Here is a 135021-nt window from a genome sequence, read left to right as displayed (position 1 = left end):
AGCAGAGCGAGAGCTTCCAGGTGCAGCTGGAGCACCTGCAGTCACGGTGAGCAGGGGCTGGGTGAGCTATGTAAGGACCAGCAAGGATGGGATGATGTTCTCCTTGCCACCATCCCTCAACCAGCGTCCACCTGGTTGAACCCTGGGCTAAGCATGGCCAAAGTGCCTCCTTCATCCTCAGAAGGGGCACAGCCATCCACTGAGCAGTCTTCATCCCACTTTGAGCTGGTTGGCATTCACCTCCCAGTTAAACCAGCACAAGGCTGCCCAAAGACCAGCACAGCCCAGTTTTATGCTGCTTAGGGTTGCACCCACTAGTACCCCTGGCCAGGGCAGGCTCTTAGCATCCCACACTGGTTTGGGGAGGTGGGAGCTGAGTTTTCTTGCCCTTAAAACTTTCCCTGGCTTTGCCTCTCCAGCAGTAAAGAGCTGAAATGGCTGTGGGATCGATGCTCTGGCTCCAGGAGGCGCTGGGGGGGTGTTTATAATCATCCTTTATTTTATTGGGACATCTGCATTAAATCATGGAAGCATAATGGAGGATTCATCGTTCCCCCCCCAGACTCCCTGTGTGCTCAACCCTAAATAATTCATGCTTTCCAGTAAAGTATAGTGGACTGGTTGGATCTCACTGGATCCTGGGCCTTCGGATTTTAAATTTGATTCATAAATTTTCCTTGATGAATTTTCATGCAAGAGCAAGTAAAGAGCTAAAACCACCACCAGGTTCCTGGGAACGAGGACTCCTGGGTTTTTTGGGGGTTTCTCAATTTAGGGGGATGACATCTCCCTTCTCTGCAGTCCTGTCAGGGTCTGTGTTGCCCAGCACAGTGATGTCCAGCCGTGGAAGGGTTTAGCCTGTGCCCCAGGCGTGCCAAGCACCATCCACAGCTCCCCAGTTCCTCAGAGTGTTGGCCCCAGGCTGCAGGGGCTCATCCTGCGCTCAGAGCGTAGTGAGGGCTGCAGGAAGGAATCTCTCTGGGGTGGGGTCATGCTGTAGGGGTGTAGGGGAATGGGCTCAGCCTCAGGGCCTCCCAGGGCCGTGCTGGCACCCCAGCCCAGCAGCTGTCCCCCACAGGCTGCGGCGGCAGCAGAGCGCCCCGCTGTTCAGCAAGATGCGCAGCGCCCGCTTCGGCCCCGACGACACTGGGGACGGCACCAGTGACCCCGACGAGGATGAGGACCTGCAGATACAGGTGCCCTAGAGCCCAGGGCCCGTGCCACCACTGGCCATCAGTCCTCTGCATTCAAGTGAATGTCACCACAGGACCCAGCTGTGCGGTGATCCTTCTGTAGACGGGGAAACTGAGGCACGGAGCAGTGGGGAGAAATTTTCCCAGGGGTGCTCCAAACCCCACTGCCTCTTGGACAGTACTGGATGCCCCTTCGGCCACTGGCGTCTCCTGGAACACTGATGTGGCCACCAAAGCCAGCTTCACTGAGCAGCCCAGGAGAAGGAGGCGCAGGCAGAGAGAGGCACCAAGCCTGGCAGCCACAAACTGCCCACTTCTTTTTATATATATTATATATATGTATGTATTTGTATATGATTTTTTTATTATAAATACAGAGCCCAAATGGGCCCAGGCTCTGGTGGTGGTGTGAGCTGCTGGTCTGTCCCCACACAGGGGCAAGGGTGGGAGGGGACACATGGGGAGAATCGGCATTTCTTCACCAGCCACACATGGGCCTGGATGTCACTCACCCACCTGGATGTCATCGCTGTCCCTGTGCCTGGAGACCAGCCCAGTGTGAGGGTGAAGCCTGTCCCTGTGCCTGTGCAGTGAAAGGTGTTCACACAGAGGTGCTCCCCTGGGGAGGTGCAGAGGTGCTGCCCCAGGGGTGCAGAGGTGCTGATCACCCCAGCACAGCCCCTTCAGCCCAGCCCCCCAGCACAGGGCCTTGGGGGCTTTGGAGGCGCTCAGACACAACCTTATTAAAAATTAATATTTCGGTGAGCTAATCCCCTCGCTCTGCCTTTTAATTGATTGGCTAAAAGCACAGCTCTTTGCTGCTCGTGGGGTTTTTTAATGCCCTTTTATTTCCAGCGATTATTCATATTTTTATGGTCCAACAAGTGAGGCCACGGGGGTGGGGGTGCCCGGGGGCAGTTTTAGTGAGAGGCCTGGAAACCAGTTTGGGGACACAGAGCGGGGATGAGGTGACACCTGAGCCGAGGGACAGACAGAGGCCGCTGCCGCCGCCCGCCAGTCGCTGCGGGGTGTTCACTCGGAAGCCTAACGATGGAAACCTCTTTCCAGGGCGGCCGGTTGTGGCTGTGGTTGGGCAGCCCGGGGGCGGAGGGGGGGTACCGGGGCGGGGCGGGGCGGGGCGGGGCCGGGCGGGGCCGGGGCTCGCAGGGCGCGGAGGCTCCGGCGGGTCCGCGCACCGGGAGGCCGGTAAGGCGGGGGGACCGCCGGGGGAGCGGGGACCGGCCCAGGGGGTGACACAGGACGGGGCTTCACCGAGGTTTGGGCTGACACGTGTCGGGGGCCAAACGGCCGGGAGGTGACAACGCCCGGAGAGACGTCCCGGTGGGAGAGCCGGGAGGGATGGCTCGGGGGGTGACAGGTGTGCGGCTGCCCAGGTGACAGGTCGGGGGTGGGGGCGGGAAGTGCCCCCCAGCATCTCTGAGCTCCCTTGGAGTGTTCATGTGCGTGGGCTGGGGGGATGGGGAATGGGCGATATTCCCCTCAGAGGAGCGCTGTCCCCGCTGTCCCCGCTGTCCCCGCTGTCCCCGGCCTCTCTCGAGACAGCGGGCGGTCCCCAGGGTGCTGTCCCAGTCGGATTCCCCTGGGTGCTGGGCTTTGGGGACCAGGGTGTCGCTGGCATGGAGGAACATCCCCGGGGATGGCCCTGTTCTGTTTCCCGGGTTACTGCCTTCTACCTGGGACTTCTTCACCTGGGAAAGGAGCCTGGTGCTCACCTGATCCCATCGATCGGGGCTGGGGGAACCAGCAGGGACCAGGCTGAGCGAGGCCGAGCTCATGGGGCTGGAGAGGGGCTGGGTTACACCGCGGGGTGCGAGGCTGGGAGCCGGGGTCCCTCTGGCACCCGGGGCCGGCCGAAACACCCGACACCGGGGCCGGCCCGGCCATTGCCACCGAGCCCCACCGGGGCCACCGGGGCCGTGCTGCCGCCCGAGCGAGCAGCCCGGGAGGAAGGAGGGGGAGTGCGAGAGGTGATGGAGACCTGTGGGCGAGGTCTGGTGTGGGTGTCCCCTCGGACACATGTTGGAGCTGGCGGCAGGGGACTGATCGCTTGTGTGTGCCGCCCCGGCTCCACCGCGCTGGCAGGGGTTAACACCGGACTGTTCCACTCGGATGGTTCAGGCAGCGAAGGGAGGAGGAAGAGGAGGAGGAGGAGGAGGAGGAGGGGAAGGAGGAGGAGGAGGACGACAAGGAGGAGGGGGAGGAGGACGAGGAAGATGTCACCCATCGATCTGTCATTTCTCTTTTCCAGCCAGCATGGGGGACGCTGCTAGCACCGAGCTGGGCCGGTGGTGACACAGGAGGGGTACGAGGAGGAGGATGGAGAGGGGGGGGCGAAGGTGAAGGCAGCCCCCCCCTCCCAAAATATCCCCTACCCTATCGAGCCATCGCCATGGCGACGAATTTTAACGACATCATCAAGCAGGGCTATGTGAGGATGAAGAGCAAGAAGCTGGGGGTGAGTGGGGATCTTGGGGAATGGGGAGATATGTGGGGGGGGGGGGGGACACCCGTGGATTTGGGGTGCCGGTTTCCCAGTAAGATGGCGTGGACAGGTCCCTCTTGGGGCATCCCGTGCCCCCGTTTAGGGGTTGAATTAGCAGCCTTCTGGGGGCTGTGGTGGCAGAGGAGCGGGGGATGGCAGGGACAGGCCACTTGTTGGTGCCCAAATCACCCAGCGGCCCCAGGGGTCCAGCTCCTGCACCGGCCGAATCCTGCACCGGGTAACACCCGTTCACCTGTCCCAGGTCACCCAGGGCTTGGGAGATGTCTGTGAGCCTTCCCTTCCCCCCGTGCCTCAGTTTCCCTGCACACACAGTTTGGCATCGGGGATGCCGCACACCGGGAGGGGCTGGAGCTGCTGGGTGCAGATTAGGGTGGTGTGGGAGTGCAGCATCCCTAGGTGGGGGGTCAGGGGGTTCGGTCGCCCACCTCCATGGTTTGGAGCCGGCAGCAACGAGCATGCTGGGTAATTTCATGCTAATTAGGGAGAACAAAGAGGGAGCGGGCTCGAGGGGAGGGGGGGACATGCCTGGGGACCGTGGCCCCTCCACCCTCAGAGGCAGGGGATGTATGCGAGGGGACGGCGGAATGCCAGAACAGCGGTCCCCTTGGGAGCTTTGTCTGTGTTCATTAATTAAGCTCTGTAATTAGCACTGGCGGGTGGTGGGGGCAGATGATGGCAGCCTCGGCATATCCCTATCCCCAGCATCCCCTCCTGTCCCCAGGCCAGCAAGGGCAGCAGAACCGGGCACGGGTCCTGGGGCTGGGGACAGGGGGACGTGGGGATGTGGTGGGGACAGGGACGGCCACCTGCACCGAGCAGCCGCCGCGCTCTCTGTCCGGCAGATCTACCGGCGGTGCTGGCTGGTCTTCCGCAAATCCTCCAGCAAAGGGCCCCAGCGCCTGGAGAAGTACCCGGATGAGAAGTCGGCGTGCCTGCGGGGGTGCCCCAAGGTGAGGGGGGGCGCTGGAGGGTGCTGGGGGGCTGCCCGCTGCCTGGGGACCCGTGCCAGAGCAGGTCCTTCCTTGCCCAAACTCGCTGGGTGGCTGTCACCCCATGGCGCTCCGAGGGGGATGCAGCTGGGTCTGGGTGCTGCAAGTGTCAGGGGCTGGGAGTAGCAGGGAACAGGGTCTGGGAGCAGCAGGGAACAGGGTCTGGGAGCAGCAGGGAACAGCGTCTGGGAGCAGCAGCTGGGGTCTGGGTGCAGCCCTCGGTGAGGCCCCAACTCCTCTGCAGGTCACCGAGATCAGCAATGTCAAGTGCATCACGCGGCTGCCCAAGGAGACCAAGAGACAGGCGGTGGCCATCGTTTTTACCGACGACTCCGCCCGGACCTTCACCTGCGACTCAGGTACGGGGCAGCGCCCAGGGGAGCCGGGCTGGGGGTGCTGGGTGGGGCACCCCGGCGTGGCCAGGGTCGCCCAGGGGCTGCCGTGGTGCCTTGCAGAGCTGGAGGCGGAGGAGTGGTACAAGACGCTGTCGGTGGAGTGCCTGGGCGCCCGCCTGAACGACATCAGCCTGGGGGAGCCCGACCTGCTGGCGCCCGGCGTGCAGTGCGAGCAGACGGGTGAGCGCGGCGGCGGGTGCTCGCCCGCGGCTCCGCCTCGCTGCACCCCCCGCAGATTATTTTATTTTATTTTTTTTTTTTTTTCCCTCTCCAGACCGGTTCAACGTGTTCCTCCTCCCCTGCCCCAACCTGGACGTTTATGGCGAGTGCAAGCTGCAGATCACCCACGAAAACATCTACCTCTGGGACACGCACAACCCCCGGGTGAAGCTGGTCTCCTGGCCCCTCTGCTCCCTGCGCCGCTACGGCCGCGACGCCACACGCTTCACCTTCGAGGCCGGACGGTGAGATGTCACCCTGCCAGGACAGGGATCACAGCTGTGTGCCTTCCTCCAGCTGGGTGCTCCAGGCGGTGGCACTGCTGGCATCACCACAGGGCAGGCCTGAGGCTGGGGTGATGGCCATGTACAGTGTACCCGTGGCAGGCGGGGCTTGGAGCTAGTTCTGGTCCCAGATCAACATCATGAAGGGGACGTAGGCACAGCTCTAACAGTATGGGAAGCTGCACCAGCTGCCATCCGGGGTGGGTTTTATCATCCCTTGGGGCTTGAAGACCTTGGTGACATCCTATGCCCTGTCCCCACAGGATGTGTGATGCAGGAGAAGGTCTCTACACCTTCCAGACGCAGGAGGGTGAGCAGATCTACCAGCGCGTGCACAGCGCCACATTGGCCATCGCTGAGCAGCACAAGAGGGTCCTGCTGGAGATGGAGAAGAACGTCAGGGTGAGCTCCAGCCCATGCTGAGGGGGGACACAGCTGGGGGAGACTCTGGGGGCCCTGTGTCACCCTCCTCCCCCCATCCACTGCAGCTGCTGAACAAGGGCACTGAGCACTTCTCCTACCCCTGCACCCCCACGACCATGCTGCCCCGCAGCGCCTACTGGCATCACATCACTGGCTCCCAGAACATGGCCGAGTCCTCCAGCTATGCTGGTGAGTGTCCTCACCCCACCCCAAGGAGATGCTGCTCCTCCAGCCCCCAGAGCTTTCCCCACCAGGTGAGCCCACCCTGTTTTGTCCCCAGGGGAGGCGTATGCAGGCGCCCAGGCCAGCTCGGACACCGACCTCCTCAACAGGTTCATCTTGCTGAAGCCAAAGTCCTCCAAATGCGACAAGCCTGAAAGCAAGGAGCCCACATCGTCCCCGTGAGCTGGTGTAGGGGGACTGTGGCAGGGGTCCCCTTTTTCTTCTCCAAGGGGTGCCAAGGACGCAGGCAGTCACCCCTCAGAATCTCCAGGAGATCGAGCTGGGGCACCTCGGTGCCAAGACCTTAGGAAGCAGGCACTGGCTCACGCCCTGGTCTGGCGTTAGTGGAGGTGATGGCTGGCTCAGCCTCAACTGACTTCAAATATATATTGAATATCCGTATTGTAAGAGATATTTCCTTCTCACATGAATGCAAATGTGGTGGCTGCTGAAGAGCCCTTGGGCAGATGCCCAGAGGTTTTTGACTCTGGGATCCAACTGGGAGGTGAAGAGAGGTGGGGGGCTCAAGAAATTTGGAGTTTTCTGCATGGCAGGAAGGCTGGAGCATCACTCTGCCGTGGCCACGGAGCAGCGTCAGAGGATGCAGCTGTGCCAGGCTGATGGTGCAGAGTCCCACCCCTCCATGAAAAGGCGGGTGCTCCTGAGGACACCCTGCCATCCCTGAGCTGATTTTTGCACTTCTTCAAGCTATTTAAACACTCGCTGTAGAATTGAGATGTCTCAGGAGAAACTGGTTTTCCTTCCAGGGGGGTTGGCTGGGGTGAGCAGCTGGACAGAGCCGAGCTCCCCAGCTTCTCCCACCCCAACACCCCTCACTCCTCCCACAGCTGTGTCCCCCTGCCATGCCCCTGGTTTATCTGCTGGTGGGCAACCATGGGACTGGTTTTGGCCAGTAGCATCTGTCTCTCAAGCGGCAGCTTTGTGGATATGAGAAACCCCAGGGCAGAGAAACCCATGCTGATGGGGAGAGAGCCACATTCCTCTGTGCATTCCCATAGCCCTCACTCCCTCCTCACCCACTGGGGGTGGAACTGGGCTTTATGTGCTGAACTTAAAAGCAATTGATTTTTTTCTAGTTCTCCTATTTATTGACCTCCTTTAGAAGGGCTATCTTTTTATTGCCGTGCAAACCTTGGTGTTTCTTTGGAGTCTTCTTTCTGTCTGGGTTGGATGCTTGGTGGTTTTATTTCTGCCCTTTAAAGCTCCAGGTCCATGCATTGGACACAGGGAGTGTAGTGATGTGGGAATCTGTGGTCTGTAAATACTGTGTTTCAGGGTGGTGTAGCTTGTGGCTGTGGGGACATGGGGACAGAGAAAGGCTGCTCCTTGCAGAATGACTGGGCACAGAGGGGCTCTGGAACCTAGCACTGCCCAGCAGTGTGTCCTCCCTGGGGTGAGAGGTGGAACTTGCTCTCTTTTCCTGGCTACACACCTCATCTGGAAAAGATTTAACATTTGTTACCAAAAACGTTTGGGGTTTGTTTTTTAAGGAGTTGCTCAATGAATAAACAACCCTTATCCACATCCACCCTTCCTGTTTGTCTGTTCCATCCAAGCGCGCTCGGGAAGCGCAAGTGGGAGTAGTGCCTGCCAGAGAGAAAAATGCTGATGGGGGGAGATTTCCTGAGGTTCCTGGCAGCATGCTTGGCTGAGGGCTTTGTTCTGCCTCCAGCCATGGCCAGGACATTTCAAGTGAAGCCCTAAAACCACTCAGAGAGGAAGAAGGGTGGAGCGAGCCACACTCCATCAAACAACCCTGAGTGGAACAGGATGCCAGCACCTCACTGTCACCTCACCTCCAGCTGCCCGTGCCTCTGGGGATGTGCCAGGCCAGTGGTGGCTCCATGTCTCCAGGTGAAGACCATTTCCCAGCTCTCCCAGAGCTGTGCCAGGTAAGCTCTTCATGCCATGACTGTCTGGCCTCAAGGTAAGACAGCCATGCCAGCCAGCACAGGGACAGGGACACTGGGAGCTGTGCTGCAGCCAGCTCTGCCATGGCAAGGAAATGGAAGCAGCAGCCTGGCTGCAGCAGCTTTTCCCTGGAGGGGAAGGCAATGCTGACATGGGCTGCTCTCCCCAGCCCAGCATGACCCTAGCACCACCCCCTGAACCATCCCCATCCACACCAGGAAAGAGCTGCAGGTCTCTCCAGGAAAGTGTCACCAAGAAGCTCATCCCAAGTCATGCTGGGCAGTGATGGAGGGGAAGAGGAGGGGTAACAAAGGCCACTGCTTTCAGCCACTGCCAGGGGGGTCAGGGCATGGGACCCGCACCAAACTCCAGCCCAGTACACACTGGGGGCTGTGGGCACAAAGAAAGGTATCAGCCAGGTGGCCAATACGTGCCACCCAGCTCCTCAGAAAAGGGTTATACAGCACAGGGATGGAGTCTGTTCCAGAGGATTCTTTAAGTACAGCTTTGTCTGCCTGGCCCAGCTGGGCTCCCCTGCAGCGCTGCCTTCTGCAGCATCTCGCCCACCCCAGCCTCAAACATCTGCTTTAAACACAACACTGGATCAATGAACGACGGGCTGCCTGCAGGAGGGGTGCTGCTCTCCTCAGGAGATAATGTCACAAGCAGCAATCAGCATCAGCAAGCAATGCTCCCTCCAAAGCAGATCTCATTAAGTTAATGTCTATTGGAGAGAAGTAAATGATGTGACATCTCCTCCAGCAGCCTTGGATGAGCTTTCAGGGATGACAGAAAAATTTGGGGTAAGGCTTTATTCAGCACAGTAAAGAATGGACATGTAAATAAGGTAGGGTTGTGTAACAAAGGTACACGTTTCCTAATCCCAAACACCACATGGCCAAAATCCAACACCAGAACCAAAACTTCAGGATCACTTGGAGACAAAGCCTGTCCCAGCTAAGATGCTCACTGACTGATTCCCTTCCTGGTTTACCCTACACATCACAATGGCTTTCCCTGGGAAGGAGGCCCAGGGAAGAGGTGTCATCAACCAAGTGCTGGGCCAGGAAGGGCAGAGGGAGATGATGGGGAGGTAAAAGCCTCTCCCCAGGTCTCAGCCAGGCATCACTCACAGCTCACAGTACTCCCTGACAAGGGCCACCTCAGTTGATAGTGAGGACATCACTCTGGATCTCGTGGCTCAGCTGTGTCTGGAGGTCACTCAGTTTCTTCTTGAGGCCGGACAGAGCAGACAGGACGATGGTCTCAGGGCGCAGGGAACCACAGGACTCCACATTGTAATAAAACCTGAGATTACAAGGCAGGGGGTGAAGTCACCATCACCTCTGCAAGGAGGTGCAAACCCAGACTGTACATCATTCCAGCCCATCCATACCCACAGCAGGGAAATCTGCCTGGAATCCCAACCATCACCATCATCATTCACCTCCCAAGCAGGCAACAGCCAGTGCTGCCCCTCTACAACCATCACACCAACACTCACAACTTCATGGGGTACAAGAGCACTTCTGAGATTGATTTCTGTTCAGCACCATGACCTGCGAGCCAGCAGCCCCAAGCCAGGGACTAAGGCTGGCTGAGGCACTTTTGCAGTGCAAGTAACACCAGCAATCAGAGCATGAGACACACAGGTGAATGAATACCTTAAGCCAGGGTATTTCCCCCACAGGCCTCACACCTCACTGAGTGTACACCACCCTACCATGGCAACACGAACTCAGGAAAACTGTCTAGTATCTCCCAGAGGGGAAAACCTGCCACATCTGGGTATATCACCACTTAATGCCAACTCCTGTCCTGCTTTTCAGGGAATGTCAGCTCCCTGGGCTGGCCATTTCAGCACAGTGTAGACACTCTTCTCTTAATGAGAGCCCATGAGGTGCATCCAGCCAGTCACCCCATCTTCCAGCTGCAGCATTGCATTCAGCTCCCTACCTCTCTGGCTTCCCATTGGGGTCATAGGGAGCCTGAGCATCCTCGTCGTCAATCTCCGAGTACTCACTCTTGGGCCTGGAATCAGAGAGCAGGAGAAGTGACACAGAGCCCTGCCCAAGCCTGGCCCCACAGAGCCCTGCCCCAACCTGGCCCCACAGAGCCCCTGCCCCAGCCTGGCTCCACAGAACCCAGGCAGTCAGTCTGGCCCCACAGAGCCCCTGCCCCAGCCTGGCCCCACAGAGCCCAGGCACTCAGTCTGGCCCCAGGGACTGAGCACTGGGGCTCACGTCCAGCACACAACAGGGTGGTTATCAACAAACATCAAGTCACAGAAACAAGCTCAGCCACACTTCGAGCTTTCTGTCTCCTCATTAACGTCACAGAGTCATCCAGCAGCACTGGAAGAAGGGGATCAGCCCTGCTCTGCCCAAGCTCAGCAAGCCCTGTACTGTGGCTCCATTCACCTACACTGGTACAATCTGGCAGGTGCTTACAGTGAAGGGATGTTGATTCCTGAAGGGACTGTGGAGCCTCCACAGCCTCCATGGAGCCTGGATGCTTTTATGGAGTAATGGACCTTGGGTTATCTTTTCTTTCTACTCCCCACTGGGCCAGGAAAGCACTGGAGTACTCCAGCACTCAGGTCTGTGAGGCAGTTGGCTTGGATCCAGCAGGAAAAAATCTCTTGTACAACAGACACCAGCTGCATCAGCAAGCTCCATCCTAATGTCCTGCACCTCCACTCCTCTCCCAAAATCACTGCAATACTTGTGCATCAGTTAGGCAAACACATCTTTCTGCCTGCTGCCTCTCTTGGGTTATAGAGCACCAAACCAGAGAGACTGTGTGGAACCACCTAATCCACGCAAGAAAACTCAAAGCCTTGAGCTGTCTGAGAAGCCAGCACAGAAAATCCTGTACCCACCAAGGTCTCCTGCTGGCCTTCCTCTGCCCCAGCAATGCCCAGAAACACTGATCCCAGCACCCTGCAATCAGCTGCCTGAAATAAAACTGTATTTCTCAAACAAACCCTCTGCCTGTACAAACCCCTGAGAGAGATGAAGTGTTAATTGAGGTGGGATTTCTTGTTATTTGCAGAACCACCCATGACCAAAACAGTGCAGAGGTTTCTGTGACCCTGACAGCTGTTTGGAGAGTCCAGCTGCATGCCAGTGCTCTGCCAACAGACTCAAAAAGCAACTAGCATGAAAAACGAAACCAAAAATCACAGCTAGCCTTGGACAGCAAAAGCCTTTGTCTCTATATTATCTTCACACAGAATCAGATGAACTTGAAAAGACAGACATATCATCAAAAACTGGCAGCTCCAATATCAATCCTCTTTTGGGATTTTTCCAACTTTTACATATATTTTGCCTAGCACTTCTCAAAAACTGTTTCCTGGTGCCCTGTCTGTTGTATGTCACACCAGGTTTCTGAGCCTGCCACTGATCAATGTTTACAGCAGCATATCCACTACCCTGCCCAGTCCCTGCTCTCAGGGACTTGCTCTTGCAACCCAACCTTCCACTCTCTGCTCTCATAGCAACTTCTTTCATCTCACACGGACCTGTTCTTTCCTCAGACCTTATGACAAAACACTCACACAGAATGGAAAAAAAAATCAGCAACAAGTGATGAAAAATAGCATCAAAGTGAGGCAAACCAGCAGTGACAGTATGTAAGGGAGCACAACAGATGACTACAAACAGTCCACCTTGTGTGCAGCTGCAAACAAGTGACTGGCCTCAGTACTCAACCTCAGGAGCAGAGTCTGCACAGGCGGATGTGGCAGGTGCACTCCTCATCACTTACTGACCCAAATTACCCCCAGGGCTGAAGTGTAAGCTGTTGCCTGCTGGAGACCCTTTCCCAGCCCCTGCAGACAGACAGCAGGACATACCACTCCTCTGGTTTGGGGTACACGGTGTGCCTGAGCGCGTTGTCGGGGTCGTACTCGAAGGCCACGCCGGCGGTGGGGTTCCACTTGGCGTGTTCCTTGCCAAAGCCCTTCTTGGCGTAGGCCCGGAGCCGCAGCTCCTGCCCCTTCCGCAGCTTCACGATCAGGATGTCTGCAAAAGCACACGCCTGTCTGAGAGGGCTGCAGGGGAGAAATGAGTGTGCAGGATCTCACTGCAGCAAAGGCAGGTTGTTGGTGCTCAGGAAGATGTCACCAGCATTCAGGGTTTGCCTGGATTCGTAGAGGGGCTCAGGTGTGTCCCCAGAACAGTAAAAAGGAGCTGCACAGGCCCTTAAGGAACAGCCAACAACACACCATTGCACCTCCCTGCTGTCTCTAAGCTCCCACAAGGAGAGAGAGAAGCACCCTCTGACACAGGACTTCAGTTCTGGAACAATCTGAGTGGCATTAAGACAAAATGCTGCCCCACTCATACAGTGACACCAGCTGCTCAGAGGTGTCATATTTACAGCTGCCTTACAGTTGCACAGCTAGTAAAGGAAGAATGAGTTCAAGGAACCTGAGAGAAAGGTTAATTTCCTCCTACAGTTCTTATTCCCAGTGATCCACCACTCACCATCCTGCTCCACGTAGTCATTGGGGTCATTGTCTCTGCTCCGAGATGTCACCTGCAGCAGCCCAACAAAACCAGGCAAATTTAGGGACAAGATCAGCTTGGATGAGTGCTCCAGCACAGCACATCCTCTTGCTTCCCAAAGTCACTCCCACAACTGCTATAGATGACACACAGAACTCAGAGCACCTCAGCCAAAGGCAAGTCACACACTGCAGACTCCAGCTGGGCTTTACCCAGGCACACACTGTCACCAGGCAGCAGGAGCAGCCCAGGGTGTGGTGACATCTGGATCTGTACTAGAACATTCTCTGTAAGCCCCTTTGCCTCTGTCCCACTTCAGCATCACCACCCCTCCCCAAGACCACTGCACAGGAGCTGTTTGGCAGCACTGCCCTGGCCCAGGCTCCTCACATTTTGCCAGGCTGACAGCCAAGAACCAGCAAGCCAGAGGCCTCAGGGCAATCAAGGAGTTTGGGACTCGGGGTGCAGGATGAGGCCACACTGCTTTGCACCCCAGCAGACAGCAAGTGAAGGCCAACAGGGCAGAGACCAGGAGGGCACTGGCACACACGCTGCTTCTACAGATATTCCTGCTTTGCTCTCCCACTACGGTTTAAGTGGAGCTTTAGGAAATGTGAAACATGCTCAGAGTGTCTGCACTCCATGTGTCACCACCCCTCCTGAGCAGGAGGCAGGGCAGGGTGGCACTGACCGGGATGACACGGGGGTTGTTGGAGATGAGGTCCCGGGAAGTGACGTGCCGCGTCTGGTCCTCGTTGCAGCGAACGTCCAGCGTGAACTCCACGGAGCACTCAGGGCAGAACTCATCACACGTGCAGTCCTGGCACACACACGAGTTCCTCATGCAGGAAACTGCCAGAGCTTCCCATCAGACCAAACACTCACCACCCCCAAAATGAATCCCCACAGCATTTCCCTTGACTCACCCTGGAATATTGCATCTTATCCACAATGTCATCGCTGGTGAGTGGGATGAGACCTGTGAGGAGCAGGAGAGAAACACCTGAATGAGACCACAAGGGCCCCTAACACTCCTGCAAACAGAAGAGGAGGAACAGCACCTGACAAAGGTGCTTCAGCATCTCTGGACTGATTTTACCCACAACACACCTTTCCCTTCCTCCCCACCACAGCACTCACCCAGCCTGTGTGCAATGAATTCATCGTGGAGCACAGAGGAGTTGGCATCGATCTGGACCCAGTCAATGGCTGCACAGAAGAGAAAGGCACAAACTGAGAAATACTCGTGTGGGGATAAGCCAGCTGTGAGGGCACAGAGAACATCACAGAGACTGCAGAGACACATTGAGGCAGCATCTGCAGGGCACAGTACTGGCTGAACACAGGTAAGGAGAGCCAAAAGCAGAGGGGAGGTGTGGAAGAACACAGAGGGGAAGTGATGGGAGCCACACGGAGGGCAGCCCAAGGGCCTGCGACCACAGGCAAACGAAAGGCCTCACCTATGATGGGGACTTCTGCGATGAACACTCTTCGAATGGAATTTGCCACCCTGAGGGAGGGAAACACCCGTGTTTAGGGCATGAGGGAGTGTGAGGCTGCGGGCCCGCAGAAACACTGGCCGAGGCTGCTGCGGGGCTTTGCCTCAGAGACCCTGCCCGGCCGCGGCAGCAGCGCCTGCGGGGAGGCCGGGCCCATGGAGCCGCCCCCGGGGCCTCCCGCGGCCGCTTCACCCTCGGGCCCGCCCGCCCCGGCGGTGCTCACGCCAGGTCCGTGTTCTCTATGATGAACTTGACGTTCTCATCCGTCAGCTCGGTGATGCGCACGGTGGGCTGGTTGGCGTACGGCATCGCTGCCCGGCCCCAGCCCCGCTCCCGGCCCCGCTCCCGATCCCGGCCCCGCTCCCGCCGCCCGCAGCGCCCGCCCGGTCCGTCCCCGCCCCGCTCCCTCCGGCCCCGGTGCGCCCGCAAAAAGAGTCCGTGCCAGGCTGAGTACGACTTTATTGGTGCCGGGGAAGGGCCGGGCGCGGCCGCTCCGGTGCTCGCCGCCGCCGCCGCCTCACCGGCGCTGGTTCAGCCCCGCCAGGTTCTTGATCTGTGGGCACAGGAGAACGGGGTTCAGTGCCCCTGTCCCGGGCGGCCGCCGGAGCAGGTGCCGAGGGGAGGCCCGTGTGCTACGAGAAGAGATGTGGGGACAAGAGGCATCACTGTGCTCTGGGGACGGGCAAGAATCAAACTGGAGCCACCTCCTGCCACCCCTTCGACAGGAACCTGCTCTCCCGGTACAAGGTTTATTTCGGCGGCCACACTGACTTCGGCAGTGAATGTATGCTTTTGGGGCATTACGCTTGCTCATCCCTTTTGCAGAGACCTGCAGAACTGAGCACTCCTGTAAAGGAGAACACCTCGGGACACCCTGGACGTGAGAGGCTCAGAATGTGTTCCCCTAACAGTTATGTATGGGGATGATTCTGCTCTAAAGCCATCTGACTACAACCCACCCCCCTTCAGAATCCATCCAGGTCCTCCCGTTCATCTGTGCAGTGGATCTGCTCCAGGGACAGACCAAACATCAACAATGGGAAATATCCCAGATCCGAGAGCATTGTGTGGATGGAAAACAGAGCCCTGGATTTCTCTAGTGGAGGATCCTTTCGGCATATGCAGGTATGAGAGAGGAGAGAGGCTGAAAGACACTAAATGCTACCACAACTGTAGGAGAAGGAGATGGGAGAAATTCTTGAGAAGTGCTTCATCAGTAAAAATGTCTAATTTATGTTCCAGTCTGTTTGTCTTGTCCTGATACAAGGAAAATGTATTTCTGATAACAAGGCGATCACTTTGTTGCTAAATGCAATGAGGGGTTGTCCAAAAACAGGATCACAGTGAGGTTCTGAAGCCCTTCAAAAGTCACTCCTGGGTACACCAAGGGTTACTTTGTATCCCAGAGAAAGTTCAGTTCCCTCTGCATGGACAGAAAGCAGTCCAGGACACTACCAAGAAGTGAATGAATTCTTGGAAGGACACTGAAGTCAAATTAAAGAGCTTGAGGAAGTCACCGTGCTGTGGCTCAGGGACAGGTGCCACCTCCATGGGGCCACCAACCCTCAGTCAAAATTTCCAGCACAAGGCCTGGCACAGGGAGAGATCTTGTGACCAGGAATGAAGAACAGTTGTATTTATTCTGATCACCTTTCTCGCATCTCTAAAGCTCACTCTGCAGCTTCAGACTTAATTTCCTTATGCTTTTTTCAAGTTCTTTCACCACAAAACAGTAAACCAACTCAAACTACCAGGAAATCACCCTTATATAAATCTAAGTTATGAAAGACAACAGTTTTTCCATGTTGTCCTCTAGATTTGGGAGGAAAACACGTGCTGACACATTCAGAAAGCAATTCTGCTCTCACAGCCCTGCTGGTTTCAGCATTACTTACAGTAACTGCAGCTCCCATCAGGCCCTGGACAACGGCTTCTCCAGTGGATTGGACCTGGGAGACACAGGGAGAACATGACCTTTTGCTTCCTGCAGTTGCACTCGTGGCCCCCAAACACAGAGAGGGAATGCACAACAAACATGTGCTTGCTACAGAAAGGTGCCACAGACAGGGCACATGAAAGGGGTTTCCTGGGATGTCCCAACCACTGGGACAGTCTGCCAAAGAGGGCACCTCCATGTCAGTTTACTAAAAAACACAGTCATTTATTGATCTTGAACTGACAGCAGCAAGGGGGTCTCTCAGCAGATGTGGGATCTGCATGGTGCCAAAGCCAGGTGTGCCTGCACACGTCCTTGGGGAGAAGGGATTTGCTGCATGCACACCTGTCCCCAATGTTACCTGGCTGGCTGTATTGCTCATGGTCATGGCGTCAGCCACTCTGTTTTCCAGGAAGCGCCAAGTGTCCTCGAAGCCAGGGGACGAGTCCTGCATCATCACCAGCTCAGTGGTGTTGTAGATGCCAGTGAGCACAGCCCGCCGAGTGTACCAGTTAAACTGCAGGGGCACAGCAGGAGAGAGAAAGCTCTGAGTGCACATCAAGAGTGCAGCTATCAGAGAACAGCAAGGGAAAATCCCACACCCACAGCACGTTCCTTCCCATGTAAAGGAATTTGCCCTTTGCAGCTGGATCTATCAGGGCCTGAGACAAAACTCTTCCTGTTCTACTCCTGCTCCTAAAAACCCACATGAAGGGGTCTCTGAGGCATGAGAATACTTTGCCTGGTTCCTCATGTTGGGAAGAGGGATCTGCTGTGAGTGACTTTAAACCCCATTACTGGGAAAGAGGGAGCAGGCTCAGCATCACAGCTTCCCCAGAAAATTCATGTAACCAGTCAGGAGGTGCAAACAAAACACCAACTTTAGAACTTCTCCTAATCCCTGCATCAGTGAGACTTTAGAAACAGCTCAGTGCAGACACTGGCTCCAACATGTTGATTTGACTTGCATAACGTGTAAGGGACTTCCAGTTCCTGAAGCAATTGTGTTCTTTCAGTTGTCTTCTGGTTTATTCCTTTAATTTTTCAGCTGTCATTTATTTCTCACTGCAGTAGCTTCTTTTTTATACACAGATAAAAGAAGCTTATTAAAGTAGTTTGTTAAAATGGTTCATTTAGCTTTTTCCATCTCTCCCTACATCTATAAGAATTAAAGTAATTTATTAATTGCTATAATTAAAGTTATAATTTTCTTTTATTTCCTGCCAGAAAGATGAAAGCTTTAATAAGCTACTGGTATTTTTAGGTAGGTTCTTTAAAGGTTTTCAAGTCAAGTCTGTAAATGCTATTGCTGGTAGAGAGAGCTGTTTGACAGGCCCACTGCTCACTCACTGAAAACTGGACCAACTTCTTAGTCTCAAAATCTCAACAACTTTTTGTCTGTGTCTTCAAAAAAAAAAAAAGAAGAGCACTTAAGACCCTAGGAAAGCAGGTCCTTTTAATTTGCACTAATCCCATTGGCAGTAATTTGCATTTAGTCTCAGTGGCTCTTAAGTCTCTTTAGAAATTAGACTGTGGTTTATAAAGACCCTTGGGTGCCTCTAAAATGCCTTCTTCACTCAACAAATGGGCCATTTGCAGAGGGACTCGGCCCCACTCCGACTTGAACCCATGATTTTGCCAAAGTGCTGATGGGTAGAACCAGCTTATCCCCAAAGCATGAGGACTCACATCTGTGGACTGGTCCCCAGCATAGTGCCAGATATCATCAATCATGCTGGTCAGGAGGCTGAGGCTGGAAGGGATGTTACGTGGGAGCAACAGGACACTCAGGGCCTGCAAAGCAAACACACACAGAAATGGCAGCTGAAGAGAGAAGGATGTAACACTAAAAGAAACCAACAGTGCTCTGCCCTGTTATCTTTTCCCTCTTGTTGCTGACTTGCCTCCAGCTCCCAGTGACAAGTCCTCCCAGCTCTTTGCAGTCTTTACAAGCAGAAGGATGTGCAGGGAACACACAGTGCAGCTCGTAAGTTCAGGCCTCAGCCTGTACTGCAGCTGAAAGATCCCTGCTCAGTTCAAACATCCCTGTGTTGTCTCTCCTGAGCTGCCTCTCTGGCAGGGAAACATCAGAGGCTGAGCTGACTCACACTGTGTGCCCCTGTGGGCAGGGAGTCACATCTCTCATTTCTCTGAATTTGACTTTGAACTCGGAGCAGCAACCGAGGGCAGAACAGCGCCAGCTGTAATGGCCCTGCCGGGATCCAGCAGCCTTTGAACGTAATCACACAGGGCCAGCAGAGACACAAACCACCCACATCCTTCACAAGGAAAATTATGCTAATCTCAAAGAAGAACACGAAGCCTGTACTCTTTCTCTGTGCACGGGGTGCAGGATTCAGCTGCCCAGAGGCCAGCAGTGGTTCTGGACAGAGGCTGACCTCACCTCTGCAATCTTTGCAGCCCAAGATTAGAAACTCTTTGCTTGTCACTGTAGCCACAATTCAATTCTCTTCCCTTCCCAAGAAGAATGGCTTGAGAGTCAAATCTGAATTTAGAAGAATGGGGCCCTCTCAGTTCACAGCTCTGCCCTCAGGCTGCCAGGGGCTTGTTGGTCACACACTCAAGGACAGTTTTCTGCAGGAAAGCAGTTCTGCATTTCCAGGTGTGAGGTGATCCCAGTGCAGCCACAACAACACTGCACAGAGCCTGACTGGCAGTGACACTGCAAACAGGACTAAGCAGAGACACAGGTAATCCCCTGGGGATGCCAGATGGGTGGAGTGAACACCAGAAAGCTTTGCCTTTCCAGAACTGTGATAGTTGATCTAAGGTCACCTTTAACTGCCTCCTTCCAAGGCTGCTCTCCTCTTGAAGGCTACTAATCATTTGAAACCAGCCAGGGTTTAATTTACAACCTTGAACTAATCTGGTGGAGAGACTACATTGAAAGTCACAGGGTGTTTAAAATACACACAGGCAAAAGAGATAATGTTGATATTACTTTTATACCTGGGGCCATTTCTCAATATATGGAATCAGCATCCTCAGTCTGGCTTCCACAGCGTCTCTAAGGAATTCATCTATAGGCTTCTTCCTGAGTAAGGAAAAAAAAATTAGGAAGACTGTCCAAGTTAAACTCAATTCTGATCTTGAAAGATCAATCTCCATCTAGCTGAGCAAAAGATAAGCAAAGTATTATATATCCTTCATGTCTTTGGTCCTAGTCTCTATCTGGGAAGATGGTTTTATTTGAGTAAATTATACTCTTAAGTTAAAGTATCTGTGTTCCAGATGGCCTCTCTGTCTACCCAGCTACTAAAATCTGTAAAGGCAGAAATTTGTTCACACCCAGTACTCACTCTGCTTCACCCAGCTGCACTAGCTTCTGCTCCTTCTCCAGCAGCTTGGACAATTTGGTGTTGCACTCAGACACAAAGTGCAGGATCAGTTCACTCCCATCACTGTGAAACATCCCTGCTGCAGCAACAGAGAGGCCCAGGGTCTGTAGGGAAGAAGAGAAAAGCACAGACCAGGTCAGACACTGCTAAGTGGGGTCCAGCTAGAAAAAAGTTCTATTTATTTTGTGAAAGACATTATGTGAATTTAAACAAAGCAATGCTGCATTAATTAGAAAGCAGTTCCTACACATGTTTTTTTTCTCTCTTTAGGATTCACTACTCTTCATTGTGCCTTAGCCTAACTCTGAAGGGGTTATCCTGTAGCAGCTGGGTTTCATTCCTGCCCAGTAGCATTTGCTGACTAGGGTGCATCGCCCAAGAGTATGTGGGGGAAGCATGCAGGCCTGGCTGTCCCTGCACTTCAGCTCCATCCAGTTTTCAACTGGTTTGTTGCTTCTCTCCCCACATACCTTGGCTCCCTCTGCAATGGCCTCTGCAGTCCAGCCATGCTCAGGCACAAACTCCAGCGCCGCTGTGAGGATTCGATGCTGCAGCTGCTCCTCGCTCTCATAGTCCTCAGACTCCTGGCCGCCCTGGCCAGTGTAACTATGAGAAGGTATTGTTACAGTGAGGGGAATGTCACCACCAAACATCAGAACCCTGGGCTCTGCCACTCACTCGCTGACACCAGGCACGTTTTGGGACCTGCTTAGTATAAATCTGGCCTCCTCCAGTAAAATCCTTCCCTGTTCTGAAAAATTAATCTTAATGGACCTTTGCTGTGGGAGATGAGAAAAATAAGGGAAGGAGGGCTCAGTGGAGATGCCTACATGGAGACCAATCAGCCCCATATTCCTTCTCCTTTACAGAAAATTAAACTATAACCTTTTCCAACATGGACTTTATACTGTAGGCATATGGGCCACATACAGTCTCTGGTTTTTTAGATTTACTCAAAAATCCAGAAGCAAAGACTTGCGCTTTGCAGACGAGAGAGTTTGCCTCTTGAAAGCAAGTCCCACACTGTTTCCACGGTGGAATTTGCAGTCACAGCAAACCAGCTCTCCAGCTGCTGCAGTCTGGGGCTCCTTAACTCTGGATCTCATTGTCTTCAAGTTTCAGATGTGAGGTTCAGGAAAGCAAGAGCCTTCCGATCCCTCTGTCGGCGGGACAGTGCTAGAAGGAGCTGCTGAGTTACCTGTGGTGAGTGCCCCGAGGTTCCTGTTCAGGCTGGTGACCAGCTGGAGGTGAATCAAAGTGCTGCTGAGAGGAAGATGTCAGTGGCTCCTTCTTGTGCTCATCAGGGGCTCTCCGCAGGGCGGCCGAGGCCTGGAGGGCACGGGCTGGTGGGCAGTGCTGGCACTTGACCACTGCAAGGGAAACCAAGAGTCAGCATCTCCTTCCAACACCAGCAAGCATGGAAAATTAACGTGAAGAGAGCTGTGAATGCAGCTGAAAGCAACACAAATTCATAGTGCCTTTTTTTATGCTTCTGATAAGTGCTGCTTTCAGCTGAGCTCGTGTCTATGTGAATAAAGCAAAAATGTTTTTGAGGGAAAGAACAGTCCAAATGGCACGTATTGGAAATAGTTTCCCAATCCTGGACTGGGAACCAGGCACCCAAACATGCCCTCTCCCCGTTTGGGCCCCTGATTAGAGTTGGGAGGAAGGTGCTGACTCCCAGCAGGGGATATAAGGCAAGTCCAGCTCGGGAGCCGAACAGCCCTGACGGACACCAGACACTAATTACACTGACTACTCAACGACACTGGAGAGGAACTTTTAATTTAGCCGCTGCTTTTCGGATTTGGGTGGGGTTTTTTGCAATAAACTTGAGTCTCACAGCCCACGCTTCTAAAAACACCACCGAACCACCCCTCCCTCAAACCCAGCCGCCCGCCGCGGGTTCCCTCGCACCCCTGGTGCCCTTCACCTCACCTTGCCCCGCCCCGACCGCCGGGGCGCGCGCACGGGGGCGCGCACGGGCACGCGCTCCCCTCCCTACCCCCCCCCGTTTCCCTGCCCGGCGCGAGCCCCGGGCGCGCCCCCGCCGCCCCCGCCCCTCACCCGCGCGGCCCCGCCACAGCCGCCAGCCCGCGCGCCGCAGCCCGCCCGCCGCCGCCATCTTGGGAGCGGGCAGGGCGCGATGACGTCACGGTGACGGCGTCAGGCCGGGACCATCGAGCGGAGCGGAGCGGAGCGGGCCGCGGGAGGTGAGCGGGGGGCGGCGCGGGACCGGGCTGGCGCTCACCCCTTTTATTTTTCCCCTTAAAAATCTTTTCTGAGATCTCGTCTGAAGCGCTTGGGAGGGAGGAGGGAGCTGTGTGTGTGTATTTAAATAATTCCTTCACGAAATTTCCTCACGTATCCTGTCCTTGCTCCTGAACCGTCCCTGCTCGGCCACCGAGAGGTTTATTATGGCCGTTCTCCATGTGCGCACCTGCTGTAGGGCCCGCAGCCTTGAGCCGCGTCCCGGCCGCCGAGAGCTGAGGTGTCCTCGGCCCCTGGGAGCCCAGAGTGTCCCCGGCCGCCGGGAGCTGAGGCGTCCCCGGGAGCCCGGAGCGTTCCCGGCCGCTGGGAGCCGGCTGTGGTGCGTCAGGAGGCTGCAGTTAACAGCTCTGATGTGCTACTGAACCCTGGGAATGGTTTGGGTTGGAAGGGACCGTCAAGATCATCCCATGCCAACACAACAGCTTTGTAATCTCCTGATGCGGAACCTGCGCTATTGTTTAAGCCCTTTCCTTGCCCCGTTCCTCAGGGACTGTACAATGTGTGTGACACGGAGATAAGGGCCCCTCCTCACAGCACCCACACGGGATCCTCGGCCGCGTCCTCCCCGCGTCTCAGGGAGGAGGAGGTGTTGATGGAATTTGGGCTCTGACTGATCTTGCAAGGTCATAATCTGCTGTTCAGAGAGGAGCGTGTGACTTCGGGTTTATCTTTCCCACCCTAGCCTAGCAGTTTAGGTATTTTTCAAAATTTTGGGCCTTCTTCTTGGGAAAGGTGACTTTTTAATGATATGTACCTTTACAAACGTTACTGTCTGCTGTAGCTGCTCAGCTTGTGTCGCACATGCAAAACCTGCTGTGAAATGTTACATCCTGCAGCGTGTATCCAAGGTGTACATTCCCTACTGGGTTGGCATTGTAGTTGTTTTAGGGTGAATTCCTACCGCAGTAACTCAGAAAAGGCACAGATTGTCCCATTCTGATCTTGATTGCAGTTTCTAGGAGAGAGGGGGAGTCCACAGAGCCAGAGGAGCTGTGGGTCAAAATCTGCTCCCCACCTCACTGCAGTTAAATTTGATACAGCATATCCATGAGCTGTGCTTTAGTGACAACGTGGTGGCAGCGAGGCATTTCCCAGGATATGTGATGTAGTGATTCCTGGTAAAGATCTTGCTTACAACTATCTCTCCAGAAATAGACGTGTCGTTAGCAGCTAATTGAAGATACACTGGGCAACTGTTCTGGTCAACAGTTCCTCTGTTCTCTGTGGTTGTGTTAAATTAGGAAGAAAATAAGTTTGTGTTGGATAGAGGAAAGAGAGGAGGTCATCAGGTTCGGTAGTTGGTGCTATGAGAACAGGTGATGATGGGATACTATTGCCATAGAAGGAATACAGTCTCATATGAAATATCAGTGGAGACAGTTTTCTCAAAGCTGTCACTGCATGTTCTGTTCCTCTCCTCCCACCCTGTAATTTGCCTACCAGTGCCACCAATCATAACGGTGGGAAGAGCCTCAATTTGGAATGCTGGGAATGCTGAAAGTTACTTTTTTCTTCTCATGTACTGCGTAAGCAAACTCTGCTAGGTTGTGTTTGGAGTAGGAGAGACAAGGCAGTGTTTAATGTCAGATAGCTGTCACTGCTCAGGAAATCCAGAAATCCTGTGTTTATCTTACTCAGATTTTTAAGGAAAGCAGGTAAGTTTTATTATTTTGTTGGTTTCTTTAAAGCATGGCTTGCAGTCTCCCAGCAAAACTAGTGTGTGAACTGAAGAGAAACTGAATTATGCCATGAAGTGTAGCTCTTCATGTCCTGCTCAGTTTGTGGGAACTTTGTGTTGCCCATTTCCAGAAAATTATCCCCATTTATTAAAACAACTCTGCTGATGAAGTCACAGTCCACAGAGGTTTGTGCTGTGCTCGGCACTTACCCTTCCTCTCTCTCTCTCTCCCCCTCCCTGTTCCCCCCCAGGCACTGCCAGGTTTGCTCCTGCTGCTGCTGAGATGGGGGAGTACGGAGTGGCTCCAGGGCAGCGCGTGGCCATCGTGTGGGACAGCTCCTCCCCAGTCGAGGCCCTGAAGGATTTGGTGCATAAAGTCCAGACACTGGTGGGAGCTGATAGTAGTGTCTCTGTGGAAAATGTTAACCAGCTGTCTCAGTGTAAGAATGAGCTTATTTTTTCAGTTTCCTTAAAAGGGAGAGGGTTCTGCTGCAGTGTGAATCAACACCTTCCCACTTTGGGAGTCAGCGCTCAGAACATCAACAGCACCTGCTGCTCTTGCCCTGGGCAGGACAGCAGGGAAGTGATGCACTCATGCTTCTATGATTGGTTTCTTTAATCAGTTACTGCTGTTGTACTCAAGCATGAGGGAGGTGGAACTGGTGTATTAAGCTGTGTGTTCTATGTGTATAATTGTACCATCTTCCTCTTCCTTCTCAGCGGCTCACAGGGAGTCCAGTTTTGACGTCATCCTCTCTGGCATGGTACCAGGCAGTGCAGCACAGCACAGCGTGGAGCTCCTGGCAGAAGTAGCTCGGATACTTAAGCCAGGGGGCCGTGTCCTCCTGAAAGAACCAGTGGTTACAGAATCAGGTGAGAGAATATTGCTTCCATGGCAACATAGCATTTCTCCTGAGGATTAGGCTGAAATAGAAAGGACAGGAACCCTGATCAACTTTGAGAGATTTTCATTCTCCTGACACACTAACCCAAATCACAAGGTTTTTATCCTGTACTTAAGCTGGTATCCATCAGGGATGTTTGCAGTCACTCTCCTATCAAAAACGCTGGAAAGAGTTGTTCCTAAATTGCATTGAAAAGCTTCAGTGACTACTGTTTTCTCCTCAGGGTGCAATGTTAAGTAGCTGCAGATGTTGTGTTTCTGAGGAGCTTCCAAAGTGGTTTTTAAACCAGGTGGCAGATGCTGAAGAGATTGCCCCAGAAGTCAGTTGTGAAATAGTTATCCAGAAATGGTTAACTGAGTTTGGACTGAGTTTAGAAAAGCCAGAGCACCTGTTATGGGACAGCTGGAGGAGCCATGAGAAGGTGAACACAAGATGATTTCTTGATGTCGAATGTTCATTTAGGAGTCCATGTTTTGAAAACTTCATGAGTAGTTTACTAGGTAAAAATGTTTCAGAGGGAATTGGTTTGGGGATTTTTTTAATCTTTTTTTGATGTGAATTGATTGGATTGAGAAATGTTTTGCCATATATAGAACACATTTGGAGCTAGAATGACCCCACACTGTTATTCTAATGAGCAGGCTGCTGATGCTTTTTCTGGTTTGTTCTGCTGTCAAATAGAAAGGGCCCAGTTTTGGTGCAGAAGTTTAGCTTATGTGCTTCCCTCTAAAGTTCTTGCTCTTTCAGGTTTCTCAGTGAGCTGTATGCTTCTTTCCTCCTCCTACTCTCTGCTTTTGTGTCTTGCAGGAAACAATGGCAAAATCAAGACAGTGGCCAAGCTCCTCACAACTCTGACTCTCTCTGGGCTGGTGGAAGTGAAAGAGGTAGGGATGTGTGTACCACTTCCAGAAATGCCCTTGGGCAGTTACCTGGGGATTTGCTGGGTGTTGAGGTTTTGAGCTACCTTTGTTTGCTGTAAATGTGCATGGCCACTGCCTGGCACAAACTTTAGTTACTGTCAGCATAGTGTTTTTCTTTAGGATTGTTGATACTGACTATCTGTTCACTGGAATGCTGGGCTTGGTGTTAAAAGAAGGGTTTCTGTATGAGGTTAACCTAAAATCTCACTTGGCAGCTGCAAAAGGAAGCACTGACCCCAGAGGAGGCCAAATCTGTTGGAGAACATCTGGGTTACCAAGGCAATGACCTTCTCATTATTCACATAGAAGGCAGGAAGCCCAATTTCGAAGTCGGATCCTCAAGTCAACTCAAACTTTCCTTTGCCAAGACACCTGGTCCTTCAGGTAAGGAGTGGTGCCTGCTGAATATCTGGATTTTGTGGCTCTTAGTGACAGGCATCAGTTGCAACAGGGAGACAGTTCCTGAGTAGGGAGTGCTACAGTAAAAACCTATGGTAAAAACCAAAGTTGCTTAAACTCTATTTGTTTCAAGTAGATGGGGCAAAGGCTGGAATAACTGCTATTCCTTCCTTTGTTTTGGCTCCAGGAAAACCTTCTGTGGACCCAGCTGCTGCCAAGCTGTGGACACTGTCTGCCAATGATATGAATGATGAAGACATGGTAAGTGGTTTTCTTTGTGAGGCTTTGCTGTTCTTTCTCTCTCCCCATTCTTTCCTGTTCTAAATACTTTCAGTCATGTCTCTTGGGAAGCTTTATGACTTCAGAGGTAGAAAAAACCTCCCTAAGGCAAAATAGCTCATCTCCTTCATGGGGTCTGGAGAGCTCAGTGATGTGAGGGCAGAGAGGAGACAGGGATGAGAGGGTAGACCTGCAGCACTCTAATTCTGGTGTACAGATAACACCATTTCTTTGAACATATCTCAGCAGTGTAATTCCCTACTGAAAAGTCCATTTCCTGCATTTTGTCTCCCATGGTGTGTTTTCAGGATCTTTTGGACTCTGATGAGCTGTTGGATTCAGAGGATTTGAAAAAGCCAGATCCATCGTCCCTCAGAGCTCCGTCCTGCAAAGAAATGGGCAAGAAGAAAGCCTGCAAGAACTGGTCAGTGCTGGAATTCTTGTATCAGTGAACCTTTCAACTGCAGCATTAAACTCTTAAGAGTTGGAGGGATTTAAAGAAGCTTGTAGGCAATTTACTGTTCTTCAGAGCCTAACTCTTTTGGTTCATGTCCTTTCTTATCTTAATTATTGGAATGTAAATCCAAATACAGTGAGAATTGACCTGTGGCTACTACAAATTATCACAATGGTCTATAATTATCAACAGCCATCTTTGAGGTGGCTGCATAGCTTGTGCAGCTTGTCTAAAACCCTGGTTTTTCACATTCCAAGGAGAAACAGCCCATGTAGCAAGTGCTGTAGTGTCATTTCCCACTCAGTTTAAACCTGAGGAGTGTTTCAACACTTGTTGTACCAACCGTGGTGGTGAAGAACAGAGTGAGGAACGTGAGTCCCAGAGTCAGCTGTGTGTGTGACAGAGCGAGGGCTGGCACAAGTGTTGATGACTCATGACCTTTAAGCAGAAAGATGCAGGTGACTTCTTTGTTTATCTACAGCACATGTGGCCTGGCTGAAGAACTGGAACAGGAGAAGAAGAGCTCACAGCCCAAATCTGCCTGTGGAAATGTAATTAGTATTTTTTATCTTTATACTATGGTTTGTAGTATATAATCTCTGTGTAATAACTGTGTTCCCTAGTCACTGCTCCCTGAGCTGGATCACTGCCTCCATACACTGCCTGTGCAGCTTCTGCAGAGCTTCAGCCTTTGCCTTGTGCCCATGTCCTCTGTACCAGCCCATGCTGTCTGTTCTGACCCCCTGGAGAAATCAGAGTGAGCAGTGAGCCTTTTCCTCTCTGCTCATGGCCTAACCAGGGATCTGCCCAGGGAGGATTGCCTTGTGGGAGCTCAGGGGACTGCCCCAGCCTGGCACACCAAGTGGGGTGGAGACTCATTTCTGTGTGAGCCCAATGCCTGCACAGTTCTGCCATCCACTCTAACCAGGTGTGTTGAGAAGGGGGTAGAAGGGAAGCAGTTTCTGTGCTCATAGATACTGAGGAGCATGACGTGTCTTGACCTGGAGAAACCATATCACAGGGGAAGAGAGCTGAAAGTGGCACCTGATTACAGAGAGTGCTTTTCTTTCCTTTGCCAGTGCTACCTGGGGGATGCATTCCGCTGTGCCAGCTGCCCTTACCTGGGGATGCCTGCCTTCAAGCCTGGGGAGAAGATTCTCCTGCAAGAGAACCAGCTGCATGATGCCTAACAAAGACATGTCCTACCAAGGACTCTGCTGCTTTTCCATCAGTCTGAGGTTCTTCTGCAGTCCTCCTGCTCTCAAACTCATGCTCTCCAGACAATACTCCATGTGGGGAGGGACACTGCGGGCCCTGGCACTGCTGTGAGCTCACCTCTTGTCACCAGCCTTGGGCTACCTGATCCTCTGGTGACAGGTCACGTATTAGACTTGATGTGACGCCTTGTTCTGGCTGACCTGACTCGATCCCGGGCACTGGCCGTCACAGCGTGTCCCACCAGCAGAGGGAGGTACAGTCACGTGTCAGGTTGTCCTTGTGTGCCTCTGGCATTTCCCATGCCCATGTACTGCAGCTCTAATTAGTCCTGATTTTCCCTGGGCAATCAGCAGCTCTGGCTCAGCCCCCAGGGTGACTGGGCTCCTGCTCTCTTTGAAATTTGAACCTGCAGCCCCTTATCATGTGCAGGTGGCTCAGCAGCTCCTGTGGCAAGTGGGGAGCAGGGAGCATTTTTAGCAGTGTGTATGGGAAAGACTGGCAGGCAGGATGAATTTCCGGGTGTATTGGAGACCCAGCCCCACCTGTTTTCAGCAAAATGATGAAGATCCAGTCCACCAAGAACTCTTGCCTTTAAGGCAGGGAGCAATGAAACAAGATCTGTCTTGTCTTCCCACAGCTTTCAGCCCAACACAAACTGATAACACAAGGACAATCAAAGACTGTCACCTCTCTTGGTGGTTACCCAAGTGAGTTACCTGCAGTGTCAAATACGTAACAACATAGCAATAACTTAATTTCTAGATGATCTGTGGTGGCCCTCTGCTCTCTCTCCATGGGATACTATTTATTTGTGTAGTTACTGCTAGCGAAGCATCCTGCAGGTGTGGGATGAGGTGCTGTTCACATTTTGTGCCAGGCTTGCTTCTCACCCAGGGAGGGGGAGGAGGAAAGCCCACATCCAATGTCTCAGTGGGGACTGCTTTGTTTGGAGCTCTCGCTCTACAGGATGTGACTTCTCATCGTGTGCTACCTGAGTCACTAAACTCATGGAGAGGGCTGGGATGAAAGTCTGTTCTGTTCTTGAAATGAAAGTGACCAATAGTAAAGCCCTTGATTTAAGGTTGGTATTAGTGGTATTCTAAGTGTGTCTCCTTCTACTCACCCTCTCAGTGATTTCTTAAACTGTTCTAATGTTAAATAGCATCTTGGAGTTCCCCATAAATTGTTCCTCTGAAAATTTGACTTCAGTATGTGGCATGCACTGGAAACAACAGATGTTAAGGAAAACTTGAGAAAACTCCTTTCTGACTGCTCAGATGCTGCTCTGGGAACTTGCACTGCCCCAAGCTGTTGCTGGTGGGATTGAAGCCTCTTCCTTCCAGAGCATGGCTTTCCCAGACTGCTCTCTCACACCTCCCCAGTCCCTGCCTCTGTCATCAACAAGAACAGCTCCCAAGGAGACCACCTAAAACCATCTGTCCAACCAACTTGTTCTTCCTAGCTAGTGATGTAAGGAAATGAGCAAAAGCCTCTGTACACTTACGGCCTTTGGGGGGTTTTACTGCCTTTTCTCAGCCTCACTGGTAGTAGAAGACCAGATCTCTTTATGAGGTCCCTGATAAAGGCAGCCCTTACCCTGAGCTCTGCTTTCCTCTTGCCCAAACTGGAGAGAAGCAGCACTTTTACTTTTGTTTCTCTGCATGAGTCAGCCTTCTTTTTTATGTCCAGCAGAGCCTGGGGGGCAGCAAGGACACATTCTCTGCTCCTGGCAGGAAAACCCATCGTGGATGTTTCACCCACCTGCCTTGGGTGCACACAGGGACAAGAGGCCCTCTCCATATAGAGGAGTTTGAAGCAAGGAGGGCTTGTGTTTATTATTGCTTTATCTTCACACAGTTGCTTAACTGCTTGTGATAGCATCTTTCTGAGAAGTGAAATTTGAAGGCTCAGCTCTGACCATAGTAGCTGCTTCACCTTTTTAAAAATAGCCAATGAACAAAGATTGCCCCCACCCTTCCTGCCTGCACTGGAGAAGTTACCTCAGCTAGTTCCTCCATTAGCCCTGGCTGCCTTTCCCTGCCTCTTGCTCACAGGTGTTACTGCTCCAAGGCTACTTCATGGTTTCTTGCCTGGTTCCCTGTTAAAAATGCTTCTCCAGATCTGATTCCCCACTGACCTTGGGGATAAAGGAGGATGCAAATGCAGCACTATGAATGTCCCAGCTTTCTCTATTTCATTGATCAATAACTCTTCCCTGGTGAAGCAACGAGCCATGTTTTTCCCTCCACTTCTTTTTAAGGCAGTTAAGCAAATGCAGAGCCTCTGGCAGCCAGCCCTTGTTAGTCTAAATTTGATTTGTATCACAGCTTTCCAATTTTGCCTCTTTGCAATTTAGTGAGCATGTCATTCTGCTCATGTTCTTTGTGGTTTTCCTCATGGGCTTCTATTTTGACTAGTGGGATTCTGAAGAACTCTGCAGCTATACTTGCCTCCTCTGAAACTTCTCCCCTTCCTTCAGCAAATAATAAGTGGGTACCAAGGTTGTAGCTACTCAGGTGTCTGGCTTCTTGAATTGATGAGCAGTCCCTCTTAGTTGAAGGGTTTTTTAAAACCCTTCTCTCGTTAAAATAACAACATAAGTAATTTGATGCTATAGACACAAGAGAAGGGCTGTGCTGGTCCAGCCCAAGGGCCACCCAGCCTGGCTATAGAGAATCATGGGAACCTTTTAGGTCAGAAAAAAAGATGCTGGAATCCAACAATGACCCCATCACTGCCAAGCTTGTGCAGGTGTTTATGTCACTGGTGGCGGGAACGTTGATGGGGCATTGAATGGAACTTGGTCATGCAGGTGCTGATGATGTCATGCCTGGCAGAGAAGCTGAGAGGGTGGGTGTGAGAACCTGGCCCCTGACAGATATACTTTTCAACAAACAGGTTATCAGTACTAAACTGAAGTACTAAACTGAAGTCTCTTGTCTGTTCTATTGACCAGCAGGCCACTACTTCACTCTATCAATATCAGCACCAGGAAAAGCCCAATTAGAGCTGTCCCTGAATTGCAGCTGGACTGCATGCCAGTGACTCCCCTCTTGAGTTTGAGGGCCTCTCAAAATTAGAAATACCTTACCTGAGATGAGCAGAACCCTTCCTTATCCAAGGTGGAGATATCCTCAGTATCCACCTATGACAGATCCTCAAGTAAGTCACTGAGAGCTTGCTGAGTATATACTATGAAACATTACTAATCCATGTAGTTACTCCAAATTATAATAAACGTTGTATGGATAATTCATTAGGCATAAAGCATTGTCCAAGTCTGAGATTAAGATTGGACTGAGCTGCACTGTGATGCCAGAAAGGTTTGAAAATCAGGAGAGTCCATTCAAACTTACAAGTGGGAGGGTCCTCCTTATTCTTTGTCTACAATCATTCTAACTCCATTTTAATGATCAATTTTCAAGGTTGTCCCCTCTATACATTCTCATTTGTTTAGCTAAGTGAATTCAAAAATCCAGTGGGTGCCCTGTCAACCCTTACTCACATTCCCTCACTTTACTCTGATTTGTTGTTTTTCATTCTACTCACTCCCAGGATTCTCAAAGTCCATGTTCATGCCATCTCAAGGTGTTCCTCACTGCTCCTGTTCTGTGATCCCACTCTGGGTTGGCCATTGGCCACAGTCTTCCCTCAGCAGCTTCCTCTCCTCCTTTGGTTGCACTCCTGGATTTTATGCACTTGTGTCAGGCAAACATCACTTGGTTGGTTGGTGTTTGTTTAATGTTTGGACATCTGTCCAAGTTGGATCATATTCTCTGAGAATTACCCAGAAGATCAGGACTATCTTTTTGGGTTAATCTCTGAACTTCAGCACCTGTTGTGGCTGTAACACTAAATCATTAAAGCTATGTGCTGGTTTCAAACCCAGTGGGAAAATTAACTCTACTTAAGTTGCTCCTCTTCCCCCACCCTCTTTTAACAGCAGAGGAAACACCAGGCGAGAGCACAAGTGGGCATCACAATTTTACTGAAAAGCTCACAATAAACACATCATTATCAATAAAAGAGGGCACAAAAGACAGTGCTGTACCCACAAGAAGGGTATTCACCACCAAACCAGCAAAAACACCCAGCCACTCCCAGTACAAAGCAGATCCATGTGTATCACTGCAGCAGCACCTCTGTGAAGCAAGCAATGCTTTTCCATCCTTGCCCCTTGTGTTTCAGCTGAGTGAATGAGAGCAAGATCAACCCATATCACAGCAGGTGCCAGCTCAGAGAAAACCCAGAAAATCTCTCCAGGACTTCTCACAGCCATGCCACCCAGCACATCCAGGACCAAGCTCCTCCTGAACACCGTGTTGGCCACACAGTGTACAGTGTCATTCCTGAACACAGAGCAAGTAAGCAAGTGTCAGTGACTGGAGACAGTGAAAAGAGTTGCTGAGGCTTGGCAGTGCTTGGAGCTGCAGAAGGCAAGAGGAAAACGGGCTCAAGAGCCCTGTCTTCACTGTGAGACATGGCTTCTTCCAGGGGAACATAAAGCAGGGTTCAGGGGTAATAGGTGTCTTTGGTCACCAAGACTGCACTGCTGTATGAGCTAACACCTAGTTTTTGAGGAGGACGACCCCAACAGGTGGACAAGAAGCTGCTCACCTCCCTCACTTGCCCTCTTCATTCAGGGAGACATCCACCTCTGTGGTGGCAGCACTGCTATCCCCACCACTCTGCTTCTGCTGTGATGGCTTGACCTCAGTGTAAATGACATTGGAGGAGGCAGATCCTGTCCCTTTCTTTTCAAAAGCCAGGTTGGCATAGGTCAGGTCCTCAGTCCCTGTCACCGGGGCTGCCTGCAGAGAGAGAGCAATGAGTAGAGCCTTGGCTTTTCTTTCTGTCTCCCCTGCTAATATATCTCCACTGGCACAACTCTTGGTGCTGCCCAAGCATTAGCCAGATTGCTCAGAAGTGCCACCTACACAAACACTCATAAGCCCTTATTTAATAGGAATTAATAAGTGTTTAGGACCATGTTTTCAGAAAGCAAAGCTGATTTTACTATGAAATCCTTTAAGTGGGTATTCAGCAGACAATGCTTTTTTTGACAGGGAGGAGGAAGCAATACCTGTGAAGCCCTCCCAGGCTTCCTGTACTGACCTGATTCCCCTCTGCCACTTCCCTGCTCATGAGCTCTCCTGAAAAAGGAAACCTAGTTTAAACAGTAGTTAAAATAGTGACAATGATCATTATTTTAAATTAAAAAATAATGAAAGAATAAAGCAAACATCTGCATTGGTCCTGCTTTTGTTATGGTGAAGGATGACACTGTAGCTCTGGTTCTGAAGACAGCCAAGGGGCTGGAGGGGCTGGAAAGGGCTTAAAAGCCCTTGGAGGGGCTGGAGAAGAGCTGAGGTGGACACTTCTGGATACGCAAGACCTGTTTCTGGTTGTGCCATAACCAGACTCCCACCAGCAACTGCCCAGAAGGAAGGGAGGGAGTTGAACCTTCTCACCACACTAGGAAAACTTGTTCAGGAGGACAGACTTGTGAAGGGAACACAGAATGAGCAAGAGCAGTAGCATGTCAAAGATGGACATCTCCCAAGCCTGGCTTTGTCCAGACCAGCACTTGAGGAAGAAATGCCAACCTGTTCTGTTCTTCCTGCGCTGCCACAGCAGTAAGCCAATCACCGGCATGTAAAGGAGTGTCCCGACTGCTAAGCCAAGGAGGATGCACAGGAGGAAGTTGAGTCCTGCACAAACAACATCACAGAGGCACTCATGAGCCACCATCCCCCGTGCAGGGACACATGCTGCCATTGCCTCTTTCTTGGCAGGGTCAGTTTCTTCCCAGACTTGGGCTTCCAAGACCCTGAACCATCTACAGCTTCAGGGTGCTGACAAAATCCTGTGGGGAAACTCATCCAGGGGGTAGTTTGGAGCATCAGAGCCCCTTCCCAGCATCACAGCCTCTGATCCACTGGTGGGTGCCTACCCCAGTCTGGCAGTGGGTCCCACCCACTCATGGGAAAACATCTGGCTGTTTTCTCCCTTACTGCTCCTCTCTCTTTTTCCCTGAGGACTCCTCCTGCCCTCCACTCTTGCAGTCAGGGGATTGTGGGGACATACCTGTCCAGATCTTCTCTGTGACATCAGTCTGAGGTCCTGCACAGCTACAGCCTGAAAGGCAGAAACATGAGTGAGAGTCTGTCCAGAGGCACAGAACACCCTGCACCCTGCTCTGCTTTGGAGTAAGAGCCTTGACCCCAGTCATGGCTGTCCCTCTCCTACCACCACAGCTCCAGCCATGTCAGTATTTGGCTGATGCGCTGCAGCTGGAGGATATGGCAGGTCCTAGGAAGGAACCAATGGTCCAGCAGCTCCATGGTGGGATCAATCTGCCAAAACCTGCTGTGCCGGGTTGGCTCCTCCAGTTCTCAGGATGCTTTCAGGGTAAACAACTCATGGAAGAACCAGAGGAGTGGTGGATGTAGTATCCTGCTCTGCCCACTCATCTCCCCCATGCAAACAGACCCACTGCCACTTACTGAGATCTTTTGCTTGTGTGCAGTTTCCAGTGTCTGTAAAGTTTTGTCTTGTGATGATGACCCTACACACGCATATTCTTGTGTGGGCTGTAGACAGGCTTGAGTTGGTGAAATTCATACAGTTTTCTTGCAGAACCACAGTGTTGGTTTGATTCTCCCCCTCCAGACATTCAGGTTTGTACCACTTCACTTGCACTGTGAGATTCTCCAAACAAATCTCAAACTGCACAGTGGTGACTGGCTTTACTTGCTGACTGGCTGTTCCTGGAAGAAACAAAACCAGAAGTGATAGCTGAAATATATATATGATCTTGCAGGGTCATGTCTCACGTGTCACTCATGAAAGACACAGTGAAGTGACCATCCTTTTCTGCACCAGTTGATGATCTTTTCCAAATGTGGCTGCTAACCACTCCTCATCACTCAGTGCTGAAATGTTGCCTGTTGACTTGTGCCACTGGATGCTGTGCAGTGCACAAAATTTTCTGTGCCTCAGGAAGGACTGAAAATGTGAGGATCGGTGGGAAGGCACTTCCTCTCCCTGTGACATAGGCACCCAAGCAGGAAGTGCCTCAGGCTCCACCATTTCATGGAGCACGAGATGGGACTTGGGGATTGGCAGTGGAGGATGGCCAGCCCTAGAAAAGCAAAGAAAAATAGTAAACAGATTCCCTGCAGCCTCTCTGGCTTCAATCCCACCCCTAGGGCAGACACTGCAAGATGAGCTCTAACCCTACCAACACATCAACTATGGCTGAGATCTATTGAGCAAGTCCTGCTGGAAAAAAAAAAAAAAAAAAAAAAAAAAAAAAAAAACAAACAAACAAACAAAAAAAACACAACTATATAAGAGTTGGTTTTGTCTTAAGGAATATCCACATCTGCCATATGAAGCTGACCCCCCTGTGCAGTAATCAGGCTTATAAGCATTTCTGTTTCCTTCCCCACAGCTGTTTTCTCTCCCTGCTGCTAAGGCAAAGCTGGTTCAAAGCCCCTGGAGCTCACAGCCTGTGCATGCACAGTTGCAAGGTGGACCCCTCTGCAAGGCACATGGCAAGGTGGTGCTGCAGGAGAGGGGCTAAATTATGCAGGAGGAGAGATAAAAGCAGCAGCAGGCACTTTGCCCACCTTCTCCAGGCATAAGCAAAGAGGGAAGAGTTCAGAGCAGAGGCAAGGGCACTGGGGGACTCACCAACTGGCAGCCAGGTGAGGAGCAGCAGGGGCAGAAAGGTGTTGGCCAGCCAGAGCTCCGTGCTTCCCAACAGCCTCATGGTGACCGTGCTGGGTGCCTGGTGGGATCGGCCGGGAGTCTCCGTCTCTCCCTGCAGTGCGGGGTCACTGCTCAGCCCAGAGGAGCTGAAGCCTTGCCAAGACCTCACCCCTTTTCCACTGGGCCAGACAGTTCCTCTGTGCTCACAGGCTTTCCCCCTCTTCCCCTTCTCTTGCCTCAGCCCAATTCTTATCTCCTCTCTTCTCTGATTCCTCCTCCGGTTTCATCCTGACCAAATACCCTCGGCCGTGAGACCCAAGTAATGTCCCCAGGAGCTGCTGATGGCCATTTCCCACTATTCTAGGGCCTAGCCCAGCAGGTCCCTGCCACTTTCCCAGTTTCCCATAGCACCATCTCCCCACGCCACCCGAGTCTGTTCTGTTTTACACCAGGGAATGGACGGCTTGGAGGAAGCTGCCGTCACGGCGGGGGGATGGGGTGATGTCCACACCCATCTGGTGATGGGCTGTGCTCGCTGAGCCCAGGTGGGGACACACACCCTGCCAGCCCCCAGGGACTTGTGGTTTGACGTGGGGATGGGCTTGATCAGAGTGTTCTGGTTGTGGGACCTACATGACCCTGCAGAGCCTTGCCCTCACTCTGGCCATGAGTACCCAGATCCCAGCCCCTGTGTACCCCCTGCCACCTCTGGCATGAGGGACACTAGGACATGACCATCCACCAGGCCAGACACAGTTTGTGTCACCCCTGCCACCAAAGGGACATGCACAGCAGTCAGCAGGCACAGGCCCCTCTGTCTCCCCAGCCTCTGTGGGTGCAATCTCTGCTGCTCTCCACTGCCTGCCACCGCTCTTCCTCTTCATGCTCAGAGCAAAACCTCCTCCCATCTGCCATTTCCTCCACTCTGGTTTCCATCAGCACCCATAGTAACCACCCTGCACACCATGCTGGGGACACAGAGCCCAGCCACACGTGTCTCCAGAAGAAAGGGTGCTCACTAGAGCTCTGCTACACCAACCATTGGAACTTCCCAACTGAAGCTGAGGTCTCATCTTGCAAACCAACCCACATGAGGAAACAGCAACACCAGTGTGACATTTGCTGGTAAGAGGGTACAAGATCCACAAGAATGACAAGTGAGAGGTTCTGTATCCCTCTTGCTCTCCCCTCTGGACCTCTTCATCTCTTCCCATGTTATTTCTGATGTTCAGTTCCTCTCTGCATTTAAATAATCTTCTCTCATTTCACAATTGCATAATGATGTGTACTTGTTTGCTTCCTTCCTTTTCATGTCTATTCTGGTTCTCACGTTTCCTGGCACTGATGAAGCCAAGACCCTCTCCAGCAGGAAGTGCTTTCCTGTGATCCCAGCTGTGGTGCTGGTGGAACTAAAGGTTAATGTCTTGCCTTCTGCTGACTCCACAGAGCTGCTCTCCTACCAGCGCCCCTTCCAGCTCCACAGCCACATTCCACGGCGCCTTCTGCCACGGAGAAAGGAGAGCAGGAAATGACAATGCTGCTGTTAATAACAGAGTGCCCTGTGTCAGCAGCAGCTAAACCAGGGACTACACAATGTCCACGGCAACAGGGAGGCTGCAGAGTTCCTCAGGAGGCCTCCACTCCCTTGAGGTGAGCAAGGGAAATACAGAACGTGCCACAAAGGTCTTCCTCCCCCAGCTGCTGGCAGCCAGCGAGGAGCCTCCCGTGCGGTGCTGGGAAGGATGAGGAGAGATGTGAGGAGTGCTGTTTTGAGTCAGCTTTCAGTCGGCCCGTGGGGGCTTTACAGAGGCCCTGCCTTGTGTGGCGGGTGCTCTGCCCTCGGCCCGGGCCTCACAGCAGTGTGGGGCTGACGGGGCGCGGGGGCACATTGATCTGAGGCCCTGAGCCCTCACGGAGCTGGGCACGGACGATCCAGGGTCAGAGCACCTGGTGCTGGTGACAACGAGCAGGAGGCGCTGCAGACACGAGCAGTGTGCCGGGCTCCCTGAGGCAGAGCACCGTGAGGAGGCGGCCGCCTAGAGCCCAGAGCGCCTCACTTAGCGCCCACCGCGGGCATGACGCGACCCCGCTCTGATCTGCCATTGGCTCCTTTATCTGTCCGTCACCACAAGTCCCGCCTTATCGCCCATTTTCGGCCGTGGGATTGGCCATACTTTACGCGGTGGGTGAAGCCCCCCCGGGTGCCGCCATGTCCGGCGCCGCTGCCCGGCGGAGGGGCAGGGCGGCCCCGGGCTGTTGCGCGTGCGCGGGCCGGGCAGGGGCGCCGCCCCGGGAGCGCGCGGCCGCCTCGGGAGCGCGCCCGGCCCGAGGATGCGCCAGGCGGGACAACGCCGGTGGCCCGGCCGGGCACAGGTGAGGGCGGCTCGCACCCCTCCAGCCCCCCGGGCTCCTCCGCTGCCCCGGGGCCGCTGGGCGGCGAGGGGGGCGCGGTCCTGCCAGAGGGCGCGGGGCCGGGAGCGGCTGGGAAGGGGCCGGGGGTACCAGCTCCGTGTGGGCCGGGGGGGTGAGGTGGGGCCTGTCCCGTCCAGACCCCTGAGGGAGGAGGTCTGGTGGGGTGAGGCGAGGTGAGCCCCGCCCTATTCCCGAGGTGAGGCGAGGTCAGGCGGGCTCTGCCCGTCCAGCCCTGTGAGGAACCACACACCGAGAACGTTGCCCGAGCCCCGCGCCCCAGAGCATCGCGGGCCGTGCCACAGGCACCCCCGGGGCTGCCCTGGCCCTGCCGGGAGCTGTGCATGAAGGCCGGCTTGGTTTCCAGGATTTCCCAGCTGCTGCTGCCTCAGGCACGGTCCTCACCGCCACCTTCGACCTCGGGCGGCACCTGTGGGAAGTGCCGTGCCTGGAACGGGGCCTTTGTGCTGTGCCCACAGAGCAGGAAGGACAGAGTGCTGTGCTGGGCTTGGCTCCAGGTGTGGTGGGAGTTCCTCCAGGCTGTGGACTCGTGGGTTATCACACAACCTGCTAGCCCTGAATCAAAAGCACATTTAGTAAAGAAAGCACGCCAGTTTTGACATCAACACGTGAACCATTTCATACAGGGCCTCAAGTATATTTGTGCCAGAGAGCAGAAGTGTTTGCTGCTGTGCTCCTCCACCACGTGCCTCATCTTTCTTGGAACTCAAATGGAACTTCTTTGGATGAGCTGGAGACACGTGAAAAGCTTTATGCAGAGCCAGTGCTACCCTGGCCAGCACCTTGTTGAACATGGGCTGTTAGTCTTTCACCACCTGTGGCCCTCTGTAATGATCCACAACAGTTTCTGGGCCTTGTGATCCCTGACTGTACTGTTTAGTTTTTGAGACTTCTGCCTCTGGAGCTCCCAGACTGCTTCAATGTGGAATTGAATGGAATCCTATAGGAACCATCAGGTTTTGCATTGCGCTGGGTCACAAACTTCCTGTTGCTCTCTGTACAAAAAGAGTCAAAAATCTCCTTTCTATGACCAGGATGTGACTTCAAACTCACTGTGAAATTCAGCAAAAATGAAGATGTTTTGTGCCCACCAAAAAAAAAAAAAAAAAAAAAAAAAAAGGGATGGCAGAGCTCTTAAGTGCTTCTGTTGGAAAATTTAAGTCAGAATGATGTTGCAGGATTGATTATTTCACCTCTGTTAGAGATTGATTTTTATCTCCTGACATGCAAGATGTCTGTTGCAGTCTGGTTTCAGTTGCCCATATAAGCTCTGCCTGTTGGGTTTTCTGGGGGAGGATTCTCATTAAAGTTTTCATTCCAATTTTTGACTACTGCAGAGGTTGATGCATTAGGATTTTAATTTTTGAAACTAATTTGCTGAGGCTTGTTTGAAGGTTTGAGGCTTGGCGGGTTCTAAAGTAAATATGCAGAAATTGTACCAGATTCTAAGCTGGTGTTAGTACCAGTTTCAGGCATTTCTTTCTCAGAGCTGTTCCCGTGTTCTGCCAAAACCAATTTTCTCTAGTTTTCTGTTCAGTGCTAGATGTGACTTCTGTGCATTCAGTGAGCCTCAGTGGCTAGACAAGAGTCTCTCTTTTCACTCTCTGTAAATGACAAATGTCTGCCCTGTCTCATGGCAAGGGCACTTCACAACTTAAAAAAGTCTGCTGCAAGGAACTATCTCCTTCAGATTGTTTTGATCCTGCCTTCTCTGAGCTCCATTTGATGTGCTCTTATATGGTGAAGGACAGTGAAAATTTCAGATTTTTCCCCCCCTAAGTCACTCTTGACTTTATTACCCATAATGTCTCTTCCCAGCTGAGGAATCTTTCCTTGCTTAGGTCTTCCTTTCCAGAAGATTTTGGTGCTTTTGATCACCTCTGCAGCACTCCCAGTTGTGTTCCCCCCCTGCTTAGAGGAAAAGTACCAGATGTGCACACAGAGCTCCAGATGATGGTGCTCTGGAGACTTCTGTGGAGGCACAGGGCTGTTCTTTTGAGATCTCTCTTCCTTCTTCCTAAGCTGTTAATTACAGCTGTCTCTCCTCGGCAGTGGTCTTTTTCTGACACAAAGGCTTTAGGCTGTTTCCTCAGGGTGGTTTGGGCTGGAATCCCTCTCCTGCCAGCACTGGAGTGTCTGCAGTGTGTGTGAAGGCTGCAGTACCCACGTGTAGCCCTGTTAAAAAGCTCCCATTTCAGGTCTTTCAGCAGCATCTGCTCAGTTCTGCTCGTGCTCCGTGTGCTCTGTGATTTGCCCTGTGTAAGGATTGCCTTTCTGCTGCCCTTCAGCACCTACATCCATCCTGCTGTGCCTTCCCTGCCAAACTAGGACTTCCCGGTGGGTGAAAGTCTGGTGGAGGAAGAGAAGTCTGTGGGTGGCTCTCAGGGGAGGGAAGAGAAGCTTGTCCTCTGCTCAGGGCCACTCTGCAGAGCCTGGTGGCTGCAGTGTGTGGGGGCCTGCGGCCCTAAGGGGCCCTTTGACCGTGCAAGCTGTGTCTCTTTACCTGTTGTGGTGCATTTGAGCTTTACCAAAGGTCTGCATGCTTTCATTCCTTGTTTTGTGATGGTTTGTCCCTATATCCCCATGTTCAAACCGCTTTGGTCTTTCCCGGGTTGTGGGTCCTGTCAATCGCCCTGCAATCCCGCCCTGAAGCCTGGAAAATTCTGGTGGGGCTGTGGGGTGATTCGGCAAGTTCTCGGTTCCCCTCCCTCTTTTATGTATAAGATTGTTCTGATTGTCTCCTCGTTCTGGGTGACTCCCCTCCCTTTAAGAATTGGTTCTGGATTGTCCCCTGCCCCTGTCCACACCCCCTGTCCTTAAGCAGAGACCCCAGAGGGAAAAGCTCACTTCCATGTGGGCCCTCTGGGTGAAATAAAACCTGCCTGCAACCCACGAGGGACTCCCCCTTTCTTCTTCCACACCATCACCACACTTCTGCTTGAGGCCAGGACCCACAGAATCAGAAAGGTACTGATCAGTACCCTTCAGTGCAGATTCTGTGAAAGAGCCAGCAGCAGCTCTGAACCCCCACACATACCCAGGGAGCTGGGGCTGCCCTGCTGGAAGTCATTGCTGGGGCTGGGTTGGCCACTTCTTGCTTTGTGGTGGTGCTAGTGGTGAGCTGTGACCTGAAGTTCTTGTAGCATCAGGAGCTGGTGCACGGTAGCTAATCACTAGATTTTGTAACTGTGCCAGTAGCTCCTAGTGATACCAGTGTAGAAGCATGCTGTGTTTTGGGATACGTGAGTTTAAGATTAATTCCACCTGACTGAGATTATTTTTAAGAGGCAGTTGGGTGGAAAACAGGAAAGAGTAACACTTAAACTGTTACAGAAGTCAGCTTATCTGAGTAGCAGGAGTCTCCTATTGCACGTACTGTGGTGTTCTAGAGCATTTTCAATGCATTCAGCCTTTTCTAAAGGCTGTTGTGTGAGTTAGCCATGTCTGTGATCTGGTGCAAGCAGGCACACACTCACCTGGTCTGTGTTCTGCCTCACTTTGTGTCCCTTCAAACGAGGATGATGTCCTTTCTGCTGTAAGAATTTTTAATTTTTCCAAACCATAAAGTGCTAAACAGATTTGTGGGGACTTCAGTATTTATGTCTGCTGTCCATCCAGTTGCAAAGTTGGGTTTTTTTTGGTTTTGTGATTTATATAAAGCAAGCCTGGGTAGAAGCCGTCCTCCTTGCCAGTATCCCAGGATCCCACCCTTTTATGTAGACTAGTAAATATTTTCAAGATCCTTTTGGTCTTTGTCACTGCCTTATTTGAGTGTTTTGCTAAATGTTGGATAAAAATGAGTTTATGCCAATGAACTTTGTTGATCCTTATAAAGAATGACAGTGACAGTATCGCTGCAAATGCTGCATCACACAGAATAAGGAAAACATACTGAATTAATTAAGTAAATATTTAATAAGCTGTTTTATAGCATCTGTAAACATTTGTGCATTTTGCAAGATAAATATTCACAAGCATTTCTGTTCTCTAGTTTAGTGTCTGTTCTACAAAAATACCTAGAAATTCAGTCTGGGTTCAGTTTTACAACACACGCTGGGCAGTGTAGGCACCCCCAGACTAATGAGATGCTGATTGCAAACAAAGCACTTGCACTGGGAGTAGTTTCACTTCTGTGCTGGCACTGCCCAGTGCCGGGTCAGGGTTTGCTTTCATGTGCTGTAACTTAATGTGAGTACCTTGGGATGGGGAGATGAGTAATACTGTTTCTGAAACAGGCCAGATTCTTGATGATTCTTGCTGCTTGTAGGTGTTTTTTCCAAAAGTGTTGATCTGCTGCTGGTACCAGTTCTCTTGTTAAATACGGTCTTTGCTTTTCCATTGTAAGCTTCTAACGAAAACTGAATTCATTATGTTTTTCTCTCAAAAAAAAAGAAAAATCGAAAAAGGTCAAGTGGGGGTAGTAGATGAGAATTCAGAAAGGCACATAACAAAAGCTGAATTGTAGGTTTCTGTGCTGTCAGAGGTTGAGGGGACTTCTGATATCTCTCCTTGAAGCTGGTGCTGAAGGCAGTTTGGCCAGTTGTGGACAGCAGCTGTGCTAAGACAGACTGGCAGGTAGGGATCAAAGGAATTGATTTACCAGGAAATATTTGGAAGAACAAAAGGAGTGTGACTTGCACAAATGTTTGTGTGTAGGAAGTATAATATTTCTGTGCAAACCCTGCATTCCTGGAGATTAGGTGGCATTGGCAGAAGGAGATATTTTTAACTGTCCTAATTGAAGCTTTTAACTACCCACAGTGGACGCAGATGAGCGCCCTTTTCCTTTCAGAAAGGAGATTCCTGTGTATTTAAACACTAGCATTCTCTCTCCTTATAGCCTTCTCCTCCCCAGGCAAAACAAGCTCACTAAATTCAGATTTTTCCCACAGGACATATTTTCTAAATCTTCTCTAGACTGACTTATCTGTTTGCCATAAAATTGTCGAGGTCCAAGTAGTTGTTTTCAGTTTGTGTATTTAATTTGGAAGAAAGATTTATGTGTCCCAAAGCATGTCTATTATTTCCAGCTATTTCAATTGGACTAATAAAAGATATTACCTCATCTCACAAACCTTTATCTCATTTAGGGACTTACATCATCACAAATAGAGCAGCACTGCTTTTACTGCCAGTGTGACAGACTCCATGTCCTGTCCTCTTGGTGCTTCCTGTCACTCCCAGTTTGTGCCTCTCTGTGTCTGGTTTGTCCTGCATTCTTGTGTGTGTTTCTGTCCCCATGTGCTGAGTTCTGAAGCTGAGGAGATGCCTCTGTCAAGCTGCTTTCTTACCATTCTTCTGCAATTGGTTTATTAGACTTGTCCCTTAATACTGTGTCTCTATAGATTGCACCTTTTGGGGGTTTTGGTTTTTGTCATTAGGATGTTTGAGAATGTTGAAAGCCATACAAAGGACAGAGGGTGGCATTCAGGATAGATGTGTTTGATACCACAATGTGCCTTTTCCTGATAACGACTTGTAACCTTTCACATTTTAGGGGCTGTGGATGGAACCTCAAGCTGAGGAGCCGAACCTTTTATTGGAGGCCTGTGTGTAGACCCTGATGCTTGAATGAATGAATGAAGAATAAAAATGCTCCCTGGAGTGGGCGTGTTTGGAACTGGTAGTGCTGCCCGGGTCCTGGTACCCTTGCTGAGGGCAGAAGGCTTCTCCATTGAAGCCCTTTGGGGGAAGACTGAAGAGGAAGCCAAACAGCTGGCGGAGGAAATGAACATCTCCTTCTACACCAGTCGGACTGACGATGTCTTGCTGCATCAGGATGTAGATTTGGTTTGCATCAACATCCCTCCACCTCTAACTCGGCAAATTGCTGTCAAGGCTCTAGGTACCTTTTTATCCTTGAAGTTGGACCAAAAATCCACAGCTTGTTGGCAGGTTGAAATTTGAAGCTGTTACCCCAGCACAATTCTGGTTGCACCAATGGGCAAATGTAGTGCTAAAAGTTTTCTGTGATGTTGTGAGAAAGATTACCTGGGGTTTTTTTTGTAAAAATAGTGTTAATAATTGCTTATAGCTCTGTTTGAACCAGTTGGGCTAAAATATCTTGTTCAGTTCAGACTGAAGTTATGGTAGGGAGTTTGTAATAAAAATCAGCTATATCAGAGATAATAATAAGAGGTAAATGACTTTATGCCCATTAAAAAAATGCAGAGCAACAGAAAACAAATAAACAAAACAACTTAAATTGTTTAATTCATTTTAGATTTTCCCATGTTCTGTACTAGGAAAATGAGATTTGCTTGGAAGGGGAAGGTTGTTCAGCTCTGCTTTATGCTTTCCTCACAAGTAAAATCAAACTTGGAGGTTGAAAGCCTTTGAGAAAATATTTGTATGCACTCAGTAGAATCTTGTGAATTAGGAGCTAAGAAATGCTGTTTTAGCTGTGACCCTGAGCACATCCATGTCCATAGTTGGCTGATGTGGTCCCAGGGAGAGGAATCCTGACACAGGAGGGCAGATGCTGGGGACAGCAGAAGGAATCCAGCTAGATGAGAGAGAAGGGATGACACCCCAGACTGGTTGGGCAGGGAGATGGGAGCCAACTGCCCGGGCATCCTGACATTTCCTAATTCCCCAGTGTGTGACTTTGTAGTGTTAATGTCCTCTCCTGCAGTGCAGCGTGGGTGTCAGTTTGCGTGTAATTCTGTAAATAACAAGGGTGATATTTTTACTGTGTTTACAGGAGATACACAGGTTAATTTTAGGACAGGTAATCTCAGACCATGTGAGCCAGGGTGGTTCGTTGTGCTTCTCTTCTCTCCAGTAATTTCTTTTGGAAGTAAACAAGTCCCTGCACAAACATTTGCAATGCCACTTAGATATGCACAGAGAGATTTCAGGCTTTTTTTTCGTTTTCTTTTTTACATTTGTTAGATTTGTTTGTTTACCTTGTTTAGAGTACTGTCCTTTGAATTTTAAGGTATTCTGATTTTTAAATATTTGAACTGGAAGTTAGAATTTATCTCTTCAAATATGCTAAAAGCTCTTTAAGGCACTTCCTGGGTAATATGCATTTCACTAGGTCTTGTGGTTCTTGATGATCAGATGGGCTAAAAAGGAGCTAAAAAGGATTGAACCTTCTCTGGTGAATTTCTAAGTAAAATGGATTTGGATTCCTTCATTGAAGGCTTGGAACCCATAAGATGGCATTATCCAGAGGAGGAAAGGGAGGTAGAGCTGGTGCAGAAATACAGAGGTTGTATGTATGCTCGAATGCAAGTTTAGGAAGTGGAAGGCTGAAAAAGCTGGGGAAATGGATGGATGTAACAGGAAAGGGTAACAATCACTTCCTCTGTCCTGAGATGTTCTGATCTGCACTGATGCAGATATCTCAGACCAGTGTGAGGCTGACCTTGCCTTTCAGCTTTCCAGGGTGATTGCAGTGATATCAGCAGGTATGCTGCCCAGTATATCATGACTTACTTAAAGCCAGTGTTGGGTGGTTTCCTGTGCCTGAATGTTCTGAAGGAACACAGAGCCAGGGTAGGGCCAAAGATGGTAATATTTTCTTTGGAAGTTGAGATTGATACAGTGATGGTTATAATCAGAGAATTATTGGCTGTGAATTGTTTATAACAGATTGGTGTTTAGTCACCAAGAGACTGGGCTTAGGAAATGTCAGTAATAATGATCTTGTGTGTTGTGTTTTGTTTGGCTTGGTTTGTTTGTTTTAAAGTGGTGACACTTTTATCACTTATTTTTGTACATTCTTCTACTTTTTTAAAAAATGTGCTTCCATTTTTGTTCCTGGTAAAGAGGAGAAAAAAGCCCAGTTTTTCTAGGTGGTGCAGTTCCCTTGCCTAAGTTTCTGGCTGACAGGCATCCATAAACAAGCCTGGGGACAAAGCAGTGACACTGGTTTGAGTTCATGAACCAGACAGAGCAGATCAAAGCCCAGGGGATAGTTCATATTAAAATCAGTGTAATCTTATGGTTATCTGCACAACAGGCAAAGCAAGAAGCTCTCTTTAAATCTGTGCTTCTTTTGATCTCAGAGGAACAAAATAAATTTCCCCAAATGTCTGTGTTGTGGTTCATGTCCCACAGTTAAATGCACCCATCCATGCTCTCGTCTCCTGGCTGGTGAGGGCCTCAACTGAAAATTTTGTAGCTGTGGTTTAGGAAAACAATATGGTACAAAGTTCAGGTTATTCATTACCAAAACAATAGTAACAATCCCAGGGATGTAAGCCCTGAAAAACAAAAGGCATGGTCATTAAATTGGTGAGGGACCTTGTAGCCATCTCTGACTTGGCCCTTGTCCTTGCTTCAGGGCCATCTCTGAGCCTGGGGACAGCTGGAGGGATGTTCCACTGAAGGCAACAGCAGGATTATCCCGGAGCTGTTAGGTGTTCCCAGGTCTCCATCCTGGCACTCAGCAGGGGGCTGTGCCCAGCTATCAGTGTGCTGCACCAGCTGCCATCCCAAAAAAAGGCATCAGCCAGTTTTAGCTGCTCAAGTGGCTCAGCCTGGGCTGCCACAACAGGCACAGCACTGGGTGAGGGCAAGGCTGGTCAGCAGAGCAAGGACAGCCTGGTGTGAGGACCTGCCCAGAGTGACAGGGCTGTCCCCAGGCTTAGACATCTCTGCTCAGCCCCTGCTGCAGGGACACAGGGCTGGGCAGGCAATGGACCCAACCCAGCACCAGCAGAGCCCTGGCTGCAGAGCTGTACCCAGGGTGTACATGGAGCAAGAGTCCCTTTGGTTTTCTGCAGGCTTTGAGGATGCAGATCTGCTCAGGATGATGTGAGCATCCTTTTGCTTTCTCTGCTGGTGCTTTACTGTAACCTGCCTGGAGACAAGTCCCATTTTTCACCAAAGCGGATAAACTAGACTGAAGCAGCTCCAGATGCTTGTCCTTGTGCTTCAGCTAGCCCTGAAAAATACTGAACTGAGTGTTGTGCTTTGCTTGGCAGCAGACTGGGGACAGGGGAGTCAGAAATGGTCCCTGAAATGGGGGGTTACCAATGGACAGCCAGAGTGCCCACTGGGAGTTCGACCTGACCCTTTGTTCATTAAAGCTGCTGTAGACTCGTGTCAATATAGGAGATTTCTCACTTGTAGTCTTCTCGTTTTCTGACTTCACTTGTGTCTATTAGAAGCAGAGGTTGTGAGTGTCCTGTGGCAGCTGTCACCTGGCTGAGCTGTGTCACAGGACCGCTGGCCCCCGGCCCGCCCGGAGCGTTCCTGTTCCTGCAGGGCTGGCCGGGCGCAGCCGGGAGGGGGAGCACGGAGAGCGCCAGGCACAGAGCGGGATCTGCCTTCCCCTGGCGTGCCCCAGACCGATTGAGGTGTCCGTGCTGGTACCTTCTCACCGGGAGTCAATTACAAGCTGTTCTGAGCAGGGAGCACAGTCTGCTCCTGGCTGAGGAGGAGCTGTCAGAGAGGTGCCCGCCACCGTGTGCAGTGACTGCTGCAATTCTTGGGCAGAATCTGTGGTGTGCCGTGAGTGACCTTCAGGTCTGGCATCCCCAGTTAGTGTCTGTAAAAACCACGTTAGGAAGAGCATGGTTATTACACTGAAAAATGTTTAGATAAGCATTTGATCAGAACAGATGTAAAACAGGAAAAAACAGTAAAAGTAAAGCCCTGTCATGAGAAGAGGAATACTAGAAAAGCTCCAAATGTAAGAATTGGTTAAAACTTGTACTGTCATGCTCTTTTGTATTATTTTATTTCTGCTTTAAAGTTAGGGAAAAAAGGAGGATTATTGACTGCCCCCATTGATTTAGGCTGAGCATGATGTAAAGTGCATCAGTAGCAATAACAGTGCAGTGGGTCAACTTGGGGGTGCAGCTCTTGTCTGCGTCAAGAGTCACTGTCAACTCAGTCACCTTTTGTCTGATTGTACAAATAGGCTGTATGTGTAGACCAAAATTATTTGCTTTCTAATTAGAAAGGGTTGTTTTAATACAGTCCACTTACCAAAACATTATTTTAAATTCTTGTGTTCTGTACACAGAATCTGTATGTATTTACTTTATATATAAGTAAATTGTATGTCCCATTTATGATAATTAATTTTAAAAAATAAAATTGTATAGTGATGGTGAAATACAAAGTGTAAATCAAATCTCCCCTTTCCCCACCTCTTCCCTGCAGGGTACATGGCTTTTTTTTTTTTTCCTCCTCTGACTATACAGGCATTCAAATAATTTTTTCACTATAGCACTCATATTGTATCTTGTTTTGATGCCATGTGATGCCATTTAGACATTTATCTTTCATTCTGTAAAAACCCTCTCTTTATTTGGAGTCTCCCTCTGTGAGAGTTTGTCAGCTCTGCAACTGGAGCGTCTTGGAAACAGCACTGAGTCTTGCTGCACTTGGTATTCCTACTTTAGTTCCCAGACCTTTACCTTAGAAATTGCAGCAGGAAAGCCCAGCTCTTACAAAACACCACTTCTTGACAACCTTGGGGGCATCTGAACGTGTTTTGCTCACGTGTGCTAAACACTGTATTATTTTTCATTTGCGCTGCAGGAATAGGGAAGAACGTGCTGTGTGAGAAAGCTGCTACCTCCGTGGATGCCTTCAGGATGGTGACAGCTGCCAGGTATTACCCCAAGCTGATGAGCATCGTGGGCAACGTGCTGCGTTTCCTGCCCGCCTTTGTGAAGATGAAGCAGCTGATAGAGGAGCACTACGTGGGCAACGTCATCATCTGCGACGTGCGGGTCTACGGGGGCAGCCTGCTCAGCCCCCAGTACAACTGGATCTGCGACGAGCTGATGGGAGGGGGCGGGCTGCACACCATGGGCACCTACATCATCGACCTCCTCACCCACCTCACCAGCAGGAGGGCGGAGAAGGTCCACGGCCTGCTCAAGACTTTTGTGAAGCAGAACACGGCCATCAGCGGCATCCGCCACGTCACCAGCGACGACTTCTGCGTTTTCCAGATGCTCATGAGCGACGGCGTCTGTTGCACTGTGACTCTCAACTTCAACATGCCCGGGTCCTTCATCCACGAGGTGATGATCGTGGGCTCCGCCGGCCGCCTCATCGCCCGCGGGACAGACTTGTACGGGCAGAAGAACACAGCGCTGCAGGAGGAGCTGCTGTTTACAGACTCTCTGCCTGTCAACAAGGGCCTTCTGGATAAGGGCTTTAAGGACATCCCGCTGCTGTACCTGAAGGGAATGGTGTACATGGTGCAGGCCCTGCGGCAGTCGTTCCAAGACCAGGAGGACCGTCGGACGTGGGATCATAAACCTGTGTCTATGGCAGCCTCTTTTGAAGATGGTCTGTACATGCAGAGTGTGGTAGAGGCCATCAAGAAATCCAGTAGGTCAGGTGAGTGGGAGACTGTGGAGGTGATGACTGAGGAACCAGATGCCAACCAAAACCTCTGTGAGGCACTTCAAAGAAATAACTTATGAACATTCCTACCTTGGAATATAGGACAATTAACACTTCTGGCTGTATTGTAAAAAACCCCAGTTTTTAAGAAATGTAGATTCTTATTTAATAGCCTGAGTTTCTTGGTTTTTTTAAACATGTAAAATATGTTCTGATAGGAACAGTTCTGGTTTAAATTGTTTAAAGAGTTTTAAATGTTTCTGTTTTTTGCAAACATTTAATTTTTTGTCTTGGAGACTGGTAGGAAAACTTGAATTGCCCTTTGCACTTGCAGTAGCTGAAGTGAATTGTGGGATCTCTGCCGTTGCATGGCTTGGAAATGGGACACAACCCCTGTTGCACAGGTTGCTGATTTAACCATGAGAGCACGAAGAGCAAGATCAGGGAGTATCTGTTGTTCAGATGCCTTTTTCTTCTCTTTTGGAAACTGATTTATGTTTTAATCCTCAGTTTGTAAAATTTTAGAAAAGAGTTTACTGATGTAACAGGTCTTTAAACTCCTATAGGACAAAAAGTAGAAGGAATTAATTAAGTTAGTAACATAAGGATCAGCCTTTTGGCTTCCTGTATGCAGTAAACATCTTTCAAATTCATTCAAACCGATGTTTTATTTAAATGATACTATAATTCTCTGTTGTTGGTGTCTTGGCAGGAAAATCTTCAGGAAGTCTGTGATGCATTGAGCTATTCTTCCATATCTGTACACATTATTTCTTCTACTCAAGAGGCTGCCTGCATCCAGCAGCTGTTTTTCCATAAGCTCTGTGCTTATGTCAGTTGTGTTTACTGCCTGGCAGCACCAGTGCCGTGCCTGTGGGGCCACGTTCTCATTTCTGTGACTGTTAATTAATAAATGCCTCCCAGGGTCATGGGATTTCTACAGTGTCATGGGTAACAAAGTTGTACAGCATGAACCTTTCAGGGACCTGAAAGTGGAAGGAAGGAGGTATTTCCTACCTCTTGCAGCTCTCTTAATGTGCTGGCCGGGTAACTGTCACACTACACACATCCTGGTAGTTGAGAGAACAGGGACTGAACTGCCATGGGTAAATGTGCTCTTGAATTCAAACACTGGCTATTAACCCTCTGGTCCAGCCCATCTTCACACTCTCCTGCAGCTGGTGTCCAGTGGAGAGATTTGTTGGCAGGTGATGGGGTGGAAGTTCATTCTTTCTGAGAAATGTTTCTCTCTGAGGCAGGTATGTGGAAAGGATAGTCTAATTTTACTACATTTGTTTTGTGTACTTGAAAGCTTTTTTTTTTTTTAATGTATTTCCCACTAAATTGTAACCCTGTGTATTTATGTATATTAACATGCACGCTGCTGTTTCATAAGCTGGACCTTCCTGAAAAGTATCATGTTTTCTACAAAAATAAAAAGTTGTGTTTGTTGAGGGAATTCTCTATGCAGCTGTGTGCTTGTGTTTGATTTGGTCAAGCTAAAACCATCCTAATAAAAGTGAACAGGAGACTAAGGGCTGGAACTCAATATCTGGTGATATTCTTACTTATTGTAGAAGTTGTGTTCCTTACTTGTTGTAGAAGTTGCCAGAAGACACCAAGCAAGAAGCAAAATCCTTGCAGTATTGATGGGACCACTTTCTTGGTGTGTAAATTAGGTATTTACCTTTGGATATTTACTTTCCATACTCTGACAGAAACAAGTCTACTGCTGTGCTGTTTTAAAGGGTAGGATCACAGCTGCTCTTGTGCTCTGTGCAATTTCATCTCTACTGTGAGCTGTGTGAAGGAAGTGCATGGTTAGATTGGCTATTAGGAAAAGAATGTGGTTGGGCACTGGAATAGTCTCCCCAGGGAGACGGTTGTGGCCCCAAGCTTGCCAGAGTTCAAGGAGGATTTGGACAATGCTCTGGGAGGCACAGGGTGGGATTCTTGGGGTTGTCCTGTGCAGGGCCAGGAGTTAGCATTCTGTAGTGTCTGTAAAATGTGTGCTGTGTAAAATGGATGAGATAATGTGTCCTGAGTTCACCTGGCAGTCACCACCTTCAGTCAGATAGAAGAGCTCTATTCATGCCAGTTTGGGGTCCGTTTTGAAGCTGTCCTTCTGGAACTGAGAACCTTCCTTTGTGCCTTTGCCACTACGTTTGTATTGGCCAGAGAAAAATCTTAAGTGCAGCTCCAGAGAAGAAGGAAGCACAAAACATCGCCAGACGATCCCAGTGAGGGAAGGACGGTGCCGAGACTCCTGGGTGAGAAAGAGCCCTGACTGCAGAATTGTGCTGGGGTGAAAGGGGCCTCTCGTGGGCTGGCTCCAGCCTGAGGCTGCCCAGGCAGGGCGGGATGATGACCACAGCAGCGCCCCTTTGGACCAGGCGCATTCCAGCCCTGAAGCCTGGACTTCCCCGTGCAATCCCCACGCGTTTAGTGCACATATTGTGCACTATTGGCCGGGGCCGGCCGGGGGTCGGTGTCCCCCGAGTGCTGCGGCTGCCCGGGCACAGCCCCCGGGCCGAGGGAGCGGCGGCGGGGCCGGGCCCGCCCATCCCGGCGGAAGCGGCGGTTGCCGGGAGCGGCGGGGCCGGGCCGGGCCCTCGGCTCCGGCGGGGGGGCCCAGCCCAGCCCAACCCGGCCCGGCCGGGAGCGCTTCTCGCCGGCCTCCCTCGGTGAGTCCTCTCGGGGCAGCCCCACACACCCTGCCCGGCCCGGGGCGGCCGCCGGGGCTCGGGAGCGGCGCAGGCCGGGGACGGCGGGGACGGCGGGGAGCCGGGCGGGGCAGGGCCCGGCCCGCGGGGGGGGCTGAGGGCTCCCGGCACCCGGGACTGCGCTGCTGCCGGCGCCTCCAGAACACCGAGCCCCGGGCAAGGGAGCCGGGAAGGTCCCGCAGGGGTGCCCGCTGTCCCCGGCCGTGCCCGGTCCCCGGCGGTGCCGGCTCTCAGCTCGTGTCCCCGGGCAGGGCCGGGGCTGATGTCTCTCGCCAGCCCGGCCGGAGGAGCTGGCCCAGCCTCAGCACGGGGCTCGTCCCCGCATCCGGGAGGAATCCCACGCGTTGAGGTTGGGCCTCCGTGCCGTCACCTGTCCCTGCCCTGCCGAGAGGGGCCTGGGCTGCAGCTGTGCCATAACCACATCACTCTGCCCCCTGCCAGTGCCGAGCGCGGCCCTCCTTCAGCTCCTGCCCAGCTGCTGCGGGAAATGCGTCTGACTCCCTGGGCAGGCTGTCCAGACTGCCTTTATCCCTAGATCTGTTGGCAGACAGCAGCTCCCAGAAATGCAAATGCCAGTATTGCACCTGGCTGTACCTGTCCCTCTGTTTTCAGAGAGACAAAAGGAAAAATGGGTCTGGTGAGACCTGGGGGAACACGCGTGGAGAATAGTGTTAAAAGGAGAACATTAATCTCTCCCATAGTAGTCAGCAAGGAGAAGGTTTAGGCAGGGACAAAAATCACCGTGTAGGTTCACAGCACATTGACCTCTAGTCCCAGCTCCCGGTTCTTCAAGAGGAATGGTCACAGATCCATTGGTGCTGTTTTGGTGCAGCCCTCGGGCGTGGAAATTATCCTGATGTGACTTTCCAATTCAGCTAAAACTCTTGAGGAAGGAATCAAACATGCAAGACCAGCTGCACGGAGATTAGCCCTTTGATTTGCTGCAGATGACTTGCTCTGCTTATCACAGCTTATCACAACCGTGGGATGTTTTTCCCATGCTTTTTGCAGAGATTGGCTCATGAAGGCAAGAAGCTGGGCTGGCATCAGCTCTGTGTGTGGTAGCAGCTTCCTGGCCAGGGACCCAGGCACAGTGAAAACGTCATCTGTGAAGAAGAGGGAATGCTTCAAAGTCAGATGCTGAGGGCTCAAGGCTGTGAAAAGCACCTGCCTGAGGCTTGTCTGTTCCCATGTTTTGCAGTTATCTTAACTACAACGCCAAAAACAAGCCACAAAAGGAAGCTGTGGTTCTCACAGGCTCTGAAAGGGCTCAGTTTACCAGGGGGATAAGGAGCATTTTTACCAGTTGGTCAGCTGCAGCAAAGGGCACAGAGTCGAGTTAATGGTTATTAAACCTGCAGACACTCTGGGAGAGAGAACTGGAGCCTGCATTGCTTGGCTCCTAGGGCAGCATAAAGCCATGGTTCTGGTGGAGAAGGGAGCAGCACACTGGGCTAAATGAGCAGTGTTGAAGTTGTTGGGTTACTCCAGCAACTGCTCTGTGCCTCCTGTAGGGTGGCTAGGAGCTGTGAGTCTTCCCTAGGGGGTCCACAGGCTGGCTGTGGGGAGGAACAGAGAGGAATGGCACACATATATCTGTTTGCCTGGACTTATTCAGCCTGGTTCTGCACAGTGTGCCTGGATCTCACAGCCCTTGAATGGATAAATGGTGTGTGTCTGGTGGCAGCAGGTCAGGTACTGCATTGTTGATGTTTAGGCTACTGATGTGGTGGTAAAGCAGATGCTTTCCTGGGTGCAGGCAGTGATCAGGTTGCTGCCCAAGAGGCCTGACCCTGTTCCCTCGTCCCTCTCCTCTGTGTTCATAATTATGTGCTCCTGCTGTGTTTCCCTGGCACTTGCTCCAGCGCTTCTCTGATCCCTCTGTGGATGTAAAAAGATCCATGTTCCTTTTGGACAAAAGGTTACATGGGCAGAAAACAAACCCAGTGAAAGAAGTGACCCTTGTGATGCAGGAGCAGCGAGTGGAATTGGCTCAGCACAGGCCTGTTGGTGCTGCAAAGCTGTCCTGAGGAATGAAGCAGGTGTGAATAGCAGCAGAGGTCATACCCTCCTCTTGGCAGGAGTGAGCCATGAGGGTCTCTCACTTGTGTCCCCCACTTAGGCCTGTGGTCAGCAGGAGCAGAGCAGCAGCTTGGGAAGTCTATGCCCAGTGTCTGGTGACTGAGGCTTGGCAGCTGCTCCCCAGGGCTGGGACACTGCTACTGGGGACTGGTGTCCCTTGTAGGTCCCTACATAGGCAAGATGCTCCCTATTGTAATGAGGTTGTCTGATCTCAGATCCCAAGCCAGAGGTGATGTGACTTGCAAATCAGGGAGTAGGTGTCATTTGCAAATTCCGTGCAGGAGGGCAGGGTGCAGCTGGGATGGGAAGGTATAAAACGAGCCTTCCATCCCCCACCTCCCATCAACTTGCCTTTCCTCCTTCATTCCCCCGCAATAATTGACTGCTCTGTTACAGGTCTTGATTTCAGCCTGTCATTTTGCGTGTAAATCACTGGGCTGGGACTCGAGTTCAGATCAAGATCAGATGTGCATTTCAAAGCCAGTAGCTGTTCTGGAGTTGTCTCATGATGAATGCTTTATTTTTTTTCTCCCCCCTCTAGAATAAGAGAGGCTGTTCTGGCTTAGTTGGATCCATTATCGAGGAGATTAAATAATACCAAGCCAGCATCCTTTTATCTCTGGCTGAGAGTCTGTGGCTGCTTTTCAGAAACAGCTTTTCCAGAGCAGCTGGCTACAGGCTGCACATGCATGCTGGTGTGCAGCAGTCAGCACTGCTTGCATTGCCTCTGCCGTTGTGTCCAGGAGATGAATAACAGCGTTTTGCTAATGGGTCTCATGTCAACAGGGGTGATTTAGCAAGGAAGACTGCAGTGCATTAGTTGCTATGACTCAGACTCGCTCAGCCTTGCACTGATCGTTTATTGGTTTATAAATTAAACTGCAGATGCTGCGTCCCGTCAGTGCTGGCATGCTGAGGATCCTGAAGGGGGATTCTTCCCATCAAGTTGTCTCAGAAATGTTGAAATTACTGCCTCAGGAGTCAGGGAATGCAGGTTGTAGCCCCAGCTCTTACAGCAGTGACTCCAGCCAAGCTGCCCTGGCGCCTGTCAAAATTGTGGTGTGACTCTGATGAGGCTCTTGTGGCATCTGCTGAGAGCTCACCAGCACTCTGTGCCTGCTGGTGTGGCATCCTGCATGCTCATGTTCTGTAGGTGTAAAAATGCCATCCAGGAGATCTTGGTGAACAGTGCAGGGGAATTGATGCTGGCTGCTCTGTCCCTTCCTGGTAGAAGGGTTTGTGCTTCTGCCATGGAGAGAAGAGAAGCAACAGGGACCTGGGCAGGGAATTGTAGATCTGTGCTGCTTTGAAAAGTACTTCAGAAATGAAAAACATGTTCTTCTAAGCAAGGTTCTCCCCAAGACCTGAGAAACCATCTGGGCTCTTCCCCAGAAATCTGTCCTACATGGTCCTGGAGTGAAATGTTTTGTTGTTCTGTAAAGTGTTTGTCCCTCTGAGGGTCAGCCCCAGCCTGCTCAGGGGTGGTGACAGCACAGGTGTGTTCCCAGGGAGGATATGGGCATGTGGGGCAGGAGCTTCAGCTTCCTCTGGACAAATTGTGTTTGAACCACAGGAGCCATTTAGAGGGAGCCCAGGATACAGGATAATTCAAATCTCAGGCCAAAATCTGTCAAATGATGGCCAGCTAGCTCATATTTCCTGTTCATTCCTTGTGTCTGCCTTGGATGTTTCCATATGGGAGAACAAAGCCATGGATTGTACCAAAGGTACCAGTATTACAGCAACTCTGGACATTTTCAGCACTGGTGAAAACACCAATTAGACCCACAGTAGAGACAGTGCTGTTGGACCCCTTGTTTCACCTGCATGAAGTCAAATTTGGACTGACTGCAGGACATCTCTGGAGCTGGTGGTGGTGTGTCAATGAAAGTCAGAAATTCCTCTCTCTCTCTCTCTCTCTCTTTATATATATATATATATATATATATATATAATGTAGCTTTTCAATGGCTCAGTGAGCCCTGTTCATTTCTATTTTCAGTGTTGATTGGCTTCTGTGGCAGGGGCAGAGCAACCTGTGGCAGGATGTGTGAAGGGCCATCCAGGATTTCTGGGCCCATCCCTCCAGACCCAACGCTCTTTCCAGAGTATTACAAACGCCCCTTGTCAGGTGAGTCCTAGATGCTTGTTACAGGTTTGGGGGTTTGTGCTTTACATGACACAGCTTGATGTCCTTGTCCCTTGGTGTCCTCAACAGTCTGTTCACACTGATGAAGGTGCTTCTGATGGTGATCCTAAAGTGGTCTGTACAGCTGGTTGAATAATGGGAAAGCATAGGGCAGAGGTGAAGAGGGGGTCTTCATGTTGTTTGTGGGTTGTGGGTGCAGAAAACTGAGGTAAGATCATTTCCTGATGAGGTTCTCCTTTTTCTTCCTCTGCAGCTCGAGGGAGGCTGGAAGGAAATGCTCAGAAGCTGTATTTAACCTGTGGCCCCCTGGAGCCAGCTCCCAACCCCTCCCCAGCTTTGAGCAGTGCCCGCCCGGCCCCTCGCATTCGCCCCAGTGGGAAGGACTTCCTGGAGAAGGGACAGAAAGGGACACTCAGCCTCCTATTGCAGCTCCAGGGGATCTCCCTTGACGAGGGGATGCCAGTTAAGAGTAAGTACAGCCAAGTCACTGCTGGCCTCAGCTGCCTTTGGGGCTAGGGATAAAGCGTGGAGGATTTGGGCTGGATTCCCAGGATCTGCTGCCTGAGGAGAGCTTGAGCTTCACAGGGCTGGTCACCCCATCTGCAGCTTTTGGCCTGGCAGTGGAGTCACCTGTGCTGGAGCCAGTGATGTTTGGCTCCAGCCTGAGGTTTAGAATGGGAAGAGGGACTTGAAAAAGATGCAAAAATTTGGACTTCTTCATAGTCAAACTCCTATATGAATCAAACAACACCTTGATGTATTGAGGATGTTTAACATGGCGAGTTCCTAGTTAGTGAAACAAGGCAGGATTTGGGAAGAGTGTCTGTGGATGTGGATGTGAGAACATCTTTGCAAGAAATGTTCCCTTCTCTAGGATAGAGTTGTCACCCAGAATATATTCAGAGGTCCAGGAAGGAGATAAGGTTGGGCCCTGTGTGTCATTTTAATTTACTTCATGTGTTGGCATTGCCCTGAGCTGGTGCCAGTGTAGTAGATGCCACAACTGCTGTGCCTAAGCAGAGGGGGAATGGATGAGCATCTGGTTATGTCAGTTGAGATATTCCCTGTCTTGGGGAGCCCAAGGAAGGATAATTTTTGATTCAAAACCAAAACAAACCCCTAATCCATAATCTTGGTTGTGTCCACTTGAACGTGGCACAATGGCTGACCCTGAAACCAGGAACAGTGCAAGTTCAAGGCTCTGCAGCCCTCTCTACTTCAGAAACACCATGTGAGCTGAACTGGCAATTGACCTTTCTCTTGAGAGGATGCTGGCATGGCTTGTCTGGCATAGTCCATACTGGGACAAACGGAGAACAAGGGAGTCTGTGAACACCAGCAGTATGCACAGACCTGTTCTGATGCTCATCTGGCCACAGTGGGATCCTCTGGCAGAAGAGTCAGTCTGGGAGTGTGCATCTAACAGGAGCAGGATGCAGAGATGGTCTAGTCTGTGGGAGAGGGAAGAACTTGCTGGTTATGTGGGCTGTTGGACCAGCTTTGGAAGGGATCTGTGGCTCTGGTACCAGCACTCCAAGAGCCTGCATCCTGTGGCAGTGTCTGGGAGGTGAAGGTGTGTCTCCCCTTGCTGAGCAGGGAAGGAGGCCAAGGACTATGAGAAGGAGAATGTGAGGCGGATAAAGGGGATTCAGAAGAAGTGCAAAGAGAAGGAGCGAGCCCAAGAGCGCAGCCAGCCCAAGCCTGTGAAAGCTCTGTGGAAATCCCAGAAATACGAAAATGTGGAGTCAAAGGTGAAGGCCAAACTGCAGGTTGGTATTTATGGAGGAGCTCTTGAAATCTTCAGGCCTGGGGTGTGGCTCAGCCATGAGGGACAGTGGGATAATGGAGACAAGGGAGTCCTGGAGCCTGCAGGATTTGGGGGCATCTCACTGCTGAAGCACAGTGGGCAGATGTGGCAGTGGGGCTGTGAGTGAGAGTGTGTGGTTTGTATCCAGAGAATGATTGCTGCAATAATCCCAGTCCTGCTTCCCCCTCATAACCATATTTTCTGCCAAGGGATGCTCCCATCTGGCTTTTCAGCTTCCCCATGTTTGAGGCAGTTCTTCTCTGGGGTTTGTGCCAAAAGGCTGTGGCATTTTACCTCATGGATTGTGGTTCTCAGAGGTCTGAGAGGCTGATTGTGGTTCTCAGATCTGCAGGCTGCATTGAGCCTCAGTCAAACTATTACTACCCTATGGATACACAGTGGGCAGTGTGTATCCACACATTCTTCCCCAAGTGATTGTCCTGGTGAATAACCACTGCTCAGGGGGCACACAGACATCCCCAGGCAGACAGGGCTGGGACCTCATAGATCAGCACAGGCTGAGTTTGGAGCCTTTAAATTCCTCCTCATCTCTGCATTGCTTTTCCTTTCTGTGGGCAGCTTTTGATGCTATAATGACATGTATTGATAACTCCAAAAATTGGCAAGATGATTCCCAAGCCAGTGGTTCCAGCTGCTGTGTCCCTTCTTCCTGGTGTGTCACCGACCTCTTTGATATCTGTGACCTTTCCCCACATGGGAGCAAACCCACGAGTGCCTGAAGAGCACAAGCCTACACTCTTGTTTGACAAATCCTCTGGGTTAGAGGAAGATTGATCTCATCTCTTCCTTTGTTTTGAGGAAAGGGGGTGGTCTCTGCGCAGGCAGTTTCTGCGTGGTGCATTTCTTGTGCTCTGTGTATTCCTCCAGAGAGGCCCTGCCACTGACTCATGATGCTTTAACTGTTGCTGTGGCTCTCTTGGAGCTGAGGTGTTCCCTGTGAAGGAACTCCATATTCTGTGAAGCTGCTACTGCTGCTCAGAGTGTCAGTTGATTCTGCTGGATCTTGATGACTAATGCAGCGTTTTTTCTCTGTCATCTGTCCCTGAGGCTGTTAACTGTAGCAGTTGTCTTGGAAAGGGTTCTGGCAGTCTCAGTGTTCCCGTGGAGGGAGATGGGACAAGCTGTGCTCTGTGCTCCTGAGGTCACAGACTGAACCAACTGAGCCAACTGTGCTAGGTAAAGGCAATTCTCATTAACTTACCAGAGAGATCCAGATCTCCTGTTGAAACAAGACTTGCCATCTTTGGAGCATGAACAGTCTGGGCAGTGCTGAGGACATCCCATATCCTGCTCCTCACACCAAACCTACCTATGTGGCTGCCCAGTCCCACCATCAGTCTGCAGCTCTGCCCAGCTGAATGGGCCAGGCTTCTTCCCCAGGAAGCTGCAGTTCAGCTGAGACCTTGGGTATTTGTAAAGATCTGGGGGTGGCCCTGTGCAGTTCCCATCACTCCCAAGGGCAGAGCAGTGCTCCAGCTGCATTTTTCGTAAGGTTACCCACTTGCCACAGTGTCAGCTTTCAGTTTTCAGGGTTTGTTAGCAACAAGACTGTCTGAGATAGTCTCAGACCACCTGCTAGACATCAAGTACTGTCACCCTGTGCCACAGCCTTTCAAGATGCCCCTCAGATGCAACTCCACTGTACTCCTTCACTCTATTCTCATTTTTCTTTCTAGAGTGATATAACCACAGACTTGAGGTGCTGAGCAAAGGAGCACTTGAGAACAGCACCTCAGCAGGCAGCTTTGTACCTTCCTGCTTGATCTAAATGTGTTTCTGCAGAGTTGCCCCCCTTGTTTCCTAGTGATTTGTTCATTGGCCAGGTCTGGATCTGTTGCTGTTTGTTGGCCTTGGCTGACTACAGATTATCTTCCCCCAAGAGCTTCTGCCAGGGCATGACAGAAAGCCTGTGCTGTCATCTGCCTGCTGGAAACCTGTGCCTGAGCTTGTGGTTGACCACTCAAACTTGGTTAAGAGGGTTTTTCTTTGCTCCAGCTTCCCTCCCCTGGTGGATCTCTCCTTGCCTTTCCCAGGAGACCTCCCCACCTCCAAATCCTGAGGCTGTGAATTTCCTGAGGGCATATTCTCGTTGTGGCTCTGGGATCAAACCATGCAGACCACTGTCCCCAAGGCCTGTCAGAGCAAAAGCAGGAGCAGACACAGAGGCTTCAGAGGCACAGGGTGCTGAAACCAAGGTGAGTTACACACTAACTGCATCCATCCCAGGGATTTCTGGCACTGATCCCTTGCTCCTGCTTTGAGCTCTTCACGTCTTCTTCTAAAGCACTGGGTCAGATGTGCTGCATGAGCAGGGAGATCTGTAAATACTGTTCCTGGCTGAAGGGCAGGAACAGGGTCTGGTCACTGGGGTGGTGAGATGGATATTCAGGGACTGTTAATTCTAGCTTCATCCTCACTCATAGTTAAGGAGATCGTGAAGTTCCCTGTGAAAATTCCACCTCCTCATGTCAGCAATCTTGAGTCTGCTCTTCCAAGGGCTTTCCGGGACGTCTTGGGATTTGAAAGCTATTCTCACTGTAACCAAAGGAACTGTGGCTTCTGGATGTTAGATAAAAAGTTGGGAAATGAATGTGCGTTTTAGTAAGGAGAGTTAAATCAGCATTAGTAGTTAAACCTTTCAAGTAGTCTGTTTGGGTGGTCCTAAACAGCTCCATGACTCATGTCCTTTTCCCTTGGCAAGTGTGAGATTGTCAGTTTGTTGGTTCCTAAATGCCATGAATGACTTAATTAAACAGGACACGATCTACAAAGGAGGAAGACTAGGGAAATCTTAAATGCAAACACAGCCACCTTCTCCACCGTTTTGACCAGCAGAGGAGCTGTGGTGGAGGTGGTGTCTCTGGGCAAGTGCCCCAAGGATCAGCAGAGTTCCTGCTCTGCCAGGGGTTCTGTTGCATTTCTTGGCCTGGTGAGTGCCCAGCCTGTTTTTCCTCTGCCCTCAAAGTGCAGCAGTAGGAGCCATGGGTACTATGCCAAGTCTGTTTTTTTTCTGTCCTTCTGGCTTTTAAGGCATGTGGTCATCTTGAGGATCTTAAAGAGGCCAGGTTTAGGCTTGGCTTTTGGTGCCTGCCTTCCCAAACCATGGCCATAGCTCCTGCCTGTCTGTGGCTGCACACTGAGACGGGCTGTGCTAAGGGTCTGCCTGTCCTGCTCTCATACAACTCAGTATCTTGTGTGGTCCATTTTTGCTTTTTCCTTCATGTGCACAGTGGCAGCTGGCTGTGTGCACGTGCCCAGCCTGCCCTTGATGCCTCTCTCTCTTGTTGCAGATGCAGGTGGAGGGCAGGAGCGTTGACTTCATCAGGCACAACGCCTGCACTGCCAAGCGGGCCCCGCTGCGCCGCTCCCAGTCCCTGCAGGCGCTGGCCGAGCTGCTGGAGCAGAAGCACCGGGAGCAGGAGGAATACAACACCAAGCAAAAGGGACACGTCCCCCAGTAGTATGTGTGCCCCTCTCTGCTCCACCAGACTGTAACAGCCTGAGTTGTACCCCCAACTCTGGGCCAGGCACAGAGGTGCCCTCACCATGTGCAGCAGTGACATTGTCTGTGACCTGGGGAGTAAACGCTGTCCCTCCTGCTTTTTTGGCTTAACCAGCATCCCATGCCCAGTGTGACAGGGCTCAGAGGGAGTTTTGTCTCCTCCTCCCTTGCTGCTGTTGTACAGTGATGCTGATATGGGGAAGCTCTGTGTGCCTTGAGAAATGGCTCCTGCCCCTTTGTAATCTTTGTTCCATGTGATGTAGCTTTGGTGTGAAAAGGTCTAGTTTTGGAGAGGCAGAGAGCTTGCTCTGCCTCACAGGTGTTCATTCTGCCTTGGACCTGGGTGCTGTGCATTTTGGGGCTCTGCATGGAAAACAGACCCTCCCCTAGGACTGACTGTGGTGCCAGTCCTTTGGCTGTGCTGTCCTCTGCCAGCATCCCTGGCCATGATCTGCTCTGTCCAACTTCATTCTGCCACTGACCCACAGATGGTTTGGCGAGGACTCAGTGAGCCAGAAATGAGGAGTAGCAGCCCTTGTCTCCAAGGAGCACGTGTTGGCCTGAGTGCATCTCTCCCAGCAGCTCTTTGTGGATGTGGAGCACATTTGCTGGTCCACATGTGTGGTTTAAACATGGTGTATCCCCCACCATGAGGGTGTGTGCCAGCACCTGGGTCCCTGGGGTCCTCAGCCAGTGAGGCGGAACCTGGCAGGGTTTGAAGGGCATATCCCTGGCCTCTGCCTGTGCCCCTGGGCCACCTCTCCTGCCAGATGTGCTAACACCTGCTCTCCTCTGCCCCCAGCCTGCTAGAGAGGAAGGAGCTGTGGCGCAAGCAGATGGAGGAGCGGCTGCGAAACCTGCCAGACCCCGACACGCCGCCCGGTCACACCATGATGCCCGAGAGCCAGCGGCTGGACACCCTCAGCAGCCTAAAGCAGAGTAAGAGGAGAAGAAACAGGGATTCCAGCTCAGAAAAACAGACAATCCTAGACAGGATAAGGGAGAAGAGACACAGGGACAAATTCCTGCCACTTGGAGAGTTGCCTGGATTAAGGCATATGTAGGCAGGATGTGAGCTGTGTGTATGGAAAGAGCAATCAATGTCCTGCAGGTTACAGGACTGGCTCTCTGGAGCAGTCTTGTCCAATGGACCTGATGTTAGAGTTGTTATTGCTCCTAAAATCTTAGGTTTTGGTTGGAAGGGACCGTCAGAGGTCTCTAGTCCAATCCTTGGTTCTCAAAGCTGGAGCAGGTTCCTCAGGTCCTCATCCCAGCTGAGCTTTAAATAGAAGGATTCTAGGCCCTTGTTCAAGTGCTGCTGTTGTGTTCATGGTCATAGCACTAGAAAAAGGATGTATATCTTTACTCTTCAACTTACACAGCTTTTTTATTTCTCTGTTTACAGGCCAGGAGAAGCTGATAAAGGACCTGGTTCTGCTGCCAATGCGCGGAGACAGCCTCAAGATGCAGAAGAGGCGGATAGAGCTTGAGAGGAAACTCTCCCAGATAGACGAGGCGATCAAAATTTTCTCAAGGCCAAAAGTCTTCATCAAGTTGGACTCCTGAGCTGGTGGGGCCAGGTGTGCTCTGCTGCTCTGCCTGAACAGCCTTTGTCGCTGGGCAGGAATGGACATCACTTTTTGGGAAGGAAGGAGAGGAAGCCAAGTTCCAGACCCTGGGCCCATGCAGGTGCTGATAAGTGTCCAGTGTGCAGCTGGCATCTCCTGCTCACCTTTCAGTGCAGGAACTGGAACCTTTCTTGTCTACAGGAAAGGAAAGGAGATCTCCTGATGAAGGGTCTGCTCAGTGGTCTGGAGAACAGGTGTCTCTGCTACTTGACTTCTCACAGATCAGCTCTCTGCTCTGGATCTGTGGCATCACCTCTTACTTTCCTTTTTTTTCCTACTTCTAGAAACTGGTAGGAGGTCTCCTGTGCTGCTGCCTATGGTATTCCTTGTCACTCTCTTTCTTTTGAGCTGGACCATGGTCATGGCTCATCCTGAGCACCTGAGGGCTCAGGGGACAGCTTAGGGACAAGAAAGAGGCACAGAGCTTCAGTGTTTTCTGCCCAGGGAAGGGCTGGGCTGTCAGAAAGGTCTGGTCAGATGTCTGGAGAGGCCCTTGTTGTCTGTGTGGCCGGAGATACTCAAATAAATCATCATTTCCATCTTGCAGTGTGTGTGCAGCTCCCAGTGGGCCCAGCAGGGCCTGAAGAATGGTGTGGGCAGCAGAAATCATCACACTGGCACAGTGCAGACAGGGAATGAGCTGGGGTTTCACAGGGCTGGGTGCTGGGACATGGACTGGAGAATGTGCAAAATCCTGCCAGATCTCCATCCACAGGCTGGCAGGACAGGGCTGGGAAGGTGCCATCACATAGGTGAGCTCACTGCTGCCTTACCTTCAGATGCCATACAGGAACCTGTGCAGACCTTTGCAGGGATCTTGCTGCACGAAGCAAAGAAAATTTTAAGGTGTAAGGGATGGCTGGAAGGTTTGGTGCATCTCCTGCTCAGCAGAGGTACAGTGCCACAGCTTGGAGCCATATCCAGCTGAATTAGGAGAATTTCCAAGGATAGGGCTGCCCCCATCACCTTGCTGGGCCTCTGTCTCCAGACAGTGCTTGGCTCAGGGGGAACACTTTTTCCCCTGAAATCCCACCAAGTTTTCCCTTCCTGCAGCTTGTGCCATTGCTCCGTCTCCTTTTGCTACACAGGGTGGGGATACTGTGCATGGATCTCCTGAACAGTTGCCTTTTTGCAGGGGTGGCTCCATCCTGGGCAGGATTTTGTGGGGTGGGGATATTGTGGAGTATTCTAACTCTGCCTGTGCCACCTGGCACACTGCAGTGCCCTGGGATGTCAGGGCTGATGCTGCTGCCAAGGGCTGGGGAGTATTTTGGCACTCAAGGGCTGGAGGAGGTGAGATGCCAACTGGGAAATCACCCCATGTGCCCCTGGGGCCACCTCAGGACAAACCCCACAGCCAGGCTGAGCCGGCTGGATGGGGGTGACTGGGGGCCATGGGCACAGCCCCTGGGCACCTCCCTGCCCAAAACAAGCCTGGACTAACCAGCCCTGCTGTCAGATCTGCTCTCCAGTCTGTCTGGGCCCTGGCTGTGTGCCATGAGTGTCCTCAGCCCTTGCTGCACTCCCTGCCTGCCCTGCCTGAGGCTCTGCATGGAGAGTTGGTTATGGCTTTTCAGACCCTGAGAGCTACAGGTCTTCCTCCTTGCCAGTCCCACCACAAGCCTTGGCAGCAGTGAGTGCCCCACCATCAGCTTGGCACTTTAGGGAGAGGGACTGAGAGTGCTGGGAGCCCCCCTGTACCCTGAGCTTGGGGCTGAAGGAGGAGGATGGGGCTGCACTATCTCCATCAACATTTGCAGAGCTGAATGACAGCCAAGATGCTGCTGCCAGACCAGGTGTACCCAGCATTAGTGAGGGCCGTGTAGCAGGGACAGGGTGGGAATGGAGGGGCCAAGCAAGGCTGACTGCATCAGGCCAAGTGGCTGCCAAAAACAGCCTGGACATGTGTCCTGGGACAGGCACCATGGGTCCTGGTGGGGCTGCCCAGCACAGCAGCAAAGTCACAAGGTGTGTGTGCTAAGGTCAAGGCCACCACTCCCAGGCACTGCCTTCCGTGCACAGCACGGGGGTACCCACCCACTGTCCCCCTCCTCCCTGCAGTGACATCAACCAGGGACAAGCATGGTGCTTTCTAGAAAAAAAGTTTTACTGTCCATTGCAATATATTAATGATGCATATTTCAATAAAACAATTAAAAACCCCCGCTTGCTTGGAAGGGGAGGCAAGGGGGCTCAGAGAGGCAGTGCCCGGCTTGAGTGGGTGCCACAGTGGGGCTCCCGGGGTCACGGGGGGTGGGAGAGGGCAATGGGGCAGCCCCTCTCCACCCCTGGCCACATCATCACCCCGGTGTCCACATCCAGCCTGGATGAGCAGAAACCTGGCCGGCCAGCGAGTGGCACAGGCCCCTGCAGCTATAGGGTGAGGAGGGTGCCGTCCTCCCGCCCACTGCCCCTGCCAGGGCTGCCGTCGTGGCTGCCCAGGGACTGCAGGGAGCCCCGCGAGCTGTGCGGGGACAGGCTCCTCTGGAGGGGTCCGTCCACGGGGCCGCCGTTGGGGCAGCCCCCGGGGATGTAGTGGGATGCGCTGTCGCTCTCGATGACCAGGTCGCCTTCCTCATCGCTCTCGGCCGTGCTGTAGTTGCTCAGGTACTGCGAGGCCGGGCTGGGGGTCTGCTGGCTAGGGGTGCTGTCCGTGGACATGCCGGAGCTGCCCGAGGCCTTGCTGCTGCGGATGACGTTGTTGCGCTGGTTGGCCGGCTTGACGGTGATGATGAGGTTGTGGCTGTTGGCCACCATCATGTCCGTCACTTGGTCCAGGGACTTGCCGGCCACGTCGATGCCGTTCACCTCCAGGATCTCGTCGCTCACGGCCAGCAGCCCCGTGCTCTCGGCCAAGCCGCCCTTCACCAGGCGGGAGATGAAGATGCCGGGCACCTTCTCGACGCCCTGCGGGGCCACGCGCACGCTGACGCCGTCGCGGATGTAGAAGCCCAGCGGTTTGTCGGAGCCGTGCTTGTGCAGCCGCACGCGCCGGTGCGTCTCGGGCAGGATGTCCACGTCGATGATGGAGGAGATCTGGCGGAAGTCCTGGGGCATCCCGATGAGGAGGTGAGGCTTGGCCCGGTAGTGTGCTGGGCGCAGCAGCCCTTTCTTCTTCCGCTGCAAGGAGTTGGAGGCGAAGACGCTGGCGTCGGACTCTGCTGTAGGGAGCGAGGGAGGACACGGTCAGGTACTGCAGCTGCCGGGGATGTGAATGCGTGCCCTCGGCCCCAGGTGCTGGGGCAGCAGTCAGCAGGAGGGCCCTGCTCACAGGTCTCACCGGCTTTTCCTCCCCTGATCATCAGCCTGGCTTTCCCTGCAGCCTGTCTCCGCTGGGGCCCATCTCCTGGGATTACCCAGTGTACACAGGCACACAGGCCAGGATTAGTGGGATCGAGGCAGTGATTCAGCCTTAATCACACTTTAAGCCAAACTCTGCAGTTTAACACTAGAGCTGCCAGCCCTGATGGCCTGGGAGCTGCAGCTATGCCCCAGTTTGGGTTTGGGGAGAGAGGACCCCCCATACAAGTGTGCTGTGGTGGCAGCCAACCCCCCTAGGGCCAGTACAACCTCAGGAGACAGCAGCAGAATCCTCTGCTGCACCAGAGCAGGGCTATCGCTGGCAGGGGTTGGTGATAGCCAACTAGAACTCTGCCATTCCCAAGGATAGAGACTCCTCACCTCCTGGAAATTCATCCCAGGCTGCAGCATCCTCAGAGCCCCTGAATATCCCAGACTGTGATTTGTGCTTATGTCTCTTATTCCACCATCAGGCACCTTCATACAGGGTTTGACTCTCTCCTTCTGGACTGTGGCCTGGGGCTTCTCTGTGGGGCCCAGCTCCAGCCCATCATCACTGGCCCCATCCACCAGGTGCTGGGGAGTATCCCCTGGTTCCTCTCTGGTTTCTCCCCATCTCTTTCTATGTGGGAGCCCAGATCTGGATGCTCCATGGTCAGCACGTTCCCCAGTATCCCCCACCAGCATCTGGACCCTGCTCCAGCTGCAGGGCTGCTAGGGATGTCCCCAAGCCCAGGGGACATGGGATTTCTCCCCAGCCAAGCCAGCCTGCCAGGGCTCCTGGCTTATAAATATCTCCCTGCACACACAGCCTTGGCATATTTTTAGCTCGGAGAAGGGCGGCGGAGGCTTTCCCACAGCTATTTCAGCACACAGCTCCTCTCCAAGGGGCGCAGAGTGGCTGGGCCAGGCAGGTCCAACACGCCAAGGATGAGCCCCATGGTGGCCCTGGCAATGTCCTACACTTTCCTCTGCCCTTCCCATGAGCCCTGGCCCAACCAAGGAGAGGGCCAGTGCCAATGTTGCAGCCAGGTTGCCCCACAGACATGGCTTCACCCAATGGGGTGATGGCACAGAGGGGAGCCCAGCTGCAGCCTCTGCTTTTAGCCTCGCTGTGGAAGACTGTCTGCAGCAGAGCCCACTGACAGGAGCACACCTGTGTGTGTGTGCACAGCTCCTTGCACCAGGCAGTGTGAGAGGCTCTGCAGCCACATTCCTCAGCGACCCAGACCGGTTCAACGACAGCCCGGCCTTGGGATGACCTGGATCCATTTTAAATCAGCAGTGATTCACCCAGGACTTGCTCCTGGCCTCTCTGCTCACCTCCCTGTGGTGCTGCCAGCCCTGCAGCTCCTCTCCTGCGGGCACAGCTGGGTGCTGGGGCTCCCTGGCACTGCCTGCTCGCCTTCCTTACCTTACTGCCCATGGAGCCAGGCTCTGCCTGCTCCCTCTCCACACTGTGCTGTCTTGGCAAAGTCAGCCATGGGCCCTCACAGGCTTTTCCAGCAGCCCACAGGGTGGCTCTTGGGAGCAGGAGTGATGTTCCCCTGGCTCTCCATGTCACAGCCTGGGCCCAAGCATTCAGCCAGGGACAGGGGATGGTTCAGCACTGGCAGTGACAGCCCCTGAGTGCACCACGGGCTCCAGCAGCCTGGATCACTGCTGCCAGCCCCCACACCATGCAGCCACAGAGGAAACGTGTCCAGGGCATCCCACATCACCCTGATGCAAAAGCCCAGGAAAATAGCAGCCAGAGCTAGCCACCAGCATCACCCCTTGCCCAGAGACTTCATACCACTAACATGAGCTGGAAACAAAGACTCGCTCTGGATGCTGTGCAGGGAAAACTGTGGCTCTGGGTCAGGCTGTGGCTCTGTGAACTGCTGACTGATGATGCTATGAAAGAGAAAACCTTGGTGCTACTAAACTGAGTGGAAGGGGGATGGGCTTGTTTTCCCTGCAAACAGGAGGAGAAATACTTTGTCACTTGAACGCTTCTATCCTCACCAGGATGCTGCTATCAAGATGTTATCAGATGTATCTGTGCAAGGAAGTGGTTCCCTGAGAACGTGCCACTGAGGTAAGGGCAAGTCCCTGATCTGCCAGGGAAGCACCAAGCCTCTTGCCAACACCAAAAATCCAGCAGTATCTGGCACCCTGAGAGCTCTGTCAAAATGGTTGTTGCCCCCTCAGGGCAGGGAGCTGGATGGGGCTGCTGGCACAGTGCTCACGGGAGTAACACAGGTGTTATCTGGGAGCCCACACAAGCTTGGCTGGAAAACATGACTTTAAAGGGGTGAATTGCAAAGATGTGCCTTTGCTCACCAGGTCACACGGGGCTGGGCTGAGGCAGCTGCCCTCAGCTACCAGGGAGAGCCCGCGTGGGTGCCGCAGCCCTGGCAGGGTTCTGGCAGCCTCCCAGTGCCACCATCTCCACATCCATCCACCAAAGCAGTGGCTGGAGGGTATGTGACCAGCCAGGCCCCCGCTGGCACAGTCCAAAGGTGGAACCAGCAGAACCGCGGGATGTGGCTCATCTCTCTTGACAGGAGGACGCATCCAGTGCCCCGCTTACCCTTCTTCTGGATGATGACCCTGAGGAGGGGGTTGGCAGAGGACAGGGCTTTGTGGTAGTTGTCGTCGTTGTTGATGGGCAGGAGGTCTCCGTGGATGTCTGTGTAGCCCAGGAGCACATCCACCCGCGGGATCTGGTGCACTGTCTGCAGCAGCTGGTAGAAGTCCTGGAAGCTGCCGGTGCCGGAGCGCTTCATGGCAAAGCGGCGAAATTCAGCGTCGAACTGCAGAGGGGGCGAGGAAGAGGAGGAAGAGGGTGACTCTGGGCAGGGCTGGCTCCGGCCGGCAGGAGCGATGCAGGCAGGGCACCACGCAGAGCTGCCCCGGGGCAGGCAGAGCCTTGGTGCTGCTGGCTCCGGAGCCCGACAGCACCAAGGCAGCAGCGCCAGTCAGGAAAAGCCCGTCCCAAAAACAAAGTAAAAGGAGTGAAGCCGTTTTTCTGCCCAAACACTGAAGTGACGGGGCAGAAAGATGGCCCCGCGGCAGAGGAAGGACCCTCTGGCCGTACCACCAGCCGTGGCAGACTCCGTGCTGCCGGGAGGCCCTTCCCTGCGACACAGGCGCTGCCGTAGCACCTGGTGAGCAACAGCGCTAATTAATGCCTCCTTCCGTCACGACGAAGGGGAAGCCAATTAAGAACAGGCTGAGGAACACCGCGAGGATCGCGCTGCCCGCGGGGGGCACACCCCAGCTGTCGGGGCAGGCGGTGGCCACCACGTCCTGGGAAGAAAGACACCCTGCACCCTGCCGGGGGTCCCGAGCGGGCAGGGGCACAGCTGGGCAAGTGCACAGCTGGATAAAGGTGCAGAAAAGGAGTGCACACATCTGGGTGAGCACAGGGATGGGTGGGTGGGCACAGGTGGATAATGGTGAATATCTGGGAGACGGCACCCACACATATACACATCTGGGCAAGGGTGTGCCAGGTGAGCACGTCTCTGGATAAGCAGACACGTCTAGGGGAGACCGCAACTGGGCGAGTGCACAGTCATGCAGGTGTGCACATCTGGATGCACGACAGGGGCTGGTCCCTCGCTGGGGGTGCACATCTGAGTGATGGCATAGCCGGGGGTGGCCACGCACTGGCGAGCACGCACATCTGGGCGAGCGCACATCTGGGCGAGGTGTGTCCCCGGGATGCCCGCTCACCCCGCACACCCGCACCGGCGGGGCCACCCGCGCACCGGCGATACCGGCACGGCGCACCGGCGCCCTGCGCATCTGGCGGGCGCTCCTCCGCGGCGTTCCCACGGCCGCGCCGAGCCGGCCCGCGGCCCGGCAGAGCGCACGGTGGCGGGACGCCGCGGCCGCCGGGCCGGGCTGGGCTCGGGGAGGCACCGGGCAGCGCCGCCGCAGCGCGGGGAGCGGACAGCCGGCACGGCCTGGCTCCCGCGCCGCTCCCCGGTGCGCGGTGCCACCTCACGTGTGCCGCCCGACGCGGGGGCGACGCGCTCGGTCGTGACCCGGCGGAACCGGCACGGGCATCGGCATCGGCATCACCGGCCCCGTCCCCGGCGGGCGCTTACCTTGCTCTTGACCTCGATAACGGGCTCGGCGGAGCGCGCCGGCGTGCGGTGGTGCTTGGCCATGGTGCGGGCCGGGCCGGGCCGCGGGGCCGCGCCGCCACCGCCGCTCCCGCGGCCACGGGGGATTTTCACCGGCCATGACGTCACCGGCGGGCAGGCCGGGCGCCGCCGCGCCATTGGCCCAGGCGAGGCGCGGGGCGTGGCCGGGCGGCTGCTGACAACGTCGCCGTGGTAACGGGGGTGGGGACGGGCGGGCCGCAGGACCCCCATCCGCATCCCCGTCCCCATGCCCGTCCCCAGCCCAGTCCCCTCCACCGGCCCCGTCTACCCGAGCACAGCTCCGCTCCCCGTCGGGCCGCCGCCGAGCCGGGACGGCACCAAACACCGCGCCGGTAACCTCGGGCATCCCATCGCTGTCAGGAGCCTCATTAGCGACACATGAAACCCAACAGCGGCCCCTCTCTGGGGACACCGAGCTCCGGCACGCGGCCAGCATCCGCACGGAATCCCCGCGAGTGTCACCGGTGGAAGCCTCGGCCCCGCCCGGGAATATCCCGGCGCTTCCCCAGGTTGGGGGGGGTTTCCCATGCCACCGGTTTAGTGGCCTCTGGCAGAGGCAACCCTGGTAGCAGGGCATGTGTTCCAGCTGTGCCCCTCGTTCCCCACATCCTGGTTACAGGTTGATCCTGGCTTTTCTCTCTTGTCTGGTAGGGCAGTTTCGTGCTGCCCCAGAGCAGTGTGGCCCAGGGAAGGTTCATTGTTTCGGGGATGATTTGCTTTACCGCCCAGTGGAACAGCTGAGCGAGTGGAGAGAAACTGGCCAAGCTCACCGGGTGTGCAGCAAAGCCTCTCTGTGCCCATCCCAGCACCACGCTGCCAGGATGGACAGCCAGTGCACATCTCCTCCGTGCTGCCAGGCTGTGTCTGCAGGTGATGCCCCTGGGATGTGTCTCTGGCAGAACTGGCTCTGCTCAGGCACAGAAACACTCAGGGACAGGCAGAGAACCCCTTCCCTGCAGAGCCCGCTGCAGTGCAGCTCTGCCAGCGATGCCAGAGCACTGTGAGCTCCCTCCTGCCGGCACCAGGGTCACCAGCCCCAGCGCCTCAACAAAACCAAACTCTTGTTCACAGACTCGGAGGAATTTTGGAGCCAAAGGGGCCATGACAGCAGCAACATGAAACAGTTTTTTGAGCCAGATACCTAACAAGCACAGTGCTTCCTACAAAATAAACGTATCGAACCATGCCTGGAGAATCACCTTGGCTTGTCTGGATTCTGTTGCCCTTTGCTCCTGGATTCCGTTGCCTTATCCTGGCCCAGAGAACAACCTTTGGTCAGGACAAAATTGCATCCCCACAGCACCAGGTCTTCATTAGCTGGTCTGTGGCTCCTGGCAGGCTTGTCCCCTGTGTCACTGTGCCTGGATGAGCAAAGCAGCATGCCAGGCTGCGAGACTGAGGGACATCTCTTCATGTGCTGGCAAATTCTCCTCCGGCTGTTCCTGCTGTGCCAAGTGATTGCCACACCATGAAAACCAGCCTGACCACAAACAGAGCTGTAAATTTATCAGCAATACCCCACTCAGCCCCCTCAGTTTTGTTGGGTTTTTTGTTTGGGTTTTTTTAACAGAGTAATTGTGTTGAGGTCAAAGAGATAATCCTGATTTACACCGTGGTTAATATTTACGCAGGCGACAAAAGCAGCTTGCAGCCCTTCATCTCCAATTTTGGTAAATCGGAGTTAATTGTTCAGCAGGACAGTGGGGTGATGTGCTGGTCACACCTGGTTTGTGCTGAGGGCCATTATCTGCTGCCACAGAGCAAGCTAAGCTAAGCAGACAGTATCAGGGCAAGTGTTTGTTTTGCCTCAGCCTAGCAGCTCTGAATCAGCCTCTGGAACTGCAGCATGTGCTACTTAATGTTCAGATGTGTCCACTGACTCCAGATCCACCAGTTCTTGGCTGCTGTGGGTGAGGGCAGTGAGGCCTGGCTCTCTGGGGGGTCCAGCACCCCCAGACATGAAGGGGGAGTGCTGAGGCTTAGCACTCAGGTGCCTCAGGAGGTCATTCCTCCAGCCCCTGCTCCAAGCCATGCCAGAGCTGGATTCAGGTGAGTCTGACCAGTGAGCAGGCATTTTTCCCAGCAATGGCTCAGACAAGGAATGGGCAGAGAGCAGCTCAGTTGAGTTCTGCCCCTCTTGTCTGTGATGAAGGAGAAGGCCAGGAGCCCTGAGCTCGAGGCAGGATCAGCACTGTGGCCACAGCTGTGCAGCTGGTCCACGGGCCAGCAACAGCACAGGGAGTCCCAGATAAAACACACAGAGTCCTGGTTTCACTCCAACACCTGCACAGCCTTACCCTGACCCTGGCACCCAGGGGAACTCTCTTGGCACTCTGAGCAAAGGCTGCAACCGAGCGAGCAGCAAAGTTACCTTGACTTGGACAACGGCAAGGGCAGCCCTGGACACTGTGTTTGTCCTTCCCCACTGCCAGCAGGAGCTGAGGGACGGGGAATCATGATCCGTGCTGACGGAGCAAGAGCAGCAAAGAGCTCTGGCAGTGTCTCCTCGGGTTGGTGGGACACACAGCAGAGGCTGGGGAGGCAAAGCCCACCCGGGCATTGAGCCCTCCCAGGACAGAGCAGGCAGGAGCACAGCCCAGCGCTGGCTGTGGGATGGGGATGTGAGAGAGGAACCGGCTCCGATGCAATTCTCCACTCTCGCAGGGACGTACCCTGGCAGCCGCAGAGGGTTCACCTTACCAGACCCAGGCTCAGCTCATTTCTCCGCGATTTTGTTTTGCGGGCAGCGCTGTCCTTTGGCTGGGCTCTCCCCCGCGAGGCCGCGGGGCGATGCACCCCCCTGGCAGAGTGTCTTTGCTAGTCGCAAAATCCAGTCTTGGCTGCAGACTCTTCCGTGCCTTTGGGCAACAGGTCTGGCTGCCAAGGAACACCGAGCAGCTCCTGGAACACGCGGGGTAAATACCTGGTGCCGAGAGATAAACCCCACGTCTCGCGTTTCCTACAGTTTTGTTTTGAAGGACGCGAAAACCCCCTCCTGGTGCATCAGGATCATTACCACGGGCTTTTTAGGTGCTGGATCGCATCTCACAGGGAGATGGGCATGAGGACGAGCACTCAGAAGCTTCTGGTCCACATTTTTATGGTTGGTTGGTTTGTTTTGGTGGGGGCGCTTTTTTTTTTTTTTTTTTTTTTTTTAGTGAAAATGCCATGAATTATTAACTTTACCCAGCATCTCCGCACTCTTCTTTTGGCTCCACCCAGAAGAATGGTTTGTCCTGTACCCACAAAGCCCACAGCAAACCTGCTGAGGTAGCTGCACAGCTCGGGCAGAACCACCACAGGGGAAAAGGGCAGGTTTCACCTGGATCAGGCTGTGGAAGCAGCACGTGAAGGGCTCTACAAGAGCTGTGCTGCTCCAGCGGGCGAACGGAGAGGGAAGGTGACGCAAAGGACCCCTAAGAGCTGCGTTGGAGCCAGATATGTGGTGGAAGGAGGGAAAGGAGGAGAGAGAAGAGCGATACCGGCCCGGCCATGGCCTCCGCCCCTCAGGGCCCGGGCGGGGCTGGGCGGGTCACGGTCGCCGTGGTGACCGCGTAGCCCCGCCCCTCATCCGGCATCGCCCAATCATCGCCTCTGTTTCCTCAGGGCGCCGCACGCGAGGCTCCGTCCCATTGGCCCACGTGGCAGCCCCCGCCCCTACCCTCACTGCGGCCAATGAAGTGCAGCCACCGCGGCCCTGCGGCGGGGCCGGGCGCTATAAAGCTCCCCCCGGGGAGGTGTTGCAATCGCCGCCCGCCTCACGCCCGCCATGGAGGAGCCGCTGTTGCTGCTGGTCCGGAGCCCCACGCAGCGGCACCGCGACCTCCGGCTCACTGCCGAGCCCGCCTGGACCGTACGCCGGCTCAAGACCGAGCTGCGCCGGCTCCTGCCCGACGCGCCGGTGAGTGCGCGGTCCCCCGTTCCCGCAGCCCTGCCGGGCGGGTCCCTGCGCGCCGCCCCGCCGGGTGGATAGATGGATGGGTGGGTTGGTGTGTGGTGGGGGCTGGCTCCCTGGCTCCCCGTGGGGCAGCGGCCGCAGCTGCCATGGGGCCCTCGCGGGGCTCCGGGACCGGTACCTGTCCCCTCCCGTCCCTCCCCCCCCCCCCCCCCCCCCCCCGCCCCGGGGCGTCCCGCTCCCGGTTGCGTCAGCCGCGTTTGGGGCGCGCTCGGGTTATTTTGGGACCGGTCTGTGGCCCGGTTAATCATTAACCGGCCTCCCGGGACGGCGCGTCCCGCAGGTGTGCGCACGTCAGGCCCCGCTGGGCCGCACCCAGCCCGGCTGCGCCGGCACAGGCCCTTCCCCGGGATTTGGGGGCTGTTCCCGCTGAACCGCGCTGGGTGCGGCGGGGCGATGGGGCTTTGGGGCTGAAATGCAGAAGTGTGACTTCCCCTGGGCCGCGGGACACGGAGCTGACGGGTGAGCGCTCCCGGCCCCGCTGCGCCCACGGGCAGGGAGCGTGTGCGGCCTCCACAGGATCAATAAACCTGGAAAACACCTCCAAGATCATCAAGTCCACCCTTCGACTAAATGCCACTGTCCCTGCTAAACCACGCTGTGAAATGCCGTGTCTTATACTCATTTTTTGAAGAGTTCCAGGGGTAGTGACTCCATTCCCCAGGGTAGCCCATTTCAGTGCTTAGCCATCCCTTTGGTGATGAAATTTTTCATAGTATCCAACTGGAGACTGCCTTACAAACTGAGAGCTGTTTCCCCTGGTCCTGTCACTGGCTGCCTGGGAGCAGGCCTGATTCCTGTGCTTTCCCTGGGAGTGTGGTGATTACCCAGAAACAGGCTCCCTGTGCTTCCAGCAGCTGCTGTGGGACAGCTCCCCATGAAGAGCTGCTGAGTCCCACTGGATGGGCTGTGACAGATTTACTTGACACCACCTCCAGTGCTGATCAGATTAGATGGAACTCCAGACTTGTGTTTTTAAGAAGCACAAAAGTTTTTGTTGGGACTGTAAAAGATACAGCGTGTAACCAGATTCTTTGCCCAAGGGACTTTGGATTCTTATGCAGGTTTACACCTTGATAATATCCCACTTGAGCTTTCAGTTGTTCTCATAGCTTCAGCTGAATTTAAATGTGCACAATTCCCTCTGCACCTTGGGTAGTATGTGGGATGCTCCAGGCTCTGCCTCTCTCCACCAGCTGTAAGCTGTGTTGGTTAATGCTTGGCAGAGCAAGTAATCCTGTTCTTTGTTTTCTTTCTTCAAAGCCTGAAGAGGACCAAAAGCTGATTTATTCTGGGAAGCTGCTGCTTGATCACCACTGTCTGGGAGAATTGTTCCCAAAGGTATAAAAAAGTATCTTTTATGATGTGTTGAAATATGTCCAGAGAAGGGATATTTTTCTTTTTAACAGATCTTCCCTTATATTTCAGCATGGGGAGCTGCATGCTCTTCATTTGGTATACAACTTCAAGACTCCTGCAAATATGCAAGAAACCAAAGAGGTAATTACACTTAACTCTGAATCTTGGGCTTGTAACTGAAAACAAGAAGTGTTGGATGACCATTTTAAAGTTCCCTGTTACTGCAGGTTTTCCCTATTAGTGCAACAGCAGTATTACTGCGTGATAATTTGTTTGGGAATGTGAGAATGTATTTGGATTAAGCTGAGTAAAAAAAAAAATTGCCTCTGCAGTTCATCAGTAAAGATTCTCATTGCATCTGTTAAGAAAGATCTAGTTGTGATGTGCTGCTCAGGGGAGAAAAGCTTTCTGGTAGATTCAGTTTTATTAACTAGACTATGACTTGCTGTGTCCTAGGCAGGCTTGGACAGACTGAGCTTGTGGTCAGAAGAGAAGTGGAGGGAAGTGGTTCTGATCTGTGGGGAGGGAAGTAGGCTGAGAACTGCAAACACTTTAACTGCTCCCATTAATGACTCATCTTTGGCTTCCTCTCTGCAGGCTCAGCCTTAGTGCTTGAGCTCAGTATGGATTGGTCTCAAGTACAAATGGCCAAAACCCATTCTTTCTTTAAAGTGGCCAGGAAAAGGCTTCTAGAGCTGTGGACCTGTTGCCCATTAAAGGCACTGGGAGCTAACCCCAGCCATGCCTGGTGGTTGCTAGATGTGAGCCAGCTTTGACTGGGTGTTAGGTGTATCACCACAGCTCTTGCACTCTGTGTACAGCAGTTTGTGCAAGCAGTACAAATTTGCCATAGGAAAATGCCAAAGTGTCTCTTGTGTTTTATATTTTTATAACCAGATGGACACTGAATGTGTGCATAAGAAGTAACAAATTAAGTATAGATCTTGTGAAAGGGAAGGGTAGGATCAAATCAGTTTTGCATCCCAGTCATTTGGTTCCAGGAGATTTAAAATACTGATAGAGGTGCTTGTGGTGTGGTGCCCAAGAGCAGGGGCAGCACTGAGAGGTGCTGTGCAGGAATAGGTGTTAAAACAAGGGCATACTTTGTGGGATGCAGCCTTTTTGCAAAAAGTGTGTGTGGTGTCCTGAGTAAACCTCACTGGCTGCACTGCTGTCTGTAGGTTAAAGCTGATCAGCCCAAGTTACCATCAGAAGCCAGGCAGGAATCAAATGTGTCTTCCTCAAATGGAACAAGATCGAGGAGCTCTTCAGGTGTCCACTCGTCAGTAGAGGCCAGTAATGGGTAAATACAATTTTATGTATATCTTTTAGATTTTTAAGATGGTGTATTTGTGTTGGATGCCAGCTCCTTCTGCCACATACACTGTCATAAGTCCATAGAATACGGGACAAATATGATGAGGCTTTATATAAAAGCTTTAGTGGGCATACAATAATTTGAATTGCAAGGCACCTTAAAAGGCCGTCCAGTCCAACCCTCTGCCATGAGGGACACCTTCCACTAGATCAGATTGCTCTGTCCAACCTGGCCTTGAACACTTCCAAGGATGTGGCATTTAAAGGAAAATGCACTGCTCTGTTAATTAGGAAGAAAAGTATTTCCTTTCTTCATGTGGGTGAAGAAGTGTCTAGAAGGAAGAATTAATTTTGTATTTGGGTGCACAAAATGGCAGAAACTATTTACATTGTTCTGTAATAAATTGCTCTTGCTGTTAGTTCAGTGTTTGCTAATGAATGTTCAAATTTTCACCAAGGTTGGAAACAACTTGGAGTCCCTTCCAGAGCATGGCTCCTGGCTTCTCTGCTTACACAACCTACAGCATGCTTCAGATGTCCTGGTTCCAGCAGATTTATGCAAGACAGTATTACATGCAATAGTAAGTGTTCTATTCCAAGCTGCCAGTAGGAAGTAGAAACTGTAATACAAGAAGTTTGAGAACTCCTGGCAGTTCTTCCTCTTTCGATAGTACTTGGAGACTTTTTCATTCTAACTTGTGCTGAATGTTGTGGGCATGTACCCCTAAGTGTGCTGCTCTTTAGGCCAGTGGTTCTGAATCTTGCCCATTGCCTGACTCCTCATTGGGAGGGCAGGTGTCTCCAGAGTAAATCTGATCTTGCTGATGAGCCTTTGCTCTTTTTTTTTTGCCTGTTCTAAGTGCACACAGCATTGACTGGACATCAGTGACAGATCAAGCTGAGACTTGCAGAAGGCTTTTAGACTATCTGCAGATTGCTCTAAAATTGTTTTTGTGAAGTATTGACATTGTTGTTGATAAAGGGGAGAGTGCCTGGTTTGATTTGCTGAAGTCACTGTACAGCTGTTATGGGTAGAACTAAAACTTGTTTTTAATGCTTCTGTAGCCTGTAAACTTGATGCCTTCTGCTTGCCTGTGATCTGACTGTGTTGTTGGACAGAAGGACAGATTTTCACACACAGGACCTGTGGGAAGTGTGAAAGGATCTAAGCCTCATTCTGGACTTTGTTCTCTGGTTCCAGCTTGGCTTCTACTGCTGCATCTGCTGACCCATCCCACACACGGCATTCTCAGGAGATACCAGTGACAGCAGTGACACCTCCAGCTGCTCTCCCAGGCCCATTTCCTGCCCAAAACCAGCCCGGAAACCAGAATGTTGCTGCTCAAGTTAATGCAGTGGCTGACCAGAACTTGAGGATGAATGCCCAAGGGGGGCCCCTTGTGGAGGAAGATGAGGAGGGTGGCAATCGAGACTGGTTGGACTGGCTCTACTCAGCAACACTGTTATATGTTTTTGTCAACATGGTTTATTTCTACTCCAGTATCAGCAGACTCCTCCTGGTCATGGGTGGCACCGTTCTGATGTATCTGTAAGTGTGTGGTGTTAATATTTGCTGTTCAGAAGGGTTTCACTGAAGTACTGCTGTGCTGTGCTCAGCTTCCTAGTGGTTGAGCTTCATGGGACCCTAGGACCTGGAAAGGGCAAACTACTCCTCTGTGTCCTGGTATAATTCAGTATTTAGAAAAAAGATGGTTAAGCCTATGTCTGGATTAAATGAAGAATGTGGCTGATCTCAGTGAGGTTTTGCAGTTTCTGGTGTGACTGTTTTTCTGTTTTAGAAAACTACTTTAAACCAAAGTGTAGCCCCTGTTGTAAAGCTCCAGCAACTCAGCAGCATAGAGCAGACAGACCTGTAGGTTCAGTGTAGAAAACTACAGTTTCTTGTTGGGAAACAAGTGATTGAAGTCTGGGAAAAGGGTCTCACACTTGCTGTTTGAGTCATACATCCATGACTTTTTCTGCTGTGTTGCCCCTCTGGAGAGCAGACCTGAACTGAATGGAGTGTCCTAAACTGTCCTGAACCTCTCTGGGTGAGGGAATGGAATTAGGATAAAAACACAGATGATAATGGACCCTCAGCTGCTATGCTTGGGATGTCTTATCTGAGAAAGATAACCTGCCCTCCAAAATTCTTTGATCACCCATGGAACAAGTGATGTTTGAATTGTAGGTGCAGGAGTTAAAAGTGGAGCAGTTTTTCCAACGTCTATGTAGACTTGGAGAGTTAAAGGTTAATTGTTCCATTGAAAGTCCGTAAATTTTATTGTTGCTAGTTCCAGCAGCTCCGAGCAGTCAGATGTGCAGCTGTTGTGTACCAGGATGAGTAATGTTGAAACAGCATTAATTAGTTAATCTGTTGCCTTCCCCAGACATCATGCTGGATGGTTCCCATTTAGACGAAGACCAGTTCAGCCCTTCCCAGACAATGTTCCTCCTCAAGCTGCTCTAAACCAGGACCAGAACAACAACTTTCAGGTATTGTCTTGCTATGTTTTTAAACCATGAAACCCTGCTTTTTTGCTTTTTAATAATTTTGCTGCTTAATAATTGTGTAATAGAAAAAAACTTTTCTTGAAACTGCTGTAAGACACTATCTTCCATGGGAGAATTGCCATCTGAGTCCTCTGTTGGTGTAGTAAATTCCTTAGTTAACCTTCATTCTGAAATATTATGGTCATCTTTTAGCTACTTCTGTCCTTTAGGAAGTTGTAATGGGAAGTGGTCTGTCACAGGCTGTAACTGAGGGCAGGGTTCAGGCTGCACCTCTGTAGCATTTGGGTCTACAAACAGTTTGAGGCTTTCATTTCAAGCTGTCAGTTCTGATATCAGTGGAAGTTAATTAGCTGTAAATATGTAATTCACCTGATCTGGTGCTTGATGGCTGTCCTGGACAGTGTTTCTGCACACAAATGTGAGTTAACCAGTACTGCCTGTGTGCACTTGGGTTTTTGACTTTGTATCTGGGGCTACTTGAAAAATTTTATACTCAAACATTTCAGTAACAAAACCAGTTTGATGTCTGATTTTTCTAATGCGTTTCTAAAATTCTCCTTTACCAAATATCCTTTGTTTTGACAGGGGGAAAATGGAGGCCGAACAAATGAGTCTGAGACACCTCCTGATGAGGGACAGACTTTCCAAGAACTGCAGCAGACCAGCCCTTCATTTGTGAGCACAGTCTGGGTTTTTTTCAAGACTTTCTTTGCATCCCTCCTTCCAGAAGGGCCTGGACTGACCCGCAACTGATTTGTCACCAATCTGCTTGTCTGAAACTGCAGTGGACACCTGAGAGAACCAGATACCAACTCCAGACCCGGCATGGAAAGGGATGACGACACTTCCTCTGGCTTTCACTGATCAAGCAAATAAAACTGCAAGAAGCCTTACATCATTACAACCCAGAGACTGAGATGCTTGTCCTCATTTCAAAGAACTTTGTTCCATAGCATTTATTAGGTAACTATGTACAGGCTTGGCATTGTGAACTTGTGCACTAAAGGCACAGGCTCTGAGCGGGTGTGCAGCAATGTTAGGGAAGCAAATTGCTTCTTCTGTGCAATGTGATTCCTGTTGGAATGTTTCAAATGCTATTTTAATTACACTGAGTGTAGGATCTCAAACAAAAATTGCTAGATATGCATTAGCAGATTTTTAGGAAAGATCTATTGTTAAATTGCTTCAACAATATTTTAAGTTTTCTTTGTAAATATTTCCCTATGAAGAATGTATTGTGCAATCTCCTTGTTGGAAAAAGTGGAGGACTGTAAGATGATGTTGATAAGTATTTACCTCTGATGTTGCAGACTAAATTTCATGTTGCTGAATTCAGGTAGCTTAAATTCAAGATTTAATTCCTCCTGCCCTTTCTCCTTCCCCTCTGCCCTGCTGCCAGATCATGGGGGAAGACTAAGTGTGTTCAGGTCTAAACATATTTAGCAAAAACTTATGCAAAAATGTAAACTTCAGCGCTTTCAGTGCAAAGTTAAAGCAGTCTAATTCCTGTATTCAACTTTGCATTCTCACTCCAGTGCAACAACTCTTCTTGTATGACTTCATTGTGTTCCCTTTAATTTCTGATATGGTTAAGGGCTGTTATTGCAATAAAATTTGCAGGCATTTATATCCATGTTTGTATATATCCTCTACAGCAATCAGAAGAAGCACAGGGTGTGTTCTTGCCTCGTTTTTATTGAAAAGTCATGATGAGGGAATTGGGATATGAGGGGGAAAGGTGCAGCCTTCAGCAGGTAAAGTGCCTTGAATAGCTTGAAGTTTCTTTGCTTATGGAAAGCTATGGACATAATGGGCCATGGACATCTTGAAATGGGTAATTCTGTAGGAATTTGGAAAATTGGGCTCCTTGAACCCTGCCTGAGACTCATGGTGGAGTTGCAACACACTGTCTTGGCTCAGGGTTTAACTTGGCTTGAAATGTGCTGTCTAGGAACAGCTGCCACTCCTGGAACTTGTTACTCTTTTCCTCTGCTGCCTGCACTTGGCAGGACAATTTGAGGAGTGTTGGCAGGGCCAGCACACATCAGTTGGGACAAGCAGTTGTAGCAGGTAATGCTTGATCTTGTCATGTCAGATCAGATGTGGTGTTACCTGTGGAAGCCACCAACAGAGAATGTCTGGCATGGTTTGTTGGTGTTACCTGTGGAAGCCACTTAATCCTAGTGCTGTTTTTTGATTTGAATGAATTCTTTTCCAGGCTTGTTTTTCTGCTGTATCTTCAGTTTGCTGGAGGCTTGGAGGATGGGTAGGACAGTGGTAAAATAATTTTTAGATATTTAAAATGAAATAATTTGAGAGAAAGTCAGTTTTGTTACCCTAAATATATCCTGCATAAGCCTTTGAGGATGTTCCTGGAGGAGGTGCCCATTCTTTATTGCCTTGCTAATGGTGTGGTGTTGCTCTGGGAATTGCACTCCCTGAAAAAAGGCATCCCCAGGCTTTTGCACCCTCACAGTCTGTGTCCCTGTCCCTGTAGTAGGCACAGGATGGGTGCCAGGTGACAGCCATTCCCCCACCCTGGACACAACTGCAGCTCACATGGCAGCTGCACCCCGAGCTGCTGCACTGGGCATGTTCCACATCAAAGGTGCTTTGTGGATTGTGGATTTTCTCCCTCAGGGTGCAGCAAACCATCACTCAGGTGTCTTGGCGAAGTGTCTAAATTAACTGAGCTGTGCCTGTGCTCAGTTTCAGCAGCAGAGAGCCGTTCCTGGCAGCCAGAAATAAACTGGCACAACGAGCACATAGTGCTGGATTACTTGTGAAATCTCTAGTCTGAAAATTTATTAAAAATAGTGAAACATCTGTTGTCTCGCAGCTTGTGCTATTTGCAGGAACAGGCAGATGGGTTCAAAACTGGTTGAAAAACTAATGAAGTGTGGCTAATGCCACTGCAGAGATGTGGTGAGAGTCCTGGACCTTAGAGAATTTCCTTAATGGTTCTGTGAAACACATAACCCCTGCCATTGGGGTGGAGGGGAGCCGTGACTGCAGCAGAGGACACGTAATGTGGAAATAAATCCTGTGTAATCCTGCAGAGGCAGCTGCCAATGGTGTGCACCCAGGCAGGAGCATTGGGCTGTGAGGGAACAGTGTCTGGCTGAGGTCTCCAAGCACCTGTGACTGAGCCAGCCTGGTGTTACGTGGAGTTGGGAATTTGGGGTGGCCCTAACCCTGTCACTGAGCCCTGAGCAGTGAGTGCCTCTGGTTGCTGAGACCCTGAGAGCAAGCAGAGAGAACTGAGGCATGAAAAGAACTGGGGCAGCTCAACTTGCAGGGATGTCAGTGTAAACAGTGAGGTGTGTAAGGAGAGATGGCAGCTGTGAGTGCCAGTGAGCATGTCCCTGAAAATGAGGGAATCCACGTTACACATAAGGCAAACATGAGCCTTGAATCTTCCACAGCAAGACTGTCCCCACTGCTGGGACAGAAGTTGAGAGACCAGAAGGGGCCTTGAGGCTTGTGGGTTTAGGAGGCTGTGTTTGTCTTGGCTTACACTTCAAACTCTGATTCTGCTGCTGGTTTAGCTCCTCTGCATGGCTGAGAGCTGCAGCACCTGGCCTGTTCAGTATGTTGTGTAGGGCTCCTGGGGGCTGACAGGTTGTGGCAGTGAAAGTCCTCTGAAGGTCCACAGGGTGGCAAAGTGAGCAGCAGGATAAAGCCAGTCCCTCTGCTGCTGTGTCCTCTGATACTCAAGCTGCTCCCAGTTGAGAGTAGTTGTCTGTCTCCAGTAAGAAACAAGTTGGGGGGAAATGTACAATCTGTTTTTCTCAGACACCTTTGTTCTTATGAAAACTCCAAGCAGGCTGCTTACTTGGGGAACCACTCAAGTCCTGTTTGTCACTATGGATATGGCCCTGTCCTCAGCCCCTGGAACATAAATCTCATGAGAATGAGGTTGCTGCTGAGCAGATAAGCTGGTGATGGTGGGTGTGTTTGTTTGCATGTGGTTTCCCCTTTTCTCGGAAGAGCTGTTTCATTTATGCACTGACTTGCCTGTTGTCCCTGTTCTCAGCATCCAGGGACATCCCAACAGCTGTGCAAGTGCCCAGCTGAGTGTTACAATCTCCCTCTGGTCCTTGTCCTGTGATCCATTTCTAGCTGTGAGTCTGGTGGGATTTGCAAAGCAGTTCATACAAACTGTGTGTCCCCAGAGGCCATCCCAGCTACACCCCCACTGTGTTACCAAATGCATCTTCATCACCTCCCTCCAGCCCTTCTGCTGCATAAGAATAGCTCTTGAGGTGCCTGCTAGTGTTTAATGTGGTGTGAATTTCAAATGGAGTGATATTGTGGGGGTGAACCAGTTCTGGTGTGACAGCCCCACACAAACCTGCAGTGAGGGGACTGAGGTCAGTTCCTGTTCAGCTCCCTGCTTGGGAGGGTTGGACAAATCCTGGGAAATGATTCTGGGCCCATGTCTTGTGTCTGCTCATTGGCCTGTGCTGCAGGGGAACCTCCCCAGTTTCTTACAGTAGCACTGAAAGTTGTATCTGCTGCTCTTTCAGTCCAGAGTTGCCAGTGCAGGGTCAGTGCCACAGAAATACAGCTGGCTGCACTTCCAGCTCCAGCTCAACTGCCCTGGGCACCCTCAGCTGGAAAAGCCTGGGCTGACTTAGGCCACCTGTGTGTGTCCCAGCTTATTTTTTCTTTTTAGAGGTTGTTATGGATGATACTGGTACAGAAGAGAAGAAGTTGAGTTGGCTTCAGGAGAATTTGGAGTTGCAATGGGGGAACCCTCCGCTGGGGTCAGGACATCATCCAAGGAGACTCCTTGAGGCTGTGAGCCCTCACTTTGTGTGGTGGTAGATTCCAGGTTACTCCTGCTTTCTAAAATTTTGAGTAACTCAGGTAATACCCATTTCATTTGGTATCACAAATCTGTATTCAAATATTGCATAGCTTTATTTGATTTAACTAGTTTATAAAATAAATCTTATTTGAATGCCATTTCTGTCCATTTTTATAAAGCTCTAGGACAGAAGGGAGCAGTGGTCTTTGGGCTGACCCTACTGCCATCCCAGGCTGTGTATCCTGGCTGTGGTGCTGGAGCCCATCCTGCTGACGGGTGCAGCCAGTGTACCTGGAAGGCTCTCTCAGGAAGCATCTGCAGGGTAACACCAAATGTTTTGGTCGATGCAGCACAAAGATTAATGGCACTCTGATGTACCTCTGCCCTGGACAACGTGGGGAAAAACAACCCCAGTTACAGGACAGTCTCAACTAGGTGGTGAGTACATGTGTGCGTGCATGGCCTTCAGATAAAGCCTTACACAGCAAATATTTATCAAAACATCTTCCAGCATCCCCTTTGCTGCTTGGGTGTTTAACTTTTCTTTGGTGTTCAAAGCCTGCCCTGCCTCCTGCTAGCCAAAATTAACCTTTCCTTAGGCTTTTGAACCTGACCTGATTTGTCCTAGCCTGACCTTGCACTGGGAGGAGGGTGGGCTGTGGTGTCCCTGCTGCCCTGGCCTCTGCCTGGTTACTCCAGGACAAGGATGCTCACAGCATCTCTGTGTTCCACATGCTTTTGTTATTGTAGGCAGAAAGTTTCCAGCCTTCCTGTTCCCACTGGAGGTCAATGCTCGGCAGTTCCCTGTTCTCCTTTTCTGTGAGCTCTGGTTCCCGACTGACAGCAGACTCTGCAGCCCTGCTGGGGCAGAGGAGCTGATCCCTGAGGGGGGCTGTGAGTACACTGGATCTACCAGGACCAGCACGATGGGTCTGGAGTCTTGGACTCTCTGCCTTTACCTACCCTGGTGACAAAAAACCCTGTATCAAAATGCCCATTTTCCCTTTCCCTCATGCTGATGTGAATTGCTGCCCTGGGCAAAGAGGTGGTTGTGACCTCCTGGGGCCTGCAGGATTCCCTTTATGCCAGGTGTTGGCCACTGTGCCCACATCCCTTGAACTGAGAGCTGTAGGACAGAAAATAGAGCTGTTAGATGGTTAAACCCTGTTGAATTCAAATCCTTTTGTAACGTGCCCATGCTCTGTGCAGCTGCCCTGGGAAGAGCTCTCCTGGCCAGGGCAGAGGGAAGGCTGTGGCAGCTGAGCTGATGCCATGTGGGAGCTCTGCTGCTCAAGCACCTGCTGCCTTTGTACATTGTGTTTCCAACAACTAGCTGTTCATTTACAAAGCACTTTGGGCTGGCAGCAGGCAGTCTGTCCATGGCCACCACGCTGCTCTCCTGGAGAAGCCTGGAGGAAGCTGCAGATGCTCGGCTTCCCTCGGGGTCAGTGACCGTGAGTGCCTCCCGCAGGGTACCCGAGGCCATTCACTTTCTCAACTCAGGAAGAAAACAGCACGGCAGGGTGGGGGCTGCTGGACAGCGGGGACCCCGCAGGAAGTGTGCTCACTCTGCACAGGGAGGATGAGGCATCTGCCAGGGACGGGAGGGAGGCTGGCACCTCATCTTGCTCAGGGCATCGAGGCTGCTCCTGCAGCACTGCCAAGTTCTCACCTGTCCTTCTCCCTCAGTCTGTTCTGGCAAAAAGGTTCAGGGGAGCTGTTGTGAGCCTCCTTTCTGAAATAACCCTGCTCTGTTTTGTGCCGGAGGTTGTTTTGGGGTTGAGATGAGCCCCAGGAGCACAGCAGAGGTGCAGGAGGATAGTGGCAAACAGGGCAGGTGTGGATGTGAACTTGGGTCTCTGATGTTCCCCAAACAGCAGCTGAGGGTCTGGGTGCATGAAAGACTCTGCCTTAGTGGGATGGTGGCAAACCAAAAACTGTTCACTGACCCAGCCAAGAGGCAAAAAGCATCCCAGTCCTGTGGTCATGGAGCTTTCCAGGGATGTGGGAGATGTGAGTTCACCTAGTGGTAGCAAGAAGCACCCCCTTCCCAGGAGTGTGCCTCAGTTTCCCCACAGTGTGTGTGAAATCAGTGGAAGGGGGAGTAGTGAATGATGTAGGCACCTTTCAAACAGGGCTTGCTGGGGAATCACTGCAGGAATATGAAATAAGGAATATTTCTGCATGAAGAAAAAAAAAGATGAAGTGGCTTGAGGCAGCATGTGAGGCTGCTCCCTTGACTTTATCCACTTCTATCCCCCTCCAGCTTTTCCCACCCGCCCTGGTGTGTACATGTCCTGAGTTAAAGCAGTCTTGGCAGGAGCACCAAGCCCTGCAGCCCAAACTCCTGCCGAGGGAGGAAGGCAGCGTGCAATGTGAATGGTGCTAAGGAAACTATAGGAAGATTAGGAAATGTGTGATGAGTTTTGATAAGTGGAGGAAGCAGGTCATGTCCTGCTTCGAGTGGGCTCTGCTGGGGGTATGAAAACAGCCTCTGCCTCCGTCAAGAGTCACTTGGTCTCATCAGCGCTCTCTGCTCTGGCTGAGGATGTGCCGGACTGGCAGGATAATGCTGGGGACCTTCAGCATCTTGCTAGTGCTTGTCCACACAGCAGCAGCCTGTGAGTTTGGGCCCTTCCCCTACAGAGCCACAGGGATCGTCTGCAGGATGACCAAGCCCGCGGCATTGCTGTGTAAGTGCCTGCACGCTGGGGCTGTGCTTGCCCCTCTCTGCCAGGAGCTAGTGACAGAGCAGCCAAGGGAGGGAGGGGGTTTCTTGCTTCTCTGTCTCTTGTGTAAGCACCTGCCTGGGAGCCCAGGTTAAAGCATGAACGGGCAAAGGAGGTTGAAAATTGTCCCCAGCCCCTCTCTTCAGCCCAAGGATTTAGCGGTGTTCCTGTTGGGGCTTGGCGTGATAAAAGAGCTTGGACAAATGTGTGTTTGATTTCTCTCCTCGTTGCAATCTCATCTCTTGGGGTCGGTATGCAGAAAGGGGGAAACAGGTTCTCTCCTGCTGTGGGCTTATTTGCAAGGATTTGGGAGCTTTGCAGGCAGGGAAAGAACTCTTATCAAAATATCTTCCAGCATTCCCTTTGCAGCTTGGGTGTTTAACTTTTCTTTAGGGTTCAAAGCCTGCCTTGCCTCATGGTAGCCAAAATTAACCTTTCCTTAGGCTTTTAAACCTGACTCGATTTGTTCTATCCTGACCTTGCACTGGGAGGAGGGTGGGCTGAACTCTTCTCTGGAGGGTGGGAACAGCTCTATCCTGTCCCATCTGACAGTGGTACATGCAGAGAAAGATGTCTTCATGCTGGGCTGAACTAACAGGGTCTTTCTGGAAGGAAAAAGTCCTGTACAAGCACCTGCCTGAGGCTGAAATGGGATGTCTAAAGTTAGGAAAATAGGCCCAGAAACGTTTTCAGAGTTTTTTATTTGTAGACCCAAGAGCTGACTGAAATACAAATAAGCAGAAACAAAGTAAAGCGCTGGGGTAAAGTCAACAGCTTGTGTGGTGTAAGGATGAGCACAGCCTCAAACTTTCCAAAATCTGCTCCAGAGGTGTGTGAAAGCTGGCCACGACTCCCTGGAGACAGCTCCCACTGCTGGCTGTCGAGCCACACAAGCTGTTGTCCCTTGCTGCCATCAGCTGTTACAGTGAGGGATTTTAATTTCTTTAATTTACTCTGAAACTACTTCCAGTGCTTCCTGAGTCTAATGCGAATGCCTCAGATAAAAGCCATCTGTAGTGCTTTAATCCCGAGCACAGGATCCGGCTTTACAGCCAGGAGAGATTGCAATTTGACATCTTTGCCCTTTTCTTCCACTGACAGTGAACAGGGAAACGGCCCAGGTCATCCAAGCAGCCTTCAGAAATGCCAAATTCCCGAACATCACCGGGGAAAGGTCCATGCGGCTCCTCGGCCGGGTGGCTTATGGGCTGAGCAAGTGAGTATCTCTGTGCCAGGGGAGGGGACCAGAACCTGCCCTTGGAGGAAGCTGTGGTCCTGCAATTCCTGGTGAAAGCAAAGGTCTGGACCGGGGCATACACAGTTTTGAATCTAAGCCTCGCAGACTATTTGCACGTTAAGGTTTAGGCTGCTAATGTGTTATTTAAGAGTTATTTATTTTTATAACTGAGTGGGCAGCCAGCAAGGCAGTGTGTAGAGCTCATTTCTGACAATGGGGATGGGGGGTAAATGTCCCTGCAGGGTGGGGCACCTGTGGCCACTGCTGACAGATGGTGCCCAAGGCACATTGAGAGGCAGAGGGGACCCATCCAGGGCTGCCAGAGCCACCCCTGTCAGCAGGATGTCATTTTGCTGTGCTTTGTGACAAACCAGGCTGGGTGTTGTTGTGTTACTCGCTTTTATTTTGAGACCAAGAATTCAGTGGTGTATTCACAGCACAGACTTCCTGCCATGACCATGGCTGCACAGAGCACTGCAGAAAAACAGGGCATTATTTTTGCAAACAGTCTTGGCAATTGCATTGTTCCATGTTTCCTGTTTAAAGCATTCCCAAGCCTTGCACCCAAATACTGCACAGAGCACCAAGGCTGAGCAAAAGCGTCACTGTCACTGTCCTTGTACCTGGCCCTGGAATTTGCAAAAGCTCCAGAGTCTGGCACTGGCATGGGTCCCTCAAAGATCCCATTCCTCAAGGATAAACCTGTCCTGCCCCATCACAGCAAACAGCTCTGGGACAAACTGTGTTTCTGTTGTTTCTAGCATCCAGGTCAACGATCTGTCCATCGAGGGGAGTGATGTGGAGCTCAAGGAGGACGATGCCATTTACATCTCCATTAAAAATGTGACAGCCTTGTTCAAAGGGACCCTGACCTACGGCTATGCCGGGGCCTGGTTGTGAGTACCCAGGGCTGGGACCTGCTGAGCATCACAGCCCCACTCCTGCTGCTGCCTGGGGGACTGGCCTGTGACAAAGTACAAGTGAGGAGGCTGCACTCCTCAGTCTCTCTGGCAATGGCTGCATTGATGGCTGCTTGAGACAGGATTTTATGCTCTAGCTGTGCTTCTAAGTCCCATCTTGCTTTCTGCCTTTCTGTCCTCACCTTGCATGACAAGACCAGATGGCCAAAGCATAGGTGTTGATGACTTCTCTTCCCTTTGCTGCTCTGTAAACTCTGAGTGGATAAAAAGGGGGGTTAATGCTCTTAAGTGCCACTAAGGCAGCAGTTTGCAATGATTTAAAGACAGAGTATCTGAGATGGGCTCTGTTGTGCTGGGGGTTGGCCCATTGCTATGCAAGGACATGTATGAGAGGTGTCATAAAATCCACATCTGTCAGGGAAAAGCTGCTCCTGGCACAGGTTCTAAATGTCCCCTCTTCTGCCATTACAGCTTGCAGCTTTTTCATTCAGTTGATTTTGAAATTGAGTCTTCCATTGACCTCCAGCTAAATATTGATCTGAGTAAGTACGCTGCAATACCCAAACTTTTTTGCAATATGATTGAATTCCCTCCCCACTCTGGTTTGTGGGTTGCAGGCACTGTTCAGGTTCTCCTGGGTTATGTCAGGGAACAGCTGAGGCTCTGCTGTCAGGAGCTAGGGCAGCTGGCAGGTATCCAGAGGAAGAAGGGTGCCTGGTAGACCAGCTCAGATGGAGCTGTGAGCAGGAACCCTCCAGGTTCAAGGTGGCCCCGTCTGCCCTGACTTGGCGGGGTCTGGAATCTTTTGAAAACATCTCCTGGGAGATGTGGGGAGCCCTGGCTCTGCAGTGATGCCCTGCTCCAGGCCTGCAGTGTCTGCAAAGTGCACTCTTCTTTCTCATCTTGGTAACAAATTCTTTTTTTTTTCCTTTTTCCTTTTGTCCCATGCAGTGTGCCAAAAGGAGCAAGTGGCTCCTGATGCCTCAGACTGCTACTTGACTTTCCACAAGCTCACACTTCACCTCCAAGGAGACAAGGAGTGAGTCTGACCCCTTTCAAATCAAGATTTATTGTCCTCAAATTCCATCCCCCCAATGTGCAGACCACGAGTGGTCCTTGACTGTGCTCCCTGTCTCACACAGACCTGGCTGGCTGAAGCAGCTCTTCACGGATTTCATCTCCTTCACTCTGAAGCTTGTCCTCAAGAGGGAGGTGAGATCAGCCTGTGAACCGAGGAAAGCTCTCAGGAGCTTTGTGTGCCACACACCTTTCTTACCCACAAGACAGTAGCAGTGTAATGTTAGTGCTCATGAAAAATAAGACAAATAAATTGAGTATGCAAAAAAAAGGCAACTTGGGCTAAGTGAGAGGTGTTGCTAACCCCAAGGCTGCTGGATTCTGACCAAGAGTCCCTAGATCTCAATGAGACTCAGCTCTGCTCTACAATCCAAAATCCTATCCCTTCCCCTAATTTTTTCCTCCTCTTTTCCTCATGTAGGTGTGCAAAGAAATAAATGCTGTTGCTCAGACACTGACAAATTTTATACTTGATGTAGCAGGTAAATATTCTTGGTTTTTCTTTTTTGCTTTTTTTATGTGCAGCTTTTGATGTTTGAGCCCCAGCAGAGTGGTAGCCACATCCTTCAAAAATGCGTATGGGAACCCAAGCCCTCAGACAGCAGCAAAATAAACCTTAGTAATGTTATGTTTAGATTTTTTTGCATCAGGTTGGTCACCTTTCGGGGTGATTACACAGATTCAAAGACATTTCAATTCATAAGGAATTTCTCCTTCAGTATGTACTGATCAGCTGTGCAGGATACTGCAGGACCAATGTTAGCTAGAACAGGAGCATGCACTGCAGTATTAGGGATGAGATTGTACAGCATCTGGAGATTTTCCCAGTCCCAAATATCAGGGAAAAGGAGTGGAATGTAAAACTGAGGGTAATTATCCAAATTTCCCAGTGAAGAAATAGAGTCAGTGAGCTGTAGCAGGATCATCCAAAGGAGTGGGAAGCCTTGTCCCAGCCCTGTGTTCTTTCATAACATCCCTGTCACTACCTGCACCAAGTCCTAAAAGCAACTGTCACAAGCTCTGCTTAAGGTCCCGTTTCTGGCCTGAGGTTTTTGTCTTTTCTTCCTGCAGCCAATTTTGTCCGGGATAAGGACATCATTGTTGATATCTCCCTTGCATCAGATCCTGTGATAAAAGCAAACTACATAGAATCCCATCACAAGGTAAAGTAGCCCAGGCTGCTCAGATACCAAATGTTTTCTGGCCATGTTGTGCTCTGGAGGGGCTGGTTCTGTTGGGCTGTGCTGTGGCACCGCAGCCTGGGCTGATGCCAACCTTCTCCCCACTGTGTCCAGCCAGGCCTTTGCCTTGCTATGGAAATGGAGCTGTTGACTTTTTGTCCTGTCACCCTGCTGTGGCAAACACACTTGTTTTCCTTTCCAGGGCCTTGTCCTGTACAAGAACAGCTCCAGCATGCTCAGTGACTCTGTTTTCTCCCCGTCGCTGCTGACCGAGTCCCGCATGCTCTACTTCTGGCTGTCTGAGCACAGCCTCAGCTCTCTGGCTGCAGCAGCTTTCTTGGATGGGAAACTGGTGCTGAGCCTCAGAGGGGAGAAACTGCAGGTGATTCCCACAGGGGTACCCTCCTTACATCATATTTTGGGGAGAAAGACAAAAATTTGCTAAATACCATGTTCTGGGAGAGCTGGTTTCTGTAGAAGATAGAAATCTACAGTCAGTCACTACATGGGGTCCTGGAATTGGTGCCCTCTTATCCAGAGTGTGCTCCCAGGCAGTGCCATTCCTTGGAGTGATAACAGCAACTGATAGAAAACTTGTCTACTGAATTGTAAAGGATGTGATTGTTCTGGGGGATCACTGAGATGGAGAAAGGGACCTGGGGGAGCTCAGCCATGGCTGCACTGGGCACAGGCCCCACCTCAGTGCTCTGGCCTGTCCAGCCTGCACCAGGGGCAACCATAACCTTGGCTTCTGTTTTTCCACAATCTGTTTCTGGTTTGTTTCTGAAGGAGCTGTTTGAGATGGAAGACACAGAAGTGCAGCGGAAGGCAGTGCAGATGGTAACTTTTTGTCCTGTTCAGACCATTGCATGGCACATGAGGGAATTTCAAATGGATTCTGTTCCATTGTAACAACTTGGGTCCTTCCCTTGACAATCTGAGTCTTGGGTGGGCCAGATGGAGAAAAAGAGGGGCTGATGGAGAAGCAGTTGTGCTTTGCAAGGAGGATTTCTCCATCTTCTCTGCTGGCATAGTTTCCTTGAAACCTGGCTGAGTTATTGGGCTGATGTGAACAGGAGGAGGAAGTGGGGACTGCAAAAGGAATGCAGCTATGTGACAAGTTGGCATGAAATTGGTATAGAAAAAGCCTGACTCCTCTGTTGCTCCTTACTTGACCAGATTTTTCAAGGCACCTCCTACAATGATTCTGTGGCCAAGGTGTGGAGTCTCAGCCAGCCCCAGATTTCTCTTCAGCCTGAAGGGACAGTCGTGAGGTGCTCAGTAGCACTGGAGGTCAGCATCCTTCCCGCAGGAGAAGAACCCCTGGTGACTCTATACATGGAGAAGGTCAGTTCCTGCACCTCCTGGCCCTGAACACTTTGGGACAGGCTCTGGCCCAGGTCAGGACCATTCCTGGTGTGCAGAGACAGCAATGGCAGGGAGCCCTTTGGGAAGGGTGGGTGGCTAAACCATGGGAGGTGGGGAAGGCATAGCAGTTTCTTTTAACACTCCCATCTGTTCCTTAGATATCTGAGGCTGGAAATTATGATAGTGACCATGTAGGCTCAATGCCCCCTCTATTAGGCCAGCTCACTATCAGTGTGCAAGCAGCAGAAAGCTCTGATGAGCCCCTATTAACATTTATCTGACACAGGGGAGTGTCAGTGACATATTTTAGAAGAAAATGAAGGTGCTATGGAAATGCATTTATTTTGAAATCTCCTTGTTCCCAAATTCTATCTTGGGTCCCCACTAAGAGTATAGCTGTGTCAGAAATGGAGCTAGAGCTCTGAAGAAACTGAAGCTCAAAATACAACCTTTTCCTCCACGTGTGCCTGCATGAAGGGTCCTGATTACACTGTGTTTCACCCCAAACTGTTTTAAAGTGAATCTAAGGCAGAAGAAAAAAGAATTGTCATGATTAACATCATAACGTCTTTCCTGCCATGATTAACATCACAGGAAGCAGTGTGTTTGTTCAGTCTTGTGGGCTGAGGCAGACACAAAATCAACTCAAATCCCTGCCTGAGAGAAGGGCACACAATTTAAAAGGTTAAACCACAGCTGGGAATAATACCCTCAGCGAGTATCTCATGTTAACAGGGTGTTAAGGGAAATATGTATGGCTATTTCTTGTGCCCCAGGTGGTATCTTCAAATACAGTTGCATTTCAAGGAAGCACTGGACTAGAGGTGGTCCCCAAAATTATGGCCACTAGGATGAGATGTGCTCCTGGTTGTGACTTGCACCTGCATCACAAAATGCTTCTCTTAAATGAATGTTTACGTGCAGACAACAGCAAGACAATGAGCCTAAGTGGCCAGAATTCAGAGATTGCTTTCTTTTTTCGTTTGATTTATATTGGATTGAGTACCTGTGGCAGCCCTGGCTACCCTGAGGCTGCTCTCTCTACACCAGTCAGATGTCGAGATGGATGTCATTGGGAAACAACACCCTGCATAGGCATTTCCATCCTGATGCAGGATTTACAAAATAGCAAAACTCCAGTGGGTGAGCCAGCCTGGAGCCCCAGAGACTGAGGGCATGAGAGGGGCATTTATTGCATGCAGGTGGACAAGGAAAATGCTGACCTTCTCTAGCAGTAGCTGGAGGTAAAGCCAAAAGGATGTTGAACTCTATCTCCTAGAAGACAACCCAAAATATCCAAATGCAGCTCCTTGCTACAAAGCTATGCCTGAGCCCTCCTGTTCTTCTCTCTGCAGGAAATCACAGTCACTATCCAAGCTACCTATGCAGAAAAGAAACTCATTTTGCAGCCTGTGGACTCCAGGTTGGTACTGTCCTCTCTCGAGAGTTGTCTCTTTTGGCCCATGTTTAAGAGCAGCACAAAAAGAGGACCTCTGCAGCACTAAGTGACTTTTCTTCCCCTTTTTTCCCCCCTTCCCTTCAGTGTAGAGATTAAAGTGTTTAAATGCACAGCTGATCCATGTGGGGTAAGTCCTACAAAAAGTATTCTCTATGCCATTTGAGGCTAAACAGTGTCTTTTAAAGCATTTTTGTATGAATTTTCTGGTTTTCAGGAGGACCCATCCATACAAAGCTTCTTGCAGAATATCATCTTGGTTGCTGGCATTCCAGAAGTAACTTCAAGTGAGTTTTCATTTGGGGAAGTGCTAACCTGCTCCATAAATTGTCTAACATCAGATATCGTAAACCTGAGCACTGAAAAAATACATCAGTAATACTGACCATTGGGAAGAGGGGGGAACCACATTAATGTTTGAGATTCTGCTGGATGCAATTAGGGAATAAGGGAACCTGTGTAAATGGCTGGGAGAAAGGAAAAGTGAGTTTTCTGTCAGGCTGAAGGTCGTGGGACATTGAGGCACAATTAGCTTTTGGCAATAGGCAGCACACGATGAGCAGCAATCCAGGATGGACATCCCTGTAATTGGATGGGTTTGCTGATTCCACAGGTATTGGATCAGCTCTGACTTCACTGATGAACAGCAAAAGGCTTGATCTCTTTGATATCATAAATCCTGAGATCATCACCCAAAAGGTAAGCAGAGCTCAGAACTACCCAGCTCACAAAGCCCTTTTGGGATTGTGGCATGAACTAATACAATATTTTCTGTTCTCTCCCCACTTTTTAGGGATATGTAATTGCACAGCTTGACTTTGGCTTCCCGAGTCATTTGCTGCTTAATTTTTTTGATAAAAGTTTGTAGAGCTCATCCCTGCACAGAGGAGCACAGGAACTCGTGTGAAACCAGAAAAAATGCATCTGAACCAATTAAAAGATGAGCTGCTTTAAATCAGTTTTGATTGAATTTTATTTCTTTTTCCTGAGAAATGTTCTAGGCTCTGTGGAACGGTGTCTCCATGGAGCCTTTCTTCTGCAAAGATTTTGAAGTCTGCACCTCAGTCCACACTACTTTTTCAGGATCTTTAAAGGGCTTGTGTTCTTAGGAGTCAGGGCTGGGCTCTTGCAGTGCACAGGCTTTGGGGCAGCAGTCTCAGGGGGCAGCAGAAATGGGTTTTGCCACCTTTTGGCATCTCTTGTTACACTTTGGAAATACAGCACCTGTTGTGCTCATCCTGGGTTTCACTTCTGTCAAGAGCCTCCTGATTTTGACAGAATCCAGCAAGTCAAATGATATTACCAAACTCCAAGTAAGCTCAGAACCAGTAATGCTAAAGGACCTGGATATGGGTGGAAAAAGTAAATGGGATGTGAATTTGCAGTGCAGTAGAACAACAGAGATCTTGTGCCCAGGGTAATTCCTTTGGTAATTCCCTGATGGTTCAGTGTAGAGCTCCAAACTGATAATGGCCAAGTTGTTGAGACAGTGACAGCAAAGATGAGAAAAGCAATGAAAATTGTAAGGAAACCAAAAAGATTACAAGAGAAAGTTCCTTTTCCTTCCTCCTTCAGTGCAATAATTTATCTCAAGTGGCTCAGCTATTTTCCTGTACTAGTTTTTTTTTTGTTTGTTTGTTTGTTGTTTTTTTTTTTGTTTGTTGGTTTGGTTTTTTGTTTTTTGTTGTTTTTTTTTTTTGTCTTTTCACTTGGAGGAGATCTTGACCTTACAAATCAACACCTGTAACGATGATCACGTTAACAAAGGTAGAGATGATGTTCTCCTCTACCACAGAGCAGTATAAAAGCATTAAACTTGGTCCCAGAAAGAGGCTGGTAGCAGGACGGGCTCAGTTTCCTGGGCATGGTGGTTGCTCCCTCTGCATTACCATGGATCTAAGCCAAGTCCCTCTGACCTGCTTCTCCCTCACCCACACCACTAGAGCCCTCCCTTGTTCCGTGTGACTGCTGGGCTGAGCATCCCTTCAGTGGTCCTGGTTGGTGTCCAGGCTGGTGGGGCAGGAGGCTGGAGGGGCCTCAGTGGCTCCATGGCAGCCCAGGAACGTTTGACCCAGCAGTGTCCATGAGACAGCAGGAGCTGAGGGCTACAAAAGGTGTGACTGACTGTGCCCTGGAAGAAACCCTGGTGCAGTGGGCAGTTTTCTACCTCCCTGTCCACCCTGTTCCCATCACTGCCTCTGCCAGCTTCAGTGTCAGCTAAAGACTTGTCCAAGGTCCCTCCTGCTCCAAAGCCACCAGTGCTCAGGTGACGTTTTCACTCCCTGCATTGCAATGTCTGCTGAGGACCATCAAGCCACAGCCCTCTGTTTGTCTTAAATGACATCCCACTAGAGTAGTGAGCATTAATAGAAAGGAAATGGCAGGAAAAAAAAAACATCTTTTCTGCCCTGGAGGTGCCTTGCCCCACTGGGGACTGGACTGGGCTGCCCTTCCATGGGGACACAGGAGGGCAGTGGAGCTGGGGAAGGACCTGGAGCAGAAGTTTGATGAGGAGCAGCTGATGGAATTGCGAGGATTCAGCCTGGAGTAAAGGAGGCTCAGGGAGGACCTCGCCACTCTACAACTCCCTGAAAGGAGGGTGGAGCCGGGTGTGGCTCTCTCTATCTTTTCTCCCAGCCAGTAAGTGACAGAACAAGAGCAAACTGCCCCAAGTTACAACAGGCGAGATTTAGGTTGGATATTAGGGAGAATCCCTTCAGCAGAAGGGCGGGACGGGCTGCGCAGGGCAGAGCTGGAACCCTCATCCTCGGGGCAGTTCAAAAGGTGTTTGGATGTGACACCGGGCACACGGTGAGCGCTGAGCACAGCAGCGCTTAGCGCATGGACCCGATGGTAGAGATCGGACTCGCTGATATTAGACATCCTTCCCACACTAAACGATTCTGGGGCTGGGGGGAGCAGTGAAACCCCCGCTGCCTCCCCGCAGGTCCCGAGCCGTCTCTCCCCCCCCGGGCCCGCTGCCCCCCCCAGCCCGGCTCTCAGCCCCACGTGTTTTCCCGGCAGAGACGCTCGGTGCCGCCGCTTTCGATTCCGAGCGCTGCCGGCGGCGGGACCGAGCGGGGCCGGGTGAGCGCGGGGGACAGCGGGGACATCGCGCCGGGCACCCCGGGGAGGGACGGGCCGGGCCTCCTGCTGGGAGCCCCCCAGGGTTTGGGGGATGCAGGTCCGGCTCTCTGCGCCCCAGCCCTTAGATGCTCTCGTGCCTTATGCGAAAAGCCGGGATAGAGAACGGGATAATGAAGGCTGGAAAACTCCTCCGAGGCCGAGTCCAGACTTCAGCCGGGCAGGGGGGTTGTGCTCCAGGCACAGGGTGGGCAGAGCCTGGCAGGTGTCACCGCCGCCCCCTCCATCCCCTCCCGGTTGTGCAGAGCTGCCCCCAGTCACTGCCCCGTGCTCAAGGCAGGACAGCCGGAGCGGGGGGTGTTTCTGGCCGGAGACACGGGTGGTGCTGCATCTGGGTACCTTTTCTTTTTTTCTCTGATAGGTGAATTATGGAACAGCACAATGTCCCATCCTGCCCTCTCGGGGACTTGGCTGCAGGCTCCCTCTGGTTTTCCAGTGCAGCTTCCCTGGCCTTCAGAGAAATAATAATATTACATTGTTTGTTGCAGCCCATCTGATGAGATCTGGAGATCTCTACATACACAGCTCTATCTAGACAAGGGATCTTTTACCTAATCATTCACATCTGCTACATTGTCACTTAAACTTTGTCTTTATTCCAAAGGAAAAGCAACTTGTTTTTTCCTCTTAGGTATAATGGAAGAGGTGATTAAATATGTCCCCATGCCAAAATAATCAGATTTATGCATATAAATAGAAATATTCCCGTTTCAACTGCCTTGATCAAAACTAAGTCAGAGTTTACTCCATGAGGTCTTAACCCCTGGGTACCATTTTTTGTGGACCACTCCTCAAATGCTTTGCCTAAATTATGACCTAGCTGTATTTTTTTAGGCTAGGATGTTACCCTTCCTTTGTTCTGACCGGATATTTTTGCTCATTTATCTATTTTTACTGCAGATGCATTAGATTTGGGGAATTCCTGACTGATTTTTACTTTCATTTTGCTCAGTCTATTGTTCATTAGGTCGCACATGGAAGGTCTTTGTGCCTTGGGACAGTGGTGGGTTTGCACGTGGGGAAAACAAGGCGCTGGATATTGTCCTCCAGATTTGTTGTTTGGTGACCCCCACACTGGTTTTGGGGCTGGTACTCTGTTTTTGGACTTCTGATAAGTACTCCGTGCCCTCAGAGCAGGCAAGAAGTTGGTAGATTTGCAACAGGGAGTTTCACATTTCAGTTTAATTTTTCATGGCTGGGAACGATGCGAATGCCAAGTTGAGGTTAAGTTTTGCAAAGTATGTTAAAGGTGGTTTTGCATTTGAAGGGCAAGGATCAGGGCTCAGAAGTTTTCTGGCTTTTCCTGGGAGATTTTTGTGCTTCATTTTGAGACCAGAGGTATTTTACTGAAGGTAATTACCAATCATTCCTGATGGCCTTATTGTGCAGAGCAGTACTATAGGAGCTGTGCAGTGTGGCTGAGATTTCATCCAACTTTTCAGTGTTGTTTTTTCTTGAATATGAGTCTTTCATTAAAAAATTTGTATGAGTCTACTCTTTGCCTGAATGGTTTTCAGTCTTCACTGGTATCAAGGTCTGATTTTATTACTTTATGTATGTATTTAGTATGGCTTTATTAAGTCTGGTGTTCTTGATTGGATGGTGATTGTTTTCCTCTTCCAACCTGCCAGGTGCAGAGCAGAGTGAAATTTCCCTTTGCCCCTTTTGCTGAGAGGTGGGGAGCTGGCACTGGGGGCATTTTCAGCCCCCTACACACAAAACTCTTTTGTGAGAGCTTGTAGTCTCAGAGGACCAGATTTTCAGTTATTCTGGGTGTGACTGCCTGACTCGAGCAAGGTGCTGCTGCTTCTGCATCAGCTTCCACAGATGAGCTGACAGCAGCAGAGTGGCATAGCCCAGCTCAAATCAGGCAGTGACACCAGGAAAGTTGTGATTCCCACTGAGTGTTCCTCTAAAGCTGTCTTCACTTGCATCCTAGGGCACGAGGCTCAGTCCTGCACTTTCATGAGACCACAACTGAATCCTCAAATGTCAAAACTTTGTGCTCTCTGCTGGTTTGAGTGAGAAGAGATGAAAAGCATCACAGCTGACCCTTGGATCAAAGGCAGAGCTTCTAGATTTGTAACTGCCATGGCCTGATGCACCTACATTGAGCTCTGTTGTTGTTATCCCCAGGCATCTGCACCAAGTGAGGCATGTCTCACGTGTTGGGGTATGTCTGTCTGTATGCCGTCTGTCTGCCTCCAGCAGATCGATTCTCCGTCAGAATATGGAGCAGAAACCACCTTTGCACATGACAGTTGGGAGGAGACTGATTACACAATGCAGGTAGGAGACCTCGTGTATGGCTTTGTGGGAAAAAAGTGGCAATGGAGATGACGTTACCACCAAGGCAGAAATGAGTTGTTCATACCCACAAAATGAGCAGCAAGAACAGTTGTCTGAGCCCTTTGTGCAGGGGGGTCCTGCACAAATTTATGAATTGATATACAGCTGAACAAATAAAGCAAAAGCTGCACAGACAAGGAAAGCAAAACAAGGAATTCATTTACAGCTTCTCATAGGCAAGCAGGTGTTCTGCCATCTCCTACACAGGGCTCCACCATGTGTAATGGTGACCTAGGAAGAAAAACATCATCACTCTAACTCCTTGCCTTCCTCCTTCTTACCCCAGCTTTATGTTCTGAGCATGACGTCATATGGACAGTTGAAGTCACCTGTCCTGGCTGTGTTCCCTTCCAACTCCTTGGCCATCCCCAACCTATTTATTGGTAGGGTGAGAAGCAGACAAGGGCTTGACTTTGTGTAAGCACTCTTGAGCAGTAACAAAAACATCCCTGACCTCCCCAGAGGTCCTGGTAAATGTGAGAGATGCCTGGGATGTTATATCTGGCAGATGGCCCTGGCTGGTGCCAGAGATTCCCATGGGCTGTCCCTGTCCTTCAGTGCTGTCAGGCACTGTGCAGACAGCAGGACTGCCACCCTTGCATCCTCATGACTGGGCTCAGATCTCTACTCTAAACTGGGAGTAAGGACAAGAAATTCTGGGTTAGGCCAAGGAGTAGATCAAGCAAATGTAGGGCTCGACCAAAAGCAGATCAAGCCATGCAGAGCTGTTTGGGTGAACATCTCTTGCTCCTGTGCCCGCTGCTACCCTTTGTGTTCATCTCTCCAGCCCCCATTCTGGAATGATGATACAGACCTGCAAGCAGCTGTAGCCAGAGCCCGCCCCCAGCTCGTGGAATTCTTCACTCACTGTCCCGACTGGCTGCTCTCCACTTCCCAGCCCTTCATCCCCGAGGCCACCCTGAGCAGCCTGGCTGGCATCACTGACCCCAGAGAAAAAATCTCAGTGCTCCTTGACCTGCTGGAGAAGGCTGGTCCCGCTGCCTGGAAACACTTTGCACAGTCTGTCTGCATGGAGTATGACCTGCCCCTGGACCTGGAGGTCCTGCTCTTGAGCTCTGCAGGAGAAGGTAAGAGAGGTCAGGCCAGTTTTCCCTGACCAAACACAGCCAATGCCTTGGCCACTCATTACCATCACACAGTCTAGGCAGTGGGACCACCAGTGCCCTCACTTGCATGTCCTTGTTATTCCTGGAAGCACAACTCCTGGCTTAGAACTGTAATTTGAGGGAAAAAAAACCAAAAACCTGACATTAACAGATGAAACCAATAGAAATTGTGCAACCCCACTTCCAATAAAGCTGAGATGCAATTTATTGGATGGATTTATTTGAAGGAGAAAAGACTCCAATCTTTTTGTTCTGTGTGCTTTTAATTGTTTGGGGTTTTTTGTTTTGTTTTGGTTTTTTTTTCAAATTTTCCTGATCCAGAAAGGCAAGGAATACAGAATTCTTAAAATAACCACAGAAAACCACTTCTCCGTATTTCTCATTAGCAGAGGCAGTGGCTTTAGAGAAAATGAGGCAATTCATAAGGACCACGATCAGTTAGTGTGGGTTGCAAACTACAGAGGGTGTGCACACTCTCTGCTCTGGGAGGGCCTGTGACACCAGCTAAGCTGTGCCTCTCCTTTAGTGCGTTGCTTTATCTCATGATTAGTTCTTCTCTTGTACAGGAAGTCTTACAGGATGAGTCCTTCTCAACAGTACTGTCTTTCACATCCTGCTTGCAGTAACTTTTATTAGTTGCATCAGTTGGGTGGATGCAACCTTTGTAATGGAGTGCAGCAGGTTAAACTCTATTTTGGCTGAGATGAAACAGGGCAAAGACCAGACAACCAGCAGGGAATGTGGACTCCTAGGGGATTTCTCTCAGTACTGAAGCTGAAACAGTTTGCAGCCTTTTTGATACTGTGACATATCATAAAAGAAGATGTCTCTTAAGATTTTGGAGCTGGCTTATACTGGTTTCACTTTTGTAGTAACAGCTGACCATCACTAATCCTTCCAAAGGTGAATTGCTTCTGGTTATGCTGAGGGAGTTTTGTGACAGCTTTGAGCTTTGCAGTGAGTCAGAAAAGGCCCTTGACTGGGCTGCCAGTGATTTGTTCACAGAAAACCTTCTTTGCAGGAAAAGTAGGGTGTCCCTTTTGGACCGCAGTGTGGTTTTAGATCAGCCAAAGCTGCCCATACTCTGAGTTTGTTTGTATCAGAGAGTAAAGTTGTTTTTCTCCTGCCTTGAAAGGGAACTGTACTGTAGAGTAATTTGGAAGGAAAAGATCAGATGGGATACCCAAAACCTGGATGTTTGCATGCCTTATACTGAGTCTTGGTTTGCACCACTGTCTGTATTGCAGGATGTTGCTTTTGTCTCTGGCCAGCCACACTCCAAATTTCAAAAGCAGAATGCTCACATTAATCCTAATTAATTTCTCATTCAGCTCTTTTAGGTAACTTCAGCCAGACAGAAGAATCATGCGGAGATACGAGAGTCCAGTCACCTGTGCCAAAAGGTAAGGCTGGAATAGACCCTGGGCACTGCTCTCTTGGGGTTTATCTTCTCTGCTCATGGCCTGGGCAGGGCTCCAAATGTCCCAGGTATTCACCCTCAGCAGTGGCAAGGTGTGGAGAAGCCACTGCAACTTCACATTTCATATTTCATTGTTCTGTTCTTGGTGCTTTGCATGTGAATCTTCCTGGTTTTTTGTTTTGTTTTCTTTTCCTGAATTTCAGAAAAGTCTTCCTGGCTCCCTGCTAAGGAACTCATTTTAGTTTCTCTGTGGGAATCTTCCACCTACTCTAAAAAACCATGCTTTTTGTACTTTTGCTGGTGGTCAGCTCATTGGTAGGTGGAGAGAGTTGGCTTGGATTTTAAAGGAAGAGCAGAAAAACTATTCAGGTGTTGATCAAGCAGAAACCACTCCAGAGTTGTCAGAATAGGAGCTTAAGAGGACAGATAGGCTTTTCTTCAGGGGTGAATTTGGAACTGAGACCTTCACAGCTGGTGCAGATCATGAAGCTTTTGCCTTTCCTTTCTACTTAGAGACTTCTGAGTCACAGAAGCTGCAAATGTCATGGGACACTGTCTTGTGTGTCATGTGCAGATTCAAGGTCTTGAATATAAGAAGAAAAAAGTGACCTTTGTTCTGCATTCAGACTGCTGCCAGCTTCTGTGGTGTCCTAGTGAGTCCACCTTGCCAGTTGCTGGTGGAATGGAAATTTGAAAATAGTGCTGAAAGTTACTAAGACCAGTTAAGAAAGACTGGTGCCTCTTCAGCTCTGTCCATTTGTTCCATCTGACAGTGGACCATAAAAAAACAGGAAATTAACCACCATGAACAGCCTTGGGAGTCTGTGGGCCCTGCATTCCCCTGAAACAGATATTCCCTGCCACATTCCCCAGGATATCAAAGCAGTTGCTCTGTTCAAAGCAAGGCAGGTACATCATCCAGTTTATGAAAATACTCACCAGTGAGGTGCTTGTGGCCCATCTCAGAAAAACCAATTCCGTAATCTCAGCCTGAGTTACCAGTTTTGTCTGTCCATTTTTTCCTCTTCAGCTTCCCAAATGATTTGCTGGAGAGTCTTGCCCAGCTTTAATGTGCTGCCATTCAAAATGCTCTTTTGACATGGTTCTGACCTTTCAATTTTCAGGGTCTGCTCGCCGTCGCCGTCACAGCAGCTCTGGGAGTGACAAGGAGGCCAAACAGCGACGACTGGGTGTGTGGATATTCCAGAAGCTGTGCTTGCCTTCCCTCTGAGGAAAGGACCTATTTAACCTCTTTGCAGAAATGCCCAAGAAATCAACTTCCAGCATTAAGAGGCCACCATGGGTGAAGAGAGAGCTAGTGAACAGGGAATAATATACATAAAACACAGATACCTAGTTCTTATCTTAGAGATAGTAAGGTTTAGTTTTCATATGAAGCTGTTTCCTCTTTTTCCTGAATGTTGTTCTTCTTTGGCCCCTGTGAAAAATCAGGAAAAGGTATAGGTTACTTTCAGAAGTTCAAAGTTTGTCATTTCTACCCAGCAACCTCTGATCAGGGCCATTGTTTCTCTGTCTGTCAGTGGTAGTATTTTGGATCTGTCATGACTCACAACTAGATTTTTCACCCTCATACCCCCTCTGTTGTCTTCTCTCTTAGACTCATCTGTGAAGTACCGGCACCTCCTCATCAATTCCGTCCGCCAGAGATACGGGAGCAGGAGAGAAGCAGGAGCAGAAGCACAGGAACAAACACAGCCACTGCCTTTCAACCAAGCCTTTGTCAACGTTGTCATTCATCAGAGCAAAGCCCCCCGCTTGAAAGAGAGAGCAGAGAAACCCCGAGAGGACGTGGCAGGAGCTCCTGAGCCAGAAGAATGCGCAGACACAGCCGTGAAGGTGTCAGATCTGCTTTGTAGGGAGGCCCCAAAGCACATGACAAAGGTGATCTTTCTGTTTGGTAAACCAGGTACAGGCAAGACCAGGCTAATGCACAGGATTTGTCAGAAATGGGCAGAAGGTGTCCTACCTCAGTTTCTCTTCACTTTCCTGTTTGAGTTTCGGCAGCTGAATTTATTAAAAAGAAAATTGACCCTGAAGGAGCTTTTGTTTGACATGTTCCTTCAGCCAGAGGACAGCCCTGATGCAGCATTCCAGGGCCTCCTGGAGAATGCCCAGCAGACACTGATCATCTTTGATGGGCTGGATGAGTTTGCAGCTAACATGGATGTGTCATTCTCCTCTAAGAGGGACCCAGCTCTCACCTCCCCTGTGTCCATATCCCAGCTCTTTGCAGACCTCTGCCATGGGAAGCTCCTGCCTGGTTGCACAGTGTTGGTCACCAGCCGACCTAAGAGGCTGCCTGACTTCTTATTATACACAGTAAGTGTGTTGGCAGAAATTTGGGGATTTGACCATGCAAAGGTTGAGGAATATGTTGGTCACTATTTTCGTCAGCATTCCTTCAGAGAACGAGCTATTGCTCACGTGAAGAACAACACCAAACTCCTCAGCATGTGCCTCATCCCTGCTCTGTGTAACATTGTGTGCATCTGCTTGGAGTATTTGCTCCTTAAACACCAGATGAGTGTGGAGCTTCCTCAGACCATGACACAGTTTTATATCAAAATGTTTCTCATCTTCCTAAGCAAGCAGCAAGGAGACTGTGCAGGTGATGAGGAGACTCAGCTGAACTGTAACAAAAAGCCCATTTTGGGTCTGCTTGATCTTGCACTGAGAGGCCTGGAAGAGAAGAAACTTGTATTTTATGATGGTGACATTCCCGAGGACGTGAAGGAATTTGCTTCCTTGCATGGATTGCTGACTGTCTTTGAGGTGAAGACGAGTAGCACTTGCCCAGAGGTTGGCTATGCCTTTGTGCACTTGAGCTTGCAGGAGTTTTTTGCAGCACTGTGTCTCATGGTGAGTAGGAGGGTAGACAAGAACTACTTGAAGAAGAAGTTCTTCTTGAAGTCAAAGTGGACTTTAAAGAATGAGACAAAGACTGAATTTATGGAGAGTTTTCACATATTTCTCTCGGGTTTGTCATCAAGAGAGTGTAGGACTTTTCTCATGCTGCTGGCAGAGCAAGATGAAGCTTGGGTGCAGGAAAAGCAGGATGTGATCCTGCAGTCTCTAAAGAAACTGGCAGCCACTCATCTGTCAGGGCCTAAGGTCCTTGAGCTCTGCCACTGCACCTTTGAAACACAAAACCTTGAAGTAGCCCAGCACATTGGGAGCCTGCTGAATTTCAAGTATGAGTTTAAAAACTTCAGACTGACAACGCTGGACATGTCAGCTTTGGTTTACGTCATAAACTCGGGCCAGGATTTGATTTGTTTGGATTTTGCAGGATGTCTTGTGGACATTGACTGTTTGGAGGTTCTGGCTGGATGTAAAAATGTGGAACACTTGAGGTAAACACAGTGAGTGCTGTCAGCTGGTGGGTAGGGAGAAGGGCTAAGGGGTTGGAAGGTTAAACCTCAAGTTTGCTCTAGAAGAGAGAGAGAGATGATGTGAGAAAATTTGATCTGAACAGCATAACTTCAGTACTGCAGAAATGTATGAAATAATGAATTTTTATGAGTGATTGAATGATAATAAGGTGATAAACCCATTCTGGCTGTATTTTTGTTTGTTTTTCCATTTTGATTAAGATGAACAACAGGGTAGGTAATGTAATAGATAAGAGGGAAGATTATAGGCATTTCTTTTCAATACAAAGGAAGGGTGAATCCTGCAAGCAAATGAGAATATCAGCTTTTGGTGTGTTTGTCTTTTCCCCCTTTTCTTCACATTTTAGCTTTCGTAGTAGGAGATGTGGTGATGACTTTGCTGCTGGTCTGTCAAAGGGCTTACAAGGAATGGGGAGCCTGAAGAAACTAGAGTAAGTCTTTGCTTGTCACATCAGTGCCTTCTCCCTTCCTGTTCTGTTCTCTATAATTCCATGGCACTGGCTCACCCCAGGCTGATCTGTCCTGGGCAGTGTGTGAGGGTTACAGTGCTACACAGCAGCACAGACACGTGTGGCTCTTGTTTCATGCTGGCATCAAGAGCAGAGTTGCGTTGCCCTGCTGGAAATGAGTGTGAAGTTGGTTGCAGGTGGCAGGAGCCTCTGTGTCTGTGTGCTGGGCACATGGTGCAGGCACAGGTCTGAGACAGGCTTGCCATGTGCTGCAGGGGATTCCAGTCCTCTCTGTGCTTGGTTTGAGTGGTCCTTTCTCTTTCCAGGTTGACAGGTGGGAGCATCACAGCTGAGGGAATGACTAGCTTGGTCCAGGCTGCATCACAGTGCCTCCAGCTTGAGGAAATAAAGTGAGTATGTTGTGGCAATGACCATCAAAACAACCATTCCTTCCTTGGGATGCTAATGAGACTGAATCCGTGTGCAGCTTGCAGGGCAATCGGATACGGGATCTAGACGTGAAGAGGGTGATGGACCTGTTCTCCAAAATGGAAAAGCTGAAGAAAGTAGAGTGAGTAAAAATGGCTTAAAACTTGGCTACTGTGAAGCCAAGCATAGCACAGAGATGTGGGGCACCAAGCTGAAGCACAGACATTTAAGTGCAAGCAGGGCTGTGAGGGACTCAGTTTGAGATAGACACAGCCTCACAGTTCTTATCTAGGTCTTTTAAAATCATCCCAAGGGAGTCCCAGCACCACTGACACCTCTGCAGGAATTACAGTGCTCAGCTCAGTGCCTAGCTTGACTTTTCCTCTTCTCTTCCCCTTGCTGAGGTTCAGGTTGAGATGTCTCACCTCTGATTAAGGGAGGATGGCTCCATCAGAGTCTTCCCAGCCTTTCCACAGCCCTTTTCTCCTGTGCTGCTCCTTCTACCAGTCCTGTGGCTGTCCAGTGTTGACTGAGAGGGACAGACTGATAGCAAAACTCCTAGCATGGATCTGCATCTTTTAGGTGGAGAGAACTAACCTGGCTGAAGGGATTTAGAGCTGCCAGGGGCAGTTGAAGCAGCAGCAGAGCTGCTGTAACTACTGGAGTCTGAGTGTAGTTTGTGTGACAGGACAGAGATAGACACAAAGCTGTGGAGTCAGAGCATTACCTGCCCACCCCAGCTGAAAGGGAGAGACTCTGCCTTTAAAGGTCTCCCACATACCCTCAGGTGCAAGCAGGTGAATCCAAAATACCTGCAGTCACTTCTGAATCCCATCCAGGAATTAATTACTGGCTTTGCAGAGTGGTTAGAAGTGTTTAAAAGTACAGCAGAAGGAGGGAGGAAAGGAGGGATGTACCTGCTGCTCTTGCTTTCCTGGGCACACTGGGTGACAGCTTATGGGGAATGCCTGCCTGGCCCCAGGGAAGCAGCTCATCCTACAGAAAAGGTAGAAAAACAGTGCCATTTGTAATCCTCACTCCCTCTCCCATCTCTATTGCACACACAGAGTGCTGTTCTCAGGCATGATCCCTCTGAGGCTCACAGGAATGGTGCCCTGTGGCCCTGAGAACAGGCAGAGGATTTGTAGAAGCAAAATCTTGTGTTCCATATCTAATGAGGTCCAACAAGTAATGAAACAGAACGAGTATGCAATTAAAGAATAAACTCTCAGAGGCTGGAGGGTTGTGTTCAGGCCTCCTGTTTTAATAAGCCATATTTTAATTGGATTTGTTGTAGTGGGAGTTTAACTGCACTGTGGATCAGTGGTGTAATCATGAAGGTATGAGCTACCTCCACTAACTAACTAACCCCAAACTGGTCAATGATCATTGTGCTGCACACAGAAGAGTTATCTCTAACTCTAAATTCATGGGAGCTACAGCTTGCAGAGAAAGAACTGACCTAATAATGCTTTTCTTGAGTCCTAGATGGAAATTTCAGAAGTTTTTGAGAAATACCCTAATCAAAATCAGGATGTTTGGGAAACAGAGCAGAGGGCATTTGTGTAACAAAAGAACATGCTGTGGGGTCCAGCAGCTGAGGTTCTATTTTTCCTCCCGTTCACAGCCTGAGCAACAACCATCTTTCCTTGACTGCTGTTCTCAGTTTGGCAAAGGAAGGCATCGGGTGTCAAAATGTTACTGAACTCTGTGCCAGGTATCAATGCATGAGAGCTCTTCCAAAAGCAAGTAGGTTGTCTCTTTAGATGTTGACTTTAAATGGACACTGTTTTTCTGGTTAAGTGTTGGCTAATTGAAGTGAACAAAAAATCAGTTTGACTCCTTTTTTCTTTCTTATTGGAAACAAAATGTCAATTCATCATACTGTGTACTTCCTTTTTGTATTTTTAATAGGTCATTTTATCCTTGGTCTATAAGACCACTTTCAGGGTGTGATAGTTCTTCTTGTATAACAAAATTTAAACTTGCTTTTAAGCTCTGCAATATACCAGAAAGGAAATTCTTTCCCAACTAGCATAAATTTGCTATCATTCAGCTAAGTTTAGTGAAAGTGTGTGAATTTAGCTCTAGCTCTGTGTTCCTTTAAATTACAGGTTTGGGGGTTTTCATGTGTCCAGGATGACAAAGGGTAGATTGTTTAAATCATCCTCCCTCTTGTGGTTGTCTCATGTTCTAAGTTTAACAGGCCAAAGTAATCCCTGGTGTAACTCAAATTACATATGGCTTTTCCTTATTTTTCTTGCTGGAAGGGACTTTCTACTGAATCTCTCTCCAACAAACTTGTGGTCTTGCAAAAAAAACACCAACTGGCCCAATCTTTTCCACTGTGTGACTGTCCCATCTGCCCTGCAGCCCCAGCTCCACACGTGGAGTGTCCTTTGCCCCCTGAGCATGTGGCTGCTGCCTGGCTGTGCCATGAGCTTGGGGAGGCAGATGTCAGGGCTCTCTTTAGCATCCAGAGAACAGCTTTGGTCCTTCCCAAACATCTCTGCTAAACAAATGGCATCCTTCCACCTCTTCCCTACTATTGACCTGGATCTCTTTTTCAGGGTGGACACCACGATTATTTATTTTTCTGGTGCATCTGGGAAAGCTCAAAGGTGAGACACTCACTTGTGGTTACCCTCTCTCAGTTACACTGATTGAAGCCATCAGCTTGGTGACACCATAAGCCACAGTGACAGCACAACTGGTGGTTTGTCACTGCCCTTGCATCTGGCAGAGCTGGGTCTGCCTGAGCAATGAGAAATGTAACCAGAACAGCTGGGTTTGCACACACCTACAGCCAGTTCCACAGAAGCAGCTCTATAGTGCCTGGGTAAGCTTGAGGTGCTGTGTTTCTATTGCAGAACTGCTGAAAGACACAGAACGCAGACCTTGTGGTTCCTGCTGGAAAATATTAACTGGGACCCAAGTTGTCAGATGCTTCATGAAGGCATATTAAAAGCCAAATATTCTGCTTGTTTGCAGATCTTTGGATTTGAAGTTGGAAGAGAATAAAGAACATGTAATTCCAACCAGACACGTGAATTTATGGTAAGAGTAGACATTGCACGTCCTGCTGGTGTATGTGATTTGCAGATGACAGGTACTGCAGAAGGGCAAGAAAAGCAGCTGTGTTCATCCCTAAGGACAGAGGATACTTCCACATGTGGAGAAGTTTGAAATAAACCTGAATCAGTAAATAAAAATGACAATAGAAATCCTATCTGGCCCAGCCAGGGGCACCCCCATCGCCTCACTGCTCACCAAGCCTTCCTGTTCACAGCTTGCAGGATCACAGGCTGTCTTCCCATCATGCCATGATGATTGTGGCCATTCTCCAGAGCTGTCCCTGTCTCTCTGAAGTGGAGTGAGTGCCTCCTTTCCTTCCTGTGGAGTGGCTGTAGGCAGGTGGTGTGGGAGCAGGGGATCAAAGGATCACAGACTGGTTTGGGTTGGAAAGGACCTAAAAGATCATAGGTTTTCTAAAGCAAGATGGTTTGGGTCTAAAACATTAATCAGGTGGCCCAAAGGCTAAAACTTTTTGTCTGAAGCTGATTCATGCAGAAATAAGCAGGGAAGATTGATCTGAGATCGAAGAACAGTCCAGGAAAAAAAAAAAAAAAAAAAAAAAAAGGCAATTGTAGGAAAGGGAAAACAAGCAGTTTTTGAGGGCTTTGCTTTTACTGTTCACATCAGTCCCCACTAACTGGAAAATGTTTCAGTTTATCAGGTAACAAGCTTGGAGATGAAGGCTGCAGTTGTCTGCTGGAAAGCCTCCCCTGTATATCCATTTCAAAGCAGCTGAAGTAAGTGTTGCCTTGTACAAAACCAACCTGCCCTTTTCTGAAGGGAAATGGTTTCAGGCATGCAGAGCACTGGTAGCTGCTTCACTGGACACTCCTGTGGGATTTCAGGGACCAGCTAATTGCCTTTTTCTTTCTTAGTCTCAGTCAAAACCACCTCTCTGTCACTGGCATTTGCAGCCTGTTGAAGTCAGTAAAGACCTGCCAGAAGGTGATGGAGGTGCAGGTCAGGTATGTAGCTCTTGAATCATTCCTGGAGTTAATCCCAATTGTACAAGTCTGGGAGTTATATTCTGAGGTTTTTGAGTCACCTCAGGAGTGTGGTGGGTGAAGAACATGTCCCAAGGGGGTTACTGACACTGGCACTTGGTGACACATTGCTGTAAGCTGATTTTATCAGGGCCATCGACCAGAACTTGAGTGCTTACAAAACTGGCTGTCCTTTCATGCATGGGGGAGTTTTAAAATGCTTCCCTGCTCTCTGCCTTGGGAAGTTTTGGGGACAGGATCTCTGCAGAGTATGAGAGCTGGTGACACCTCCTGGAGCAGAACTGGAAGTTCTCCTCTGTTACTTTCACTTGAAAACACACTGCAGTTTAATTATAGCAATTTTGTCTGTACTTTGTCCAGTGATTCAGAGAAACTGGATCATCAGATACTGTGTAATTTGACCCAACCAGAATTTAGAACTGAAGGAGATTATTTTTTCTTGTTTTGGGAGTGTTTTAAGCACAAGTGATTAGTGTCACCACAGTTTGGCAGAACAAAACCAAACAAGAAGTCCTGTAAATAAACCAAACCATGACACTGATTGATTACTTCTCTTCTTCACAGCCTTCGTCATGATACTGCAGTCCTAAGGTTTAGAGAAGACAGAGAGTTTGCTTCCCTTCCTCCTAGGTAGGCTGTGTGTGCACAAATGGTGTTATCTCAGCATCCTGTTTAGTTCTTGCATCCTGTGTAGGTACCAAGGGTAACACTCTACTTCACAGCAGTTCCTGCCTCCCACCCCAACCCCCAAATCTAAATGTAGAACTGTCTCCTGGCTTTCTCAGCCACTTGAAAAGTTGTCACTGCCTTCTGTAGTGTTTTATGTCTCTGGAGCACATTTCATCCCACAGCATCCTAAGCAGAGCAGGCTGTTTAATGACACCTGTGCTATCTGATAATAGTGAGGGTACAAAAAACAACAAGTGAATGCCACACCAGATTGTGAAAAGATTCACAGATCCCTGCAGTTCAGAACACTATGCATTCTGGATCATGGTACTCCTAAATCATGAGATATTCAGAGTTTAATTTTTCCCCTCAGAAAATTATGGTTAAAACAGTTCAACCTGAAGGTTTTGACCAAGAAATGGTTTCCTGTTGCTCCTGGAATATTAGGTTCACTATTTATACCCTTGTTCTCTGCAGACTGAGCCCACTGTAAGATAGCATTTTCCACGGTACACCTGCATTCCACCTCTGAGCCAGAGAGAAACAGCAGAGCTGTCATGGGGTACAGCCCAGTGGTTGTGCTTGAAAGAGAGTGACAGCCTGAGACACCTGATCTGGTGACTCCGTTAGGGCACCAGGTGACATTTCAAACGCTGATATTTTAGGTTTTGCATGTTCCTTTTAGTTATGAATAGAAATATTTAGTTGTAGTTTTACTGTTTATAGTTGTAGCTTTTAGTTACAGTGTCACAGTTTAGTTAGTCAGACAGTTCCATTTAATTATGAATAGTCAGATTTTTGTACAGGCTCTTCACAAAACTTATTTAGGCAAAAGCTAAATTCAGCAAAATTCAGCTAAATTCAGCAAAAGCTGAATTCTCCATCAAACTTAGATAGAAATATCTATTTCCCCTTCTCCCCAGCTGGTTGCATGCTCAAGTACTTGGTTAGAAAAGGAGAGTTTGTCACTGACAAGATTGGGGTGGAGCCAGGGTAGCCCCAGGGATCTGCCAAATTGGTAAAGCAAAAGGGTTTCACCTTTGTCTGGTTTTGTTCTCACTTAGGGAAGAGCCTGTGCTCTCTACTGATCACCAGCAACACAGGGAGGAAAAGCAGACACCTACCACCTCGCAGAAAATAAGGTACCCTGGCCAATTTTCATTATCCTGTCTCTGGGTCCTGTTTCCATTGTAACCTGCATCTCCAAATGGTGACTCACAAGAAAACTGGGAATGTCCCCAGTGCCAGCTGCAAGTTCTGCCCTGGCTGGGGGAGTGGCTGGAGACCCTGGCAAGGGGCTGAGACCTGGTGCTCACCCTGTGCCTTACAAAGGACACAGGGACCTGCAGGGCCAGGCAGGGGGTGGCCCATCCCCTGGAGACTCTGTGGGAGCTGGTGAGCATTGGGGCATTTCAAGGGGATCATTTAATTTCATTATTGTCTCTTCTTTGTTTCTCTAGTTTTCAGAGGAGTGAAGTTTACATCCTAGTCTGAAACCCTGCAGGCCTGGATGACTGATTTCTTTTTTCCCCATAGACTGACAGACTGTAATTTTCAAGCCAGTGACCTGAAGAATCTGTGTGCAGTGCTGAAGGAATGTGGCCACATCTCTGAGCTGGAGTGAGTCCCGTGGTGTTCACCTGTAGTTATTTGGGATGCTGAGAAAATGCCACTTGTCTGTCCCACAGTGCTGTATAGAGAGTGTGGTAGAGGCATGGCCTGGGGGAAGGTGTGGCTGTACATACAGATAATAGAGCTGATGGTGCCTGTTGGGTTTTAAACCATGAAAATTAAATGTCTTTCTTTAAATCCCAGCCTATCACGTAATTATCTGGGAGATGAGGGACTTCTGCAGCTGTTTCAGTGCCTCCAAAAACTGAAAATGTTACGTTCTCTTGAGTAAGTAGTTCCTGTTTTTTCCTTATGCATGGACTGTGTTTTGTGAAGTGTTGTTTGTGGAAGCACAGTGCACATTTGGGAAGGGCTCTTCACAATCAAGGGCAGTAATATTCTGTCTTGTTCTGTAATGTTCTGTGCTGTCTGGTCTGTCCCACCTCCAGTCCAGAACAGATTGTCTCCACTTGAAGCTTGACTGAGTTCAGTGCCCCAGAGCCTCTGTGCCTGCTCCTCCATGAAGGGGACAGGTGGTCTCATGTCAGGTGTGGCACCTGCTTTCTGAAACAGCCTGAGGTCTTTGGCAACTCACTGAATTTCTCCTCTTCAAGTTCCTCACTGTGATAGGGAGCAGTCCTTCCTCTCCTGAGGGGAACACCTTTGAAGGAAGGGAAATGCTGAGGAGATCCACCTTCAGGGCTGGAGTCTGAATTCAGCTGCAGAGGTGCCTTGTGTTTATCTGGGTATTTCACCTGGCACTGCCATTGCAAGTGCTCTGTACAGAACTGTGTCTTAAGGAGTATGGCACCATTCTGCACTACTGAAAGAAATATTTATTGTTCCTGCTTAATTAATTGAACTGTTCTCAAGCCAAGACTATCTCACTAGAACAGGTTACCCTGAGAGGCTGTGAATTCTCTGTCTGTGGAGGTGTTAAAAACCCAGCTGTACAATGTCCTGAGCAGCCTCCTCCATGCTAACCCTCCTCTGAGCAGGAGTTTGACTAGATCAGCTCTAGAGGTCCATTCCAGCCTCAGTTATTCTGTGATTGTCTGAACACTAAAAGTAAGGAATGAATTTAAAAGATATGGGAGGGAGTTGTGTTTGCAGAACTGTAGTTGGAAACCCAGGCAGAAAGTAGCAAAGAAGCAGCCTGGGAGTGCTGCACAAGGATCACTGCTCTGTGGTGTGGTGTTAATTTTTATCAGTTTTGCCTTGCAGCAGCTGATTTCATCTTTTTTTTCCTGTAGGTTTAACGACAACCAGATCTCCCTGAACTCTGTGTTTTTCTTAGCTCAGTCATTAGCTACACTGGAACACATTAAAACAGTGAGCCTCAGGTATGACCTGGAGTATTTTTGTATTATTTTGCTATTTAAAACCTCAGGTGGATTTTGAGGAGCAATACAGGAGCTTGTGTTGTCAAACTCCATGCTGATGATGTTCTTTTCTGGTTACAGCTTAGGACACACACAGGTGGTTCATCTGACCTTTTGGGAAAGAGTCAGGTAAAATCATACCCACTCACTTAAGCCTTTTAAACTTCTTGTGAATTTCTAAACAGAAGGTGAGGTGTGGGTCCCTGAGGACCAATTAAAGTGTAAATTAAAGAGCCAAACTCCAGCCAGGGTGTGGGAAGCACAGTGAGCTGTTTCATGGCTGATGGATTGACAGCAGCCTGAGGGCATGGAGCAGCCAGCAGCATCCAGCTGCTGAGACAGGTGCAGCCATCTCCCTGCTGGGCCAGGGCACAGCAGATGCCCAGGTGCTGAGTGGGTGCAGAAACCTCTGGGGGTTGGAATTGGGCTAATAAGGCTTTTTTTTTCTTCTGGGGATGGGGTGAGCCTTATTCTGGCAGGTGGTGAGGGAAGGCAGATTGGAACATGAGGCCACTGCCACCACTCACCCCCTTCACTGGGAGGTGGCTACATGGGGACAGGAACACCAGCACAACTCATGGACTAAACTGTTCTTTCCCCAGAAGTACCAGCAGACGGAGAAGTCGTTCCCTGGCACATCCCCAGCAGGAAGGAAAAGGACGGTGCTTTAGGTATGGCAGGTTCCCTCTGTCACCAGGACTGGAGGGAGAGATGAGTGTGGGCTCTGTGTGGTGTGTGGGACAGACCCATCCCTCCAGTTGTGCCTCCTCAGAGGGGAAAATAAATAGTGCATCTTTTGCCTGACTTGAGGGGATGGTCTTGCTTTCCAGCAGGGGAAGCTTCTACCCATAAAAAAAGAGACAGATCTGTCTGGCTACTACATCCATCCCATGGAGACATGCCAGTTTGGCACCCAAAAAGGCCTCTATGATTTCCTTCTTGGAGAAGGACATAGGAGGCACCATTTCCAGCCTTCCTCTGGGAGAGCCAAGGCAGTGCTGAGCAGGGAAAGAGGCTGTCCAGTCCCCTGAGACAACTGAATCACCAATGATGTGGCTCTAGGGAGGCAACACCCAAAGCATTTTGGTATTTTGGTGGACTGACTCTCTTAAATCGGCTCAGGGATGGTGAAATCATCTGCTTGTCACAGGTTTTGATTTCTTAGTCCTAGACTGAGGGGAGCAGAATATATGCAGGGAAGTGAGAGGGCCTTGTCCTGGGATGTGAGACTCTGGGATATGCAGGGAATGCTGGCGGCCTGTGGTCATGTTCACATCAGTGCTTTGTTTGCTTCAGTCTCAGGGACTGCAGAGTGGCTCTGGAGGATGTGACCAGGCTGTGCCAGATACTGGCTCGATGTCCCCAGCTGACAGAAATTGAGTGAGTCTGTCTGTCTGTCTGTCTGTCACCCCAACCCCAGACACAGATTTGATGTTCAGGGTGGCAGCTGGTGTACCTCAGCTCTCCCCTCACCACATCCTCCCAGGACTCCCCACAGAACTTCACCCAGATGCCTAGTTAAACCCAGACTTTCTAGTGTCCTGTTTCAAAGAGAACTTGGCCTCTCCTAGGTCTACCACATCACTGGGGAAAGACCCCAAAACACAAGTGTGTTCTCATAATCTTCCTTAATCCTGTGTCTATAAACAATTGTTGTCATCTATTCCTCGAGACTTGGCTTGTAGTACAGCCAGAACAAGAGCTCCTAGCCCACTAAGCCATGAACTCTCCTCCTGAAGGGCTGGTCACTCCAGGCAGGAACTCTGCACCAAGAAAATTAGAAGAATACTGGTCAGAACAAAAACCAAGTAATAGCAAATAAATAACATAATACCCCTACTGCCTGCATGAAAGACACCAGTAGCATCCTTTTCTAAATGCACAGTAATGGAAAATAAGACTCTTGAAACTGGAATGTTAATTGGCTGTAGGATGTAAACAGAGATCAGGCTGTAAGGACTAAATCTTCCCCAACTTTCATGACATTTCTGGACATGTCCTTTCACAGAATTTGCCCATAACACCATGTGTGTGTGCATGTCCATGTCCATGTTCCAGAAGTAATTAGGGATTGAAACAGTTTCCCCTGGATTTTGTTTCTTTCCGTGTTTTACAGAATGTCTGGAAATTCATTGAGTGACCAGAGCATTGAGAGATTGCTGAGCTTTCTGCCATCCCTCTGTTATCTGACACTACTGAGGTAACGTTTGGGGTCCCTGCTTTGACTGCTCCCATGAAACATTGGTTTGGAAAGTGTTAATACCAGAGCAGATCTTAGGAGCATTCATCAGTAATTGTAGACTAACAAGCAAGGCAAAGAAAATGCAGAAATGCTTTCACACCCATTCCTTTCTTGTGTCCAGAGGCAAAGCAGCACTTTAATGATATTTAGCAGAGGGCAAAAAAGGACAGGAGGAAAGCTGTCTGTCCAAGGCAAAGCATACCACATAATCCTCACTTAGCAGGTCCCCTGGAACGTGATTTCCAGTATCCATGACAAGTGTAGGGAATGTGGATTGACACACGTGACAACACACATCTGTCTGTGTGGTCAGTGGCTCACAGCTCTGCCCCTGCATGGACCTGACATCCTGCCACACTCTACACAAGTGTCTTCTGCCAGCACATCAGCCATTTAGGCTGGAATTCAGGCCAGAGAAATGCTGTCAGGGGCTAGGGCACTCTACTGTGTGGACAAAAAGCCCAAAAGGAGCTTGGCCATCTTTTACAAGATGTTGTAGCATGGAGGAGCTTCAGGGTCTCATGAGACTGAATTTTCCCAGTTGGGAGGTTGTTCCAGTCTGGGGTATCTCCAGTAGTCCCAAAGAGGGGTTGTTCAGTGTAAGTCCTTGGTCTGTACTCCCTCCTTAGTCAAAGGGGACTAAAGGAGATTCTCCTTTAGGTAAAGGGACACTGGGTGCCAATGCTCAAATCTTTAGGTCTTGCTCTCTCATCCTGAGTTAAGTGGGATGTTGTCGCTATGTCGGACACACAAAAGACATGCAGGCCACAGCAGGTCAAGCAGCTATGAATCTACTTTAATGTCTGACTCCATCTTTATGTACATTTTGTACAGAAGGCCAAAGATTGGCCAAAAGGGTCACCACCTTATGAACATCATTGGTGGACTTGACCATCAATCACATTCCTTCTCTTAGAGAAGAAATATGTAAACACATAGATAAGTTCTAAGAATACAATATTGTTTATGTGAAGCAGCGTGAGAAAGCTGCTGCAAAAGCACAAAATTTCACAGGCAAGAGATTCAGGGCGACAGGATGTATCCAATCCTTTGTGTCTCAAAATAAGCAATGGGGAAATTGGGCTGTGTGTATGGGAGCCTTTCTTCTTAGGAGCTGATTTCAGTGTTTTTTTCTTTCCCCTCCTTTACAGTATTAGGAAAAACTCCTTGTCCCCACATTGTGCTGTTCTACTCCTCAACTCCATCAACCTCTGTGAGCGGATCAGAGTGGTGGAAGTCTGGTAAGACATTCAGACCCTTTGGAGCCCAGAAGCTCAGCTGTCATCTTTGAAGATCAGTGCTGAAGGACACTATTTTGTTTCTGCTTCAGGTCAAGTGAAAATGCCTTCTTGCACGTAGGAGCAAGCACGCGAACCCAGAGAACATCCTGCAGGTACTGGCATAGAACAGTTACTGGAATTCTCTTGTGGGTGGGTTTGAAGCACTAGTGCAGGCAGCCAGATTTCCTCTTGTATTGAGAACTCATGGGGTGGTGGCCAAGGAGCTTGGGCTAGTAGCTTAAGCTTTAGGGCTCAATTCATCTGCTTAAGTGCAATTCAGAACCATTTGGATACACAGGGGTGGCAGAGCTCCGTGCTTTTCTTTTTCTCCTTTTTTCTGGGCTGCTTACAATCATCTTGAGTTGCACCAAATTCTGCTGCATGAGCACCTGAATTGAGCCCCCATCACTGCATTTCCAAATGTGTGCAAACTCTGAGTGATAATCTCCACGTGAACATCTGTGTGATGTGAGATGTGTCTGCAGCCTCTCTGGGAACGATGGCTCCTGAGTGCCCCTGGGCAGGAGACTGTAACATGTCTCTGTTCCAGCACCAAGGAGATGGCCAAAGATGTGACTGCTGCACAGGGACTGGTGTAAAGGTGCAGCTGCTGGCTGGCAGTGCTCAGGCTGAGCTGGTTGCTGCCATGCTTTCCCTCCCTTGTTGTCTCACACAGGCTGACAGGCTGTACCATCGGGGAAGGGCAGGTAGAGGAGCTCTGCAGCATCCTGGAGCAGCACGGGTGGCTGGAAGAAGTAGAGTAAGTGGGGCCTTGGGGTGTTACCATCATCTTGAGCAGAGTCACTGAGGGAGAGCTGTGTTCAGCATTGCCTGGAGTTTCCCAGCCTCTCTGCAAGAGTATGTGTGCTCATTCAGACTGCTGAGAAACACGATCAATTGGAAATAATACAGGTCCTTTTGAGGTGATGGGACAACTTTTTTGGGATTTTCACTCCCTTAGTGTTTTGAGGCATTTCTTGCTTCACCTGAGCTCTTCATTTGAGCTTGCTCTGGAGCTTAGGCATGAGGTAATTTCATAAGGCACTGATTTGTTTTAAACAGACCTTTACTGGCTAAGCTAGGATTTAAGTCCAGGAAATTTGATTTTTTTTTCATCAAAGCTTCTCAGAGGAGCATTGCTGTTTAAAAGAAAGGGAATTATAGAATACTTTTATTTTTGAAAGGAACTTTAAAGGCCATCTAGTCTAACTCCCTCATGAGCAGGGACATCTTCAACTAGATCAGGTTTCTCAGAACCCTGTCCAACCAGGCCTTGAATATTTTCAGGGATGGGAAACCCTCACCTCTCTGGGCAACCAAAGGCTGAGTTTTGGTTGGCTATATTGTTCTTCTGCCTTTCAGTCTCTCCAGGAATCAGCTGGGAGATGAAGGCCTGAGGTGCCTCTTGGACCACTTGCATCGAGTGCCTGGTACCTGTTCCCTCAAGTAAGAGAACATACAGTGAATCTGAGGTGCCCCAGCAGAAGGATGTTGGTGGGATCCCTCAGGAACCTGTGCTTGTACTTCTTGCCCTCTCCTGCCTTAGGAGGAAAGTTCTGACTCAGCCATGAGCACAACTCAAGACCACCAGGCTGTGGTGACTCAGGCTCTGATCCAAAACCTGCTGAAAATAAGCAAAAATCATTTTATTAGTGTCAGCAGGAAATAGCAATGAGCAGAGTGGGGTGGTGTGACAGAAGCTGAACCAGTCCCCAGAGTTTTCAGTTCATCACTCCTCTGAGTATGAGACTCAAGACCCACAGGTGCTGTGAGCTGAGCTGTGTGAGCTGAGCTGTGTGAGATGAGCTATGCCCCACACCAGCCTCTCCCCTTCCCTTTCTGGTGGAGCAGTAAATGTTCCAGCTGCTGCTGCCTCTGCAGTGCAAGAGGAAAATTTCATTTGTTGTGTCCCCAAGTCATCAGTGCTGTCTTGGGAGGGGTTCAGTGACTGAGCAAAACTGAAGGGGCCCAGCACCCCACAAACTGCTGTGTCTTTGGTGCCAACTTGAATTTTGCTTCTGTGCCTGAGGAGCCTGGGGACAACCCTGACTCCTGACATGTGAAAATCCTTCCTTCTCTTCTGGGCAGTCTCAGCCATAATGGGATTTCTCAGGAGGGAGTCCTACATCTCATAGATGCCTTTGTCACATCTGGGAACACCACTGAAGTTCAAGTCAGGTGATTGTTTTTCTTCATTAATTTCTGAGTCTTCCCTGCTTGTTTTCCTTTTAATTATTGAAAGTTTGTGATCTTCAGGTAATAATGATGAGGACCACGTTTTCAACTACCTTTATGTCTACCTGCCTAAAGCTTTGGTTTGTGTCCATTTCGAATGGCCAAACATAACTGCCAAGCAGAACTACCATTCCTCAGGGCCAGGTTATTTTTGTGCATAGACACAGATATTCAGCTGTCCCAATTATTGTCATGTATGTATCTGTTAATGAACCTCTTCAGGGCAGGAGCCAGCATTTGCTCTCTAAGGTTCTCTTTAGTTTGCTGAGATTTCAGAGGCAATAAAAAGCAATTTCCCATGTTCTTTTACTTGGATTTGCATCTTTATCTCCTTTTGCTCTCAGGCAAAAATATCCCATGGGCTCTGGGCCTGTTGCTCTGGCACAAAGTGCTTTTCTCACAGACTCCAGTCATGAGACTTGACTGTGCTGCACATCTGTGGGACCTTATCAGTGTTTATGTTCATGGGACCAGTTGGTCTCTCCTGAACCACTTTTAACCAGGGGCATGTCCATTCATTCCTGCAGTTAGACGAGGGTGCTGAATCCTTGGGCCACTTTAAAGTCTCCTGTGGTACCTCTCAACAGAATTCAGAGGAGGCAGATAAAAGCAGGACAGGTCAGGATTGCTTCTCCAAACACCAGTGCTACCTTTATGCCAATTTAGCATTAGTGAGACCTTATTGAAGCATTTCCCTGGGCTGGTTTATATTAGGGAGGGCTGAGCTGGGGCAGGTACCTCTGTCACTGCTGTGCTGGATTATTTTCTGCAGTTTAATATCATTAAATTTTGACTACTGGGAAAAGGAGTAATTATCCTTCTAAATCTTACACTCATGTCTTCTCTGTGCAGTTTGTGCTCCAAGGCAACTTTAATCATCAAGCTGACAAGAGAAGATGACCCAAGAAAGATTTTGAGGTAATGTTACAGACTTTTCATGGTGATTTCTTTGGCAAAAGTGGTGTCCTTTTTCAAGGGATAAGGCAGACAAAACCTCTTTTTCCCCCTGCCTCCTGGCATGGTGATATTTTACATGAATAGCTGATAAATTTCCTTTGACTCACCTTCTGAGAAGAATTTTCTCACATCTCAGAGAATCCCACATCCCTTTCTCTCTTTGCTTCCTCACTGTCTGTTTCTCACCTGGGCACCTGTAGGTGTTCCTACAGTCACAGCACAGGGTCCTACAAAAAGCAGTGCCATTATAATATACAGGCATGTTCTACCAGAATATCTCAACAGATGCTTTTGAAGTGTTGCCACAATCTTATTTTTTTTTCTTTTTTTTTTTTTCTTTTTTTTTTTAACTCTTAAAGGGGTTTAAGGTTTACGTGCCATCCTTCTTTCTCTGTGGGGTTAGGCTGTGCTGCCTGATATTTCTGGCTCAGAAAGTCTGAACTGTTTGTGATGAGCTAAGGCTGTTCTCTTTCTCATCCTTTCAGACTGGCAGAGTGCAACTTTCAGCCAGAGCACTTGGAAAAGTTGTTCTTGCTCCTGGAGAAGTGCACTGGTCTGATGGAGTACACGTGAGTTAATGGCTCTTGGACCCGTTTGGGTGGGTTCATCTGTGAGCTGTTCATTACAGTGAGCTTTGGTTCCAGGTCCTCAAATAACAACATGACAGTCCAAGCTGCAGAAGGACTTTTGCATTCCCTGAGGAAAGATCTGGGGCTGCTGAAAATCAGGTACTGTGTCACTGTGCTTTTTTAGACACTGATCTGAGGCTGGTCTGATCTTTTAAGATCTCCTCTCATCAAAAACAAAAGTGAACTGTGCTTCTTGAGAAATTCCCATGGCTGACTCTGTTGTTGGTATTTGATTCCCACGGAGCCTCGTGTAGAGCTCTGGCCACAAACTGTGCTGGCTCTGTAGACCACTGCCAGCCTTACAAATTCTGGTGGTGATAATTCTGACATTCCTACTGGCAGAGCATCCTGCACTTTGCCTGGGTAGTGAATTCTCCTCTGCAGGGAAGCTGGGCTACTTCTGCCTGTCCCCAGGTTGCCCCATTTCCCATGCAGACACTGTTCTGCTAAGCCAAGCAGCTTTTCATATTTCGAGTGTGGAACACTGAGCTGACAGAGGCAGAGGTGTATCCATGAGTGTGAATCAAGCAGAGCTGTCTGTGTTCTGCTTTGCAGCATAGAAGAGCCATGGGTGTGCAGAGAGAGAGTCATGACCCTTCTAGAGCTGGCTGTCCAGGCCTCTGGAAACATCACTGAGATCACGTAAGTGGCACCTCAGGTCCTGGTGCCTTTCAGAAATCTTTTTTTAGCCTGATACTCTTAAGGAAATGAAATTGTAGCCAGCACTGGTTATTCTGTTGATTATTCCCCATCTCCAGTGCATTTGTGATCTATTTGCTCACTTGAACCAATTTTAACCCAAATGGCTGGTGGGTAGAAGGGCTTAGAAGGTTTGTGTGCCAGCATCGCCCTGTCCTATTCAGTCCTCCATTTTTTCCATGGAAAATAGTATTTTCTTCCCTCAGGAGTTCACAGGTTTATAGTGTTCTCTAATCTCTATCATTTTAGGATATGTAAAGATAAAACCCTCTTCCAATTAGTCACAAGATTCTCACACTGCCTGGAGAAGACAGAATCAGTCGCTAGCAGGTGAGAAAGCAACTATTTATAATTATTTCTGCTTGCTCTGAATTTCACTGTGGGATAAAAAATATCTTCAGAGTGTCTAAGGCTCCATGGGTTCAGTCTCAGAGTGCCCCTGTGCCACGTATGTGGAAGAAACCTTATGGATGTGCATGTGTCCTTTGGGCTGCTCTCCTTCAGGCCCAAACTGGACCTAAACAAGACAAAAAAATCCATCTACTTTCCTTGGAGCTAAAGGGAAACAGGAGCACTTCAAAGGCTCTTAAGATGTGCTGGCTTCTGCATGAGTGTGCAGAGAGAGCAGCAGCAGTGTCCTTTTCCTTTTGTGCAGCTGAAGGAAGAGGCAGCTCTTGTCCTGGGCAATGGGGATGGGCTGTGTTTCTCTACACTGGCCTGTGACATAAATGGGGCATGGCAGGAAAGCCCCAGGTGGGCTCTGGAAAGCCCTGATGTGTCCCTAATCGTCCCCCTGGGGGGCACCAGATGCTGCACTGGGCTCTGCTGATCCTCACTGCCAGATATGTTGTGTGTTTGTGTCCTGCAGACCGAGTCTCTACAAGCCAGAAATCAAGCACTCCTTCTGCCAAAGGCTTTATGAAAAATGTGCTCAGCTTCAGGAGCTGAGGTGAGTTGCCATGCATTGTAAAGGACTTTTAGGGAGGGGAGCAGCTTGTCCTGGTGAGTGCAGCACCCTGAACACACACAGGGCATAAGAGAGGCTGGTGCAAGGTCCCAGCCCCTGCCCTTTGGGTCCCCTACTTGGAGTGTTTGAATGGAAAATAGGAAAGACCCACAGACCTGGTGTCTTCCTGGGGTATCCCTTGAAATCATCTAAATCTCCCAGTGCCCAGCTAAGCTATATTCACTCTCCATGGCTGGGAGCTCCCTGGGACCTTGCCAAGTGTTGTGTCACTCCTTCAGTGTCCCAGCACTGCTGTGTCTATGCTGTGGGCTTGGCACAGACCTTTGGCCACCCCTGGACAAAGCCCAGCCCTCTTGTTCCCTCCTTGCAGATGGTCTCACGTGGAACTCCACGAGGACGAAGCAGAAATGCTGGTCAGGATTTTGCTCCCCCTTCCAGAGCTGAAGACGTTTGGGTATGTCTCCAGCTGTGACCTTTTTCACATATTTATTATTTGCTCAATCCTGTGCCTCAGGCCAGTCCTCTTAGTCCTGCACACAAGGGGTGTGGAAATCTCTCCAAACTCACTGGTCCCTGATGTCTGTGCTGTCAGGATTTGGAATAGGGCAGTTTGCCTGTCAGTGGAGTAAAGTCCTCTTTCTCAGTGTGCTGAGACCTGATCTTCTCATTTGATCCTTGCTGTTTTGCAGGCTGACCTCTTGCAGTGTTGCACCAGCTGGAATCGATTATTTGATCTCAGGCTTGCAGAATTGCCAGGCCATTGAAGAACTCAAGTGAGTGTGTTGTTACCAGGCTGTCCAGAGGCTGCCAGGTCTTTCTAGAAGCTTGAGTTAAACTGCAGCCTCTCTTCTGCATGTACCGTGGACAGATGTACTTTTCCTAATGGCTTCCAATAGGGAAGAAGCAACAATTCTTTTTTATTTGAACAGTGAGTGAGAGAGACAGAGATCAGTAGTCTGTGGTAGGGAATTCCAGTGAAGAATCAAATGTTTTAGTGGTGGCTTTTTGCATGGATCTTGTTGTCTTGTGGTCACAGTGGCAGCTTGCTCTATGAGGGGCTGGGCTCTTGCTTCAGAGGTTTGGTATTCCCTTGGTGTTTTGTCAGAATCCAGGCAGGTCCATTAGAATTGCATTAGAGAAAAATTATTCACAGGGACTGAATACACTCCCCCATCTCTCCCACTCTTGTTCTGCTCCCCTCTGTGCCAAGTGCTCACACAACTGTCCCTGGGTAATAATTAATTGTCCCTTTGTTATTTCATCTTCCAGCCTGGGCTACATGAAGCTCAGCAGTGCTGCCATCCCTGAGCTTGTGCTGGGGCTCTGTGAGATGCCATCCCTGAAAAGACTCATGTGAGTATGTGCCTGCAGCTCACCTCTGGCCCAGCTTGGGATGCTGAGTAGCAGGAGCTTAATGTCCATTTTCCTGGGGATGTTGTTTGCAGCTTGGACCACAACAGTATTGGTGATGATGGCTGCTCCAGACTCGCAGAAGCCTTGAGGAAAATGCACAGCCTGGAGGAAATCAAGTAAGTTTCTCCTTTCTTGCAGAGAGGTGACCACAAGTGCCACCATTTGGAGAGAACCAGATGTGCTTATGCACAGTATTGTGACAAAAGCAGGGAGGCTGCAAAATGCTCATGTATGAGATACCTTGGGCTACAGGAAATCAGAACTTGATGTTCAGAGGAGGAAACTTGGTTCTTACCCCACTCTGCTGCAGTCATGTATAAAATGGATTAAACAGAATTTCAATCTTCTCTGGGATCCAGAATAGGACTAGAGACTCCCTTCTGTCCCGGGAGAGCCTCAGACCCAGCATTTGCCTTTACAGATCTTTAAAGATCTGTATCTGGAGCCAACCCCAGGTTTGCTCTGCCTTCTCCCTCTCTCTCTTGCCAGATGATGTCCATTCTCTGCTGTAGCAATTTGGAAAATAATAGCAACTTGTCTTCATCCTGTCTTTGTATTCTGGCTGAAGTAATTTCACACCTGTCAGTAGGATCCAGTGATTTTAATTGTTCTTTGCATTTTAAAAAATTCCTCATTAACACCTATTAATTTTTGTGAGACAGTTGAGATAATCAGCTCTTTGATTCTCCTGGCAAGGCCCGAGGTGTCATCCAGCAAATGGGACACAGTAAATAAGATCTTGTACTTTGCCTGCCATTTTACTTTACAACACAGCCTTCCATCTCTTCTTTAAAGTTTAAGCCACAACGAGATTGGAGACCCAGGCCTGATAAATCTTGCTGCTGTCCTGCTGGAAATGCAAAAGCTGAAGAAAATCGAGTGAGTCCCTTTGTTTTGGTTCAGCCGTTTCAGTCATGGCTGTGGTGGGTGGGGAAGCCCATGTGGGAATCCCTGTGTGAGGCTCTCTGAGACATGGATTCAAACTGTTCCTTCTCCCAGGGAACAGAAATTAGAGCATCCAGGCTCTTTGTTAGGCTCAATTCTTGGGGTAAGCCTTTTAACTTTTTGAAATGAGAAGCCTGGAAATTACTTGGAGCCAGAAAAGGAAGTTCCCAGTTCTGTCTGTGAGAGGGAAAACTGCTCCTTCCCCAGAGCACCTGCAGGGCCAGGAGTTACTCAGCACTTGAAAAAAGAACCTAAAAATCCCCAGACCATTTCCCAGAGTTTCCCATCACAGCAGACAAACAGTGAAATATCTTCAGCTGGTACTTTCTGGTTCTCATTTAGTCACTGAGAGTCTCATGTTCATTTTAGCCTTTCAGGGAACTGTCCTAGTCCTGCTGGAGGGGAAAAGCTGATGGAAGCTCTTGCCCATTGCAAGCACATCGAGGAGTTACTGTAAGTGTATCATTTCAAATGTCCTTTTGGGAAGCTGGGCAAAAACCAAAGCATAGAAATATGGCTCCAATGAAGCCAAGACCAGTTTTACCACTGATTCTCGTGAGGGCAGAGTAAAAACTCTGCTACACACCATAGAAATGTGTGGTGCTGGGTATAGAAGGTTTGGGAATTGGTTGCAGCATTGTCTTTAAGATTTCCAAGAACTGTGCAGTCTGCATTAGTGGACCAATGGATTCAGGAGCTGAATCTTCAGGTTTATAGGCAGTGTCTCAAGCACAGGAGTTGTTCAGTGCCTGTGTCGCCCAAGAAATCAACATTAATCTCTGTGGTTGCAAAAATGGAGGGAAGTGGACAGATTAAGGCTTTACACAGTCAATCTAGTGATGTTCTATTCCAGACCAGTTAAAAGAATATATGTGTCCTGCCATATTAAATAAATAAAATTTTAAAATAACAAATAAGGAAAAGTTACAGTTAAACTAATGGAACTGTCCTTGTAACCCTCAGATTCAGATTATGGTGTGTGTACTAAGGGCACATATGAAAAAGTGAAATTTCAGTTCAATTCCAGCTAAGGTAACTCAGGAAGGGAGATAAATGTGCTTTTGGGAAGTGCAGCTCAGTTTTACTTCCCTGTTTAACTTCAGCTGCAGGATTTCAAAACCTCATTGTTTCTTCCTCCCACCCTCAGAGTCCTTTGAATCAGGCACATTAAGTCCTTTCAGCACAGTCCCAGGCACATGTGGGTGAGGAATGGGGGTCACACATCTATGTGGGTGACACACAGGTGAGGAATGAGGCTCTGGACTTCACTGCCAGTAACATTCCGTTTCTGCTTCTCCCAGGCTATCAAGGAATGGTTTTGGAGACAGGACAGCAGTGACACTTGCCCTCTGTCTGCCTCACATGACCAGCCTGAGGATCCTGCAGTAAGTGTCAGCCTCTGCCCCAGGAAGGCTGGATATCCTGGGGAATGTGGGGATTGTTGAAAGAAGGAATGGGAAAAGGCATGGGCACTGGCTGTTTAGAGAGTAATTTCAGTGTCCCAGGATTGAGAAACCCTCCACAGTTACTCTGTCCTAAGAGTCACATAAACTCTTCTTGCTTAATCTCTTGCAGCATTAGCTACAGAGATGAACCAGGAAGAGAGTATACAGTAAAATAAGACCTAAAATTGGTTTTGAGTATGTTGGTTTCTGATGCCTCTGGTGGAATGTAAGCATAAAGATGAGCATCTTTTATGGACCCTCACTATTTTGTGCAGACACCTCTGAGTCATTTATTTTCCCTGAACTCAGTGTTACTGTTTTTTAAAAACTTTTGTGGGAGTCTTTCCAGGACTCTGACATGTAGGACTTTCTAGTACTGTTTTATAGTAACAAAGCTAGAAATTGGTGAGCTAGAAGTGCTTGCTGGGTTCAGTTAGCCTAGAGGAATCTCTTCCAGCCTGTGTCTGAGATGTCATCGAAAGATTACTTAGAAAAGGAATCCCAGTAGGAGGAAATCATCTCTGGTTAGGTTCTTGGCAAGTTAAATATGAGCTTTTGTTACAGCTTTATTCCAAAATAATCCTCTAATGCTTATGTTTCCTTTGTTAGCTTCCAGAACAATAAGATTGAGCAGGCAGGAGGGCTGGAGCTGGCCAGAGCCCTGGTGGTGTGTGAGCTGCTGGAAGAGATAAGGTAGGTCATAGCAGGTGCACTTGGGATGGTGCCAAACATATCTCAGGCTGATTTAGGTTGGAAGGGACCTTTGATGATCTCCTCATTCCAATCCCCCCACATTTACACCTGGACCAGGTTTCTCCAAACCCCATCCAGCCTAGCCTTGGACAATTCCAGAGATGGGATATCTACAGCTTCTCTGGGAAACCTGTGCCAGGGCCTCACCACCCTCACAGGGAAGAATTTCTTCCTAATATCCCAATCTAATCCTGCCCTCTATCAGTTTAAAGCCATGCCCTCTTGTCCTGTCTCTCCATGCCCTTGTCCAGTCTCTCTCCAGGTTCCTTGTAGCCCCTTTAGGTGTTGGAAAGTCTTCTCCCCCTCCTCCCTTACTGTCATTTCCTCTCAAGTCACACCAGTCATTAACTCCAGTATAACTTTTCATTTCCAGTTTCACATGCAACACATGATGTGCTGCAGATCTGTCCCTCTTTGACACAAGTATAACCCCATGTTTCTGTCTGCAAGCAATTCCCTGCTGCAAGGACTGAGGTTGTAAGTCTGCAAGCAATTCCTTGCTGCAAGGACTGGGGTTGTACAATGTGAGGCTGTCACTCCCCTTGTACCAAGCAGTGAATTGATTTAAAATTGCTCTGCAGCAATCTGGCTCATCCCTGCTGTCTACAGAGTCCTCACTGAGTCTGGGGAGTGGTTATTAACTTGCTAGTTCACATGATTATGTTTTCATGGTGGCTCTTCTCTGACTGTACCTGCTTTTTCTGCCCCACTTAAAGCTTTTCCATCACTCTTACAGTTTATCAGAAAATGTCCTTGGGGAACAGACTATCCATGCCCTTTCCAAGGGGCTGCCCTGCTTCAAACACCTCCGGAAGATCGAGTGAGTACTGGAGCACTGAGAGCTGCTGGGGCAGGGCAGGACGTGGTGCTGTGTTCCCCACAGTCCTGACACCAGCACATCATGCCTCTGTCTGCTCTCTCCCTGCTGCTTCAGCTTGAAATTCTGTGGAATCACTGATGATGCTTCAAAATCACTCTCTCTTGGCTTCCAACAGTGCCCTTCTGTGGAGGAGATAATGTGAGTGTGGGGATGGGTGGGGAGACACTTCAGCACACACAGGTCACTCTCATTTTAATGTCTGCCCCTGTTTGGAAATGCTGGGCACTTCTGACCCTGCTGAATACTTGTTAATACTTTCCACCAAGTACTTTTCAGTGGTAGATGTACCAGTAATTTACTCATTGATTAAATACACTGCGAAAAAAATGTCATGGGGTAAAGCTGTGTGCTCAGCAGTCATTTCCATCTTTCACATCTCACCCCTGGGCCTGCAGGACTCTGAGATAACCACAGTCTGCAGTGATAATACACTGCCTGGTATATTATCATACATGGAAATATGTGATGAAATGGAGGAAAATCATCAAAATTAAGCTTGTAATCCAGGGGAATGTTTACCTGTCATGATAAGAGTGTGATTAGCTCTTGCAAAAAGGCTAATCCATGAGGGGTCATGTCACAGTAGTGGCACTAGTGTTTATCCAGACTCACAATTGGGATTTTTTGTCTGGTTTAGACTGTCTTGGAATGCCCTTGGAGATGGAGGAGCCCAAGAGTTGGCCATTGCTCTCCCAAAGATGGAAAAGCTGAAGGTGTTAGAGTGAGTACAGCCCTGAGAAAAACCCTGGGAAGGCTCATTTTTCTGTCATTGAGCCTTCAGTTAGGGGACTTCCAAAAAGGGGATGTACATTAGGAACAACAGGGAAGCTTCTGCAGTTTAATATCTTGCTTAGCCTGTTCCATGCACCAGGGGCCAGCCTTGCCTGGCTGATACATGAAGTAGGACTTATTTTATTTAAGGTGACCACAGCATGGGACTATTCAGCTGTTTTCCACTCTGGTTTTGTTCTGGATTACAAAATTCTCTTTTGTTTTTTAAAACAGCCTAGAGAAAAACTGCATTGGAGCCTGTGGGGCCACAAAGCTGGTGGAGCAACTTGCCAAGTGCCCAGAAATTCAGTTCATAAGGTGAGCAGGTATCACAGAGCTCTGTGGCTGGGTCTTGGCTCAGCAAGGAGAACTCAGGGTGACAAGTCTGGGGACAAATGTGATCCATGCCCCTGCTGCCCTGGATCTGCTGGCAGGGAAAAGGGTATTGCAGGGAATGCAGACATGAGACAAGCAAGCTGAGGGTTTTCTAGGACAGCTTCACCTCCTCAGAAAAAAAAATCCAGGGAAAAAAAGGAAGTGAAAAGCTTGGTGGCTTTAAATGAGGTAAAAATGAAGACCCAGTTGTGTAATATCCCCATCAGGAAGTTGTTGCATTTGTTCTTAAAAGTTTTCTTTCTCTCACTCCTTCTGGTTTCCCTTCTGATGTACATTCCTGCCCTGTCCCCTCTCTCCTGGGGTCCATATCTTCCAGGTACTTGGCCCCATCCTTGATCCTGCAGTAACGTTTGCTGTCCTTGCAGGCTGTGGGACAATCTAGTGCCCAGGGGCCTCGCTGAGAGTTTGACAAGCCAAGACCCAAGACTTTGCTTCTCCTTCAACTAGAAAAGAAGACCCTTGCCTAACCAGGAGTTGCTCTCCATCTCCCACTGCCCTCAAAACTGCACTGAAGAACCCAGAAACTCAAAGTTCTGCATATATTCTGAATACTGTAAATATTGGGGGTTTTTTTGCTGCACTGAACCAAGTGTGGACACTGGGTTTTAATTGTTTGGTTTGGTGTATTTTTGTTTTGTTTGTTTTTGTTAGGTTTTTTGTTTGTTTTGTTTCTTGTGATCTTCTGTTGTACAGAAGAGCAAAATACTGTAAAGAACTGCAGCTGACCATGGAGCACTCAAGTATTCTTTGTGTAAAAACACTAAAACCCTCTTCAAGAGCAAAACTTTCCAGCAAGTTATTAGCAAATAGTGGTAAGAATGCTCATGTACTAGATGTTATTTATTAATGTATTGCACTAGTGAAAAAGGTACACCATAACCTCCATCCAAGCTCCAGCTGTGTTAAAAGGTAAATACTTACCCTTTATTTTGAGGGAGGGGCAATGAGTGACAGAAAGAACAGATGCCAAAATTAAGTTCTCACACACAGTCACAAAAAAGCAGATATAAAGTTTTCTCAGAGCTGTGAGATTTTTACACTGTAATAAAAAGGAAACACTGATATTACCATAAATTTCAATGAGAAAAATTAAAGGACGGAAGTTGTAAAACAACTTGTAAGAACACCAACTGCTCTGTATGACACAGATGTGCTGCTACTGACTATTTTCATGTGGGGGTTTGTGGAGCTTTGTGGGGTTTTGGACTGATTGCACTAACCTCTTTCAGGAGAAGTGAGGGGTCAATTAACTTGAAATGTTGTCCACATGAAAGATCCTTCAAGTCTCTACTAACCCCTGAACCCCAAAGCCCCTGTGGATGATGGACCTGTGGGAACTGCAGGGAGAAGATCCCAAACCAATTTTGCTGCTCCTGAGAGGAGACAGACAACAACTGTCCTTGGACTCATGGAATTCTGGCTTGTGTCATAGAAGTGCAGCCACACTTTTCTCATCTATTACCCTGTTTGTGCTGTAAATATTAAAGTCTTCTGGTAGATTTATTTATGGAATTTTGTTTGCAGCAGTGTTTGCCTGGGGAGATGTAGCTGATCTGATCTGGGCGGGGCAGGCATCTGGAGTGAGATAGAAATGCTGGTCCAGCAAATCTTCGAGCAACTGGTTGTGAACAGGTGGTGCTGGTTATTCCTGGGGGAGCCACTGTCCCTATTTAAGGATCAGCATCATGCTTTGTGACATAATGACATGGTGGTGTAAAAGTGGGACACGTTTTGCAGAGACTGCTCTGAAAAGGGTTTAAAAACAAAAACAAAGGAAAAAAGAGATAGTGAAATTCCTCATCAGGCTATAATTCAATGGAGTACCTTAGATGTAAACACTGCCACTTACAAAAAGCTTCACCAAATGTGGTGAACTGATATGAGGAAGGAATTCTTCCCAGTGAGGTGGCTCAGAGTAGCTGTGGCTGCCCCATCCCTGGAAGTGTCCAAGGCCAGGTTGGATGGAGCTCGGGGCAGTCTGGGATAGTGGAAGGTGTCCCTGCCCATGGCGGGGAGTTGGAACAAGAGGATTTTTAAGCTCTCCTCCCACCCAAACTGTTCTATGACAAATGAGGTCTGAGGCTCCCCCTCTGCAGTTCCCCTGGTTCCTGAAGTCAGGAATTGTCCATCTGTACCGAGAGGTTTGCAGTGACAGAAAACATCATGCAAATACTCTTGCAGCACTGCTCTTGTCTTGAGATGCTAAAGGAGGGACTCTGAAATCTGACTGCACACCTGCATTTCTCAGGATCTCCCCCAAATTCAGGACTCCAGTCTGACCCGAGAGAGTGCCCATCCCAACGGGAGCCCGGGAACTTGCAGGAACACACAGCGTCTTTTCCAGAACACCAGGTGTCAGCAAAACCCCAAAAATGGGGAGCAGTTGTTGTAATACAGCGGTTTAGGATAAAAACGGGCTCTCTGCTCTCTGTATTTTATGTGCATGGGTTGCATTTTTTAAAAATCAGAGATTTGGACCGAGTTGTGCATGGAACACAACACCACCATTGGTCTGTGGTTGGTTTCTTCCATGTAATGCCAAGGACTTCTGGGCCGTGCTTCCCATTTCCATTGTGCCTGCCATGCCCATGTTCCAGCTTGTGCTCCTTTCTGAAAGTTTCTGAGGGGAACTCGGGGGCTTTGTCCAATTTCGAGGGGTTAAATGAACCTTCTGGAATGCAGGAAGACGTGAGGCCATTAGGGATTGTTGTGTGATGGCCGAATAACAAACCAATTCCCAACCACCTAATTACTGCGGGCCATTTTTAGAGCTGTTACTATTAGGTTTCGGATTTATCATGGTCCAAAAATGGAAATGCATCAGGACTCTCTGCACACCCCTATTGTTTCAGGCTGCCTGCAGTCTCTGGAAGACAATGTCTGAGCTAGTCAGTACTGGTTTCATACACAGAAGGCATTTTGCCCCCTGAGACCGGATCTTTAGAAAGAAACACTGTGCTGTAAATAAACACGCTGCTGGAGGGCGGGAGGGACCGGGGTTTTGTGCTGGGGAGCAGCTGGAGCCAGGCTGGGCCAGGCTCCTGCACACGATGGTGGCAGCTCCAAAGAGCTGGAAACGCAGCTACTGTTTCCTCTCTGCTAAAACCAGTTCCAGGTAGCCCTGGACCTGCTGTGACTTGGAGGCATCGTGCTGGCAAGGAGAGAAAACAAAGGAAAAACTGATCTGGGAGAAAACAGGCACATTGGCATTTGTGAAATACCGCCTGCCTCTCCCTTTTCCCCTCAAAGTGACATTTTAAGCCTCAGGCAAGGAGGTAGGAGGGCAGGTCTGGCACAGACCCCACTTCTCCCACTGAATTCCTCTTTCAGGCACAACCTCATCCCTTTCTGTGATGGTTCCTGGTCACATAGTTCTTTCCTGCACAGAAAGAACAGCGTTGCTCCTAGAGCTCAGCTTTTAGCTGGATGTTGAGTGTCGTGGTGCCTGTGCTGAGCAGGAGCACTGGTGACCCCTGAGCCTCTCCTGTGTCCCCTGCCCCACTCCTGGGGCTGGCAGAGGGAACACCTTGTGCAGGCTAAAAACTTGGTGCCTTAAAACTCCTCTGCCTTCCACAGCTCAAACTGAAGGAGAGGAAAGCATTCCAGCTGGGAATTCAGGACTTGCTTATTCGCCTGTGATCTTCCAAAGCATGAGCAGAGCCTATAGTAAAGAGCTCTGAGCAAACACGGATGGTTTATTTAATTGGCAGCCTCTGAGGGAGGCTTTCAGCCTCACTACCCTATCTCCACACCAAAAAATATCTCTATAAATATCCTGGACACCTGATGATGTGTCCACCAAGGGTCAGGTGAGGTTGCTACTGGCACACTGGGTCAAACCCTGGTGGTACCAGCCTCGAAGGGAACCCACACCAACTCCTTGTGGTGAGTATGGTGATGGGTCAGTGTGGCACTGGCCAGCCCTGTGGCCAGCCCTTCACATCTGGGCCGTGCATTTGGGGCTGGGGCCTGCTTCTTTTCCTTCTTTAACCATCTTTTTCCCAGGGAAGGGCAACCAACGGGACACGGTCCAAGCCCGTATGATTTCAGCACCAGGAGCACCCACACTGGCTGGGCAGGGAAAACCCTGCTGACACCCAAACAGCACTAACCCAGGGCTTCTGCTTCAACGGGATGGGTGTTGATCCAACGAAGTTATATTTTTCCTTGGATCTGAGAGCATAACATGGAAAATAATTCCCTAGGTGTATTTTTTTTAGGCTGTTTTTAAGCGTGGTGGGGGTTTTTGGTGGGTTTGTTTTTTGTTTTTGTTTTTGGTGGTTTTTTTTTTTGGGGGGGGGGGAGGGGGTTGTTGTTTTGGGTGGGGTTTTTTGGGCTTTTTTGGGGTTTGGTTTTTTTTGTTTGTTTTTGAGGGGGGGGATTTTTTTTTTTTTCCAAACAGCGAAGCAAAAGCAGCTAGCGAAGAAGTTTCGGGATGGATCCTTTTCTCTCTCTCTCTATTTTTTTTTTTTTTTTTTTTTTTTTTTTTTTTTTTTTTTTTTAAATCTGAAAGGGATGATGCTCGTTCCGGGAGGGGGGAGCCCGAGCCCGGCCGCGCCCGCCCCTCGCCATCACCGTTCGGGGCGGGTGGGCGGATGGCGATGGCGAGGGGCGGGCGCGGCCGGGGCCGGGGGAGGTTCTGAGCCCGCAGCCCCGCGGGAGCTGCTCGGCCCGGCCCGGCCCGGCCCGGCGGTGAGTACCGGGGATGCCCTGGGGATAGCGGAGTGGGGCGGGATGCCCGCAGTGCCCCGGGGGGTGCTGAGATACCCCACAGCCCGCGGGGGGTGGCGCTGGCCGGGACAGTGAACAGCGGTGTCAGCCCCGCACGGGGACCCGCAGGGGAGTGTCCCCCGCCCGCCCGGCCCGAGGGGTGTGCTGCCGCTTCTGCCCGCTGTCTGTGTGGACACATCCTCCCTCCTCCCAGACAGACCCTCCACCCCCAGCTCGGACCCTGC

The 135021-nt window shown here is 50.2% G+C and overlaps 12 protein-coding genes across 29 annotated transcripts in view; 8 read left to right on the top strand and 4 right to left on the bottom strand.

Annotated features, from left to right (window-relative positions):
- The window catches only part of CCDC102A (coiled-coil domain containing 102A), a gene marked incomplete at its 5' end in the record, with an annotated part of 5236 nt that extends 3315 nt beyond the window's left edge, over window positions 1-1921 (top strand). The window contains 2 exons of the mRNA XM_083870387.1: window positions 1-46; window positions 1079-1921. The exon at window positions 1-46 is cut by the window's left edge and continues 58 nt beyond it. Coding sequence (XP_083726513.1) covers window positions 1-46; window positions 1079-1205 — 173 coding nt within the window. The 3' untranslated portion in view covers window positions 1206-1921. The remainder of the gene's footprint in view (window positions 47-1078) is intronic.
- Window positions 1922-2351: 430 nt separating this feature from the next.
- On the top strand, window positions 2352-7788 carry DOK4 (docking protein 4). 6 transcript variants are annotated; one of them, XM_083869887.1, is made up of 9 exons: window positions 2352-2399; window positions 3463-3669; window positions 4560-4667; window positions 4951-5065; window positions 5162-5281; window positions 5376-5565; window positions 5868-6006; window positions 6093-6216; window positions 6308-7788. In XM_083869887.1, the coding sequence occupies exons 2-9, from the start codon at window positions 3604-3606 to the stop codon at window positions 6430-6432; spliced, it is 987 nt and encodes a 328-aa protein (XP_083726013.1). In that variant the 5' UTR covers window positions 2352-2399; window positions 3463-3603; the 3' UTR covers window positions 6433-7788. The 6 variants fall into 6 exon arrangements, with proteins under 6 accessions (XP_083726013.1, XP_083726012.1, XP_083726011.1 ...); XM_083869886.1 differs by lacking the exon at window positions 2352-2399 and adding an exon at window positions 2422-2469; XM_083869885.1 differs by lacking the exon at window positions 2352-2399 and adding an exon at window positions 2460-2508.
- A 1185-nt stretch (window positions 7789-8973) lies between these two features.
- POLR2C (RNA polymerase II subunit C) lies at window positions 8974-14530 on the bottom strand. The gene is made up of 9 exons (XM_083870326.1): window positions 14418-14530; window positions 14156-14205; window positions 13836-13904; window positions 13622-13674; window positions 13387-13515; window positions 12675-12726; window positions 12041-12209; window positions 10138-10212; window positions 8974-9489 (listed from the first exon to the last, which is right to left on the bottom strand). Exons 1-9 carry the CDS (start codon window positions 14501-14503, stop codon window positions 9345-9347), a joined length of 828 nt encoding a protein of 275 aa, XP_083726452.1. The 5' UTR covers window positions 14504-14530; the 3' UTR covers window positions 8974-9344.
- A 95-nt stretch (window positions 14531-14625) lies between these two features.
- On the bottom strand, window positions 14626-21614 carry COQ9 (coenzyme Q9; the record flags this gene model as incomplete). The annotated part of the gene is made up of 9 exons (XM_083870293.1): window positions 14626-14747; window positions 16090-16143; window positions 16492-16647; window positions 17820-17924; window positions 19101-19185; window positions 19451-19593; window positions 19960-20095; window positions 20688-20859; window positions 21557-21614. 9 exons carry the CDS (start codon window positions 21612-21614, stop codon window positions 14712-14714), a joined length of 945 nt encoding a protein of 314 aa, XP_083726419.1. The 3' UTR covers window positions 14626-14711.
- A 15-nt stretch (window positions 21615-21629) lies between these two features.
- CIAPIN1 (cytokine induced apoptosis inhibitor 1) lies at window positions 21630-28704 on the top strand. 2 transcript variants are annotated; one of them, XM_083870287.1, is made up of 9 exons: window positions 21630-21702; window positions 23690-23878; window positions 24159-24311; window positions 25151-25227; window positions 25479-25647; window positions 25850-25923; window positions 26250-26365; window positions 26880-26949; window positions 27478-28704. In XM_083870287.1, exons 2-9 carry the CDS (start codon window positions 23722-23724, stop codon window positions 27586-27588), a joined length of 927 nt encoding a protein of 308 aa, XP_083726413.1. In that variant the 5' UTR covers window positions 21630-21702; window positions 23690-23721; the 3' UTR covers window positions 27589-28704. The 2 variants fall into 2 exon arrangements, with proteins under 2 accessions (XP_083726413.1, XP_083726414.1); XM_083870288.1 differs by lacking the exon at window positions 21630-21702 and adding an exon at window positions 23295-23415.
- A 1933-nt stretch (window positions 28705-30637) lies between these two features.
- On the bottom strand, window positions 30638-35780 carry LOC310914256 (uncharacterized protein). 4 transcript variants are annotated; one of them, XM_083870291.1, is made up of 7 exons: window positions 35315-35780; window positions 34123-34386; window positions 33704-33754; window positions 33223-33327; window positions 32732-32769; window positions 32234-32427; window positions 30638-31965 (listed from the first exon to the last, which is right to left on the bottom strand). In XM_083870291.1, the coding sequence occupies exons 1-6, from the start codon at window positions 35391-35393 to the stop codon at window positions 32239-32241; spliced, it is 726 nt and encodes a 241-aa protein (XP_083726417.1). In that variant the 5' UTR covers window positions 35394-35780; the 3' UTR covers window positions 30638-31965; window positions 32234-32238. The 4 variants fall into 4 exon arrangements, with proteins under 4 accessions (XP_083726417.1, XP_083726416.1, XP_083726418.1 ...); XM_083870290.1 differs by having other exon boundaries at window positions 30638-32427; window positions 35315-35444; window positions 35633-35780; XM_083870292.1 differs by having other exon boundaries at window positions 30638-32427; window positions 35315-35444; window positions 35760-35780.
- A 1848-nt stretch (window positions 35781-37628) lies between these two features.
- On the top strand, window positions 37629-50598 carry GFOD2 (Gfo/Idh/MocA-like oxidoreductase domain containing 2). 6 transcript variants are annotated; one of them, XM_083870072.1, is made up of 4 exons: window positions 37629-37705; window positions 43260-43607; window positions 48266-49078; window positions 49797-50598. In XM_083870072.1, the coding sequence occupies exons 2-4, from the start codon at window positions 43355-43357 to the stop codon at window positions 49817-49819; spliced, it is 1089 nt and encodes a 362-aa protein (XP_083726198.1). In that variant the 5' UTR covers window positions 37629-37705; window positions 43260-43354; the 3' UTR covers window positions 49820-50598. The 6 variants fall into 6 exon arrangements, with proteins under 6 accessions (XP_083726198.1, XP_083726194.1, XP_083726195.1 ...); XM_083870069.1 differs by adding an exon at window positions 39604-39741 and having other exon boundaries at window positions 37640-37705; window positions 48266-50598; XM_083870068.1 differs by having other exon boundaries at window positions 48266-50598.
- Window positions 50599-51689: 1091 nt separating this feature from the next.
- ENKD1 (enkurin domain containing 1) lies at window positions 51690-63538 on the top strand. Of its 2 annotated transcripts, none has more exons than XM_083869932.1 (8): window positions 51690-51768; window positions 55892-56020; window positions 56292-56507; window positions 57635-57807; window positions 59900-60061; window positions 61157-61326; window positions 62171-62307; window positions 62774-63538. In XM_083869932.1, the coding sequence occupies exons 2-8, from the start codon at window positions 55936-55938 to the stop codon at window positions 62932-62934; spliced, it is 1104 nt and encodes a 367-aa protein (XP_083726058.1). In that variant the 5' UTR covers window positions 51690-51768; window positions 55892-55935; the 3' UTR covers window positions 62935-63538. The 2 variants fall into 2 exon arrangements, with proteins under 2 accessions (XP_083726058.1, XP_083726059.1); XM_083869933.1 differs by having other exon boundaries at window positions 51703-51768; window positions 55914-56020.
- Window positions 63539-65369: 1831 nt separating this feature from the next.
- Window positions 65370-70573, bottom strand: LOC310913995 (partitioning defective 6 homolog alpha-like; the record flags this gene model as incomplete). Its single annotated transcript, XM_083869874.1, has 3 exons — window positions 65370-66157; window positions 68872-69094; window positions 70397-70573. The coding sequence occupies 3 exons, from the start codon at window positions 70571-70573 to the stop codon at window positions 65370-65372; spliced, it is 1188 nt and encodes a 395-aa protein (XP_083726000.1).
- A 3643-nt stretch (window positions 70574-74216) lies between these two features.
- On the top strand, window positions 74217-81228 carry HERPUD1 (homocysteine inducible ER protein with ubiquitin like domain 1). The gene is made up of 8 exons (XM_083870211.1): window positions 74217-74357; window positions 75675-75752; window positions 75840-75911; window positions 76952-77073; window positions 77546-77668; window positions 78289-78636; window positions 79478-79583; window positions 80187-81228. The coding sequence occupies exons 1-8, from the start codon at window positions 74226-74228 to the stop codon at window positions 80352-80354; spliced, it is 1149 nt and encodes a 382-aa protein (XP_083726337.1). The 5' UTR covers window positions 74217-74225; the 3' UTR covers window positions 80355-81228.
- A 5654-nt stretch (window positions 81229-86882) lies between these two features.
- Window positions 86883-95337, top strand: CETP (cholesteryl ester transfer protein). Its single transcript, XM_083870550.1, has 16 exons — window positions 86883-87107; window positions 88245-88359; window positions 89142-89276; window positions 89772-89842; window positions 90252-90339; window positions 90443-90512; window positions 90799-90859; window positions 91449-91540; window positions 91761-91940; window positions 92348-92398; window positions 92738-92905; window positions 94282-94349; window positions 94470-94512; window positions 94600-94669; window positions 94996-95081; window positions 95176-95337. Exons 1-16 carry the CDS (start codon window positions 86963-86965, stop codon window positions 95248-95250), a joined length of 1518 nt encoding a protein of 505 aa, XP_083726676.1. The 5' UTR covers window positions 86883-86962; the 3' UTR covers window positions 95251-95337.
- Window positions 95338-97439: 2102 nt separating this feature from the next.
- Window positions 97440-131569, top strand: NLRC5 (NLR family CARD domain containing 5). Of its 3 annotated transcripts, none has more exons than XM_083870002.1 (48): window positions 97440-97469; window positions 99466-99815; window positions 100663-100963; window positions 102334-102405; window positions 103547-103612; window positions 104041-105796; window positions 106183-106266; window positions 106611-106694; window positions 106772-106855; window positions 108341-108430; window positions 109284-109334; window positions 109705-109770; window positions 110003-110086; window positions 110442-110525; window positions 110664-110753; window positions 111357-111422; window positions 112526-112603; window positions 112998-113081; window positions 113277-113360; window positions 114326-114415; window positions 114536-114583; window positions 115060-115125; window positions 115751-115834; window positions 116571-116654; window positions 117848-117937; window positions 118027-118089; window positions 118653-118736; window positions 119339-119422; window positions 120065-120154; window positions 121064-121129; window positions 121654-121737; window positions 121813-121896; window positions 122353-122439; window positions 122746-122826; window positions 123365-123445; window positions 123834-123917; window positions 124153-124236; window positions 124733-124816; window positions 124909-124992; window positions 125672-125755; window positions 126191-126274; window positions 127123-127206; window positions 127876-127959; window positions 128756-128839; window positions 128954-129037; window positions 129537-129620; window positions 129905-129988; window positions 130432-131569. In XM_083870002.1, exons 2-48 carry the CDS (start codon window positions 99702-99704, stop codon window positions 130511-130513), a joined length of 5694 nt encoding a protein of 1897 aa, XP_083726128.1. In that variant the 5' UTR covers window positions 97440-97469; window positions 99466-99701; the 3' UTR covers window positions 130514-131569. The 3 variants fall into 3 exon arrangements, with proteins under 3 accessions (XP_083726128.1, XP_083726127.1, XP_083726129.1); XM_083870001.1 differs by having other exon boundaries at window positions 115057-115125; XM_083870003.1 differs by lacking the exon at window positions 128954-129037 and having other exon boundaries at window positions 115057-115125.
- Window positions 131570-135021: the final 3452 nt, after the last annotated feature.

Source organism: Zosterops lateralis, assembly GCF_965231275.1.
Source record: "Zosterops lateralis genome assembly, chromosome: 12".
In the NCBI taxonomy this organism is placed as follows: domain Eukaryota; kingdom Metazoa; phylum Chordata; class Aves; order Passeriformes; family Zosteropidae; genus Zosterops; species Zosterops lateralis.
This window is presented reverse-complemented; position numbering and strand designations above follow the sequence as displayed.

Coding starts and splice junctions, on each gene's coding strand:
- POLR2C (XM_083870326.1), bottom strand. CDS start 14,503: ATGCCGTACGCCAACCAGCCCACCGTGCGCATCACCGAGCTGACGGAT. Junction 13,675..13,835: donor ATTCATTGCACACAGGCTGG/GTGAGTGCTGTG, acceptor TGCTCCTCACAG/GTCTCATCCCACTCACCAGC. Junction 10,213..12,040: donor TACCCCAAACCAGAGGAGTG/GTATGTCCTGCT, acceptor CTCTGATTCCAG/GCCCAAGAGTGAGTACTCGG.
- CETP (XM_083870550.1), top strand. CDS start 86,963: ATGTGCCGGACTGGCAGGATAATGCTGGGGACCTTCAGCATCTTGCTA. Junction 88,360..89,141: donor GTGGCTTATGGGCTGAGCAA/GTGAGTATCTCT, acceptor TGTTGTTTCTAG/CATCCAGGTCAACGATCTGT. Junction 90,860..91,448: donor TTTTATACTTGATGTAGCAG/GTAAATATTCTT, acceptor TTCTTCCTGCAG/CCAATTTTGTCCGGGATAAG.
- HERPUD1 (XM_083870211.1), top strand. CDS start 74,226: ATGGAGGAGCCGCTGTTGCTGCTGGTCCGGAGCCCCACGCAGCGGCAC. Junction 75,912..76,951: donor ATATGCAAGAAACCAAAGAG/GTAATTACACTT, acceptor TGCTGTCTGTAG/GTTAAAGCTGATCAGCCCAA. Junction 78,637..79,477: donor GGCACCGTTCTGATGTATCT/GTAAGTGTGTGG, acceptor TGCCTTCCCCAG/ACATCATGCTGGATGGTTCC.
- NLRC5 (XM_083870001.1), top strand. CDS start 99,702: ATGTCTGTCTGTATGCCGTCTGTCTGCCTCCAGCAGATCGATTCTCCG. Junction 114,584..115,056: donor ACCTTTTGGGAAAGAGTCAG/GTAAAATCATAC, acceptor TTCTTTCCCCAG/AAGTACCAGCAGACGGAGAA. Junction 121,738..121,812: donor ACTGGTCTGATGGAGTACAC/GTGAGTTAATGG, acceptor CTTTGGTTCCAG/GTCCTCAAATAACAACATGA.
- DOK4 (XM_083869887.1), top strand. CDS start 3,604: ATGGCGACGAATTTTAACGACATCATCAAGCAGGGCTATGTGAGGATG. Junction 5,566..5,867: donor TTCACCTTCGAGGCCGGACG/GTGAGATGTCAC, acceptor CTGTCCCCACAG/GATGTGTGATGCAGGAGAAG. Junction 6,217..6,307: donor CGAGTCCTCCAGCTATGCTG/GTGAGTGTCCTC, acceptor TTTTGTCCCCAG/GGGAGGCGTATGCAGGCGCC.
- LOC310914256 (XM_083870289.1), bottom strand. CDS start 35,393: ATGAGGCTGTTGGGAAGCACGGAGCTCTGGCTGGCCAACACCTTTCTG. Junction 33,755..34,122: donor CACACAAGCAAAAGATCTCA/GTAAGTGGCAGT, acceptor TCTGCCTTTCAG/GCTGTAGCTGTGCAGGACCT. Junction 32,770..33,222: donor GCGCAGGAAGAACAGAACAG/GTTGGCATTTCT, acceptor TTCCTTTTTCAG/GAGAGCTCATGAGCAGGGAA.
- CIAPIN1 (XM_083870287.1), top strand. CDS start 23,722: ATGGGGGAGTACGGAGTGGCTCCAGGGCAGCGCGTGGCCATCGTGTGG. Junction 23,879..24,158: donor TGTTAACCAGCTGTCTCAGT/GTAAGAATGAGC, acceptor CTTCCTTCTCAG/CGGCTCACAGGGAGTCCAGT. Junction 24,312..25,150: donor ACCAGTGGTTACAGAATCAG/GTGAGAGAATAT, acceptor TGTGTCTTGCAG/GAAACAATGGCAAAATCAAG.
- GFOD2 (XM_083870068.1), top strand. CDS start 43,355: ATGCTCCCTGGAGTGGGCGTGTTTGGAACTGGTAGTGCTGCCCGGGTC. Junction 43,608..48,265: donor AATTGCTGTCAAGGCTCTAG/GTACCTTTTTAT, acceptor TTTGCGCTGCAG/GAATAGGGAAGAACGTGCTG.
- ENKD1 (XM_083869932.1), top strand. CDS start 55,936: ATGTGTGAAGGGCCATCCAGGATTTCTGGGCCCATCCCTCCAGACCCA. Junction 56,021..56,291: donor TTACAAACGCCCCTTGTCAG/GTGAGTCCTAGA, acceptor CTTCCTCTGCAG/CTCGAGGGAGGCTGGAAGGA. Junction 57,808..59,899: donor AGGTGAAGGCCAAACTGCAG/GTTGGTATTTAT, acceptor TGCCTTTCCCAG/GAGACCTCCCCACCTCCAAA.